Source organism: Ranitomeya imitator, chromosome 3 (genome assembly GCF_032444005.1).
Source record: "Ranitomeya imitator isolate aRanImi1 chromosome 3, aRanImi1.pri, whole genome shotgun sequence".
In the NCBI taxonomy this organism is placed as follows: domain Eukaryota; kingdom Metazoa; phylum Chordata; class Amphibia; order Anura; family Dendrobatidae; genus Ranitomeya; species Ranitomeya imitator.
In genome coordinates this window covers 542,888,868-543,033,046 of record NC_091284.1, presented here as the reverse complement: position 1 = coordinate 543,033,046, position 144,179 = coordinate 542,888,868, and the positions used below count along the sequence as shown (strand labels likewise).

At 45.8% G+C, this 144,179-nt stretch overlaps 1 protein-coding gene across 1 annotated transcript; it reads right to left on the bottom strand.

The window, feature by feature from the left end:
* Positions 1-51,144: 51,144 nt before the first annotated feature.
* LOC138670478 (uncharacterized) lies at positions 51,145-124,600 on the bottom strand. Its single transcript, XM_069757867.1, has 8 exons — positions 124,430-124,600; positions 93,300-93,418; positions 76,691-76,751; positions 76,099-76,166; positions 69,775-69,877; positions 56,481-56,599; positions 52,647-52,792; positions 51,145-52,097 (listed from the first exon to the last, which is right to left on the bottom strand). The coding sequence occupies exons 1-8, from the start codon at positions 124,491-124,493 to the stop codon at positions 51,995-51,997; spliced, it is 783 nt and encodes a 260-aa protein (XP_069613968.1). The 5' UTR covers positions 124,494-124,600; the 3' UTR covers positions 51,145-51,994.
* Positions 124,601-144,179: the final 19,579 nt, after the last annotated feature.

Genomic DNA, 144,179 nt, shown 5'->3' with positions numbered 1-144,179 from the left:
TATGGGCCAGTTACCTTCCTCAGTGGCACTGGTCACTTTCATGGCATCACCTTCCTCACGGTTCCCATGCATCTCCCCATTTCCTGTAGCACCGACACTTGCCCCTGTTAGGTGTTCCTCAGCCGTCTCACTCCGCAGAGAGACGTGGCTGGGCACGCCTGTACCTATGGACACATTAACCTTCACAGAAAAATCATTATCAGGTTCAGTTGGCACAGGTACAACATTTTCACCATCAATCCTAGGGAAAAAATGGTTATTAGATGCATCATTACAAGATAAAGCATGGTCAGGTAACACATGCGATTTCCCATCATCATCATCATCAGGGTTAACGTTACCCTCATTAGTAGATTGGGGAGGGGTGTCAGGGACGTAGTATGCAACCATCCTCTCCAAATCAGTCCCCAACAAAACATCAGTGGGCAAATTATCAGACAGCCCCACTTCCTTCACCCCGCTCCCAGCACCCCAATCAAACCCGGGCCATCGGTAAGGGACAGCTGATGCCCCCAATCCCAGTGACAGTTAGGGTTTTCCCCGGAATGATTTCTTCAGGGGCTGCCAGTTCGGGTCGGATGAGGATTCGTTCAGCCCCGGTGTCCTTGAGGCCTGTAGCAACATGGCCTCCCACAGTGACGTGCTGTACGTTGTCACACACCCTCCCAGCCACACCACCCACCAAAAGAACTGCTGCATTAGGCCCTGGGGCCTTGGCTGGGGTGTTCTTCTGCTTGTCTGGACAGTAGTGACTGATATGACCAGTCCCATTGCAGAAGTAACACTTGCGAGGTTCGGTGGTAGGTCTGGTGTTGTTGGCCACGGGGCCAGGACCTCTGGTGTGTTGGCTGGCAGGGCTACTGGTGTTGGTTGCAGGCTTACCCCCTCTCCAGCTGGTGGTGACTGGCTTCCGCGCTTCCGATCTACGGTTGGCCTCGCAGGCATCGGCAATCTGCGCTGCTTTCGTCACGTCTTTGGGTTCTCTGTCCATCACGAACTGTCGCACTTCAGCTGGGCAAAGATGAAAGAATTGGTCTTTGATCATCAGGTCTCGCAGCTGTGCAAAGGTGGTCACTGACAGTCCTTGGGTCCACTGGTCAAAGTGGGTCCCCAGTCCATGCACCACATCACTGTAACTGTCGTGTGGGCCATGTTGGAGGGTCCGGAATTTTCTACTGTACACCTCGGGTGTAAGCTGGTACTTGGCTATCAGGGCCTGCTTGATGGCCTCATAGTCTCTATCTTGTTCTTGAGGGAGGGCAGCAAACGCCTCCAGAGCTTTGCCTCTCAGCCCTGGTGTCAGGTATCAGGTATATGTCAGGTATATGTCAGGTATATGTCAGGTAGCGGAGGCGGAGGGACAAATGGCAACGGAGAATGGAAGAGGATGACAAGCTAGAGCTGAAGAAAGCCTGGAACAGGAGCGGAACAGAGGAAGAGAAAGCACCAAAAGAAATGGGAAAGTGGCGAGCAAAAGGGCGAGAGCAAAGGAGTAACACACGGAGCTGACTAAAGCACAGTAGCACAAAGCAGAGGGGCCAGAGACAGAAGCAAAATAGCAAATGATACTCAGGCACCTCCTAACAGAGGAGGTGGCCTGAAATACCCTGAACCTACCCAGGATTGGCCGAGACAGAAGGTATCCGGAAACAGAGGATCAGCGTCAGCTGCGAATCCCTGCGCACTTGCACAGAAGCTAGACAAGGTGCCGGGAATGAGCGCGCCGCCCACCAGCAGTAGGACAGCGAGAGCGCGCACTGGAGGCGGGAGTTGGCGACGCAGAGGAGGAAGCGCGCCGGAACCCGGAAGCCGCAGCACCGGCGGAAGGAGCGGCGCGACGAGAGCCAGGGACGGAGCCGCAAAGGTGAGTAGCGGCCGTAACAGTACCCCCCTCCTTAAAATCCCCCCTTCCAAAACTGGAGAGAAATTTGTTTAGAAGACGAGGTGCATTGATATTCTCCAGAGGTTCCCACGATCTCTCCTCAGGACCAAACCCCTTCCAATCCACCAAGAAAAATTTTCTCCCACGAACCCTCTTCATAGCTAAAATATCCCTCACCTCAAAGATATTATCAGCACAGGCAGGCAGAGGAAAGGCGCAGGAAGAAGGGTGAAAGAGATTAAACGTAACCGGTTTGAGTAGGGACACATGGAAGGTATTGGGAACACGGAGCGAAGCAGGCAACTTCAGCTTGTAAGCGACATCGTTGACTCGACTCAGAACCTCAAAGGTATCAATGTAGCGAGGACCAAGCTTGCAGGAAGGTATCTTGAGTCTAATGTAACGTGAGGAGAGCCAGACTTTGTCGCCGGGTAGAAACGGAGAAATATCCAATCGCCTCTTGTCGGCAAATCTCTTCATCCTTACAGATGCCTTATCGAGAGCGCTTTTAACTTGTCCCCAAACAGACGAAAAGTCCGAAGTCAAAGTATCTGCTGCCGGTACTCCAGACGTAGAGGAGATCGGGAGAGGCATATTAGGATGTTGTCCGAACACGATAAAAAATGGAGACTTAGCAGAAGACTCATTGGAATGGTTATTATAGGCAAACTCAGCCCATGGCAGAAGGTTAACCCAATCATCCTGATGGGCGTTAGAGAAATGACGAAGATAAGTAGCCACGATCTGATTTGTTCGTTCAGCTTGACCATTAGTCTGAGGGTGATAAGCAGATGAAAAATCTAAAGAAATCTTCAGGAGTTTGCATAGTGCCCTCCAAAAATGCGAAGTAAACTGTACCCCTCTGTCGGACACAATGTTTTGAGGAAAACCATGAAGTTTGAAGATATTAGAAATGAAGATCTTCGCCAATTCTGGAGCCGAAGGTAGACCAGGCAGGGGTACAAAATGAGCCATCTTGGAAAACCGATCCAATACCGTAAGGATGACTGTACAACCAGAGGAATTTGGTAAGTCGGTAATGAAGTCCATGGCGATGTGCTGCCACGGACTAGAAGGTACTGGAAGAGGAAGCAGACCTCCATGAGGTAACTGTCTTGGAACTTTGTATTTAGCACAGGAAGGACAGGAGGCCACAAAGTCTTTAATATCGAGACGCAACGAAGGCCACCAATAGTAGTGAGAGATGAGAAGGAAGGTCTTCTTTATCCCTGCATGGCCTGCTAATTTAGAGGAGTGTCCCCAACGAAGAACTCTCTCTCTGTCGTTTTCAGCCACCAGTGTCTTACCAGGAGGGGGACAGGTCATCCTCAAAGGTGCCACCGTGATGATCTTGCAGGGATCCAAAATATGTGCTGGTTCTTCGTCCAAGTCTTCAGGCTGCGAAAGCCTGGACAGAGCGTCTGCTTTGACATTTTTGTCGCCGGGCCGAAAACGAAGCTCGAAATCGAAGCGAGCAAAGAACAGAGACCAACGAGCTTGCCGTGGATTTAGTCTTTGCGCGGTTTGAAGGTAGGCCAAATTCTTGTGGTCAGAGAAAATTACGAATGGATGAACTGCTCCTTCGAGAAGATGCCTCCATTCCTCTAGGGCTAATTTAATAGCCAAGAGTTCTCGGTCTCCAATGGTATAATTACGTTCAGATGCAGAAAACGTCTTGGAAAAGAATCCGCAAGGAACCAGATGACCCACTGAGGACCTTTGGGAGAGAACTGCTCCAGCCCCCGTGGAGGAGGCGTCCACCTCGAGAACGAATGGCTTGTTAATCTCAGGATGGTGTAACACTGGAGCGGAGGAAAAGGACTGTTTCAAGACCAAAAAGGCATTCTCGGCCTCCGGGGTCCAAGTCTTCGGGTTGGAACCTTTGTGGGTGAGAGCAGAAAGAGGCTGAATAGATGAGGAGAAGTGAGAAATGAACTGCCTGTAGTAGTTGGCAAATCCCACAAACCGCTGGATGGCTTTTATTCCATGGGGACGTGGCCAATTGAGAATGGCATTCACTTTCTCAGGGTCCATCTTGAGGCCGGAATCCGAAACAATATATCCAAGAAAGGGCAAAGAAGTTTGTTCAAATAGACATTTCTCATATTTAGCGTAAAGACGGTTCTCTCTTAGCCGCTGCAGGACCAGGCGAACACTTCTTCTGTGGGATGGCAAATCTGCTGAGAACACCAGGATGTCGTCTAAATATACCACAACACAGGAATAGAGAAGCTCTCTAAAAATGTCATTAACGAATTCTTGGAAGACTGCGGGAGCATTACAGAGGCCGAATGGCATGACCAAGTATTCATAATGGCTGTCTCGAGTATTAAAAGCGGTTTTCCATTCATCACCGGCGCGGATTCGGACAAGATTATAAGCTCCACGAAGGTCTAACTTGGTGAAAATTCGCGCCCCTCTGAGACAATCAAAGAGCTCAGGGATGAGTGGTAGAGGGTACTTGTTCTTGACCGTGATGTTGTTCAATCCTCTGTAGTCGATGCAAGGTCTAAGTGAACCGTCCTTCTTTTTGACGAAGAAGAATCCCGCACCTGCGGGAGACGAAGACTTACGAATGAAACCCTTAGACAAGTTCTCTTGGATGTATTCAGACATGGCTTTGGTCTCAGCCGGAGAAAGTGGATAAATTCTCCCCCTAGGTGGGGTGGAACCGGGGAGAAGTTCGATAGGGCAATCATAGGCACGATGTGGAGGAAGGCTCTCGGCCTCCTTTTTATCGAAAACATCTAAGAACGACCAGTATGGAGAAGGTAGATCAGAGGGAACGGAAACTGCCGGAGGTGGAGAAACAGGACAAACTGATTGCAGGCATTGTCTATGACAAGAAGAACCCCAACGAAGCACGTCACCCGAACGCCAGTCAAGAGTAGGTTCATGAGTTCGGAGCCATGGTAATCCAAGCAGAAGAGCATGGGCGAGGTTAGCGAGAACGTAGAAAGAGATCTTCTCATGATGTAGGGCTCCGATCTGAAGTTCAATTTCTTCCGTTACCAGGGTGATGGCGTCTTGCAAAGGTCTTCCATCTACGGAGGCGATCAAACGAGGAGAATCCAAAGAGAGCACTGGAACGCGAAGCCTCCGAACCGCCTCAAGGCTGATAAAGTTGCCTGCCGCACCCGAATCCACATACGCTACCTCGGAAAAACGCTTCAGTTTAAAAATAAGCAAGACGGACAGAAACAGGGGTTAAGAGGGATCAGAATCACCTAGGGAGGCCTCTCTTACCTGTCCTAGGCGGAGGAGTTTTCCGGTCTCTCAGGGCAAGATCGTAGTAAATGCGAAGCACTACCGCAGTAGAAACAGAGTCCCTGGGAACGTCTCTCCTGACGACGTTGCTCAGCCAATTTGACGCGATCTACTTGCATAGGCTCTGGTACGGATGCAGTAGAAGACAACAGGGGCCGTGGGCTCCCTGACCTGCGAACGGAGGGTAAAGAGCGAACGGACCTCCTCTCTCTTATGGACTCACGAGTTCGCTCTTGGAAGCGTAGGTCTATGCGTGTAGACAAGGCTATAAGATCCTCTAAAGAGGTTGGGGTATCTCTTCCTGCCAACTCATCTTTTATCCGAGAGGACAGGCCTCGCCAGAACGCACCTACCAAAGCCTCATTGTTCCACCCAAGCTCAGAGGCTAGGGTGCGAAAGCGGATGGCATACTGACCTACTGTTTGGGAGCCCTGTTGTAGGTTGAAAAGCGACTCATTAGTGGAAGCTAAGCGTCCGGGCTCGTCAAAAACTCGGCGAAAAGTCTCAAGAAAAATAACTAACTGAGAAACTATGGGATCATCCCGCTCCCACAAGGGATTGACCCAAGCCAGAGCCTCTCCCTCTAAATGAGACACAATAAAAGCCACCTTGGCTCTATCGGTAGGATATTGCTGAGGGAGGAGTTCGAAGTGGAGACGGCACTGGTTTAGGAATCCCCTACAGAGTTTAGGATCCCCGTTATACCTGGGAGGTTTGCCTAAGCGAGGTGGCGGATGGGGTGAAACCGTAGAATTAGGATCCTGAGGGGCTACCTGAGCGGAGAGCGACTGCAAGTTAAATAAATGGTAATCAATAGAGGCCATATAAGAAAGCATGCGTGTCTGCGTATCGCGCTGCTGGCAGAGCTCTTGCTGCAGACCCGCAATTTGAGAAGCATTTGCTGGGTCGGAGGTTTGTAAAGCGGTCAGACGAGTCTCCAAGGTTTTTAAGAAAGACATGATGCGCTGCTGATTATCGCGCAGATGCGCCAATTCTTTCTGAGCCGAAAACGCGGCACCTGCGGGGTCCATGGCCTGAGTATTCTATTACGTTCAAGGTGAAAAGAGAGTGGACCCTCTGGACCGTGGAAGAGACCTACCCCTGGGCGAGCAGACCTAATGGTAACCAACCCCTATATAGGGACTGTCAGGAGCAGGCCCAGAGGTCGCTAATCCACGGTAGCAGATACCAAGAGGGACGGCTCCGGAGGACAAAGAAAAAGACACAAACTGGAGTACCGGAGCGGTGGCGGAGGGACAAATGGCAACGGAGAATGGAAGAGGACGACAAGCTAGAGCTGAAGAAAGACTGGAACAGGAGCGGAACAGAGGAAGAGAAAGCACCAAAAGAAACGGGAAAGTGGTGAGCAAAAGGGCGAGAGCAAAGGAGTAACACACGGAGCTGACTGAAACACAGTAGCACAAAGCAGAGGGGCCAGAGACAGAAGCAAAATAGCAAATGATACTCAGGCACCCCCTAACAGAGGAGGTGGCCTGAAATACCCCGAACCTACCCAGGATTGGCCGAGACAGAAGGTATCCGGAAACAGAGGATCAGCGTCAGCTGCGAATCCCTGCGCACCTGCACAGAAGCTAGACAAGGTGCCGGGAACGAGCGCGCCGCCCACCAGCAGTAGGACAGCGGGAGCGCGCACTGAAGGCGGGAGTTGGCGACGCCGAGGAGGAAGCGCGCCGGAACCCAGAAGCCGCAGCAGCGGCGGAAGGAGCGGCGCGACGAGAGCCAGGGACGGAGCCGCAAAGGTGAGTAGCGGCCGTAACAACAGGTGCACACACAAACCCTAATAAAAGCAGGGTAGGTGTGGCCGCGGGCACCCTAAGCACAAACAGAAACCATACCTCCCAACTTTTGAAGATGGGAAAGAGGGATAAAGTTTCCGGCGTGCAACGCGCGCCACGGCAAATTTTAGGGCCACGCCCCTGACCACACCCATACATAATTAGTCACACCCATATCCACGTCCCAACCACACCCATTTAGCACTGCTGATCACACTGTTTCATATACAATAATTATAAACAAAAAAATATGGCCACACAGTGCTCCATGGCAGAGAAGACCTTCGGCACTCAAAAACAGGTCCACAGTAGTTAAAGCTTTTGCAGGATAATATTTTTATTTTTATTCACACCATTCAGCCGGTATATAGACAGACGAAAAAGATCCAACGTTTCGGCAAACTTATGCCTTTATCAAGGAAGTCTATAACATTAGAAGAATCATTCATAATCAATATAAGTAAACAATTATTAAACATAAAAAAAAATTTTTGAAAAAAAAAGGAAAATAGTCCCCAGGACATGTGACTGAATAAAAGTAATGGTGTGACAAAAGAAAAGAAGAAACACAGGAGAGGGAAGGGAAAAAAAACGGGTATTTTTCATAACAGAAAGTGGGTCCAATGTCTAGCCAAACTCACTAGAGCCACTGGTAAAAGCATTTAAAGATGTAGATTACATCTAAGTTTCAGTAAGTATGTAACCCATGCATCATTAGAAGGTGAATAAAGAGATCATATCAACTACGAAAGGAACAAAAGAAAAAAGAAAAACACTATAGTGTTAAATAGGATCGAAACACCAAGCTCCTAGCAGAAAGAACCCAAAAGGAAGATGCGAGCACTGAGTACCTGTATAAGCTAATCTTTAATTCATAAAGTGCGCCACTAGCCAAACGGCTAGATATTTAAGATGAGACTACAAGAGAAAAAAAGAAAATAACATACGTACTAAAGAGCTACCAGTCTATGTGTAATCTAGATCCTAATGTATCTAACTGAACAGGACATACCTGTGCTCGGTGACCGGCGTGTATCCGATGGTGACAGGAGGCAATGTGCACACTCTCGCCAGAAAACCGGATCTAAATAGCGCAAAAATGTGACATAGTTTCCGGTGTGCAATAAGCCACTAGCTATGGAGGAGATGGAAGCACAAAGCGGAAGTACGCGCATGCGCAATCTGCGCGAAGGGACGCCGAGACTAAACAAAGAAAAAAAGAACGATACACAGATCCGCCCACCTAACGTCAACCATGGGCGGCGCCTGCGCAATATGGAGACGCAGCGAAATAAGGAATCTATGTGTGTATACCGTACCGAGAGGCAATGTATGAAAAATAAAAAATAAACATAACAATATATATGGTACTCAGTTGCCCAAGCTAGAAATAAAATAACATAAGTATATAGAGAAGGTAGTGTTCACCCAGTAGAAGAACAGCCCTGGAAAATTGTGGCGAAGTCATAAGGGAATCTAAAAAAAGGGGAGAAAAAAGAAAAGCGAAACAAATGAGAATACAGTACCCATACAATACATGACAGTAAAATCATCATATTACTGTAGATACAGCGTTATACATTCCTATATGGCATCATATTCCCTATTCATACCATATGGATGGAGTGTCTGCAGTGTGTATATCCAAAAGGCCTCCCTTTCCTTCAACTTTTGAATCCTATTACCACCACGTCTGGGGGAGGAAATACATTCTAACACTTGAAATCTCAATTGGGCAACCGAGTGCCCAGCCGAGATAAAATGGTAGGGGACAGGTAACATCATGCGCTTACACCTAATTGTAGATTTATGTTGAGATATGCGGTCTCGGATATGCTGGGTGGTTTCCCCAACATATCCGAGGCCGCACGGACATTTAATTAAATATATGACAAATGTAGAATCGCATGTAAAGAAACCTTTTATCTGGAAAAGTTTCCCAGACCTAGGGTGAGAGAAGGTATCCCCTTTAGTTACATTCGAGCATTGAAAGCAATGCAAGCACGGGTATGTACCATTTCTTTTAGTAGCTAAGAGGGACTGTCTCTGTGCTGTTTTGGTAGAGCCCACATCTGCTCTAACCAACATGTCTCTGATGTTCTGGGGTCTCTTGTAACATATTAAGGGAGGGACGGAGAATTCAGGGACAGTTGGATAAGCCCTGTTTAACATAGGCCAGTATTCCAATATACATTTCTTAAAGAAGTTGGTATATGGATGATATGTGGTAACAAACGCCATCCTTTTTGCTTTCTCCTCCCGCCGAGGGCTGGGTTGTAAGGCTTTCTGCAAAATTGCTGGTGGATAACCACGATCAGCAAATTTTTGGCTCATCTCTGAAACTCGTTGGTCTTTTAGACTAGAATTGGTGACAATACGTTGCACCCGTTGTACTTGGGATTTAGGTAATGATTGCTTAACATGAGAGGGGTGGCAACTGGAAAAAAGCAATAAATTGTTCCTATCGGTAGGTTTTGTATATAAATCGATATCAAGCAAACCCCCATCTCCAATAGTTATCAGTGTATCCAAAAAATTCACACTCTGTTGACTTTTAGACATCGTAAATGTCACTTTCGACAGTTGGATGTTCATGTCATGAAAAAACTGAGTCAAAGAGGCTTCATCACCCCCCATATTAGGAATACATCGTCTATAAATCTTTTCCAGTATAGCGAGTGTTTTCGAAATAGGTTATGGGTATAGACGAATTTCTCCTCAAAGTAGGCCATAAAAATATTGGCGTAAGGTGGCGCCATATTCGAGCCCATGGCGGTCCCAACCCTCTGAACAAAAAACTGATCTGCGAAAAGAAAAAAGTTTTTTGTAAGGATAAGTCTCAATAATGTTAAACAGAAAGTTTTCTGTATTGGTACAAACTCTGTGTATGTATCCAAGAACCAGCTGACAGCTTCAATACCCTTAGCGTGATCGATATTAGTGTATAGGGTGTTTACATCCATTGTCGCGAGAAAACACCCCTGTGTGTGGTAGGGTACCCAGCCTTCCCAGACCTTCTAAAAAATCTGGAGTATCCTTGATAAAGGAGACTATATGACCAAGAAGGGGAGTAAGAATTTTTTCGACCGTTTTTGCCAGGGGTGACAGCAGAGAATCGGTCGACGGCACAATCGGTCGTCCTGGAGGATGAGTTGGATGTTTGTGGATCTTGGGCAGTGCGTAAAATACGGGGACTATAGGATGTGCATTAATCAGATATTCACCCAGTTTAGCATCAATAACATTTTGTTCTAAAAAGGACTTAACAATTTGTTTATTTCTTTCGTAGGGTCCCTGTCAATAGGCATATAGGTATCACTATCATCCAGGTGTTGGCGGACCATAGAATGATAGAACGAACTGTCCATCACCACTATCGCACCCCCCTTGTCAGCCGGCTTTATCGTAATTGATTTATTGTTCTTAAGATCATTAAGGGCTCCATACTGTATAATGGCCACACATGATGCTCCATACTGTATAATGGCCGCACATGATGCTCCATACTGTATAATGACTGCACATGATGCTCCATACTGTATAATGACCACACATGATGCTCAATACTGTATAATGACCACACATGATGCTCCATACTGTATAATGGCCCCACATGATGCTCCATACTGTATAATGACCACAAATGATGCTCCATACTGTATAATGACTGCACATGATGCTCCATACTGTATAATGACCCCACATGATGCTCAATACTGTATGATGACCGCACATGATGCTCCATACTGTATAATGACCCCACATGATGCTCAATACTGTATGATGACCGCACATGATGCTCCATACTGTATAATGGCCCCACATGATTCTCCATACTGTATAATGACCACACATGATGCTCCATACTGTATAATGACCCCACATGATGCTCCATACTGTAATGACCACATGATTCCATACTGTATAATGACCCCACATGATGCTCAATACTATATAATGACCGCAGATGATGCTCCATACTGTAAAATGGCTCCACATGATGCTCCATTCTGTATAATGACCACACATGATGTTCCATACTGTATAATGACCGCATGTCAGGATTCCCCTGACCGCTGTCACCAATTGGTCACGATTCGGGGTGACTTTAGGCCAACAGACAACTATCACATGTGCAGGGGGGCTTATCTTAGTTGTACCTCCACTGCTAACAATGTGATGAGAAAACACACACAAGGCTATTGACCTCTTAGTTTACAGCAGGGGCATATTCTAGGTATCCCACTGCTTTTCTATATACCACGAACTGCAGGGATTTATGTATATCCCGCTTACAGTTCCACTTAACACTTGCAGCTCTCTGGCGCCTCCTTACTCTCAGGTCAGATTAGGTACTGCACCCTGGGTAATTAGTCGCCAGAAAGGCTGCCTGCTATGTACTGGCTATTGGGCACGCTGCAGCGACGCGATAACTACTCCCACTCAGGCAGGAACAATAATTATCAATGCCGCAGTTGCTTCAGCATAACCCAAAAGTCAGCGCACTCTCGCTGCCACCAGCTTCGATTAAACGGGTCCGAAGCTAACCCAACACAGTAGCGTATTTCCCTTCAGAAGACAGGGTAAGTTTAGAGCAGGATGAACGAACTAATATTACATATTATATCCCATAAAATAATTAGGCAGTGCTTTATCAAAAATATTTTTATAGAGATGTTACAAATGAGACAATTGCAAATATGTACAAGGGTAATTATAACATAAAGGGAATAAATGAGAAAAGATAACACTCACATGTTCAAAACATTGCAGGCAACCAGGCTAGTGGAGTTTTCCATATGTCCCAGCTCATTAGGACGTGCTGCTGGCTTCAGGAGAAGACAAGAAGTCCAGAAGAAGAAATCAAGCAGAGAGACAGAGCTGGGGATGTGTGCAGACAGTTATAACTTCAAGGCTGTGACATCACAGAAAGGCTGGCTTATCCAGAACCTCCTCTCTCTACCTTCTGAGTAAACTTTAAACTATTTTCTCTGATTTCTATAACTTCACTACAAAACATGTCAGAGTCCTAACAAACTCATAATTCATCTCGGATTAACGTGAGCATTCTAATGAGATCAAATATGTCCTATCTGGGATACATATTTACAGAGAAATCCCTACTTCTTTACCAGATGGAGTTAGAAGCCCGAGTTTCAAGGGATGGGTAGATACACCGAGTGAGAATAAGAATATATATTTTCGTATTTCTAGCTTAAATCGTTTGCCTAATATCTAACAAAAACTAAACAAAGAATCTTTCATGAATTTTTGGAGCCACTTTTCCAGTTCTAACTAGTGCAGGTGGGAGGGGTGAGGGACTTTCGTCCGAGCCTGGAATTTATGACCCCAGGGCAATAAAACCCCCTTCTAGCATACAGTCCGTAGCCCAGAGAGAAACAAGGAGAGTCAGCTAGGGAAGGGGGGGTTTAGCCCACCTCATGAGCTGAAGAGCAACTAAACTTATATGATATTTCATACCATATCGTGACACCTCCCCCTTTTGGTGTGCGCTAGGGAGGCAGTACCCCACGGTATGCCTTCATGGGCACCTCAGTAGGTTCACCCTGGCGGGAGAGTCCATCTGCATTCCCATGCTCTTTGCCCATTTTGTGTTCCATGGTGAAGTCAAACTGCTGAAGGGCAAGGCTCCAGCGTAGCAACCTGCCGTTGGTTCCACACATGGCGTTTAGTCAGCGCAGAGGGTTGTGGTCGGTCACCACAGTGAAGGGGTGGCCGTACAAGTAGGGCTGCAAGCGCTGCAGGGCCCAGACTATGGCCAGGCACTCCTTCTCGATGGTGGAGTAGGCCACTTCCCTCGGCAAAAGTTTCCGGCTCAGGTATAACACGGGGTGCTCTTGGTCCTCCGAGTCAACCTGGCTGAGTACAGCACCAAGGCCAAACTCGCTGGCGTCGGTCTGCACCAAGAACGGTCGACTGCTGTCGACTGCTTTCAACACAGGGGTGTTGCACAGGGCGGTTTTCAACGCCTGGAAGGCCCCCTCACAGCCATCTGTCCAGTTGACAATGTGGGGTAGCTTCTTCCTGGTGAGGTCCGTCAAAGGTTTTGCCAGGCTACTATAGTGCTTTACGAAGCGCCTATAGTACCCTGCAGTGCCCAAGAAGGACATCACCTGTTTCTTGGTCACGGGAGTGGGCCAGTTCACGATCACTCCCACTTTGTCAGGCTCTGGCTTCAGGGTGTTCCCGCCTACCCGGTGCCCCAGGTAGTGAACCTCCCTCATGCCCATCTGACACTTTCCCGGCTTGATAGTCAGTCCTGCTTGATGGATTCGCCTGAGCACCTCCTCGAGATGCTGCAGGTGTTCCTCCCAGGAGGAACTGAAGATGGCAATGTCATCCAAGTACGCCACGGCGTACTTCTCCAGTCCCTGAAGCAGGAGGTTGACCATCCGCTGGAAAGTGGCAGGGGCATTCTTCATGCCGAAGGGCATGACCATGGACTCGTACAGTCCAAAGGGTGTGATAAAGGCGGACTTCTCCTGCGCCTCGGGGCTCAGGGGAATCTGCCAGTATCCTCGACGCAGATCCATTATTGTTAGGTAATCTGCACCAGCTAACTTCTCAAGCAGCTCCTCGATGAGCGGCATTGGGTGCGCATCCGAGGCTGTGATGGCGTTGAGCCCCCTGTAGTCCACGCAGAACCGGGTGGTCCGGTCCTTCTTTGGCACGAGAACTACAGGTGATGCCCACGCGCTCTTTGACCGTCGAATCACCCCCAGCTGTAACATCTCATCGATCTCTTGGCGCATAGTCTGCTGCACCTGGTCAGAGATTCGATAGGGTGTTCGCCGTAGTGGGGCGTGATTCCCGATGTCCACCTCGTGGACTGCTAGCTGAGTCCTCCCAGGTCGGTTGGAGAACACGACCCGGAAGGGTTCCAGTGTGGTTTGCAACTGCAACCGCTGGGATTCAGTTAACGAGGCGCTTACCTCCACGTCCTCGATGGACCCATTGGCCTTGGCTTGGGCCAGCATGTCCAGGAGGGTGTCTTCCTCACCGTCTTCGGGCAAGCTGCAGACCGGTAGGACGAAAGGTTCACGTTCGTGATGAGCCTTCATCATGTTGACGTGAAAGGCCTTTCGCCTACCCCGAGCGGGGTCAAGCATGACCCCGTACGTGACCGGGTTGAGCTGTTGGTGGACGACGTACGGGCCCTCCCAGGCTGCCTGAAGCTTATCCGTTGGTACGGGGACCAGCACCCACACCTTTTGACCCACGTGGTAGGTCCGCTCCCGGGCGTTCTGGTCGTACCAGTGCTTCTGATCAGCCTGAGCCTGCGTCATGTTGTCATGCACCAACTGCGTCAAGGTCTGCATCTTGTCACGGAAGCGCATGACATACTCCACTATGGACACTTCAGAAGGGTTCGGCTCCTCTTCCCAGGATTCTCTTACCAACCCAAGGGGTCCCCGGACTCGCCTGCCGTACAGGAGCTCGAAGGGGGAGAACCCCGTCAAGGCCTGCGGAACCTCTCGGTAAGCGAACAGCAGGTGTGGGAGGTACCGCTCCCAGTCGCGCCCTTGAGTCTCAACCAGCATGCGTAGCATCTGTTTGAGGGTACCATTGAAGCGTTCACACAGGCTATTGGTCTGTGGGTGATACGCACTCGATACCAGGTGCTTCACCTGCATTCTCTTACAGAGAGCCTCCATTAGGCGAGACATAAATTGGGTCCCTTGATCAGTAAGCATTTCCCTGGGAAACCCTACACGTGAAAAGATGGCCAACAGGGCATCCACCACCTTATCTGCCCTAGTTGACGACCTCTGGGTACCGGGTAGCATAGTCTACCACAGTAAGGATGTATTGCTTTCCAGAGCTGCTGGGGACGGCCAGTGGGCCCACAATGTCCACCGCGATCCTCTGGAAAGGCTCCTCTATCACTGGCAAAGGGATCAGGGGAGCCTTAATAGCAGGCCCCGCCTTCCCCACTCTTTGACAAGTGATACAGGAGCGGCAGTAGTTTGACACATCTGTCCCCATCTTAGGCCAATAGAAGTGTTGAGACAGCCGGGCCTTAGTTTTGCTGATCCCCAAGTGTCCAGCTAGCGGGATCTCATGGGCAATCCGCAACAACTCACCCCGGAATTGCTGTGGGATGACCAGCTGTCTTTCCCTCAACCACTCCTTTTGTGATTCTCCGGGTACTGTCTCCCGGTACAACCTTCCTCGTTCCCAGAACACCCTCTCCTTATCAGTCTCGGAGAAGAGCGTCCCGGCAAGTTGTCTCAAACTCTCTAGGCTCGCATCTGTGTGCAGAGCGGCCTGAAACTCCTGGCTAGGGGAAGCCAAAAGCGATGTCAGGGTCCCTTCCCCACGGGAACCCTCTTGGACCTGCTCTGGGTCCACCTCTGGTTCAGTCACAGTGGTAACTGAGGAGGGTCCGGAAGGCTGACAGTTATCTGCGTTCCGGGCACTCTGACTGCGGGTGACAGCAGCGTAGCGTAGGCTGTCTCCCCGGGGGTTTCTACAGGCCCATCAGCCGGCGCTGCTATGGGCTCTACCTCCCCATCCACCCCCAACACTCCAGGGGCAGTGCTACTTATGGGCCAGTTACCTTCCTCGGTGGCACTGGTCACTTTCATGGCATCACCTTCCTCACGGTTCCCATGCATCTCCCCATTTCCTGTAGCACCGACACTTGCCCCTGTTAGGGGTTCCTCAGCCGTCTCACTCCGCAGAGCGACGTGGCTGGGCACGCCTGTACCTATGGACACATTAACCTTCACAGAAAAATCATTATCAGGTTCAGCTGGCACAGGTACAACATTTTCACCATCAATCCTAGGGAAAAAATGGTTATTAGATGCATCATTACAAGATAAAGCATGGTCAGGTAACACATGCGATTTCCCATCATCATCAGCATCAGGGTTAACTTTACCCTAATTAGTAGATTGGTGAGGGGTATCAGTGACGTAGTGGGCAACCAACCTCCCCAAATCAGTCCCCAACAAAACATCAGTGGGCAAATTATCAGACAGCCCCACTTCCTTCACCCCGCTCCCGGCACCCCAATCAATAAAAACCCGGGCCATCGGTAAGGGACAGCTGTTGCCCCCAATCCCAGTGACAGTTAGGGTTTTCCCCGGAATGATTTCTTCAGGGGCCGCCAGTTCGGGTCGGATGAGGGTTCGTTCAGCCCCGGTGTCCTTGAGGCCTGTAGCAACATGGCCTCCCACAGTGACGTGCTGTACGTTGTCACACACCCTCCCAACCACACCACCCACCAAAAGAACCGCTGCATTAGGCCCTGGGGCCTTGGCTGGGGGGTTCTTCGGCCTGTCTGGACAGAAGGTACTGATATGCCCAGGCCGCTTGCAGTAGTAACACTTGCGAGGTTCGGTGGTAGGTCTGGTGTTGTTGGCCACGGGGCCAGGACCTCTGGTGTGTTGGCTGGCAGGGCTACTGGTGTTGGTTGCAGGCTTACCCCCTCTCCAGCTGGTGGTGACTGGCTTCCGCGCTTCCGATCTACGGTTGGCCTCGCAGGCATCGGCAATCTGCGCTGCTTTCGTCACGTCTTTGGGTTCTCTGTCCATCACGAACTGTCGCACTTCAGCTGGGCAAAGATGAAAGAATTGGTCTTTGATCATCAGGTCTTGCAGCTGTGCAAAGGTGGTCACTGACAGTCCTTGGGTCCACTGGTCAAAGTGGGTCCCCAGCCCATGCACCACATCACTGTAACTGTCGTGTGGGCCACGTTGGAGGGTCCGGAACTTTCTACGGTACACCTCGGGAGTAAGCTGGTAGTTTGCTATCAGGGCCTGCTTGATGGCCTCATAGTCTCCATCTTGTTCTTGAGGGAGGGCAGCAAACGCCTCCAAAGCTATACCTCTCAGCACTGGTGTCAGGTATCGTGCCCATTCATCTGTAGGCAGCCGGTACTGTCTGCAGGCTTTCTCAAAGGCCCGCAGAAAAGTGTCCAAGTCCCCGTCCTTCTCCATAACAGGAAAGTGATCGGGCCGGGGCTTAGGTATCTGAGCGCTGCTGGGCTCACGTCTCTGGGTGGTGGAGGGCATCCCCCCCTGCCGGAGCATCTCCAGTTCATGTTCTCGCTGGGCTTGGCGCTCGGCTCTCTCAGCCTCCCGCTCGGCTCGCTGGTATTGCTGGATCAGCTGCAGACGTCTCTCTAGGTCATCTGCGGAGCCTTGATGCAGAGCCAGCTGCAGGAGGAGGTCTGCGCCCCCCTGGTTGCCAGTAGGGCCCGTATTCAGTGGTTGGACCTCTGCTGCAGCACCATGTTCACTTGTGCTGGCTTCTGCGGCCTCTGGGCTCTGTGACCTGGCTTGGTCTGCTTCAAATTGCACCAGTTCAGCGACCATTTGAGTCTTGGTCTTGCCCTGGGGGTTCAGGCCATGGCACGTGCATATCCCAGCAAGAAAGTCCTTCTTCTGCTGGTTGTACCAGGCTTCTCCTTTCGCAGCCATGGTTGCCAAATAAAAGATAGGATAGAAAAACGAAGAGAAAGGGAGTTGATAATTACCCGTACACAATTGTCTCAAGACTAATAAAACACTGAGTTTGTTCTCCAAACTTATTTGCGCAGAGTCCTCGCAAGAACTTTCTGCAAGTTTTTAGTGAGAGGAATGATTACTCAAACCAAATCACTAATGCTCTAAGATATCCCACCGCCTTGCCACCAATTGTCAGGATTCCCCTGACCGCTGTCACCAATTGGTCACGATTCGGGGTGACTTTAGGCCAACAGACAACTATCACATGTGCAGGGGGGCTTATCTTAGTTGTCCCTCCACTGCTAACAATGTGATGAGAAAACACACACAAGGCTATTGACCTCTTAGTCTACAGCAGGGGCTTATTCTAGGTATCCCACTGCTTTTCTATATACCACGAACTGCAGGGATTTATGTATATCCCGCTTACAGTTCCACTTAACACTTGCAGCTCTCTGGCGCCCCCTTACTCTCAGGTCAGATTAGGTACTGCACCCTGGGTAATTAGTCGCCAGAAAGGCTGCCTGCTATGTACTGGCTATTGGGCACGCTGCAGCGATGCAATAACTACTCCCACTCAGGCAGGAACAATAATTATCAATGCCGCAGTTGCTTCAGCGTAACCCAAAAGTCAGTGCTCTCTCGCTGCCACCAGCTTCGATTAAACGGGTCCGAAGCTAACCCAACACAGTAGCGTATTTCCCTTCAGAAGACAGGGTAAGTTTAGAGCAGGATGAACGAACTAATATTACATATTATATCCCATAAAAATAATTAGGCAGTGCTTTATCAAAAATATTTTTATAAAGATGTTACAAATGAGACAATGGCAAATATGTACAAGGGTAATTATAACATAAAGGGAATAAATGAGAAAAAATAACACTCACATGTTCAAAACATTGCAGGCAACCAGGCTAGTGGAGTTTTCCATATGTCCCAGCTCATTAGGACGTGCTGCTGGCTTCAGGAGAAGACAAGAAGTCCAGAAGAAGAAATCAAGCAGAGAGACAGAGCTGGGGATGTGTGCAGACAGTTATAACTTCAAGGCTGTGACATCACAGAAAGGCTGGCTAAGGCTACGTTCACACTAGCGTTGTGCGCCGCTGCGTCGGCGACGCGACGCACAACGCACCGAAAAACGCGTGCAAACGCACGCAAAAACGCTGCGTTTTTCGACGCGTGCGTCGTTTTTTGACGAAAATCGGACGCAAGAAAAATGCAACTTGTTGCGTTTTCTTGGTCCTACGCTAGCGTCAAAAAAGACGCACGTGTCGGAAAACGCAACAAGCAAAAACGCACGCGTCCCCCATGTTAAACATAGGGGCGCATGACGCGTGCGTCGCCGCTGCGTCGCCCGACGCTAGCGCGACGCACACTAGCCGAACGCTAGTGTGAACGTAGCCTTATCCAGACCCTCCTCTCTCTACCTTCTGAGTAAACTTTAAACTATTTTCTCTGATTTCTATAACTTCACTACAAAACATGTCAGAGTCCTAACAAACTCATAATTCATCTCGGATTAACGTGAGCATTCTAATGAGATCAAATATGTCCTATCTGGGATACATATTTACAGAGAAATCCCTACTTCTTTACCAGATGGAGTTAGAAGCCCGAGTTTCAAGGGATGGGTAGATACACCGAGTGAGAATAAGAATATATATTTTCGTATTTCTAGCTTAAATCGTTTGCCTAATATCTAACAAAAACTAAACAAAGAATCTTTCATGAATTTTTGGAGCCACTTTTCCAGTTCTAACTAGTGCAGGTGGGAGGGGTGAGGGACTTTCGTCCGAGCCTGGAATTTATGACCCCAGGGCAATAAAACCCCCTTCTAGCATACAGTCCGTAGCCCAGAGAGAAACAAGGAGAGTCAGCTAGGGAAGGGGGGGTTTAGCCCACCTCATGAGCTGAAGAGCAACTAAACTTATATGATATTTCATACCATATCGTGACACCGCACATGATGCTCCATACTGTATAATGACCGCACATGATGCTCCATACTGTATAATGACTGTACATGATGCTCCATACTGTATATTGGCTGCACATGATGCTCCATACTGTATAATGGCTCCACATGATGCTCCATTCTGTATAATGACCAGACATGATGCTCCATACTGTATAATAGCCACACATGATGCTCCATACTGTACAATGGCTGCACATGATGCTCCATACTGTAAAATGACTGCTCATGATGCTCCATACTGTATATTGGCTGCACATGATGCTCCATACTGTATAATGACCACACATGATGCTCAATACTGTATAATGACCGCACATGATGCTCCATACTGTATAATGACCACACATGATGCTCCATACTGTATAATGACCACACATGATGCTCAATACTGTATAATGACCGCACATGATGCTCCATACTGTATAATGGCCCCACATGATTCTCCATGCTGTATAATGACCACACATGATGCTCCATACTGTATAATGACCGCACATGATGCTCCATACTGTATTATGACTGCACATGATGCTCCATACTGTATAATGGCTGCACATGATGCTCCATACTGTAATGACTGCATATGATTCCATATCTTATAATGACCCCACATGATGCTCAATACTGTATAATGACTGCACATGATGCTCCATACTGTATAATGGCTCCACATGATGCTCTATTCTGTATAATGACCACACATGATGCTCCATACTGTATAATGACCGCACATGATGCTCCATACTGTATAATGACCGCACATGATACTTCGTACCATATAATGGCGACACATAGCTACTCCTACACACGCGGCTGCGCTCCGTACACTTTGCACACATGGCTCCGCTCCGTACACCTCGTACACACACGACTCCGCTCTGTACACCTCGCACACACGGCTCCGCTCCGTACACCTCGTACACACACGACTCCGCTCCGTACACCTCGCACACACGGCTCCACTCCATGCACCTCTCACACACACGGCTCTGCTCCGTACACCTCTCACACACATGGCTCCACTCCGTACACCTCGCACACACACGGCTCAGCTCCGTACACCTCGCACCCACACGGCTCCGCTCCGTACACCTCGCACCCACACGGCTCCGCTCCGTACACCTCGCACACACACGGCTCCGCTCCGTACACCTTGCACACACACGGCTCCGCTCCGTACACCTCCCACACACACGGCTCCGCTCCGTACTCCTCGCACACACACGGCTCTGCTCCGTACACCTCGCACACGACTCTGCTCCGTACACCTCGCACACACCCGACTCCACTCCGTACACCTCGCACACACACGGCTCTGCTACATCCACACTGTACACCTCCTGACCCCACACAAGGCAGCATACTACCTCATCCTGCGGCTGCAGCACCATGTGGCAAGTTGGCAATCAGCACAGGCAGCCGAGTCCTGCAATCCACGGAGGTCCCGATCATGTGACCGCTGACTCCTCCCCTCCTGTGACTTCATCACAGGTCCTGTGCACAGAAAGCAGGCAGCCATATGGAAGGGTAAGGGCCCGGGCATGGCTTAAAGGGAACCTGTCACCCCAAAAATCGCGGGTGAGGTAAGCCCACCGGCATCAGGGGCTTATCTACAGCATTCTGTAATGCTGTAGATAAGCCCCCGATGTTACCTGAAAGAGGAGAAAAAGACGTTAGATTATACTCACCCAGGGGCGGTCCCGCTGCTGGTCCGGTTGGATGGGTGTCTCTGGTCCGCTGCGGCGCCTCCCATCTTCATTCCAAGACGTCCTCTTCTGATCTTCAGCTCCGGCGCAGGCGTACTTTGTCTGCCCTGTTGAGGGCAGAACAAAGTACTGCAGTGCGCAGGCGCCAGAAAGGTCAGAGAGGCCCGGCGCCTGCGCACTGCAGTACTTTGCTCTGTCCTCAACAGGGCAGACAAAGTACGCCTGCGCTGGAGCCGCGGCGTGAAGACCAGAAGAGGACGTCTTGGAATGAAGATGGGATGCGCCGCACTGGACCAGAGACGCCCATCCGACCGGACCAGCAGCGGGACCGCCCCTGGGTGAGTATAATCTAACGTCTTTTTCTCCTACTTTCAGGTAACATCGGGGGCTTATCTACAGCATTACAGAATGCTGTAGATAAGCCCCTGATGCTGGTGGGCTTACCTCACCCGCGATTTTCGGGGTGACAGGTTCCCTTTAACACAAGGGGGCGTGTTGGTCCTGCTGTCTGCGGGATCAGAGCGTCCCGTGCTGGACAGCAGGGCAAAGGCTCAAAACCGGGACAATCCCGCACAATGAGGGACGGTTGGGAGCTATGCAGAAACCATTACAGCACAGACAGCACAGGAACTGTGGCTTAGGGAACCTGGCAGCGACTGCTAGCCTTAACACACGTGGAAAGTCATGCACCAGCTGCAGAGGACCTTGCAACCCGCGGATAGCTTCCACAGCAGCAGCCAGGGACGGAACATGCGGGTGATCATGCAGACATAACAGCACATGCACAGATACGCAGCGGCACAGGAAACCGAGCCGCATCGATACAGGTACAGACTACAGTATCCCTGCAAGTTAGGGGGAGAGGAGCAAAGGGTTAAAGCAGAGACATGCAGAGTAACGCCAAAGAAACAAGGTATAAACCCACTGGCGTTACACATACATGGCAAAAATACACTGTAAACAAATGTATTTTCTAGCTCCAGTAACTATTAGACAATAAGACACACTTTTTCACAAAGAAAAACCTTGCTAAAAAGTATATGCGTCTTACAGTCCGGAGGCAGCTTATTCTGGATGAGAATGCTGACAGCATCATTCCTGATTACTGAGAGAACTGTTCTCTCTGTGCCTGACCCACACTGATCTATCTGATCTGTGCAGCACAGGAGAGAAAGATATTGGGACCTGCAAGTCCTGTGTAGCTGAAGGACCTTGCACATTATGACATCCGTCACATTCCTGAAAGGAATTTCAACATGTTTTAACGTATACAGTGCTTGTGTGTATACATGTGTTTGTAATATATATATATATATATATATATATATATATATATATATATATATGAGGGGCGATCCAAAAGTAATGATAATCAATACTAAACACAATGAATATAGTCAGAAAATAAATTTATTTTTCTACATGGTCTCCTAACAAGTCTATACATTTAGTCCATCTCTTTTCTAAACTTAGAATTCCCTTCGAAAAAAATTCTTGATCTTGACCCTCAAAAAAATCCCCCACAGCGGTTATCACGTCGCTATTGTCGTCAAATTTCTTGCCCCGGAGGTGTTCCTTGAGCCGAGGAAAGAGAAAGAAGTCACTGGGGGCTAGATCGGGTGAATAGGGGGGGGGGTGTTCCACCAGTTCAAAGCCCGCTTCTTGAATGGTACAGCAGCTTTGTAAGCCGGCGCGTTATCTTGGTGAAACAACACTCCAGCCCGCAGTTTGCCGCGCCTTTTCTCCTTGATAGCCTCCCGCAATCTTCTTATTTGTTCTGCGTAGTAGGAGCCCGTAATAGTGGCTCCCTTCTCCAAATAGTCCACCATAATAATTCCTTCAGCGTCCCAAAAAACGGACGCCATAACCTTCCCTGCTGAGCTTGACACTTTGAATTTCTTCGGCGTCGGTTCGTCGGCTCGTTTCCATGTCATTGATTGTTGTTTAGTTTTGGGATCAAAGTGGTGGATCCAGGTCTCGTCCATGGTCAAAAAACGTAACAAAAAATTTTCCTTGTCTGCTTGGAACTTTTCGAGATTTGCTATTGAAATGTCAACTCGTTTCTTCTTTTGTTCGTCGGTTAACATTTTTGGCACCCAACGCGCGGAGACCTTTCTCATATGCAATTCTTTTGCAAGGATTCTTTGAATACTGCCATATGAGATCCCTGTGACCTCAGCTACATGCCTGATAGTCACTCTTCGATCTGCCAATACAACTTCTTCAACTTTTTTCACGTTTTCTTCATTGAGGGACGTGGATGGGCGTCCTTCACGATGTTCATTTTCCGTCGATGTTCTTCCCAGCTTAAATTCCTTGGCCCAGCGTGCAACTGTGGAATATGGAGGAGAAGAGTCCCCCAATGTTTCCACCAAGTCGCTGTGTATGTCTTTGGTAGTCATTTTTTTCAAGCAGAGGTATTTGATGACAGCTCTGAGCTCGTGTTTTTCCATTTTGATGTTCACTCCAGGGAAAACCAGGGATTCAAGCTTCAGGAGGCTAATTTGCATATTCCAGGTGCCTTCTGGGAGAAGCGAAGTCTCCCTAAGCTAGAAGATCGTTGGGTACAGCCGGGACCAGCTGCTTCGAAAGCATCACCAAACCAGGGATTCAAGCTTCAGGAGGCTAATTTGCATATTCCAGGTGCCTTCTGGGAGAAGCGAAGTCTCCCTAAGCTAGAAGATCGTTGGGTACAGCCGGGACCAGCTGCTTCGAAAGCATCACCAAACCAGGGATTCAAGCTTCAGGAGGCTAATTTGCATATTCCAGGTGCCTTCTGGGAGAAGCGAAGTCTCCCTAAGCTAGAAGATCGTTGGGTACAGCCGGGACCAGCTGCTTCGAAAGCATCACCAAACCAGGGATTCAAGCTTCAGGAGGCTAATTTGCATATTCCAGGTGCCTTCTGGGAGAAGCGAAGTCTCCCTAAGCTAGAAGATCGTTGGGTACAGCCGGGACCAGCTGCTTCGAAAGCATCACCAAACCAGGGATTCAAGCTTCAGGAGGCTAATTTGCATATTCCAGGTGCCTTCTGGGAGAAGCGAAGTCTCCCTAAGCTAGAAGATCGTTGGGTACAGCCGTGACCAGCTGCTTCGAAAGCATCACCAAACCAGGGATTCAAGCTTCAGGAGGCTAATTTGCATATTCCAGGTGCCTTCTGGGAGAAGCGAAGTCTCCCTAAGCTAGAAGATCGTTGGGTACAGCCGGGACCAGCTGCTTCGAAAGCATCACCAAACCAGGGATTCAAGCTTCAGGAGGCTAATTTGCATATTCCAGGTGCCTTCTGGGAGAAGCGAAGTCTCCCTAAGCTAGAAGATCGTTGGGTACAGCCGGGACCAGCTGCTTCGAAAGCATCACCAAACCAGGGATTCAAGCTTCAGGAGGCTAATTTGCATATTCCAGGTGCCTTCTGGGAGAAGCGAAGTCTCCCTAAGCTAGAAGATCGTTGGGTACAGCCGGGACCAGCTGCTTCGAAAGCATCACCAAACCAGGGATTCAAGCTTCAGGAGGCTAATTTGCATATTCCAGGTGCCTTCTGGGAGAAGCGAAGTCTCCCTAAGCTAGAAGATCGTTGGGTACAGCCGGGACCAGCTGCTTCGAAAGCATCACCAAACCAGGGATTCAAGCTTCAGGAGGCTAATTTGCATATTCCAGGTGCCTTCTGGGAGAAGCGAAGTCTCCCTAAGCTAGAAGATCGTTGGGTACAGCCGGGACCAGCTGCTTCGAAAGCATCACCAAACCAGGGATTCAAGCTTCAGGAGGCTAATTTGCATATTCCAGGTGCCTTCTGGGAGAAGCGAAGTCTCCCTAAGCTAGAAGATCGTTGGGTACAGCCGGGACCAGCTGCTTCGAAAGCATCACCAAACCAGGGATTCAAGCTTCAGGAGGCTAATTTGCATATTCCAGGTGCCTTCTGGGAGAAGCGAAGTCTCCCTAAGCTAGAAGATCGTTGGGTACAGCCGGGACCAGCTGCTTCGAAAGCATCACCAAACCAGGGATTCAAGCTTCAGGAGGCTAATTTGCATATTCCAGGTGCCTTCTGGGAGAAGCGAAGTCTCCCTAAGCTAGAAGATCGTTGGGTACAGCCGGGACCAGCTGCTTCGAAAGCATCACCAAACCAGGGATTCAAGCTTCAGGAGGCTAATTTGCATATTCCAGGTGCCTTCTGGGAGAAGCGAAGTCTCCCTAAGCTAGAAGATCGTTGGGTACAGCCGGGACCAGCTGCTTCGAAAGCATCACCAAACCAGGGATTCAAGCTTCAGGAGGCTAATTTGCATATTCCAGGTGCCTTCTGGGAGAAGCGAAGTCTCCCTAAGCTAGAAGATCGTTGGGTACAGCCGGGACCAGCTGCTTCGAAAGCATCACCAAACCAGGGATTCAAGCTTCAGGAGGCTAATTTGCATATTCCAGGTGCCTTCTGGGAGAAGCGAAGTCTCCCTAAGCTAGAAGATCGTTGGGTACAGCCGGGACCAGCTGCTTCGAAAGCATCACCAAACCAGGGATTCAAGCTTCAGGAGGCTAATTTGCATATTCCAGGTGCCTTCTGGGAGAAGCGAAGTCTCCCTAAGCTAGAAGATCGTTGGGTACAGCCGGGACCAGCTGCTTCGAAAGCATCACCAAACCAGGGATTCAAGCTTCAGGAGGCTAATTTGCATATTCCAGGTGCCTTCTGGGAGAAGCGAAGTCTCCCTAAGCTAGAAGATCGTTGGGTACAGCCGGGACCAGCTGCTTCGAAAGCATCACCAAACCAGGGATTCAAGCTTCAGGAGGCTAATTTGCATATTCCAGGTGCCTTCTGGGAGAAGCGAAGTCTCCCTAAGCTAGAAGATCGTTGGGTACAGCCGGGACCAGCTGCTTCGAAAGCATCACCAAACCAGGGATTCAAGCTTCAGGAGGCTAATTTGCATATTCCAGGTGCCTTCTGGGAGAAGCGAAGTCTCCCTAAGCTAGAAGATCGTTGGGTACAGCCGGGACCAGCTGCTTCGAAAGCATCACCAAACCAGGGATTCAAGCTTCAGGAGGCTAATTTGCATATTCCAGGTGCCTTCTGGGAGAAGCGAAGTCTCCCTAAGCTAGAAGATCGTTGGGTACAGCCGGGACCAGCTGCTTCGAAAGCATCACCAAACCAGGGATTCAAGCTTCAGGAGGCTAATTTGCATATTCCAGGTGCCTTCTGGGAGAAGCGAAGTCTCCCTAAGCTAGAAGATCGTTGGGTACAGCCGGGACCAGCTGCTTCGAAAGCATCACCAAACCAGGGATTCAAGCTTCAGGAGGCTAATTTGCATATTCCAGGTGCCTTCTGGGAGAAGCGAAGTCTCCCTAAGCTAGAAGATCGTTGGGTACAGCCGGGACCAGCTGCTTCGAAAGCATCACCAAACCAGGGATTCAAGCTTCAGGAGGCTAATTTGCATATTCCAGGTGCCTTCTGGGAGAAGCGAAGTCTCCCTAAGCTAGAAGATCGTTGGGTACAGCCGGGACCAGCTGCTTCGAAAGCATCACCAAACCAGGGATTCAAGCTTCAGGAGGCTAATTTGCATATTCCAGGTGCCTTCTGGGAGAAGCGAAGTCTCCCTAAGCTAGAAGATCGTTGGGTACAGCCGGGACCAGCTGCTTCGAAAGCATCACCAAACCAGGGATTCAAGCTTCAGGAGGCTAATTTGCATATTCCAGGTGCCTTCTGGGAGAAGCGAAGTCTCCCTAAGCTAGAAGATCGTTGGGTACAGCCGGGACCAGCTGCTTCGAAAGCATCACCAAACCAGGGATTCAAGCTTCAGGAGGCTAATTTGCATATTCCAGGTGCCTTCTGGGAGAAGCGAAGTCTCCCTAAGCTAGAAGATCGTTGGGTACAGCCGGGACCAGCTGCTTCGAAAGCATCACCAAACCAGGGATTCAAGCTTCAGGAGGCTAATTTGCATATTCCAGGTGCCTTCTGGGAGAAGCGAAGTCTCCCTAAGCTAGAAGATCGTTGGGTACAGCCGGGACCAGCTGCTTCGAAAGCATCACCAAACCAGGGATTCAAGCTTCAGGAGGCTAATTTGCATATTCCAGGTGCCTTCTGGGAGAAGCGAAGTCTCCCTAAGCTAGAAGATCGTTGGGTACAGCCGGGACCAGCTGCTTCGAAAGCATCACCAAACCAGGGATTCAAGCTTCAGGAGGCTAATTTGCATATTCCAGGTGCCTTCTGGGAGAAGCGAAGTCTCCCTAAGCTAGAAGATCGTTGGGTACAGCCGGGACCAGCTGCTTCGAAAGCATCACCAAACCAGGGATTCAAGCTTCAGGAGGCTAATTTGCATATTCCAGGTGCCTTCTGGGAGAAGCGAAGTCTCCCTAAGCTAGAAGATCGTTGGGTACAGCCGGGACCAGCTGCTTCGAAAGCATCACCAAACCAGGGATTCAAGCTTCAGGAGGCTAATTTGCATATTCCAGGTGCCTTCTGGGAGAAGCGAAGTCTCCCTAAGCTAGAAGATCGTTGGGTACAGCCGGGACCAGCTGCTTCGAAAGCATCACCAAACCAGGGATTCAAGCTTCAGGAGGCTAATTTGCATATTCCAGGTGCCTTCTGGGAGAAGCGAAGTCTCCCTAAGCTAGAAGATCGTTGGGTACAGCCGGGACCAGCTGCTTCGAAAGCATCACCAAACCAGGGATTCAAGCTTCAGGAGGCTAATTTGCATATTCCAGGTGCCTTCTGGGAGAAGCGAAGTCTCCCTAAGCTAGAAGATCGTTGGGTACAGCCGGGACCAGCTGCTTCGAAAGCATCACCAAACCAGGGATTCAAGCTTCAGGAGGCTAATTTGCATATTCCAGGTGCCTTCTGGGAGAAGCGAAGTCTCCCTAAGCTAGAAGATCGTTGGGTACAGCCGGGACCAGCTGCTTCGAAAGCATCACCAAACCAGGGATTCAAGCTTCAGGAGGCTAATTTGCATATTCCAGGTGCCTTCTGGGAGAAGCGAAGTCTCCCTAAGCTAGAAGATCGTTGGGTACAGCCGGGACCAGCTGCTTCGAAAGCATCACCAAACCAGGGATTCAAGCTTCAGGAGGCTAATTTGCATATTCCAGGTGCCTTCTGGGAGAAGCGAAGTCTCCCTAAGCTAGAAGATCGTTGGGTACAGCCGGGACCAGCTGCTTCGAAAGCATCACCAAACCAGGGATTCAAGCTTCAGGAGGCTAATTTGCATATTCCAGGTGCCTTCTGGGAGAAGCGAAGTCTCCCTAAGCTAGAAGATCGTTGGGTACAGCCGGGACCAGCTGCTTCGAAAGCATCACCAAACCAGGGATTCAAGCTTCAGGAGGCTAATTTGCATATTCCAGGTGCCTTCTGGGAGAAGCGAAGTCTCCCTAAGCTAGAAGATCGTTGGGTACAGCCGGGACCAGCTGCTTCGAAAGCATCACCAAACCAGGGATTCAAGCTTCAGGAGGCTAATTTGCATATTCCAGGTGCCTTCTGGGAGAAGCGAAGTCTCCCTAAGCTAGAAGATCGTTGGGTACAGCCGGGACCAGCTGCTTCGAAAGCATCACCAAACCAGGGATTCAAGCTTCAGGAGGCTAATTTGCATATTCCAGGTGCCTTCTGGGAGAAGCGAAGTCTCCCTAAGCTAGAAGATCGTTGGGTACAGCCGGGACCAGCTGCTTCGAAAGCATCACCAAACCAGGGATTCAAGCTTCAGGAGGCTAATTTGCATATTCCAGGTGCCTTCTGGGAGAAGCGAAGTCTCCCTAAGCTAGAAGATCGTTGGGTACAGCCGGGACCAGCTGCTTCGAAAGCATCACCAAACCAGGGATTCAAGCTTCAGGAGGCTAATTTGCATATTCCAGGTGCCTTCTGGGAGAAGCGAAGTCTCCCTAAGCTAGAAGATCGTTGGGTACAGCCGGGACCAGCTGCTTCGAAAGCATCACCAAACCAGGGATTCAAGCTTCAGGAGGCTAATTTGCATATTCCAGGTGCCTTCTGGGAGAAGCGAAGTCTCCCTAAGCTAGAAGATCGTTGGGTACAGCCGGGACCAGCTGCTTCGAAAGCATCACCAAACCAGGGATTCAAGCTTCAGGAGGCTAATTTGCATATTCCAGGTGCCTTCTGGGAGAAGCGAAGTCTCCCTAAGCTAGAAGATCGTTGGGTACAGCCGGGACCAGCTGCTTCGAAAGCATCACCAAACCAGGGATTCAAGCTTCAGGAGGCTAATTTGCATATTCCAGGTGCCTTCTGGGAGAAGCGAAGTCTCCCTAAGCTAGAAGATCGTTGGGTACAGCCGGGACCAGCTGCTTCGAAAGCATCACCAAACCAGGGATTCAAGCTTCAGGAGGCTAATTTGCATATTCCAGGTGCCTTCTGGGAGAAGCGAAGTCTCCCTAAGCTAGAAGATCGTTGGGTACAGCCGGGACCAGCTGCTTCGAAAGCATCACCAAACCAGGGATTCAAGCTTCAGGAGGCTAATTTGCATATTCCAGGTGCCTTCTGGGAGAAGCGAAGTCTCCCTAAGCTAGAAGATCGTTGGGTACAGCCGGGACCAGCTGCTTCGAAAGCATCACCAAACCAGGGATTCAAGCTTCAGGAGGCTAATTTGCATATTCCAGGTGCCTTCTGGGAGAAGCGAAGTCTCCCTAAGCTAGAAGATCGTTGGGTACAGCCGGGACCAGCTGCTTCGAAAGCATCACCAAACCAGGGATTCAAGCTTCAGGAGGCTAATTTGCATATTCCAGGTGCCTTCTGGGAGAAGCGAAGTCTCCCTAAGCTAGAAGATCGTTGGGTACAGCCGGGACCAGCTGCTTCGAAAGCATCACCAAACCAGGGATTCAAGCTTCAGGAGGCTAATTTGCATATTCCAGGTGCCTTCTGGGAGAAGCGAAGTCTCCCTAAGCTAGAAGATCGTTGGGTACAGCCGGGACCAGCTGCTTCGAAAGCATCACCAAACCAGGGATTCAAGCTTCAGGAGGCTAATTTGCATATTCCAGGTGCCTTCTGGGAGAAGCGAAGTCTCCCTAAGCTAGAAGATCGTTGGGTACAGCCGGGACCAGCTGCTTCGAAAGCATCACCAAACCAGGGATTCAAGCTTCAGGAGGCTAATTTGCATATTCCAGGTGCCTTCTGGGAGAAGCGAAGTCTCCCTAAGCTAGAAGATCGTTGGGTACAGCCGGGACCAGCTGCTTCGAAAGCATCACCAAACCGCGCGCCTTACGGCGCGCGAATTTTTGCCTGTAGGACATTATTGCAAGAGAGCTTGGCTGAGTAGATTACACAAGAAGGAAAACACACAGCAAGTCAGCAGGATCTAGGAGCAACATGGCAGATGTGACAACCTACATGGTGAGCTGCAGCATGTGCTACATGTTCACAGATCGACCAGAAGAAGAATCCAATTTCACCTGTCAGAAGTGTAGACTAGTGGCCCTTTTAGAAGAAAAGGTGCGGGGTCTGGAAGAAAGAATAGCAACTTTGAAACTCATCAAAGAGAATGAAGACTTTCTAGACAGAACAGAAGCATCTCTACTGGACACAGAAGGTGAAAAAAGTGTCAGAGAACCTCCAAAAGCAGATGAGTGGAAGCATGTGACCAAAAGAAGCAAGAAGACCATGGAGAAATCACCAACCACACAACTGAAGAACCGATATCAAATCTTTGTAGAGGATGAAGATGGCACACCTAAGAATGAAGCAATACCAGCAAGCAAAAAAGAAAAGGGCACACAGCAACAAGTGACAGCAAAAAGTACAGCCAAGAAGCAACGAAGAGTGGTGGTGGTGGGAGACTCACTACTGAGAGGCACAGAAGCAGCCATCTGCAGACCGGACATAACTGCAAGAGAAGTATGCTGCCTTCCAGGTGCGATGATCAAGGATGTGACCGATAGGATACCAAAGCTCTTCAGCTCCAAGGACGTCCACCCATTTCTTCTGATACATGTTGGCACCAATGACACGGCAAGGAAGGACCTACCGACAATCTGCAAGGACTTTGAAGAGTTGGGGAAGAAAGTAAAGGAACTGGATGCACAGGTAGTTTTTTCTTCTATCCTTCCAGTAGACGGGCATGGCAACAGGAGATGGAACAGGATCCTTGATGCAAACAACTGGCTAAGACGATGGTGCAGACAACAAGGATTTGGATTCCTGGACCACAGTGTGAATTACTGGTATGATGGACTCCTCGCCAGAGACGGACTACACCTCAACAAACCTGGGAAACACACATTCGCCAGGAGACTCGCCACACTCATCAGGAGGGCGTTAAACTAGAAGAAGAGGGGACGGGAAGAAAAACATTAGACTCGAACAAAGACGACCCAGGAAAACATACTCAGAAGGGAGGTAAGAACATTTCTAAAACAATCCACAGTGAGGAGATAGGAACAAAACAAAATCCTCTAAACTGCATGCTCGCAAACGCCAGAAGCCTGACAAACAAGATGGAAGAACTAGAAGCAGAAATATCTACAGGTAACTTTGACATAGTGGGAATAACCGAGACATGGTTAGATGAAAGCTATGACTGGGCAGTTAACTTACAGGGTTACAGTCTGTTTAGAAAGGATCGTAAAAATCGGAGAGGAGGAGGGGTTTGTCTCTATGTAAAGTCTTGTCTAAAGTCCACTTTAAGGGAGGATATTAGCGAAGGGAATGAGGATGTCGAGTCCATATGGGTTGAAATTCATGGAGGTAAAAATGGTAACAAAATTCTCATTGGGGTCTGTTACAAACCCCCAAATATAACAGAAAGCATGGAAAGTCTACTTCTAAAGCAGATAGATGAAGCTGCAACCCATAATGAGGTCCTGGTTATGGGGGACTTTAACTACCCGGATATTAACTGGGAAACAGAAACCTGTGAAACCCATAAAGGCAACAGGTTTCTGCTAATAACCAAGAAAAATTATCTTTCACAATTGGTGCAGAATCCAACCAGAGGAGCAGCACTTTTAGACCTAATACTATCTAATAGACCTGACAGAATAACAAATCTGCAGGTGGTTGGGCATTTAGGAAATAGCGACCACAATATTGTGCAGTTTCACCTGTCTTTCACTAGGGGGACTTGTCAGGGAGTCACAAAAACATTGAACTTTAGGAAGGCAAAGTTTGACCAGCTTAGAGATGCCCTTAATCTGGTAGACTGGGACAATATCCTCAGAAATGAGAATACAGATAATAAATGGGAAATGTTTAAGAACATCTTAAATAGGCAGTGTAAGCGGTTTATACCTTGTGGGAATAAAAGGACTAGAAATAGGAAAAACCCAATGTGGCTAAACAAAGAAGTAAGACAGGCAATTAACAGTAAAAAGAAAGCATTTGCACTACTAAAGCAGGATGGCACCATTGAAGCTCTAAAAAACTATAGGGAGAAAAATACTTTATCTAAAAAGCTAATTAAAGCTGCCAAAAAGGAAACAGAGAAGCACATTGCTAAGGAGAGTAAAACTAATCCCAAACTGTTCTTCAACTATATCAATAGTAAAAGAATAAAAACTGAAAATGTAGGCCCCTTAAAAAATAGTGAGGAAAGAATGGTTGTAGATGACGAGGAAAAAGCTAACATATTAAACACCTTCTTCTCCACGGTATTCACGGTGGAAAATGAAATGCTAGGTGAAATCCCAAGAAACAATGAAAACCCTATATTAAGGGTCACCAATCTAACCCAAGAAGAGGTGCGAAACCGGCTAAATAAGATCAAAATAGATAAATCTCCGGGTCCGGATGGCATACACCCACGAGTACTAAGAGAACTAAGTAATGTAATAGATAAACCTTTATTTCTTATTTTTAGTGACTCTATAGCGACAGGGTCTGTTCCGCAGGACTGGCGCATAGCAAATGTGGTGCCAATATTCAAAAAGGGCTCTAAAAGTGAACCTGGAAATTATAGGCCAGTAAGTCTAACCTCTATTGTTGGTAAAATATTTGAAGGGTTTCTGAGGGATGTTATTCTGGATTATCTCAATGAGAATAACTGTTTAACTCCATATCAGCATGGGTTTATGAGAAATCGCTCCTGTCAAACCAATCTAATCAGTTTTTATGAAGAGGTAAGCTATAGGCTGGACCACGGTGAGTCATTTGACGTGGTATATCTCGATTTTTCCAAAGCGTTTGATACCGTGCCGCACAAGAGGTTGGTACACAAAATGAGAATGCTTGGTCTGGGGGAAAATGTGTGTAAATGGGTTAGTAACTGGCTTAGTGATAGAAAGCAGAGGGTGGTTATAAATGGTATAGTCTCTAACTGGGTCGCTGTGACCAGTGGGGTACCGCAGGGGTCAGTATTGGGACCTGTTCTCTTCAACATATTCATTAATGATCTGGTAGAAGGTTTACACAGTAAAATATCGATATTTGCAGATGATACAAAACTATGTAAAGCAGTTAATACAAGAGAAGATAGTATTCTGCTACAGATGGATCTGGATAATTTGGAAACTTGGGCTGAAAGGTGGCAGATGAGGTTTAACAATGATAAATGTAAGGTTATACACATGGGAGGAGGGAATCAATATCACCATTACACACTGAACGGGAAACCACTGGGTAAATCTGACAGGGAGAAGGACTTGGGGATCCTAGTTAATGATAAACTTACCTGGAGCAGCCAGTGCCAGGCAGCAGCTGCCAAGGCAAACAGGATCATGGGGTGCATTAAAAGAGGTCTGGATACACATGATGAGAGCATTATACTGCCTCTGTACAAATCCCTAGTTAGACCGCACATGGAGTACTGTGTCCAGTTTTGGGCACCGGTGCTCAGGAAGGATATAATGGAACTAGAGAGAGTACAAAGGAGGGCAACAAAATTAATAAAGGGGATGGGAGAACTACAATACCCAGATAGATTAGCGAAATTAGGATTATTTAGTCTAGAAAAAAGACGACTGAGGGGCGATCTAATAACCATGTATAAGTATATAAGGGGACAATACAAATATCTCGCTGAGGATCTGTTTATACCAAGGAAGGTGACGGGCACAAGGGGGCATTCTTTGCGTGTGGAGGAGAGAAGGTTTTTCCACCAACATAGAAGAGGATTCTTTACTGTTAGGGCAGTGAGAATCTGGAATTGCTTGCCTGAGGAGGTGGTGATGGCGAACTCAGTCGAGGGGTTCAAGAGAGGCCTGGATGTCTTCCTGGAGCAGAACAATATTGTATCATACAATTATTAGGTTCTGTAGAAGGACGTAGATCTGGGTATTTATTATGATGGAATATAGGCTGAACTGGATGGACAAATGTCTTTTTTCGGCCTTACTAACTATGTTACTATGTTACTATGTTACTCCTCGGCAGTTCATATTCAAATGAATGTAGCTCCCGGGAATCGTGGTCTATTTAAGTAATTTTTTTTCCTGGACTAGTGGGTACCTAAGAGAGAAGAAAACATTTTATTTTAATTTCTGTGTGCAATAGAAATAACCGATTATCATTACTTTTGGATCGCCCCTCGTACATATATATACAGTATATATATATATATATATATATATATATATATATATATATATATCTGTGTGTGAGCGCATGTAGTGGAGCCATGTGCATATTTATGAGATTTTTGTGTGACTGTGCGTGTATGTAGGAACGCTATGTGAGTGTGAACGTAGGAGAGCTGTGTGTTTGCATGTAGCTGAGCTGCGAGCATATTGGAGAGGTTTGTGTATGTACGGCAGAGATGTGTGTATGTAGGAAAGCTGTGTGTAACTGAACTATATGTATCTATGTAGCAGAGCTTTGTTCATGCATAGCAGAGCTTAGTGTGCATCTACTGTGTATGCAGCAGTGATGTACTTATATGTATGCTGCAGAAAATGCACATAAATTGCCTGCTTTAAAGTTATATATATATAAATGCTAGCCACCTTAGGGAGAGACCCAAGTTGGGCTAAATGTAGCGGGACGAAAGAGACCGAAAAGCCCTCTACTTAAAGGAAATACATAGTGGATGCTTTCCTGAAACGGAAAGTACTTGCAAGCAGCATAATACAAAGAATAGCAGGTTTACCCAGAATCCTTTGCAGTAGGCGGAGCTATGCAAAGTATACATGCTGCATAGAAATAACAACATTAGATCTTTATTCACGCTACTAGATGGTGGCCCGATTCTAATGCATTGGGTATTCTAGAATATGTGTAGTAGTATATAGCACAGCCCACGCAGTATATAGCACAGCCCACGCAGTATATAACACAGCCCATGCAGTATATAACACAGCCCACGCAGTATATAGCACAGCCCACATAGTATATAACACAGCCCACGCAGTATATAACACAGCCCACGCAGTATATAACACAGCCACGTAGTATATAGTTTTAGTATATAGCACAGCCCATATAGTATATAACACAGCCATGTAGTATATAGCACAACTATTTAGTATATAACACAGCCCACACCGTATATAACACAGCCCACGCAGTATATAACGCAGCCCACACAGTATATAACACAGCCCACGCATTATATAACACAGCGCACGCAGTATATAACACAGCCCACGCAGTATATAACACAGCCCACGCAGTATATAACACAGCCCACGTAGTATATAACGAAGCCCACGCAGGATATAACACAGGCCACCCAGTATATAGCACAGCCCACACAGCCCACGTAGTATATAACACAGCCCACGTAGTATATCACACAGCCCACACAGGATATAACACAGGCCACCCAGTATATAGCACAGCCCACGCAGTATATAGCACAGCCCACGTAGTAGATAACACAGCCCACATAGTATATAACACAGGCCACATAGCATATAGCACAAGCCCATGTAGTATATAACACAGCCCACGTAGTATATAGCACAGGCCACGTAGTATATAGCACAGCCCATGTAGTAACAACAGCCCACGTAGTATATAGCAGACCATGTAGTATATAGCACAGCCCACGTAGTATATAGCACAGTCCACGTAGTAGATAACACAGCCCACGTAGTAGATAACACAGCCCAAAAAGTATATAGCACAGAGACGTATATAACACTGGAGGGGAGTGTGGAGGGGGGCGGTGGCGGCAACTTTCTGGAGACCATCCCCGGCCGGCCGGCCATGAGAGGAGCAGATGTACGGGCGGCGGTGAGAGCGGCGGAGGCGCCATCTCCGGCAGTGCAGGAACAGCACATGGTCCGCGCATAACAATAACAGGACACGTGTGTAGATGACGGAGAAGCCGAGGGCCCGGCCAGGAGTGTGGCTCACATGGGGCGCCCTGCGGGACTTCACAGTGTCGGCACATGGCCTGGCTCCGAAGAGCTGTTCACGTGCGGGGTGATAGTCCGCCCTTCCTGTAGTGCAGCACGGAGGCCGCTGCTGGCGGAGGATATCGTGGCTGCTCCTGGGAGTGTGCGGAGCCCCGGGCACAGGTCAGATGATGGCGGCTGCTGTGATCTCCCAGTTGTATTTCCATGTCCGCATTGTGAGCGCTCGCTGCTTCCTCCCCATTATAACCTCATGCACTGTGTGCGGGTCATGTGTCAGCAGTGACGCATGCAGGGGGCACTGACTGGAGGGGAGTAGGGAGGGGGCACTGTGGTTGTCACTGACCAATCAGCGACCCGGGATTTCCGTTACAGACAGACAGACGGAAGTACCGTACCCCTTAGACGATTATATAGATTGAAATCTACAGCAGTAAAGTAAGTGTCATCAAATTGTCCACAAATTTACGCCCCCAGGAAATTTTAACTAGCTGCAAAAGTGTTTTCCTATTTTTTTACTATTTAAAGCAGTGGTGTGTTTTAAATTAATGTGCGTCTAATAGTTTGAAAAATATGATACTTTCCATAAATTATTAGCAAAATGTTCAAAAAACAGCCTCCTCCATATCCCCCCTAGATGTCCTACCATCAGCAAGATAGGTGCGTTTTCTGCCATTTAAGTATAATTAATCTTCAAACAATTTGCTTCTAATTTAGATAAAGTAGCTGTAAGGTATATCATGCAAATTCTGCATGTGAGATCTGCCTATTACACAATAGCTATAATTTGTATTTATGAAACTCCCATTTTCTCTCTGCCTGACCTGCACTACTTCATTTTTTTAGCAGGTTTTAGCACATAATGGCGTAATGGTGTGGCCTTCATCTATAGGAACCATCCATCTCTCCCACAGTTAGCACAGTAAACACATATTGTGATCCCAGTCAAGGGGTGACACCTGCTTCAATCCTTATATCCTGCAATACTTCTGCCATTGTACTGGGATCCTATAAAGTTATGCTACAGGGAAGACAGTGGAGGGGAGAAATACGGAAACGGGGCTTTGGTACTTATCCATCATTTAGTAAATCACAATCTTCCATCTGTGGCCTGAGGAAAATGCTGGTCTTGTTTGGCACCCAAGGGAAGGACACATCTGCCGGTGAGACGACTGCTCTGCTCCAGTGATCGGCTGCAACTGGTGCGATTGGATTGTGTCATAAGGGAGAACGCGATGATGTCATAAAAGACAATTGAAGCCCAGGACGAGCACAGCAATATCTCCTGCAGCAGCAATTCATTATTTTCACTGCATTGAAAACATTGTAATATGTTTTATAATCTGGAATAAATATTTATTTAGAGGTAACTCTCGATTAAACTCTTTCCCACTAAATATCACTATGGCACAATCACTATATCATTAATGACAAAATGTATATACCGTACATTAAATATATATATACTGTACGTTTAGGGACGCAGATACACCAATAAAAATAAAGGATTGTTCTAACAATAGATATATATATTTTCCAAATTAAAATACTAATGGTGTTCTGTGAGAAAGTAGTGACTAAACACTAAGATGGGAGACCAACCACAACAACTAAAAACATGAACAGCCGAAAGAGTGTACCCACACAGGAGATCAGTATAAATAGCCTTTATTAAGGTGAGAGTGGCACAATAAAAATTAAAAAATAATAATTAAGAACGCAAATTTATGACAGGAAAATTAGATAAAAATCTCATAGAAAAATATCACAATAGATATAAATTGGTGACCCCAATATAGACAATGCAGACTATATGCCAAGATAGTGGAGAAATTAAAAATAAAATTAAAAAAATATGTAAAAAATGTGAGATATATATACAGTATATAATATACAGTGCAAAAGTAGATTCACTCACTAAAAAATTGAACACCAATAATTGCGACAATGGTAAAAAAAAATGTGCAAAAAGATGAACAGTGTAGGTGTGGAACCACAGGATAAAAAATCAGACCTGCGGGCACAGTGAAAACCACTTATAAAGTATTTTTATTGTGCCACTCTCACCTTAATAAAGGCTATTTATACTGATCTCCTGTGTGGGTACACTCTTTCGGCTGTTCATGTTTTTAGTTGTTGTGGTTGGTCTCCTATTAAAGATATATAGCTGATTCTGGTACTAATAGTAATCAGCGCTCGTTTTATCTGATGTATAGATAAGATTCTGCTATATACTGTATACAGTGATGTAAAAGATTACATGATGACTACCTGCAGCCACCACTAGAGGGAGCAAAAGAGCTACTGGAATAAAGCTATAAATTACACATAATGTGTATACACCATATACAGGGCTGCCACTAGGAATTTCGGGGCCCCATACTGGCAACATGTTTGGGCCCCTTTAAAGTCTGCCCAAGCTACACCCTAGCCACGCCTCCACCCCTCGAACCTTCCACAGTCCCACTACCCGCTCTTGGACAAACTCCTCTTCTGAACCACATCCTCACCAATAACACATATACAGTTTCCATCACCAGATCACTTATATAGCCAGCAGCTTTTGTTTTGGCCAGGCCCTACCCTACTCTAACCAATTAAATAAAAATATACCAAAATTGTATTGGATATTTTAAGAAATGTTTATTTTTCAATTTTTAAAAATGACCAATAATATCACATACAAGGGATAAATACCACCACACCATGACCGAATCACATATTACCACCACATGGTGACCAATAATACCATATACAAGGAACAAATACCACCACACCATGACTAGACCAGATTTTACCACCACTTAGTGACCGAATACTACAATACTGATCATTAATTAAAAAAAAAACAATACTACTGCCATTATACACAGAAGATCTGTACGTAGTATACAGTGTTCTTGTACAGGTAATAAAGTGATCACCGGTGACATTATATACAGGGGCTCTATATATAGTGTCAGTGTACAGATAATAGAGTGATCACCAGTGATATTATACATATGAGTTCTCTGCATAGTGTCGGTGTACAGATAATACAGTGATCACCAGTGATATTATACATAGGAGTTCTCTGCATAGTGTCGGTGTACAGATAATACAGTGATCACTGGTGACATATATAGGAGCTCTGTATACACTATATAGTGTATAGTGTCAGTGTACAGGTAATACAGGGATCACCAGTGACATTATACACACGAACGCTGTATATAGTGTACAGGTAATACAGTACAGTGATCACCAGTCACAATATACACAGAAGCTCTGTATATAGTATACATTATATAGGGTAAGTGTACAGGTAACAAACACACTGACTCACCGGTGACGTCTCTAGTTGAATTCCTTCATCTTCGCTAGCAGCCTTCAGCTTGTCTGCATTATTGGGTCTGGTGGCTCTCATCTTCCTCTTGACAATACCCCATAGATTCTCTATGAGGTTAAGGTCAGGTGAGTTTGCTGGCCAATCAAGCACAGTGATACTGTTGTTTTTAAACCAGGTATTGGTACTTTTGGCTGTGTGGACAAGTGCCAAGTCATGCTGGAGAATGACATTTCCAACTCCAAAAAGCTTGTCGGCAGAGGGAAGCATGAAGTGCTCTAAAGTTTTCTGGTAGACGGCTGAGCTGACTTTGGTTTTGATAAAACACAGTGTACCTATACCAGCAGATGACATTGCTCCCCAAACTATCAATGATTGTGGAAACTTCACACTAGACCTCAAGCAGCTTGGATTGTGTGTCTCTCTACTCTTCCTCCAGACTCTGGGACCGTGATTTCCAAGGCCTAGTGTGAAGTATCAACAATCAATGATGGTGTCAGTAGCCATGTCATCTGCTGGTGTAGGTCCACTGTGTTTAATCAAGACCAAAGTCAGCACAGCTATCTACGAGGAAATATTAGAGCACTTCATGCTTCCCTCTGCCGAAAAGCTTATTGGAGATGGAAATGCCATTCTCCAGCTGGACTTGGCACCTGTCCACACTGGTTTGAAAACAACAATATCACTGTGCTTGATTGGCCAGCAAACTCGCCTGACCTTAACCTCATAGAGAATCTATGGGGTATTGTCAAGAGGAAGATGAGACACCAGACCCAACAATGCAGACAAGCTGAAGGCTGCTATCAAAGCAACCTGGGCTTCCATAACACCTCAGCAGTGCCACAGCCTAATCGCCAGCAGTGCCACAGGCTGATCGCCTCCATGCCACGCCACATTGATGCAGTAATTGATGCAAAAGGAGCCCCGACCAAGTATTGAGTGCATTTTCTGAGCATACATTTCAGTAGGCCAACATTTCGAATTTTAAAATAATTTTTTCAAGCTGGTGTTATAAAGTATTCTAAGTAACTGAGATAATGACTTTAAGCCGTAATCATCAACATTAACAGAAATAAACACTTGAAATCAATCACTCTGTTTGTAATGACTCTATATAATATCTGAGTTTCACTTTTTGTATTGAAGAACTGAAATAAATTAACTTTTTGATGATATTCTAATTTTGTGAGATGCACTTGTATATGAAATGTGATTTGCCTTTTTTTTCAGCGTTTTTCATTATGCATTTGTTGAGAAGTTGCTCCATAACCCATCTAAATTCCATCACCAGAAATTGATCCATAATTTACTTTTGTAACTTGTGGCATTGTTTTCCAAAATGGCATCTTTCAGAGATCATGACTAATATCCCCTTTTTTCCTCCAATGGTTGATCATATTATACAGTTTGGGCTGCTCTCATACCAAGTAGGTCAACAAATAATTCCAATCATTTTCAGGTAATGTTACCAACAAACCTACCGTATATACTCGAGTATAAGCCGAGAATTTCAGCCCATTTATTAGGCTGAAATTGCCCCTCTCGGCTTACACTCGAGTCATTCTCAGGGGTCGGCATGGGAGGGAGAGCGGCAGCTGTCTAATAATACTCACCTGCTCCTGGCGCGGTCCCTGCATGTCCCTGGTTCCCCGGGTGCTGACAGCTTCTTCCTGTATTGAGCGGTCACATGGTACTGCTCATTACAGTAATGAATATGGACCCGACTCCACTCCCATAGGGGTGGAGCCGCATATTCATTACTGTAATGAGCGGTACCATGTGACCGCTCACTACAGGAAGAAGCTGCCGGCGCTGGGGAACAGACGTGCAGGGACTGCGCAAGGAGCAGGTGAGTATAACGCAGTGCACGATATTCACCTGTTCCCTGTTCTACCGACGGCCGCCGCTGCATCTTCCCCGTCCTCTGCAGTGACGCTCAGTTCAGAGGGCGCGGTGACGCGATTAGTGCGCGCCTGAACGTCAGTGCAGAGGACGGGGAAGACACAGCAGCGGCCGTCGGTGGAACACAGACCGGTGAATATAGCAAGTGCCGGGGGCCTGAGAGGTGAGTATGTCATTTTTTTTTTTTTTTAATCGCAGCAACAGCATATGGGGCAAATGTCTATATGGAGCATCTTATGGGGCCATGTGCAGCATTATATGGGGCAAATATCTGTACGGGGCCATGTGCAGCATTATATGGGGCAAATATCTGTATGGGGCCATGTGTAACATTATATGGTGCAAACATCTGTATGGGGCCATGTGTAGCATTATATGGGGCAAATATATGTATGGGGCCATGTGCAGCATTATATGGGGCAAATATCTGTATGGGGCCATGTGTAGCATTATATGGGGCAAATATCTGTATGGGGCCATGTGTAGCATTATATGGGGCAAATATCTGTATGGGGCCATGTGTAGCATTATATGGGGCAAATATCTATATGGGGCCATGTGCAGCATTATATGGGGCAAATATCTGTATGGGGCCATGTACAGCATTATATGGGGCACATATCTGTATGGAGCATCTTATGGGGCCATGTGCAGCATTATATGGGGCAAATATCTCTATGGGGCCATGTGCAACATTATATGGGGCACATATCTGTATGGAGCATCTTATGGGGCCATGTGCAGCATTATATGGGGCAAATATCTCTTTGGGGCATCTTATGGGGCCGTGTGCAGCATTATATGGGGCAAATATCTTAATGGAGCATCTTATGGGGCCATAATCAGCATTTGTGGAGCACTATATGGGGCAAATGTCTGTATGGAGCATCTTATGAGGCCATAATCAACATTTGTGCAGCATTATATGGGGCATATTTTAATATGAAGCATCTTATGGGGCCCATCATAAACTGTATGGAGTATTATATGGGGCGTATTTTGTATGGAGCATCTTATGAGGCCCATCATAAACTGTATGGAGCATTATATGGGGCTCCTGATTCAATACGGATATTCAAAAACACTTAAACTACTGATGTCTCAATTAATTTTACTTTTATTGGTATCTATTTTTATTTTTGAAATTTACCGGTAGCTGCTACATTTTCCACCCTAGGCTTGTACTCCAGTCATTAAGTTTCCCAGTTTTTTGTGGCAAAATTAGGGGTCTTGGCTTATACTCGGGTCGGCTTATACTCGAGTATATACGGTATGTACCATTTAGGAGGAAAAATGTATCCCATTATTTTCTTCCCTCCTCACAGATATTACAACAAACCAATGTCTATGGAGCAGTCTGCCACAGCAAGAGAATTCATAGTAGCCGAGGCAAATTTTCTTCAATTCCTGTTCATTTATTTATGTTTGTTTTTGTGAAAATTTAAGCAAACCGATCGTAAAGTATCGTTAACTTTTTGATGATATTCTAATTTTGTGAGATGCACTTGTATATGAAATGTGATTTGCCTTTTTTTTCAGCGTTTTTCATTATGCATTTGTTGAGAAGTTGCTCCATAACCCATCTAAATTCCATCACCAGAAATTGATCCATAATTTACTTTTGTAACTTGTGGCATTGTTTTCCAAAATGGCATCCTTCAGAGATCATGACTAATATCCCCTTTTTTCCTCCAATGGTTGATCATATTATACAGTTTGGGCTGCTCTCATACCAAGTAGGTCAACAAATAATTCCAATCATTTTCAGGTAATGTTACCAACAAACCTACCGTATATACTCGAGTATAAGCCGAGAATTTCAGCCCATTTATTAGGCTGAAATTGCCCCTCTCGGCTTACACTCGAGTCATTCTCAGGGGTCGGCATGGCAGGGAGAGCGGCAGCTGTCTAATAATACTCACCTGCTCCTGGCGCGGTACCTGCATGTCCCTGGTTCCCCGGGTGCTGACAGCTTCTTCCTGTATTGAGCGGTCACATGGTACTGCTCATTACAGTAATGAATATGGACCCGACTCCACTCCCATAGGGGTGGAGCCGCATATTCATTACTGTAATGAGCGGTACCATGTGACCGCTCACTACAGGAAGAAGCTGCCGGCGCTGGGGAACAGACGTGCAGGGACTGCGCAAGGAGCAGGTGAGTATAACGCAGTGCACGATATTCACCTGTTCCCTGTTCTACCGACGGCCGCCGCTGCATCTTCCCCGTCCTCTGCAGTGACGCTCAGTTCAGAGGGCGCGGTGACGCGATTAGTGCGCGCCTGAACGTCAGTGCAGAGGACGGGGAAGACACAGCAGCGGCCGTCGGTGGAACACAGACCGGTGAATATAGCAAGTGCCGGGGGCCTGAGAGGTGAGTATGTCATTTTTTTTTTTTTTTAATCGCAGCAACAGCATATGGGGCAAATGTCTATATGGAGCATCTTATGGGGCCATGTGCAGCATTATATGGGGCAAATATCTGTACGGGGCCATGTGCAGCATTATATGGGGCACATATCTGTATGGAGCATCTTATGGGGCCATGTGCAGCATTATATGGGGCAAATATCTCTATGGGGCCATGTGCAACATTATATGGGGCACATATCTGTATGGAGCATCTTATGGGGCCATGTGCAGCATTATATGGGGCAAATATCTCTATGGGGCATCTTATGGGGCCGTGTGCAGCATTATATGGGGCAAATATCTTAATGGAGCATCTTATGGGGCCATAATCAGCATTTGTGGAGCACTATATGGGGCAAATGTCTGTATGGAGCATCTTATGGGGCCATAATCAACATTTGTGCAGCATTATATGGGGCATATTTTAATATGAAGCATCTTATGGGGCCCATCATAAACTGTATGGAGTATTATATGGGGCGTATTTTGTATGGAGCATCTTATGAGGCCCATCATAAACTGTATGGAGTATTATATGGGGCTCCTGATTCAATACGGATATTCAAAAACACTTAAACTACTGATGTCTCAATTAATTTTACTTTTATTGGTATCTATTTTTATTTTTGAAATTTACCGGTAGCTGCTACATTTTCCACCCTAGGCTTGTACTCCAGTCATTAAGTTTCCCAGTTTTTTGTGGCAAAATTAGGGGTCTTGGCTTATACTCGGGTCGGCTTATACTCGAGTATATACGGTATGTACCATTTAGGAGGAAAAATGTATCCCATTATTTTCTTCCCTCCTCACAGATATTACAACAAACCAATGTCTATGGAGCAGTCTGCCACAGCAAGAGAATTCATAGTAGCCGAGGCAAATTTTCTTCAATTCCTGTTCATTTATTTATGTTTGTTTTTGTGAAAATTTAAGCAAACCGATCGTAAAGTATCGTTACACACAAATAAGAAAAAGCAAGTTAATCATGCTAAGCCCAACAGAAAGAAGCCAGAGGGAGTGCCAAGCACCTGACACTTTTCTTCCTTTCTGGTTCTTTTTCAAGCTGAAATTCTGCAATTTTTCAGAGTAGGGGCAGGTGCACACAACATTTCTTTCCAGCAGGTTCAGCTCCGAAAAACTTCCTAGAAAAAGCTCTATCTAAACTCTCAAGAGACTGAACATATGCATTTCTTAACTGCTTTGGGTTACTAAAGACACCAAGGTTTAGAGAAGTGAGCAGACCATTCTTCAAGTGTTGTCCACTCAAAAGACATGCTATATTTTAGAATAGAAGTCAAAGAGTCAAAGGGGAAGGCTGGAAGGATGCCCTCTCTCCTCCTACCTTACTGATGTCTTCTTCTAGTTCATGCAGGTCATGCTAAATGGTTCCTATCTTGTTCCCAGATGTTTTATCTAAACTGGTTACACTATAAGGCGCACTATGTACTTCTTCAGACATCCAGCATGCCTGAGCTGTTACAATACATTTAGTCACTTTAACCCCTTCCCGACCTGTGACACAGCGTATGCGTCATGAAAGTCGGTGCCAATCCGACCTGTGACGCATATGCTGTGTCACAGAAAGATCGCGTCCCTGCAGGCCGGGTGAAAGGGTTAACTCCAATTTCACCCGGCCTGCAGGGACAGGGGGAGTGGTAGTTTAGCCCAGGGGGGGTGGCTTCACCCCCCCATGGCTACGATCGCTCTGATTGGCTGTTGAAAGTGAAACTGCCAATCAGAGCGATTTGTAATATTTCACCTAAAAAACTGGTGAAATATTACAATCCAGCCATGGCCGATGCTGCAATATCATCGGCCATGGCTGGAAACACTGATGTGCCCCCACCCCACCCCACCGATCGCCCCCCCGCCCCCCGATCTGTGGTCCGCTCCCCGATCTGTGGTCCGCTCCCCTCCGTCCTGTGCTCCGCTCCCCCGTCCTCCTGTCCGCTCCCCCCGTGCTCCAATCACACCCCCCGTGCTCCAATCAAACCCCCCCGCACTCCGATCACCCCCCCCCCCGCACAGCGATCCCACCCCCCGTGCTCCGATTCCCCCCCCGTGCTCCGATCCACCCCCCTGCACAGCGATCCACCACCCCGTGCTCCAATCCACCCCCCCGTGTTCCGATCCACCCCCCCATGCTCCGATCCACCCCCCCGTGCTCCGACGCTCCCCCCGTGCCCTGATCTCCCCCCCCCTTATACTTACCTCCCGGGATCCGTCCGTCTTCTTTCCTGGGCGCCGCCATCTTCCAAAATGGCGGGCGCATATGCAGTGCGCCCGCCAAATCTGCCGGCCGGCAGATTCGTTCCAAAGTGAGTTTTGATCACTGAGATATAACCTATCTCAGTGATCAAAATAAAAAAAAATAGTAAATGACCCCCCCCCCATCCTTTGTCACCACCATAGGTAGGGACAATAAGAAAATAAAGAATTTTTTTTTTTTTACACTAAGGTTAGAATAGGGTTAGGGTTAGGGGTAGGGTTAGGGGTAGGGTTAGGGTTAGGGGTAGGGTTAGGGGTAGGGTTAGGGGTAGGGTTAGGGCTAGGGTTAGGGTTAGGGGTAGGGTTAGGGTTAGGGCTAGGGTTAGGGTTAGGGGTAGGGTTAGGGGTAGGGTTAGAGCTAGGGTTATGGTTTCGGTATGTGCACACGTATTCTGTTCCTCTGCGGATTTGATAAATCCGCAGTGCTAAACCGCTGTGGATTTATCGCGGATTTACCGCGGTTTTTCTGCGCATTTCACTGCGGTTTTACAACTGCGATTTTCTATTGGAGCAGTTGTAAAACCGCTGTGGAATCCGCAGAAAGAAGCGACATGCTGTGGAATGTAAACCGCTGCGTTTCCGTGCAGTTTTTCCGCAGCATGTGTACAGCGATTTTTGTTTCCCATAGGTTTACATTGAACTGTAAACTCATGGGAAACTGCTGCGGATCTGCAGCGTTTTCCGCAGCGTGTGCACATACCTTTAGAATTAGGCTATGTGCACACGGTGCGGATTTTGCTGCGGATCTGCAGCGGATTGGCCACTGCGGATTCGCAGCAGTGTTCCATCAGGTTTGCAGTTCCATGTAAACATATGGAAAACCAAATCCGCTGTGCCCATGGTGCGGAAAATACCACGCGGAAATGCTGCGTTGTATTTTCCGCAGCATGTCAATTCTTTGTGCGGATTCCGCAGCGTTTTACACCTGTTCCTCAATAGGAATCCACAGGTGAAATCCGCACAAAAAACACTGGAAATCCACGGTAAATCCGCAGGTAAAACGCAATGCCCTTTACCCGCGGATTTTTCAAAAATGATGCTGAAAAATCTCACACGAATCCGCAACGTGGGCACATAGCCTTAGGGTTAGGGTTGGAATTAGGGTTGTGGTTAGGGGTGTGATTAGGGTTATGGCTACAGTTGGGATTAGGGTTAGGGGTGTGTTGGGGTTAGTGTTGGAGTTAGAATTGAGGGGTTTCCACTGTTTAGGCACATCAGGGGTCTCCAAACGCAACATGGCGCCACCATTGATTCCAGCCAATCTTGTATTCATAAAGTCAAATGGTGCTCCCTCAATTCCGAGCCCCGACGTGCGCCCAAACAGTGGTTTACCCCCACATATGGGGTACCAGCATACTCAGGACAAACTGCGCAACAATTACTGGGGTCCAATTTCTCCTGTTACCCTTGCGAAAATAAAAAAATGCTTGCTAAAACATAATTTTTGAGGAAAGAAAAATTATTTTTTATTTTCACGGCTCTGCGTTGTAAACGTCTGTGAAACACTTGGGAGTTCAAAGTGCTCACCACATATCTAGATAAGTTCCTTGCGGGGTCTAGTTTCTAAAATGGGGTCACTTGTGGGGGGTTTCTACTGTTTAGGCACACCAGGGGCTCTGCAAACGCAACGTGACGTCCGCAGACCATTCCATCAAAGTCTGCATTTCAAAAGTCACTACTTCCCTTCGGAGCCCCGACGTGTGCCCAAACAGTGGTTTACCCCCACACATGGGGTATCAGCGTACTCAGGACAAACTGGACAACAACTTTTGTGGTCCAATTTCTCCTGTAACCCTTGGGAAAATAAAAAATTCTGGGCTAAAAAATTATTTTTGAGGAAAGAAAACGTATTTATTATTTTCACGGCTCTGTGTTATAAACTTCTGTAAAGCACTTGGGGGTTGAAAGTGCTCACCACATATCTAGATAAGTTCCTTTGGGGGTCTAGTTTCCAAAATGGGGTCATTTGTGGGGGGTTTCTACTGTTTAGGCACACCAGGGGCTCTGCAAACGCAACGTGACGCCCGCAGACCATTCCATCAAAGTCTGCATTTCAAAAGTCACTACTTCCCTTCTGAGCCCCGACGTGTGCCCAAACAGTGGTTTACCCCCACACATGGGGTATCAGCGTACTCAGGACAAACTGGACAACAACTTTTGTGGTCCAATTTCTCCTGTAACCCTTGGGAAAATAAAAAATTCTGGGCTAAATAATTATTTTTGAGGAAAGAAAACGTATTTATTATTTTCACTGCTCTGTGTTATGAACTTCTGTGAAGCACTTGGGGGTTCAAAGTGCTCACCTCCCATCTAGATAAGTTCCTTTCGGGGTCTAGTTTCCAAAATGGGGTCACTTGTGGGGGGTGTCTACTGTTTAGCCACATCAGGGGCTCTGCAAACGCAACGTGACGCCCGCAGAGCATTCCATCAAAGTCTGCATTTCAAAACGTCACTACTTCACTTCCGAGCCCCAGCATGTGCCTAAACAGTGGTTTACCCCCACATATGGGGTATCAGCGTACTCAGGAGAAACTGGACAACAACTTTTGGGGTCAAATTTCTCCTGTTACCCTTGGGAAAATAAAAAATAGCGGGCTAAAAAATCATTTTTGAGAAAAGAATTTTTTTTTTTAATTTTCATGGCTCTGCGTTATAAACTTCTGTGAAGCACTTGAGGGTTCAAAGTGCTCACCACACATCTAGATTAGTTCCTTTGGGGGTCTAGTTTCCAAAATGGGGTCATTTGTGGGGGATCTCCAATGTTTAGGCACACAGGGGCTCTCCAAACGCGACATGGTGTCCGCTAATGATTGGAGCTAATTTTCCATTTAAAAAGCCAAATGGCGTGCCTTCCCTTCTGAGCCCTGCCGTGCGCCCAAACAGTGGTTTACCCCCACATATGGGGTATCTGCGTACTCAGGACAAACTGGACAACAACATTTGTGGTCCAATTTCTCCTATTACCATTGGCAAAATAGGAAATTCCAGGCTAAAAAATCATTTTTGAGAAAAGAAAAATTATTTTTTATTTTCATGGCTCTGCATTATAAACTTCTGTGAAGCACCTGGGGGTTTAAAGTGCTCAGTATGCATCTAGATAAGTTCCTTGGGGGGTCTAGTTTCCAAAATGGGGTCACTTGTGGGGGAGCTCCAATGCATAGGCACACAGGGGCTCTCCAAACGCGACATGGTGTCCGCTAACAATTGGAGCTAATTTTCCATTCAAGAAGTCAAAAGGCGCGCCTTCCCTTCCGAGCCCTGCCGTGTGCCCAAACAGTGGTTTACCCCCACATATGAGGTATCGGCGTACTCGGGAGAAATTGCTCAACAAATTTTAGGATCCATTTTATCCTATTGCCCATGTGAAAATGAAAAAATTGAGGGTAAAAGAATTTTTTTGTGAAAAAAAAAGTACTTTTTCATTTTTACGGATCAATTTGTGAAGCACCTGGGGGTTTAAAGGGCTCACTATGCATGTAGATAAGTTCCTTGGGGCGTCTAGTTTCCAAAATGGGGTCACTTGTGGGGGAGCTCCAATTTTTAGGCACACGGGGGCTCTCCAAACGTGACATGGTGTCCGCTAAAGAGTGCAGCCAATTTTTCATTCAAAAAGTCAAATGGCGCTCCTTCCCTTCCAAGCCCTGCCGTGCGCCCAAACAGTGGTTTACCCCCACATATGAGGTATCAGCGTACTCAGGACAAATTGGACAACAACTTTCGTGGTTCAGTTTCTCCTTTTACCATTGGGAAAATAAAAAATTGTTGCTGAAAATCATTTTTGTGACTAAAAAGTTAAATGTTCATTTTTTCCTTCCATATTGCTTCTGCTGCTGTGAAGCACCTGAAGGGTTAATAAACTTCTTGAATGTGGTTTTGTGCACCTTGAGGGGTGCAGTTTTTAGAATGGTGTCACTTTTGGGTATTTTCAGCCATATAGACCCCTCAAACTGACTTCAAATGTGAGGTGGTCCCTAAAAAAAATGGTTTTGTAAATTTCGTTGTAAAAATGACAAATCGCTGGTCAAATTTTAACCCTTATAACTTCCTAGCAAAAAAAAATTTTGTTTCCAAAATTGTGCTGATGTAAAGTAGACATGTGGGAAATGTTATTTATTAACTATTTTGTGTCACATAACTCTCTGGTTTAACAGAATAAAAATTCAAAATGTGAAAATTGCGAAATTTTCAACATTTTCGCCAAATTTCCGTTTTTATCACAAATAAACACAGAATTTATTGACCTAAATTTACCACTAACATGAAGCCCAATATGTCACGAAAAAACAGTCTCAGAACCGCTAGGATCCATTGAAGCATTCCTGAGTTATTACCTCATAAAGGGACACTGGTCAGAATTGCAAAAAACGGCCAGGTCTTTAAAGGGAACCTGTCACCCCGTTTTTTGAGATTGAGCTATAAATACTGTTAAATAGGGCCTGCGCTGTGCGTTACTACAGTGTATGTAGTGTACCCTGATTCCCCATGTATGCTGAGAAATACATTTTTCGCCTGTCAATCAGGCTGGTCTGGTCAGGTGGGCGTGTTCACAGCGCTCTTTTCTTCCCCAGCTTTCCGTTGGTGGCGTAGTGGTGTGCGCATGTCCAGAGTTCCGACTTCCCTGCGCCCACGTGAAGACACAGCGCGCGATCTGCGCTGTAATCCCTTGCATCGGTGGGGGCGGCCATCTTCCTGGGGCCGCGCGTGCGCAGATGGAGTGCTCTGCTGCACGGGGCTTCAGGAAAATGGCCGCGGGATGCCGCGCGTGCGCATTAGAGATCGCGGCGGCCATTTTCCCAAAGCCGAGAAACTCGGCTTTGGGAAAATGGCCGCCGCGATCTCTAATGCGCACAGCGCAGGCCCTATTTAATAGTATTTATAGCTCAATCTCAAAAAACGGGGTGACAGGTTCCCTTTAAGGTCAAAATAGGCTGGGTCATGAAGGGGTTAAACACATTTTATTATTTTTTCTTCTTACATTTGAACACAGAATTGATCAACTTTTAAATGGAGTCAGTCAGTCCAAACTGACACTATAAACTAAGCATATAGCCTTGAAGGGGATACAGTCCGTACAAAAATTGCACCTCTAGTGCTCTAATTGCTGCCACCATTCTGCAGAAACTGAAGTCTAATTGAATATGCTAATAATGTCGCTCAGTGCACCCTAGGTGTGGCCAAGAGGCTGAATGCATCTTTCCGCACACTGATTTTGTATGTCCCCACTCACTTACTGGTGAGCAAGAACTGTCTACAAAAGAAAGCTCAGGCAAGCCAGTACCCTCAATCACCATTGAGTGAGACGGGGCATGCCCCACCAGTGGGTAGAAAGGTGGGCTGAGCTTCTTGGCCACACCAAGGGTGCATCGAGCACCATAATCTACATAATTGTTTAATCTTCAATTTCTGCAAAACGGAGACAGGGATAAGAATACTGAAGGTGTAATTTTTTATAGGGGTTTCATTCCCTACAAGTCTGTGTGATTACTTTATACTGTTAGTTTGGGCTATCTGACTAGATTCTGCAGAGTTATTAATTTTGAACAAGTCTTCATATTATTATTATTATTATTATTATTTATTTATTTATATAGCACCATTGATTCCATGGTGCTGTACATGAGAAGGGGTTACATACAAGTTACAGATATCACTTACAGTAAACAAACTAACAATGACAGACTGATACAGAAGGGCGAGGACCCTGCCCTTGCAGGCTTACATTCTACAGGTCTGCAGAATCCTATGATAGTTCATCATACATGAAACTGGCTTCAATAATTACAGAAAATCAGTATGACAAAGAGAACGCCAGAACAGACATTATTTCACCAGTAAGTTCTTCAGGAAGTAAGGAGACTGTTGTAATAATTGTTTGAGTTAGACCTAGCAACCTGGAAAGAAAGAATACAAAGTTGGTCAATTCATAGATATTTAAACTTACTGTATTCAAAATGTGCAATAAAAAAGTTTAGAATATTTTGAATGGACAAAGTTTGGGCATTAGGCACTGCCCATGGGCCAAGGACTGTAAGGCTTCAAGACCTCTTAGTCATTTACAACTCTTTAAAGTTTAGGTTTATTATGACTAGAACTTTTGGTTTAGTGGCCCATGACCTTCAGTGCCCAAGTGCAAAGATCACTCTCAGTCTGATTCTGATATTCATTTATCAATGTTAAACTGTTTTGACAGATGGCAAATCTTTGCTTACACCTTAGGGAGTTCCATTTACAGCAATCCTCTATTCTTCTACAATATGGATTATCACTTATATGTGTAATAAACTGGTCCTGTAACATGCTGCAATAAAGACAGCCCAGTGACTTGGACAATGAGTATTGGAACTATAAATGGCATTGTCTTCACAGCCTAGTGATGGTCAACATTCTCCTTTTCGTGATCTTTGTACAGTTTTGGAAATGACATATTCAGATTATATTACCATGCAAGAAGATGTCCTGGTAAGAGGGGTTCCTGTCTTGTCCCCTCACAAGTAGTCAGTGCGGTTTTCACAGACTTAAAGTTGGTTTCAATATCTCTCTTTAGAACATCCAAGTATAGGCATCCATTAAAATAACTGAGAACTTTCTGGGAAAAAGAACAAAGAAAATTATTAAAGAACATTTCCTACTTGTAGAAGAAATATTTTGCCATCTCCTTCAGTCTAGTAACCTTATGTGTACACAGCGTTTTTTTTTTCAGGCAGATTATACCCGAAATACTTCTATAAAAGCACATCAAAAGACACCAAAGAAGATGCTTCAGGAACAATATTACTGGCAATTTCTTGAAGCATTTTCAGCATCAAAAACTCAGCGGGTACGCTGGCATTTAAAAGATGATGTGTGTATACAGCTCTGGCAAAAATTAAGAGACCACTGTAAAATGTTCAGTTTGTCTCTTTATAGGTATATTTTTTAGTAAAATGTAAATTGTTCTTTTATTCTATAAAATTCTGACAACATGTCTCTGAATTTCCAAGCAATACATTTTATATTTGTTTTTTCTGAAAAAGAAAAAAAGGGTCAAAATAAAAAAAAACATTGCTTTCAGACCTCAAATAATGCAAATAAAACAAGTTCATAATCATTTAGAAACGACAATACTAATGTTTTAACTCAGGAAGAGTTCAGAAATCAATATTTTGTGGAATTACCATGATTTTTAATCACAGCTTTCATGAGTCTTGGCATGCTTGCCCCCAGTCTTTCACACTGCTTCTGGCCCCAAAATTTAAGCAGTTATTATTATTATTATTATTTATTGTTATAGCGCCATTTATTCCATGGCGCTTTACATGTGAGGAGGGGTATACATAATGAAAACAAGTACAATAATCTTAAACAATACAAGTCATAACTGGTACAGGAGGAATGAGGACCCTGCCCGCGAGGGCTCACAATCTACAATTCTCTGTTTGATGGCTTGTGACTATCGATCATCCTCTTGATTACATTCCAGAGGTTTTCAATGTGGTTCAGGTCTGGAGATTGGGCTGCCCATCACAGGATTTTGATGTGGTGGTCTCTTAATTTTTGCCAGAGCTGTATACCCTAAGTAAATTTTCATTTTAGCTGTTTCTTCATTTTTTTTCTGGAAATAATGTATGGTAACTTATTATGCTGCCAACTTACTTGTCACCCAACTTTTTCAGATCGTTCCTTATCTATGCCTAATATTTCTAAATAATTTACCTGTCTGGACCCTAGGAAATATTCTAGCTAAAAAGTCTTGTGCAAATGTTTTAGGCATGTATGAAAAAAAATGCTGCAAAGTAAGAATGCTTTTAAAAATAGAAGTGTTAATTTTTATCAATTAACAAAATGAATTAGCAAAAGACAAATCTAAATCAAATCAATATTTGGCATCAGCATCCGTTACCTTGAAAACAGCATACATTCTTCTTGGTACGCTTGCAGACAGTTTTTGAAGGAACTTAGAAGGGAGGTTGTCCCAAACATGGTAGTCCAACCACAAATCTTCTGTGGATCAAGGCTAGTGCACATCATCTTGTCCTTCATGTGATCCCACACAGACTCAATGATGTTGAGATCAGGGATCTGTGGGAGCCATATAATCATTCCAGGACACCTTGCTTTTCTTTACGTTGTTCTTAATGACATTGGCTGTATGTTGTCCTCCTGCAGAATACATTTGGAGCCAATCAGATGCCTCCCTGATGATATTATTTAATGGATAAGAATCTGCCTGTATTTCTCTGGACTGAGTAAACCATTCTTGCTGATGAAATACCCAACTTCATTTGCTGAAATGCAATCGCAAACTTGCAATGAACCTCCACCACCCTCCACTGTTGCCGGCAGACACTCATTATTGTACCGCTCTTCAACTATTGGGTGAACAAACTGTCTTCTCTTCTTGCCAAAAATTTCAAATTTTGCCTCACCAGTCCAGAGCATGTGCGACCATTTTTCTGCACCCCAGTTCCTATGTTTTCGACAATAGTTGGCCTTGTTTACATGACAAAGGTATAGTTTTTGGAAACAATTCTGCCATAAAGACGACTTCTGGCTAGTAGATCAATATAGCTGGGTCCCTCTGGCTGCTGCCAGTTCTGAGCTGATATTATTCCAATTTCAAAGTGAAGTAAGCATGATGTGTCTTTCATCTGCTGCGCTAAGATTCCTTGGATGACCACTGAGTTTACGGTACTCAACGTTGCCTATTTCTCGGAATTCTCATTTCTGATAAATACAAACAGATAATTATCCATCATGCAATGTTATGAGGGAAGCATCTGATTGGCTCCAAATTTATTCTGACACAGGACAACGACCCCAAACATACAACCAATACCATTAAGAACTATCTTCAAAGTTTAAAAGAACAAGGAATCCTGGAAGTGAGGATTTGGCCCCCACAGAGTTCTGATCTCAACATCATTGAGTCTGTATGGGATTACATGAAGAGACATAAGGATTTGTGCAAGCCTACATCCCCAGACAATTTGTGGTTAGTTCTATAAGGCTACTTTCACACTGGCATTTTTTTCAATACAGTCGCAATGCGTCGTTTAGGGGAAAAAAGGCATCCTGCAAAGTTGTTTGCAGGATGCTTTTTTGCCCCATAGATTAACATTAGCGATGCATTAACACACGTTGCAACCGTCGTGCGACGGTTGCGCCGTGTTGTGGCAGACCGCCGGGAGCAAAAAAGTTACATGTAACGTTTTTTGCTGCCGACAGACCGCTTTTTCCGACCGCGCATGCGTGGCCGGAACTCCGCCCCCACCTCCCCGCACCTTACAATGGGGCAGCGGATGCGCAGGAAAAATGCATCCGCTGCCTCCGTTGTGCCTCCGTTTCACTGCTAGCGTCGGAACCTCGGCCCGACGCACTGCAACGGGCCGAGTCCGACGCTAGTGTGAAAGTAGCCTAAGACTTTTGGAACAACCTCCCTGCCCAGTTCCTTAAAAACCTGAATGAAAATGTATCTAGAAGAATTGATAATTTGATGCTGTTGTGTAGGCAAAGAGGCAAAGGACAGTCACAGCAAATGTTGATTTGATTTAGATCTATTATGTTCATTCATTCACTTATTGTTGCATTTTTGTTAATTGATAAAAATGAACTAATAATTCTTCTATATTAAAAAGTATTATTACATTGTAGCATTTTTCCACACCTGCCTAAAACTTTTGCACAATACTGTATTTATTTAATCCCTAGAAAAGCTGAAAGCAAACAAGCAGTGTCAAGTTTGATGTTCTCATAGATTGGCAGACATATCTTCTATTGTGCATGCATGGGGTAATTGTATAGTGCAATAATACTTATACTACAGTATGGTGCAGGAGGTAAAACATGAAATATTGAGGGGTGGATTTATCAATACTAGAAAAAACTGGCATCAATTAACAAGATGACAAGATGATCTCTCCCAAAGTGATGAGAACTTCACAGTACTTCATTGAATTTGTATTTTTAAAGAGCACTTGCCATAATTTCTATTTCCTTTTTTTTTTGTCCAGATGACTATTATAGTAAATCCCGTTCTACTGATTTCCTAGGGTGCTTCAACAAAAGAAAACAGCAATTCTCTAAGCACAATAGAAGCAAATCAAACAAAATAGCACGCTCTCTGATAAATATGAAGTATGGTAATAAAGAATTGTGGAAGAAGGGAAATGCCCCAAAATGCATATCTCTATATAGAGATGTGTTTAGTGCATGTACTAAACACATCTCTATATAGAGATATACAATACATTTTGGGGCATTTCCCTTCTTCTACAAGAATATAGAAAATAACTCACATACAGCACCGACAGCTGATGAGCTACATATTTATGGCTTCCTAAGTGCTTGACATCGTCTTCGAGTTGTTGGCTCAAAACCAACAGCTGATTAAGTTTGCCTATATGAGCATAGTAGTCTGTGAAAACAAAACAAGTACAATAGTAGCATAAGTTAAAAAAAAAGAGAATGCTGCATGGTTTATAGTTTACAACACACCCAATGGTATTCCCATAGTATTGTATTTATCTTGTACTACCTGGGTTATAAAGGTGAACTCACAAGTGGCAGATTTGTTACTTAAATTCCAGTCGTTATCAGTAGAGTTGAGCCACCTTGACCTTTTTAGAGTCGAGCCGGGTTTCGCGAAAGCCGACTATCTCAAAAGTCGAGTCGAGTGGAATCGGCCGATTATCGCGAAAAGTCGGGGATCGACCGAAACACGAAACCCAATGCAAGTCAATGGGGGAGCATAGTCGGCAGTGAGTAGAGGCCAGGAAAACATGTACAGAGCCCATTGTATTGGCAAAAACATCCATTCTTGCTACTGAAGCTTGTCAATCGTAATTTAGCTTATAATAATTGTAAGGCATTTGAAATTGGGGGTCATTTGGCTAAAGTTGTGGGGGTAGGGCTGGTTCAAGCAATTAGTGGGCCAAGGACATCTGGACCACGTCACGGCAGTGGAGCACGGAGAGGTAAGTATTTCAACTTTGCAAGTGCTGTGATCCTGAGCAAGCAGGGGGGCCCACTCGTTGGCATTGGCACTGGCACTGGGCCCCTCAAAGTACAGCGGTGTGTTTGCACGGCGGGGGCGCCTCCCACCGGCAGCAACACTTTTGCGTACTATGAGAGGCCCTGTGCCAGTGACGTCGCCAACGAGTATTCCTCCCCCCACCTGATGAAGGAACCTGCACCTTCAACTGCACCTTCCTCTTTGTCCCCGTGTAATGTGGTATGGTATGCGGGAAGGGGGACCAGACTTTCAGCAGGGTCACAATCTTGCAGTGTAGCAAGCACGTGGAATGTTGCGTTATGGGTCAATGTACCAGCAGACTCATCTATCCCTGGCTGGGCAATGGGCAGGATGAGGGGGAAACAGATATGGGCCCAAAGAATAAAGTGGGCTAAATGCAGTTCAAAATTGGTAACAGGACTAACCAGGGGGCATTGCTTTGTTCAGTGGAGGACAACTGGAATGAGAGGCTGACACAGAGAGTAGGCCCAAATCAGTAAGTATTCTAAATGCAGTTCAAAATTGGCAACAGTAGTAAACCAGCGGCACAGCTTTGTTCACTGTAGGAGAACAGCAAGGAGCGGCAGACACAGATAGAAGGCCCCAACCCAGCTAGTAGGCCTAATGCAGTGTTGTTTTCAACAACTACTAAACGAGAGCCAGAAGATCGAAGCAATGGAGAGGAAACCTGGGGAACACCTTGGAGTGGAAGACACAGTCTCTACACCCCATACCCAATTTGTAGGCCTAATGCAGTGTAGTTTTCAACAACTACTTAAGAAGAGCTTTAAGATTGAAGCAATGGAGAGGCAACCTGGGGAACACCTTGGAGCGGAAGACACCATCTCTACACCCCAGAGCCAACTTGTAGGCCGAATGCAGTGTTGTTTTCAACAACTACTAAACAAGAGCTTTAAGATTGAAGCAATGGAGAGGAAACCTGGGGAACACCTTGGAGTGGAACACACCGTCTCTACACCCCATACCCAATTTGTAGGCCTAATGCAGTGTAGTTTTCAACAACTACTTAAGAAGAGCTTTAAGATTGAAGCAATGGAGAGGCAACCTGGGGAACACCTTGGAGTGGAACACACCGTCTCTACACCCCATACCCAATTTGTAGGCCTAATGCAGTGTAGTTTTCAACAACTACTAAACGAGAGTCAGAAGATTGAAGCAATGGCGAGGAAACCTGGGGAACACCTTGGAGCGGCAGACACCGTTAGTAGGCCCTACCGAAGTAGTAGCCCCAATGCAGTTTTCAAATTCCTAGATGCTGAAAACCAGACTATTGACGCTCAGCTTTTTTCAAAGGAGGACAGCTGTATTGAGTGGCGCAGACAGACACAGGTAGTAGGCCTTAAACCAAAAATGTGGCTCAATGCAGTTTAAAAAAGGTTACAGGGGTACACAGGCAGCATTGGTCTGGTCAGTGGAGGACAATTTCAATTATGGACCGCAGACAGACTTTGTACGCCTACTATTAAAAAAAGGATGCTCTATGCAATTAAAAATAGGTTGCAGGGGTCCACGGGCAGCAGTGGTGTGGTCAGTGGAGGAGTATTGGAAGGAGGGACCGCAGACAGGCGTAGTAGGCCTAACATAACAAAATTAGGCTGTAGGCACTTTAAAATTGGTTCCAGGGGTACACGGGCAGCAGTGGTGTGGTCAGCGTAGGACAATTTGAATTAGGGACTGCAGACAGACTTTGTAGGCTGTCCCCTGTGGACCATGCATCCAACACATTAACCCAGTGCGCCGTAATGGACACGTACATTTTTGTGGACATGCCTACTGGTCCATGCGTCTCTTGTCAGGTGCACCTTTCTACTGTTTGATTGCCTGAGTGCTATGACAATGCAGACTTTTTCATGCCGGTGGAGGGCTGGGATGGCTTTTCTCGCAAAAGAAGTGTTGACTGGGTAGCTTGAACCGTGGTACAGCGTAGCTCATCTGGGCTTTATAAATATAAAACAAATAAAAAAAGTAGGCTCCATGCACTTTCAGCTGGGTTCCAGGGGTACACGGCCAGCATTGGTTTGGTCAGTGGAGAACTATTAGAAGGAGGGACCGCAGACAGGCTTCGAAGGCCTAACATAATAAAATTGGGCTGTAGGCACTTTAAAATTGGTTCCAGGGGTACACGGGCAGCAGTGGTCTGGTCAGTGGAGGCCTAGTGGAAGGAGGGACCGCAGACAGGCTTCGAAGGCCTAACATAATAAAATATGGCTATAGGCACTTTAAAATTGGTTCCAGGGGTACACGGGCAGCAGTAGACAGGTCACTGGAGGACTAGTGGAAGGAGGGACCGCAGACAGGCTTCGAAGGCCTAACATAATAAAATTGGGCTGTAGGCACTTTAAAATTGGTTCCAGGGGTACACGGGCAGCAGTAGACAGGTCACTGGAGGACTAGTGGAAGAAGGGACTGCAGACAGGCTTTGAAGGCCTAACATAATAAAATTGGGCTGTAGGCACTTTAAAATTGGTTCCAGGGGTACACGGGCAGCAGTGGTCTGGTCAGTGGAGGCCTAGTGGAAGGAGGGACCGCAGACAGGCTTCGAAGGCCTAACATAATAAAATTGGGCTGTAGGCACTTTGAAATTGGTTCCAGGGGTACACGGGCAGCAGTGGTCTGGTCAGTGGAGGCCTAGTGGAAGGAGGGACCGCAGACAGGCTTTGAAGGCCTAACATAATAAAATATGGCTGTAGGCACTTTAAAATTGGTTCCAGGGGTACACGGGCAGCAGTAGACAGGTCACTGGAGGCCTAGTGGAAGGAGGGACCGCAGACAGGCTTAGAAGGCCTAACATAATAAAATTGGGCTGTAGGCACTTTGAAATTGGTTCCAGGGGTATACGGGCAGCAGTGGTCTGGTCAGTGGAGGCCTAGTGGAAGGAGGGACCGCAGACAGGCTTCGAAGGCCTAACATAATAAAATATGGCTGTAGGCACTATAAAATTGATTCCAGGGGTACACGGGCAGCAGTAGACAGGTCACTGGAGGACTAGTGGAAGGAGGGACCGCAGACAGGCTTCGAAGGCCTAACATAATAAAATTGGGCTGTAGGCACTTTAAAATTGGTTCCAGGGGTACACGGTCAGCAGTGGTCTGGACAGTGGAGGCCTAGTGGAAGGAGGGACCGCAGACAGGCTTCGAAGGCCTAACATAATAAAATTGGGCTGTAGGCACTTTAAAATTGGTTCCAGGGGTACACGGGCAGCAGTGGTCTGGTCAGTGGAGGCCTAGTGGAAGGAGGGACCGCAGACAGGCTTCGAAGGCCTAACATAACAAAATTGGGCTGTAGGCACTTTATAATTGGTTCCAGGGGTACACGGGCAGCAATAGACAGGTCACTGGAGGACTAGTGGAAGGAGGGACTGCAGACAGGCTTCGAAGGCCTAACATAATAAAATTGGGCTGTAGGCACTTTATAATTGGTTCCAGGAGAACACGGGCAGCAGTAGACAGGTCACTGGAGGACTAGTGGAAGGAGGGACCGCAGACAGGCTTCGAAGGCCTAACATAATAAAATTGGGCTGTAGGCACTTTAAAATTGGTTCCAGGGGTACACGGGCAGCAGTGGTCTGGTCAGTGGAGGCCTAGTGGAAGGAGGGACCGCAGACAGGCTTCGAAGGCCTAACATAATAAAATATGGCTGTAGGCACTTTAAAATTGGTTCCAGGGGTACACGGGCAGCAGTAGACAGGTCACTGGAGGCCTAGTGGAAGGAGAGACCGCAGACAGGCTTCGAAGGCCTAACATAATAAAATTGGGCTGTAGGCACTTTGAAATTGGTTCCAGGGGTACACGGCGCGGCAGTGGTCTGGTCAGTGGAGGCCTAGTGGAAGGAGGGACCGCAGACAGGCTTCGAAGGCCTAACATAATAAAATATGGCTGTAGGCACTTTAAAATTGGTTCCAGGGGTACACGGGCAGCAGTAGACAGGTCACTGGAGGACTAGTGGAAGGAGGGCCCGCAGACAGGCTTCGAAGGCCTAACATAATAAAATATGGCTGTAGGCACTTTAAAATTGGTTCCAGGGGTACACGGGCAGCAGTAGACAGGTCACTGGAGGACTAGTGGAAGGAGGGACCGCAGACAGGCTTCGAAGGCCTAACATAATAAAATTGGGCTGTAGGCACTTTAAAATTGGTTCCAGGGGTACACGGGCAGCAGTGGTCTGGTTAGTGGAGGCCTAGTGGAAGGAGGGACCGCAGACAGGCTTCGAAGGCCTAACATAATAAAATTGGGCTGTAGGCACTTTATAATTGGTTCCAGGGGTACACGGGCAGCAGTAGACAGGTCACTGGAGGACTAGTGGAAGGAGGGACCGCAGACAGGCTTCGAAGGCCTAACATAATAAAATTGTGCTGTAGGCACTTTATAATTGGTTCCAGGGGTACACGGGCAGCAGTAGACAGGTCACTGGAGGACTAGTGGAAGGAGGGACCGCAGACAGGCTTTGAAGGCCTAACATAATAAAATATGGCTGTAGGCACTTTAAAATTGGTTCCAGGGGTACACGGGCAGCAGTGGTCTGGTCAGTGGAGGCCTAGTGGAAGGAGGGACCGCAGACAGGCGTAGTAGGCCTAACATAATAAAATTTGGCTGTAGACACTTTGAATTCTCTTGCAGGGGTACACAGGCAGCATTGGTGTTGTCGGCGGAGGCCGATTGTATTGAGTGTCTGCCAGTTAGTAGTCCCAAACAATAAATACATGTTAATGTCTCGCATTATAACAAAACGAAAACACAAAAGGGTGCAATCATTAGGTACAGGGGTGGGCTCCTCTCCGTAGTTTCAGACCTAGTAATTTGGCGCAAAGTGTTTACTTGGGTAAATATAGAACACTGCCCCTGACTATGTTAAGTACCATCATACATGTCAACACAATGGTATTGTCAGTGGCAGGAGTTTAAAGATGTCAGCGCATAGACTAAACATTGGTGGAACTGTGAGAGATAATTGTGCAAGTGGTAGAGCAATGTTTGAGCTGGGGGTGGGGGAACTCTCTTGTGGCCGGCAGTACAGGCCCAGGGCCCCTCATGTTACAACAGTGTGTCTGACGTTGGGTGCGCACCACCACCGCCAGAGACACTTTATTGTACTATGAGGGACCCAGTGGCAGTGCCGTCGACCAAAAGCGGGCACACCCACCTCTTCAGACAAACAGCACTCTCACGGGTGCTTGCGCCAAGTGGCGATACCACGGCCCCGTGTGGGGAGTTTGACCATTTAGGGAGGTGTAAACATGTCGTATGCTGGACAATCAGCTGCTGCAAATTACGAGATTGGTAAAGTCATTCAGAGTAGTCCACAGGCAATACCTTTTCATAGGAAAGCTAAGTGTCGGCCAGGCAAGGTGGGGCAAAAGAATTCGAAATCCAGTTGTGGGTCACTTTAATGAAGGTTAGATCATCAACATTTTGGGTAGCCAGATGAGTCCTTTTTTCGGTTAATATTGAACCTGCAGCACTGAATACTCTTTCTGATAGGACACTAGCTGCCGGGCAAGCAAGTTCCTGCAATGCATATTCTGCCAATTCTGGCCAGGTGTCTAATTTGGATGCCCAGTAATCAAATGGGAATGACGGTTGAGGTAGAACATCGATAAGGGATGAAAAATAGTTAGTAACCATACTGGACAAATGTTGTCTCCTGTCACTTTGAATTGATGCAGCAGTACCTGTCCTGTCTGCGGTCATAGCAAAATCACTCCACAACCTGGTCAGAAAACCCCTCTGTCCAACACCACTTCTGATTTCTGCACCTCTAACACTTCTCGTCTGCTGCCCCCTGCAGCTCATGTGAGAACGATCACGGGCGCTGTGTGCTGGGAATGCCTGAAGCAAACGGTCAACAAGAGTTGATTGTTTGGTTGCTAATATTAGTTCAAAGTTCTCATGTGGCATAATATTTTGCAATTTGCCTTTATAGCGAGGATCAAGGAGGCAGGCCAACCAGTAATCGTGATCGTTCATCATTTTCGTAATGCGTGTGTCCCTTTTGAGGATACATAAGGCATAATCCGCCATGTGTGCCAAAGTTCCAGTTGTCAAATCTGCGGTTGTGCTTGGTTGAGGGGCAGTTTCAGGCAAATCTACGTCACTTGTGTCCCTCAAAAAACCAGAACCCGGCCTTGCCACGCCACCAATTTCCAGTGGCCCTGGAGAAGCTTCCTCATTAAAAAAATACTCATCCCCATCATCCTCCTCGTCCTCCTCCTCCTGTTCGCCCGCTACCTCGTCCTGTACATTGCCCTGACCAGACAATGGCTGACTGTCATCAAGGCTTTCCTCTTCCTCGGCTGCAGATGCCTGCTCCTTTATGTGCGTCAAACTTTGCATCAGCAGACGCATTAGGGGGATGCTCATGCTTATTATGGCGTTGTCTGCACTAACCAGCCGTGTGCATTCCTCAAAACACTGAAGGACTTGACACATGTCTTGTATCTTCGACCACTGCACACCTGACAACTCCATGTCTGCCATCCTACTGCCTGCCCGTGTATGTGTATCCTCCCACAAAAACATAACAGCCCGCCTCTGTTCGCACAGTCTCTGAAGCATGTGCAGTGTGGAGTTCCACCTTGTTGCAACGTCTATGATTAGGCGATGCTGGGGAAGGTTCAAAGACCGCTGATAGGTCTGCATACGGCTGGAGTGTACGGGCGAATGGCGGATATGTGAGCAAAGTCCGCGCACTTTGAGGAGCAGGTCGGATAACCCCGGATAACTTTTCAGGAAGCACTGCACCACCAGGTTTAAGGTGTGAGCCAGGCAAGGAATGTATTTCAGTTGGGAAAGGGAGATGGCAGCCATGAAATTCCTTCCGTTATCACTCACTACCTTGCCTGCCTCAAGATCTACTGTGCCCAGCCACGACTGCGTTTCTCTCTGCAAGAACTCGGACAGAACTTCCGCGGTGTGTCTGTTGTCGCCCAAGCACTTCATAGCCAATACAGCCTGCTGACGCTTGCCAGTAGCTGGCCCATAATGGGACAACTGGTGTGCAACAGTGGCAGCTGCGGATGGAGTGGTTGGGCGACTGCGGTCTGTGGACGAGCTCTCGCTTCTGCAGAAGGATGAGGAGGAGGAGGAGGGGGTGCAAACGCCTACAGCCAACTGTTTCCTAGACCGTGGGCTAGGCAGAACTGTCCCGAAATTGATGTCCCCTGTGGACCCTGCATCCACCACATTCACCCAGTGTGCCGTGATGGACACGTAACGTCCCTGGCCATGCCTACTGCTCCATGCATCTGTTGTCAGGTGCACCTTTGTACTCACAGATTGCCTGAGTGCATGGACGATGCGCTCTTTAACATGCTGGTGGAGGGCTGGGATGGCTTTTCTTGAAAAGAAGTGTTGACTGGGTAGCTCATAGCGTGGTTCAGCGTAGTCCATCAGGGCTTTGAAAGCTTCGCTTTCAACTAACCGGTAGGGCATCATCTCTAACGAGATTAGTCTAGCTATGTGGGCGTTCAAACCCTGTGTACGCGGATGCGAGGATAAGTACTTCCTTTTTCTAACCAGAGTCTCATGTAGGGTGAGCTGGACTGGAGAGCTGGAGATCGTGAAACTAGCGGGTGTGCCGGTGGACATGGCAGACTGAGAGACGGTTGGAGACGGTATTCTTTTCCGCCGGTGCCCTAGATGCAGTGTTTCCTACTACGAAACTGGTGATTCGCTGACCCTGACTGCTTTGGCCTGGCAAAGAAACCTGCACAGATACTGCAGGTGGTGCGGAAAATGGTGGCCTTACAGTGCCGGCAGGGATGTAGCGTTGCTGACTAGCTTCATTGGCCGAGGGTGCTACAACCTTAAAGGACGTTTGGTAGTTAGTCCAGGCTTGCAAATGCATGGTGGTTAAATGTCTATGCATGCAACTTGTATTGAGACTTTTCAGATTCTGACCTCTGCTTAAGGTAGTTGAACATTTTTGACAGATGACTTTGCGCTGATCAATTGGATGTTGTTTAAAAAAATGCCAGACTGCACTCTTTCGAGCCTCGGATCCCTTTTCAGGCATTGCAGACTGAGCTTTAACCGGATGGCCACGCTGTCCTCCAACAGGTTTTGGCTTTGCCACGCGTTTTGTCCCATCTACGGGCCCAGCAGATGGAATCTGTTGCGATGTTGATGCCTGCTGCGGCCCCTCCTCCTCCGCTTCAGAACTACTGCCGCCTGCACCCTGTTCCCCCAATGGCTGCCAATCGGGGTCAACAACTGGGTCATCTATAACCTCCTCTTCTAGCTCATGTGCAACTTCGTCTGTGTCACCGTGTAAGTCGGTGGTATAGCGTTCGTGACGGGGCAACATAGTCTTATCAGGGTCTGATTCTGGATCAGTACCCTGCGAGGGCAATGTTGTGGTCTGAGTCAAAGGACCAGCATAGTAGTCTGGCTGTGGCTGTGCATCAGTGCACTCCATGTCAGATTCAACTTGTAATGGGCATGGCCTGTTAACTGTTTCACTTTCTAAGCCAGGGACGGTATGTGTAAAGAGCTCCATGGAGTAACCCGTTGTGTCGCCTGCTGCATCCTTCTCTGTTGTTGTTTTTGCTGAAGAGGACAAGGAAGCGACTTGTCCCTGACCGTGAACATCCACTAACGACGCGCTGCTTTTACATTTACCAGTTTCAAAAGAGGAGGCAAAAGAGCTAGAGGCTGAGTCAGCAAGGTAAGCCAAAACTTGCTCTTGCTGCTCCGGCTTTAAAAGCGGTTTTCCTACTCCCAGAAAAGGGAGCGTTCGAGGCCTTCTGTAGCCAGACGACGAACCTGGCTCCACAGATCCAGACTTAGGTGCAATATTTTTTTTCCCACGACCACCTGATGCTCCACTACCACTACCATCATTACCAGCTGACAATGAACGCCCACGGCCACGACCTCTTCCACCAGACTTCCTCATTGTTTTAAAAACGTAACCAAAGTAACGGTATTTGTTGCTGTCAAACAACTTACACGGTGAGCTATAACTTCAGTATGATTTAGATATCCCTTTACAGGTGGGTGAGACCGCAAGGAAAATCAGGCACAATGTTACACACTCTGTTTTCGGTGGCACCAGATGAGAGAGATGCCACACACGCAGGACTGTCACTCAAGCACAAATGTCAATATTAATCTCCCACTTTTTTTTTCAGGGAGAATTTAGAAACCAAATAAAAAAGATTGATTTTTTCAGGGAGAATTTAGAAACCAAATTTAAAAAAAAATGACTTTCTATGGCCCACTATTTGAGAGACAGAGATGGCACACCCAGGAATCAGGACTGGCTCACAAGCAGAAAGGCCAATATTAATCTCCCACTGATTTTTTTTTATTTTTTCAGGGAGAATTTAGAAAACAAATAAAAAAAAAATTGGCTTTCTATGGCCCACTATTTGAGAGAGAGAGATGGCACACCCAGGAGTCAGGACTGGCACACAAGCTGAAAGGCCAATATTAATCTCCCACTGATTTTTTTTTTATTTTTCCAGGGAGAATTTAGAAACCAAATTAAAAAAAATTGGCTTTCTATGGCCCACTATTTGAGAGAGAGAGATGGCACACCCAGGAGTCAGGAGTGGCACACAAGCAGAAAGGCCAATATTAATCTCCCACTGATTTTTTTTTATTTTTTCTGGGAGAATTTAGAAACCAAATAAAGAGAAAAAAATAGGCTTTCTATGGCCCACTATTTGAGAGAGAGATGGCACACCCAGGAGTCAGGAGTGGCACACAAGCAGAAAGGCCAATATTAATCTCCCACTGATTTTTTTTTAGATTTTTTCAGGGAGAATTTAGAAACCAAATAAAAAATAAAAAAATAGGCTTTCTATGGCCCACTATTTGAGAGAGAGAGATGGCACACCCAGGAGTCAGGACTGGCACACAAGCAGAAAGGCAAATATTAATCTCCCACGGTTTTTTGTTATTTTTTCAGGGAGAATTTAGAAACCAAATTTAAAAAAAAATAAATAAATAGGCTTTCTATGGCCCACTATTTGAGAGAGAGATGGCACACTCAGGACTGGTACACAAGCCCAAAGGCCAATATTAATCTCCCACTGTTTTTTTTTTTTTCTGGGAGAATTTATAAACCCCCCCCAAAAAAACAGAAAAATAAAAAGGCTTTCTATGGCCCACTATGTGAGAGAGATGGCACACACAGGGATGGCACTCTAGCAGAAATGCCAATCTTAATCTCCCACAACTTATTTTTTTAGGGAGAATTAAAAAAAAAAAAAAAAGGGATTGTCCTACAATTACTATCTCCCTGCTGTAATCTCAGCCAGGTATGGCAGGCAGCAATAAGGAGTGGACTGATGCACAAATTAAATAAAAAGTGTGGACAAACAAAAAATATAGCTGTACAGAAAGGAAGGAACAACAGGATTTGTGCTTTGAAAAAAGCAGTTGGTTTGCACAGCGGCGTACACACAGCAATGCAGCTATCAGGGAGCCTTCTAGGGCAGCCCAATGAGCTACAGCGCTGAGGAAAAAAAAATGTAGCTTCCACTGTCCCTGCAAACAAAAGGTGGTGTTGGACAGTGGAAATCGCTACAGCACAAGCTGTTTGGTGGTTAATGGACCCTGCCTAACGCTATCCCTGCTTCTGACGAAGCGGCAGCAACCTCTCCCTAGGCTCAGATCAGCAGCAGTAAGATGGCGGTCGGCGGGAACGCCTCTTTATAGCCCCTGTGACGCCGCAGACAGCAAGCCAATCACTGCAATGCCCTTCTCTAAGATGGTGGGGACCAGGACCTATGTCATCACGCTGCCCACACTCTGCGTCCACCTTCATTGGCTGAGAAATGGCGCTTTTAGCGTCATTGAAACGCGACTTTGGCGCGAAAGTCGCATACCGCATGGCCGACCCCACACAGGGGTCGGGTCGGGTTTCATGAAACCCGACTTTGCCAAAAGTCGGCGACTTTTGAAAATGAACGATCCGTTTCGCTCAACCCTAGTTATCAGTGTTAGTTTGTTAAGTACCCAAAAGCGTCATGGAAGTGAGCCATGCTGAACATATGGTAGAAACAGATTGGGGGTCCCACCTGGCAACAGGAATGGCAGAAAGCAATTTTAGAAAGAAAAAATAATTATAGGAATCTGATGGTCATTGAGTTTTTGTCATATGTTTCCTACAAACTGTGGGGGAAAAAATCCACCCATTGCACTGTGCAATGATGTTATAGCCCAAATTTATGCAGGGGATCCTGAAGCCATGGCCAAGCAGCAAGATTCCACAAAGGAGATATCTGAGGTTTGTATGTTTTAAGGGTCTGGTATGGTGCCTACATTTTGTAGGGTCATTGGTCTGAGTCTGTACTTATTTAGAGAACATGTTTTTATCCTGGGGTGTGCATTTTATTTTTTAGGTCTGGTGTCTGTATTTATTAAGCCTATATGAACCTTTATTTCAGAATTTAGTCACAGGTTTGTTTTTACTATGGGATATGATCTATGGTTTTTATTAATTTGGTGGCGTGATGTAAAATGTATAGCTAGAGGTGTTTGGGATCATGACCTTCATAAATGGCAGGTATTTGTTAAAACAATTTTGGATAATGCTTATTACAGCTTAGAACATTAAAAAGATAGGCAAGTATCTTTTATGAGATGTGTGTGTGTGTGTGTGTGTGTGTGTGTATGCTGTATATGTGTGTGATTGTTGCAAAAGTATGCATGTCCCTGACTGCTAGACACTCGTATGTCTGTCCCTTGATGTCTGTATATTAGGGTCCCTGTATGCTCAGCTCCTTCAAGCCTGGTGGTCTGGTGTTTGCGGCACCAGGCAGCATTGGGGTCTGGGGAGGTTAGTAAACCTCTAGACACAAGGTATTTGCCTTTAATATGTCCTCAAATTCAAAAGTTAAATTCAAACAAAAGTTTCCACTGTAAATTGCAGCAAAAACAATAATGAGCAGAGAAAATGACCTTGCTTGCTTCCTTCTTAAACCAATGCTTCTGATGTTGTATCATTCATTTGTCTGAAGGTTCGTAACATATCTCATTCTTATATACTATTTAAAAGTACCGTATATCAAATTCCTTAAATAACCAAATCAATAATAAAAACAAAGAAACTAGCCAAACGATCTTGAAAAGTTGTCAAGTAGAAATGAATCAATCAATTTACAGAACTCTGGTCCATCAGCAATGTCAGTAGTCCGTGGCCACCAGATGGGAGCTCAGCAACTGCATCCTATCTGTCAGAATCTCTAAAATGTGTTCTGATTTGTAGGCCAGATTCAACTACGTTGTTGCAGCATGACGCATGTATGGTGTCGCACCAGTCAGCCTCATCAAGCGATCCACCAGGAATGCAGATAGAAGGTGGTTTGCATAGATCTCGTCCAGTGGCCACAGATGACAGACGTGGCTGCTGGACTAGTGTCCTGTGAATCCATTAGTTCATTTTTAGTACCAACAAAAAAAAAAGTAAAAATGTTATCAAAGGTAGCACTTGGGTCTTTCTGCACAAGGTGGCAGATAGTCTTCCCTTACACACAAAAGAAAGATAACAGTATATTAAGTGGCACGTAGTAAATGGCGATTATTCAGACATTCTGGCTCTTAAAAACTTACCATCCATTGGAGGTCTCTCTAGAATATCAACAGGTCTCTCGTGTATAATGTATATCTCAACCCTTGGGAACAGTACAGATAACCCTGAAGTGTCAAGGTAGTCCTGAAGAAAAAACAAATGTATACTGAATATACACTATCATTGATGTGTATATTCACTGTTTAGTATTCTATATGCTTAGAGATAAATATCTTACAAGAAATACCTAAAGCACTTCCACCTTTAAGAGATTTCCCCAATCGATACACCTCATTCAAGGTAGCTTTACTATTGAAATGCCTGGGTATTCTGACTCATGGATATGTAGAACGTAGTGGTGCCTGGATAGACCCTTCTTTTTAGGCGCTTCCGTATTCACCTGTACTCACGTTCATACCGATTAATCAGACAGCTTAACTCAGCCACGATCTCATGTAAGAAGACTCCAGGAAAAGAGGGTTGCTTTAACTGAAATTCTTGTATTATGATGAAAGTAGCAGGTAAAAAGGAATATTCAACAGAGGACATGTAGTAGGATGCATACAGATGGAGGAATGATGACAAAATGGAGAATAAGGGCGTGAACAAACATACATCACAAGACTACAGTGAGAGAGTTGGGACAAAATACAGGGAAAGGCAAACTTCTGCCTAGAAAGAAGGAACGAACACAAGCAATGCAAATATTAAATGATTTCTCAAGTCGTGAGACATGACACTCCCCGTCTGAAGTCCTTGGATTTCACGATGTCCGTAATTCTTCGAAGTCGTTCGAAGCTGAAAAAGAAAAACAAGAGGAAAGAAAACATGCATGCAATAATAAACATCAAAGATTTTAAAGTCCAAACTCGTTGTGTCGACCCGTAGATCACACCGAAAGATAAGTCCAAATATATTAAACCCATCTTCAGATTGGGGAAGCCGCAAACATGCCAACTCTTCCACCAACCCAGAATCCAATGGGAATGTTAACAGTTCAATCCAATGGAAAATGTCAATATTCAATAAACTGGGAGACGAGGAGGAATGCTCCCCGCCGTGAGCAACGTCCAGGAGCATGTTCAGTTCATGTGATGTCCTCCTTTCGTAGAAGCAGCACGAGTTCAGTGACCGGGCGGAAGAAGATTCGGGTAGAGCCCCCTTTTGTCACCTTAACTTCTACCTTACGAGTCTTTCCGTCCTCACTGGGTAGGACCTTGGCGATAAGTCCCATTGGCCAGTCATTGCGATGAGCCTCATTGTCCTTTAAGAGAACAAGGTCTCCTTCTTGGAGATTGGGACTGAGCGTCTGCCATTTGTGACGGTTTTGAAGCAAGTGCAAATATTTAGTCTTCCAGCGATGCCAAAACACGTTAGCCAAATGTTGTACTTGCCTCCACTGACGTTTGTAAATGTCCTTGTTATCGAAATTCCCAGGCGGAACTGTAGCAGCTCCAGTCTTCTGTGTAAGAAGTGTAGCTGGAGTAAGGATCGCTGGAGCATCGGGGTCGGATGATACTGGAACCAAAGGTCTAGCATTTATTATGGCTGACACTTGGAAGGTGAAGGTGTCCCATTTGATATCCCACAGTAGACCAAGGCTGCGCTGTGTTGGAGGAACATCAGAACACAAGTCGAGGTCTTTTAGGTTTGTGGCATGGTCTTCAGATGGAAACGCGTTCATTACCTCTTGACTGTTAGAGATAATCTTGTGGAGTCTGAGGTTTGATGTGGATAGCATTTCCTGTGTCCTGGAGAGTAGGTCGATTGCATCTTCACTTGTGGGCAAGGACTTGAGCCCATCGTCCACGCAGAAGTTCTTCTCTACAAATTGCCGAGCATCGGATGCGTACTCAATCTCACCTTCCTGGGCTGTCCTTCTCAGACCATAGATCGCCACAGCAGGTGAGGGACTATTGCCGAAGACATGGACCTTCATCCGGTAGTCTATGACCTGATTGTTGACATTGTTGTCTTTGTGCCATAGGAACCTAAGATAGTTTCTGTTGTCTTCTTTCACGATGAAGCAATGAAACATCTGCTGAATGTCGGCCATTATGGCGACAGGTTCTTGTCTGAAGCGGATCAATACTCCAAGGAGGCTGTTGTTCAGGTTGGGCCCAGTTAGGAGCAGGTTATTGAGAGAGAGGCCTTCAAACTGAGCACTGGAGTCAAACACCACTCTGATCTGATTAGGCTTGCGAGGGTGATAGACACCAAAGGATGGAAGATACCAACATTCTTCTCCCTCCCTCAGTGGTGGCGCAGGTTCGGCATGATCTCTGTCAAAGGTGTTCTGCATAAAGTCAATGAAATGCTTCTCCATCTCTGGTTTCCTCTTTAGGGTACGCTTTAAGGATGAGAACCTTGCAGTTGCTTGCTGCAGGTTGTTCGGCAACCTCACTCTTGGGAAACGAAAGGGTAAAGGAGCTACCCAACTGTTGGAGTCATCTTGAGCAAATTCTTTATCCATAACCTTTATGAATTCTTTATCTTCCCTTGTGGGTGCCAACTTGTTGTCACTACTTGTAGAGTCGAACACTGATGACCCGAGGTTTTCATCCCTGGGCTGGTGCGTGTTCATGTTGTTGAAGGATTCCTGTTGCCACTTGGTGTTGCTCACTTTCTCTTTCACCCAGTAGTGATGTGGGCATGGTTGGAAATGGGTGCTGCGACCATTTGACAAGATGTGTGTTTTGTAAGAGGAGATGTTGTTAGGTCTCTTCATCTTATGTATGCAAACATTGCCTACGATTACCCAGCCTAGATCTAAGCGTTGGGCAAATGGTGCATCGTGTGGTCCGTTAATTTGCTGACGTACCTTGTGCAGCCGGAGAATGTCTCTGCCCAGCAGAATCAGGATATCTGCATTGTTATTGAGGGCTGGTATCTTGTTTGCTATCCTCTTGAGATGTTGATGATGAAGAGCAGCCTCTGGCGTTGGGATCTCTTCTCGATTGGATGGAATCTGGTTGCACTCGACCAGTGTAGGTAACGGTATCTCGACGGTGTTCTCGAGAGATGTCGCTGTAAGACCACTGGCCCTTCTCCCAGAAACCTCTGTAACACCACTGCAGGTACCTAAGGTGTAAGGGTAAGCATTTCCCTTTAAGTTAAACATATCAAAGAGTTCTGACCTTGCAAGTGATCGGTTACTCTGATCATCCAGAAGGACATACACCTTCACGGCTTTCTCTGGGTGACCGTTGGGATACACGTTCACCAGGCAAATCTTCGCACAGGACTTGTCCCAGAGGTCTTCTCCGCAGACTTCTGTGCATGAAGAAGATATTGTGGTATGGCTTGCAGTTTGAGCTGCGTCCTCCCCGCCATGGCTCATGGTGGGGGAAGGAGTAAGTGTAGAGTCAGGACGGAATGGGTGGAGTGCTTGTACGTGGTCCTCACTGTCACACTCCATGCACTTAATTGTAGTTTTACAGTCTTTAGCAAGGTGTTCAGTAGAAGCACAACATCTGTAGCATACCCCGAACTTCTTTAGAAGCTCCTTACGTTCTTGGAGCGGTTTCTTCCTGAAGCCGATGCACTTTTTTAAGGGATGTGGCTTCTTGTGGATGGGACATTCACGATTTGGGTTCTCTATCTTTTCACCCTTGTTACTGTTGCCTGGGGCTGATGTTGGTAAGGGAAGAATATCCGTCTTCTTCACTGACACTGGACCCCTGCGGTTTCTGTCATTCGAGCGTGTGCTGACGTATTTAGAAGGAGGTGAAGCTAGGCCACTGGATTCTTCGTAGGAAAAGCTTGGGTCGTTCTTACGCTCTGCCACGTCTTTTATAAACTCACAGAAGTAGGAGAATGGAGGAAATGACACTTGATGGTCTTTCTTGTATTTTGACCCTAGTGTAGTCCACTTTTCTTGTACATTGTACGGTAGCTTGGAGATAATGGGATTTACTCCACGAGCAGTGTCCAGGTAGCTGAGGCCAGGTAGGTGGGTGTCTGCCTTGGCCAGCTGGAGCTCTAACAGCAAGTCACTGAGCTCTAGGAACTTTGAACTGTCTTTGCTTGATATCTTTGGAAAACTCTGTAATCGCTTGAACAGTGCATCCTCTATGGCTTCTGGACTGCCAAAGTTTTTCTCTAGTCTTTCCCATGCAGCCATGAGACCAGCCATTGGATTACTGATATGTACAGACCTGAGTCTCTTGACACGCTCTGTGGATTGTGGTCCTAGCCATCTGATTAGCAGGTCCAGCTCTTCGGTAGCAGTGATGCCGAGGTCACTAGTTACGGTTCTAAAGGCATTTTTCCAACCTCTGTAATTTTCAGGTTGGTCGTCAAACCTTGTGAGACCGGTTTTAGTAAGTTCGCGGCGAATCATCTACCTTGCGAAGTCGGACATGTCTGTTCTTTCTGACTTAGGATGCACGAACGTAGGCTGAGCAGTGTTGTACATAGGGGTGGAGACGTCCTGGCCTTGAAACGTGGGTAAGTATGGAGTGGCATATGCATTTAGTCCAGCAACCGGTTTGGTGGGTATAGTCTCTGCTACATGCGGAGCTGGCACTGCGCGGTTGTCGAGAGTATAATGAACTGCCGACATATTGGGTTGCCTGTAGATATTAGCCTGTGGAGTTTGGTGAGATGCGGGGTCTTGGTGCATACTGGAATACGAAGGAAGTTCAAGTTTGGGAGCATTGTACTGACCTTGAATGTAGGGTTCTGTAAGTGGATCGGCATCCTGGTGCCCTGGAGAAGCATGAACGCCATCAGGAATGTTAGTAATGGTCTGCGGTTCGCCATTTTGGCTTAGCACGTAGTCTCTTGTGCGTTCAATAGGGTCTTCTGCCTCCACTTCACACAAACTGATGCTGTCTCTTTGACTCCCACTGATAGCTCGCTCCAGGATCCTTAACTCTGCCATGGCTGTCGCGTGCTCGCATTCCTTCTCCAGAGCTTCCTTGCGTGCTGCATCCGCATCCATTTCTGCTCTCCTTTGTGCTGTGGCTGCATCCATTTCCGCTCTCCTTTGTGCTGTGGCTGCATCCATTTCTGCTCTCCTTTGTGCTGTGGCTGCATCCATTTCTGCTCTCCTTTGCGCAAAGGCAGCTTGTATCTTAGACGTTTCTGCCTTGGCACGTGCTCTTATAAGCTGCTGGCTGAGAGTGGAATATTTTGATGAACTTGACCTAGATGAGCGTTTTGAGTGCTTGGACAATTTGGATGAGCGAGTTGATGCATCTGGTGTCCGTGCAATTTTAGCCTCTAACTTGATTTTAATGTCATGTACGGTGCAGTCTCTTTCAGAATTAAGCTGCTGGAAACTTTGCAATTCGTTTAAAGTCTCTGGCAGATTCAGTTTTTTCAGGAGAATAATGTATTGGTCAGTCTTCTCCATATACATTTGGTATGCTGTGCATAATTGTTCTAGGACTCCCTCAAGTGGTAACTCATGAGAAGCAGGCCTTGATACAGTGTCTATGTGATTCAGCACTTTCTCCCACAGTGAAGACACATCACTATATACGACACGTTTTGTAGTCTCTAAATTCTCCATGACTTTCCATGTAGGTTTGACTGTACGTTTTCCCCTTTCACTAGCTGGTGGATGGGGATCTGGGTCTCTTTCCTGTGTTTGTAAGTCTGGTAGGGACATTGTATTCCTTGCTTCAGACATGATTTGATTGCAGGCAGGAAGAGTGGAGGATGAGGGTTATACTTCTCCCTGTTTATCTGCAGTGTGTGCTTCTATGCACGCTGGGGTCTGGCTGGGAACTGGGATACCATCTATCTGGGAAATGTCCTTTTCCACTGAGGTTCAGCACAGACCTTGAGTTACTGTCTCTGAAGGCAGGCTATTCCTTTTTACTATTCTGACTCATGGATATGTAGAACGTAGTGGTGCCTGGATAGACCCTTCTTTTTAGGCGCTTCCGTATTCACCTGTACTCACGTTCATACCGATTAATCAGACAGCTTAACTCAGCCACGATCTCATGTAAGAAGACTCCAGGAAAAGAGGGTTGCTTTAACTGAAATTCTTGTATTATGATGAAAGTAGCAGGTAAAAAGGAATATTCAACAGAGGACATGTAGTAGGATGCATACAGATGGAGGAATGATGACAAAATGGAGAATAAGGGCGTGAACAAACATACATCACAAGACTACAGTGAGAGAGTTGGGACAAAATACAGGGAAAGGCAAACTTCTGCCTAGAAAGAAGGAACGAACACAAGCAATGCAAATATTAAATGATTTCTCAAGTCGTGAGACATGACACTGGGTATTCCTGTAAATCGCATGTGCCACCTCTAGACATTATCTCTGACATTGTAAGTTCATTGTGGCTTCATCTTGAGGATCAAGGTACTTGATATTGTAGTTATTGTAGTGATACCCACCTCTAGGCCTGGTGCAGGTTCAGGTAAGAGGCTTAAACACTCCTTCATTCTCTCAACAAGTTCAGAACCTAGATTGAAGAGAAAACAATTTAGTGTAATATTAACATTATTTTGTTTTTGGTTATAGGTTAAAGGGACTCTGTCACCTGAATTTGGAGGGAACAATCTTCAGCCATAGGGGGCGGGGTTTTCGGTGTTTGATTCACCCTTTCCTTACCCGCTGGCTGCATGCTAGCTGCAATATTGGATTGAAGTTCATTCTCTGTCCTCCGTAGTACATGCCTGCACAAGGCAATCTTGCCTTGCACAGGCGTGTACTATGGAGGACAGAGAATGAACTTCAATCCAATTTTGCAGCCAGCGGGTAAGGAAAGGGTGAATCAAACACCCGAAAACCCCGCCCCTATGGCTGAAGATTGTTCCCTCCAAATTCAGGTGACAGAGTCCCTTTAGCAACTTATATATAGATCTCTAAAATAGCAGTAAATATTACATTTTATTATCAACAAATTTCACCAAATGTCATCACACAAATGTTATTTGTAGACAAGTGAAAGCCATTTACCCAATTAAATATTTTTATTACACTCACCTAATATGTGAAATATGTCAGATTCCCTTAGCACCATACCATCCACAATTTGCTCCTGTAGCTATTGAAAAAGTTAGATAGTTTAAATTAAAGTAAAAATTTGAGCAGCAATTAAACATCTTGAATATACCAAACATTACATACAATAGAGCGGTGATTCTGTATATTCCAGATCCACTCAGCTCTGGGCCATCTGTCATTTTATAACATGAAGTGTATATACTGCAAATAGGCTGAGATCGCAGAATAAATGTAGAACAATGCTAGGCTCAAAAGGTCCAACATTTTGAAAACAGTCCTATAAATAAAATGTGGTATTTAGGGGCCACTTGCAAATACCGGCAGAAAGGGGCTCCTATGCAAGGACAGTTTATGGGCTCTTTGCAGTCCAAATTCTCATCATAATGCACAATTACATTTACTTTGGAGGTAGAAGTGGCCCTTTTACCTCACGGGCCTGTGTGCAGCTGCACAGATTGCACCAATGGTATGTCAGCAAATGTTGGGGACACTGTTACAGATTTTGTAAAGTTTCAACTCTGGATGCCATAAAATGATTTTATTACTTCAATGTTAATGTATTCTAAAAAATAATGCAGAACTTTACAATGTCTTTTATATAAAACTGAGAACTTAAAGGAGCACAGCTGTATGGAAGTCATGTCATAATTCCTTTATGCTTGTCCATAAGGCTGACTGTATAGAAGAGTTTCATCCTTCATACTTCAGTGCTCTCAAAATAGTGGCAATTTGCATCATCTGCATTTCAAAGTTTATTCATCTTCAGGTTATGATACATACAGTCTTATTCTTCTTGCAGTGAGTTGTATATACTTGTAGTACAAGACCTATTGACATGGCACAGTTGTCAGAGATCCCGGGCTAGTGGCTCCTTCCCTATCCCTAAAGCTAGGGGCACCCTAGCTATCCCTGCTGCCTGGATTACTTCTGATGGTGCCACGTGTCTTACTGAGATCCTAAATCAGGGAAGTGGGAAGTAGCAGTGTATACCAATACACAAGCCAGACTAGCAGGGGAAGATGTATAGGGATAAATGAAACAATCATACAAATATGCACTCACAGATTACAAAGTGGAACACCAGGAAGTAAAGGGAGGCAAAAAAAAGGAGAGAATAATGATATACATACAGACAAACCACCAAGCAACAGTATTTAGAACAATACTTCAAATGTCTCCTATCAAACAACATCTCCCACTCCAGAACCAAGCAGCATAAAACTAACACTGGCAATCCCTGCTTGCCAGAGGCCAGTATATATAATGGAGGGAAGTGGCCAGCACTGAACAGCTGAAACCATCAAAGCAAGAAAGCTTCCAGGAGCTCTCAACTGTACAGATTAACCCCTGCACTGCTAGCAGGAACCTGTACTGTTTATTATGAAGGTGAGGTGCTTCTAATCTGTGCAGGTGTAACGGGGGCCAGGGTGGTAGCCGTACCGAGGGATTGCTGCTGCTTCCTCATCACACCCCGTCGCTCCGCTACAGAAATATGTCCATTTTGTGGTGTGCTGTGTGTGTCAAGTAGTTCACCCACTTGTGAGTCAGAATCCTTCACAGCATACAGGGCTCCAATCCGTCGCAGACACACACAAATGTTATCAAAGTCCTGATTCATCTACTATATAAAGCTGAATGTGTGTGTGTGTGTGTGTATGTGTGTATGTCCGGGATTGGCATCTGCACCGTTGCAGCTACAGCCACAAAATTTTGCACAGTCACACGTCTGGACCCCGAGAGCGTCATAGGCTATATTGTGAGGCGAAATTTTAACCCCGCGCGTTCCAATTCACCAAACAATTTTGCCCCTATCTACATAATGGGGAAAAAAGTGAAAGGAAAAGTGTTGGAGGCGTCACAGCTACAGAAACAAAATTTTGCACAGTCACACGTCTGGACCCTGAGAGCGTCATAGGCTACGTTGTGAGGTGAAATTTTAACCCCGCGCTTTCCAATTCACCAAACAATTTTGCCCCTATCTACATAATGGGGAAAAAAGTGAAAGGAAAAGTGTTGGAGGCGTCGCAGCTACAGCCACAAAATTTTGCACAGTCACACGTCTGGACCCTGAGAGCGTCATAGGCCATGTTGTGATGTGAAATTTTAACTCCGCGCTTTCCAATTCACCAAACAATTTTGCCCCTATCTACATAATGGGGAAAAGTGAAAGGAAAAGTGTAGGAGGCAAATTGACAGCTGCCAGATGTGAACAAGGGGGACTTAAAGAATGAGAGCGATGGCGCAAAAGAGTATATACCGATCAGTTGCTAAGGTGGGGCCCCGACATGAGATACTCACCACACATGGGGATATGAACACACACAAAATGCGCCACACACTACCACGTGCTTGAACACATATACCACCCTCAGCACACATTTCACCACACATACACCAACCTCGCCACATAAAAGTCGAAACACAAAAGTCGCCGCTCAAAACTCGCCACGCGCAAAACTCGCCACATGCAAAAACTAGGCTCCCGCAAAACTCGCCACAAGTGCAAAACTCACCTCATGGAAAACTCGCCACACGCAAAACTTGCACACGCGGAAAAATTGCCACATGCACAAAATTTGCAACACATGCAAAAGTTGCCTCACACAAAACTTGCACATACTCAAAAGGCACCAGACATAAAACTCACCACACGCAAAACTCGCCATGCGCAAAACTTGCTGCACATAACTTGCTACACTAACCTGTTACATGCAACTCGACACACAAAAAGTTGCTACACGCATGTTGCCACACAAAACTCATCTCACAAAAGTCGCTACATGCATGTCGCCACACACAACTCAACACACACAACTTGACAAACGAAACTCGCCCTAAAACACACACAAGTCTGGTATTAGCCTTCAAAAATAAAAATCTGATTAATAAGCAGACAAACTACAAGAGCAACAAATGTACCATATAGGAAATACAGCAGCTGTCAGTCACATGACCTGTCTATTATGTGTATGTGTGAGCTAATATATACTGCCAGGGGGAGGGCTTCCTGTTGGCTGGGGATTTATCAGGCTGCCAATTTATCTTACAAATACTAAGGTAAAAATACTGAGCAAATAACGTGTTAACGAGGTCTAATACAGGAGATCACACAGGTATATACTATATACAGGGGAGATGACACACAGATATATACTATATACAGGAGAGATAACACACAGGTATATACTATATAGAGGAGGAGATGACATACAGGTACATACTATATACAGGAGGAGATGACATACAGGTATATACTAAATACAGGAGGAGATGACACACAGGTATATACTATATACAGGAGCAGATTACCTACAGGTATATACTATATACAGGAGGAGATGACATACAGGTATATGCTATATATAGAAGATGACATACAGGTATATACTATATACAGGAGGAGATGACACACAGATATATACTATATACAGGGGAGATGACACACAGGTATATACTATATACAGGAGGAGATGACATACAGGTATATACTATATATAGGAGGAGATGACATACAGGTATATACTATATATAGGAGGAGATGACATACAGGTATATACTATATATAGGAGGAGATGACATACAGGTATATACTATATACAGGGGAGATGACACACAGCAGGTATATACTATATACAGGGGAGATGACATACAGGTATATACTATATACAGGAGATGACATACAGGTGTATACTATATATAAGGGAGATGACAAACATGTATATACTGAGGTGAAAATGAGAGGTGTGAGGTGAAAATGAAAAGGTGTGAGTGCAAAATGAGAGGAGTGAGGGAAAATAGTGTAGTGATCGGAAAATGACAGATGTGAGGTCGAAATGACAAGTGTTAGGGGGGAATGAGAGGAGTGAGGGAGAAAATGAGAGGTGTGAGGGAGAAAATGAGAGATGTGAGGGGGAAAATGAGAGGCGTGATGGGAAAATAAGAGAAGTGACGTGCTATAACTAACCACAGATATTTACTATGCCCAGGCAACGCCGGGCTCTTCAGCTAGTTTTCAATAAAACTTTACTTAACTCATGCATCTTCATAACAGTTACAGTCAACCCATTTTCCCAATACATGAGTAATCCATCTCCTGCGTTTTCCCTGGTCTGCTCCCTCAGCTTTTCTTCCAGCACCATGGCTCCCAGGCCCGCAGCTTCCTGAACCATCCAGCTAGCTGATGCTGAGTGCTCCCCGTCCACTTTCCCCATCTTGGGTGAAAATTCAGGTTGCCTCCGCAATTCCTGTTCGGACCGTAAGTCCTGGACTTCACGGGACGTAACCCACAGACTAGCCACTGATTCTTCCAGGCTGCCTCGCTCTCTTAACTCTACACTGTTGCTCTGTTTAGCTTTCTGACACAACTCCTTCTAGAACAATTCTTCTCACTCTGCTTTAGCTCCTCCCACTAACTGGAAATTACCTCAAAGGCGCTCTCCCTGCCACTACACTGGCTCCGCCCCCTTTCTCAACTGTCACTACTCTGACTGAAACCAGTTCTCAACACAATCTAATCTCCTACTCTACAGTGCCCCCTTAACACTAACCCACAACTACACTGCCATAACCCTTACTAATGCTGACCTACCGCTGCCACTGACTGTCCCCATTCCGGTCCATAACACACAGATATCAGAACAGTGTCAGCCATTATCATATTAAACAGTGTCAGCTATCATAAACTACACAGGGCACACAGCAAACACAAAACACACCCAGTTTCATTAGGTAGGCATGCACAGGAATGCAGGGCTCAAACCAGCGGCCTGCACACCCCCTTACACAGGAGTACGTGAAATCAGACACCACTGTCTTCTGGCATCTCTCGGTCTCAGTAAACCGTGACACCTATAGTCTGTTAGGGGTTCATGCTATACTTTTTGATTTCTACACTTCTCTTTAGATTAAGAAATATATCATATATCAATATGTCATTACTATTTCTGAGCACTACAAGGAGGCAAAACAGCCCATCAATCTGACTGATCAATCTCAATATGATCTCTGAAATATCAGCATCTCAGGCACGATCACAGCAGGAGCTCAGTGCTGCTAGTTACTGAGCTCCTGCTGTGACAACCAGAGACAGTGCTAGCACCGCCCCTCATTGTGTAACCTCCTAAATACTGCAACATATAGGAGGCAGGGACAGGAACGTGAGCTCCCTCTGCCTACAAATCGGCTCCCTGGATCGTTGCCATGATGACCCAGGATCAGAGCATGGTCTAGATCAGTGGTCCCCAACTCCAGGCCTCGAGGGCCGCCAACAGTGCAGGTTTTCAGGATTTCCTTAGTATTGCACAGGGGTTGGAATCATCACCTGTCCAGATGATCACATTTCCACCGATGCAATACTAAAGAAATCCTGAAAACCTGCGCTGTTGGCGGCCCTCGAGGCCTGGAGTTGGGGACCCCTGGTCTAGATGTTCCCACATAAGTATAATGCATTTAAAAAGAAAGTGAAAATCCCATTGAAGGACTAGGTAAAAAAATAAACAAAAAATGTACACCTAGTTGGCATTACCGAGTCTGAAACGACCCGATCTATAAAACTTTCACACTAGTTAACCCCTTCAGTGAACGCCGAAAAAATCATGGCAAACTATGCTTTTTCATCATTCCACTGGAAAAAAAAGTGGAATAAAACGCATTCAAAAAGACGATTGTAAATAAAAATGGTGTCACTCAAAGCGTCATCTTGTCTTGCAGAAAACAAGCCCTAATATGACCCAGTCGGCAGAAATATTGAAAAATTATACCTCTCAAAATATGGCAATGCAAAAGTTTGTTTTTGCAAAAAAAAAGTGTATTTTAGTGTGCAACAGCAACCAAACATAAAAAACTATATAACTCTGGTATAGCTGTAATCGCCTCGACCCAAAGAATAAAGTAATCTAATCACTTATATCGCACCAGGAACGACGTAAAAAATAAATAAATCCAATTCTTGACCTACTATTAATTTGTTCATTCTACCTTCCAAAAATCGCAGTAAGGCTCGGCTCACATATATCCTGCACTCAACGCTGAGCGTTTACATCAGGGTTTCTGTGTAAATATCTGAAAAACGTGATTCAGACAGAACCCCTGGCGGAAGATTCTCTATAATGAGGCAGATGGAGGCACTGTGGATGCCGTCTGGCCTGTGATCCGATGGTATCCATGTTTCTAGGCGTGCATAAAAGTGCCTTCAGCTACAGTTTTGTGCACTTCTGAAAAGAAGGACATTGCTGAATAGAGGCCAGATAGAGTCCAGAGTAAAGGCATACCTCCCAACTTTCGAGGAAGGGAAAGAGGGACAAAGTTAGTGCGCCGCGGCAAATTTTAGGCCACACCTCTGACCACACCCATTTCACAACTAGCCACGCCCCAACCACACCCATTTAGCACTTCTGATCACAATGTTTCGTAAAACATAATAATTATAAACAATAATTATAAACAAAAAAATATGGCCACACACGATGCTCCATACTGTACAATGGCCACACACGACGCTCCATACTGTACAATGGCCACACACGACGCTCCATACTGTACAATGGCCACATACGACGCTCCATAGTGTACAATGGCCACACACGACGCTCCATACTGGACAATGGCCCCACACGACGCTCCATACTGTACAATGGCCACACACGACGCTCCATACTGGACAATGGCCCCACACGACGCTCCATACTGTACAATGGCCACACACGACGCTCCATACTGTACAATGGCCACACACGACGCTCCATACTATACAATGGCCCCACACGACGCTCCATACTGTACAATGGCCACACACGACGCTCCATACTATACAATGGCCCCACACGACGCTCCATACTGTACAATGGCCACACACGACGCTCCATACTGTACAATGGCCACACACGACGCTCCATACTGTACAATGGCCACACACGACGCTCCATACTGTACAATGGCCACACACGACGCTCCATACTGTACAATGGCCCCACACGACGCTCCATACTGTACAATGGCCACACACGACGCTCCATACTGTACAATGGCCACACACACGACGCTCCATACTGTACAATGGCCACACACGACGCTCCATACTGGACAATGGCCACACACAACGCTCCATACTGTACAATGGCCACACACGACGCTCCATACTGTACAATGGCCACACACGACGCTCCATACTGTACAATGGCCCCACACGACGCTCCATACTGTACAATGGCCACACACGACGCTCCATAATGGACAATGGCCACACACGACGCTCCATACTGGACAATGGCCACACACATGACGCTCCATACTGTACAATGGCCACACACGACGCTCCATACTGGACAATGGCCACACACACGACAATCCATACTGTACAATGGCCACACACGACGCTCCATACTGTATAATGGCCACACACGACGCTCCATACTGTACAATGGCCACACACACGACGCTGCATACTGTACAATGGCCACACACACGACGCTCCATACTGTACAATGGCCACACACGACGCTCCATACTGTATAACGGCCACACACAACGCTCCATATTGTACAGTGGCCACACCCACAACGCTCCATACTGTACAATGGCCACACACGACGCTCCATACTGGACAATGGCCATACAAGACGCTCCATAGTGTACAATGGCCACACACGACGCTCCATAGTGTACAATGGCCACACACGACGCTCCATACTATTCAATGGCCACACACGACACTCCATAGTGTACAATGGCCACACACGACGCTCCATAGTGTACAATGGCCACACACGACGCTCCATAGTGTACAATGGCCACACACGACGCTCCATACTGTACAATGGCCCCACACGACGCTCCATACTGTACAATGGCCACACACGACGCTCCATACTGTACAATGGCCACACACACGACGCTCCATACTGTACAATGGCCACACACGACGCTCCATACTGGACAATGGCCACACACGACGCTCCATACTGTACAATGGCCACACACGACACTCCATACTGTACAATGGCCACACACGATGCTCCATACTGTACAATGGCCCCACACGACGCTCCATACTGTACAATGGCCACACATGACGCTCCATACTGGACAATGGCCACACACGACGCTCCATACTGGACAATGGCCACACACATGACGCTCCATACTGTACAATGGCCACACACGACGCTCCATACTGGACAATGGCCACACACACGACAATCCATACTGTACAATGGCCACACACGACGCTCCATACTGTATAATGGCCACACACATGACGCTCCATACTGTACAATGGCCACACACACGACGCTCCATACTGTACAATGGCCACACACACGACGCTCCATACTGTACAATGGCCACACACGACGCTCCATACTGTATAACGCCCACACACAACGCTCCATATTGTACAGTGGCCACACCCACAACGCTCCATACTGTACAATGGCCACACACGACGCTCCATACTGGACAATGGCCATACAAGACGCTCCATAGTGTACAATGGCCACACACGACGCTCCATAGTGTACAATGGCCACACACGACGCTCCATACTGTTCAATTGCCACACACGACACTCCATAGTGTACAATGGCCACACACGACGCTCCATAGTGTACAATGGCCACACACGACGCTCCATAGTGTACAATGGCCACACACGACGCTCCATACTGTACAATGGCCATTGGCCACATTATGCTCCATACTGTATAACGGCCCCACATGATGCTGCGTACAGCATACTTGCCCCACGTGATGGTCCATACAGTATTATGGCACCACATTATGCTTTGTACAGTATAATGGCCCCACACGATGCTGGGTATAGAATAATGGCCACACATAATGCTGGGTACAGTATACTGGCCACACATGGTTACCCCACCCCCATCATTGCCTTCTCCATCACTACACACAGACACCTTTCACCGCGCTCCCTCGCAGCAGCCGGCAGCTTCCACACCCACGGCGCTGAATGGTGTCATCCAGCTGCGCCGCAGCTGTGATATGCCACTGATAAAGACCTCCGTGTCTCCTGTGCCAGTCCGTGTCAGAGCGAGGAGCAATATCTGCTCCGATCTGACACAGCCGCTCCGTACACATGTGACTCCACTCCATACACCTCGTACACACACGACTCCGCTCCATACACCTTGCACATGCGGCTCCGCTCCGTACACACACGGCTCCGCTCCGTACACCTCATACATACGGCTCCTCCCCATACACCTTGTACACACACGGCTCCACTCCATACACTTCGTACACACACGGCTCCGCTCCATACACCTTATACACACACAGCTCCGCTCCGTACACCTCATACACACGGCTCCTCTCCATACATCTCGTACACACATGGCTCCGCTCAATACACCTTGCACATGCGGCTCTGCTCCGTACACCTCGTACACACATGACTGCGCTCCATTCACCTTGCACATGCGGCTCCGCTCCATACACCTCGTACACACACGGCTCCGCTCCATACACCTCATACACACACGAATCCACTCCGTACACCTCGTACACACATGGCTCCGCTCAATACACCTTGCACATGTGGCTCTGCTCCGTACACCTCGTACACACATGACTGCGCTCCATTCACCTTGCACATGCTGCTCCGCTCCATACACCTCGTACACACACGGCTCCACTTCATACACCTCATACACACACGGATCCACTCCGTCCACCTCGTACACACACGGCTCCGCTCCATCCACATTGCACATGCTGCTCCGCTCAGTATACCTTGCACACACATGGCTCCATTCCGTACACCTCATACACATACGGCTCCTCTCCATACATCTCGTACACACACGGCACCACTCCGTACACCTCGTACACATGCGGCTCTGCTCCGTACACCTCGTACACACACGACTCCATTCCATACACCTTGCACATGCGGCTCCGCTCTGTACGCCTCATACACACACGGCTCCACTCCGTACACCTCGCACACACACGGCTCCACTCCGTACACCTCGCACACACACGGCTCCACTCCATACACCTCGCACACACACGGCTCCACTCCGTACACATTGCACACACACGGCTCAGCTCCATACACCTTATACACACACGGCTCCGCTCCATACACATTGCACACGCTGCTCCACTCCGTATACCTTGTACACACATGGCTCTGCTCCACACACCTCGTACACACGCTGCTCCGCACACCTCGCACACACATGGCTCCACTCCGTACACCTTGTACACTCGGCTCCGCTCCGTACACATTGCACACACACGGCTCAGCTCCATACACCTTATATACTCACGGCTCCGCTCCATACACATTGCATACGCTGCTCCACTCCGTATACCTTGTACACACATGGCTCTGCTCACCTCGTACACACGTTGCTCCGCTCCGTACACCTCGTACACACGGCTCCGTACACGTCTTACACACACGTCTCTGCTCCATACACCTTTCACACGCTGCTCCGATCCATACACGTTGTACACACACGGCTCTGCTACATTACAGTGTCAGACTGTCACAGGGGCTTTGGTTTAGCCCTTTTTATGCGGGGGGGGGGGGGGGGGGAGGGGAAATAGCAGCCACAATAGCGTTGTGTTGTCACCCTCTCCCAGGGAGCTGCAGCTGCTCCTCCTCAAATGCACTGACTGGAGACAGACGTGTCAGTGAGTGATCGATCTCACTCACACTGATCTGCAGATAACACAGCAGTGAGCACTGTCAGCCGAGGCAAACAGAGGGAGGCTGTGAGTGTGTCCGTCCCTCCCTGCTCAGCCCCACTCATTCCAAGCACGATTACACTAGCCAGGCATTATAATTAGCAGCTCCAGTCCACTCACACTGCTCTGCTGCTTACATTGCCGCCGACACCCAGGCTGTGTTCGGCTGTTACCTCAAACTAGAAGTGTCCCCTCTCTCTCCCTCTCTGAACAGTGACGCTGGGAGACTCAGGAACATGGGGAAGGGGCGTGGCCTAACATAAGGGGGTGTGACGGAGATCTCCTGCTGTCTCCCGGGATGAGAGCGTCCTGCGCTGGACAGCGGGGCAAAGAATCAAATCCGGGAAAGTCCTGCACAATGAGGGACGGTTGGGAGGTATGGTAAAGGTACCGTCACACTCAGCAACTTTGCAACGAGAACGACAATAATCTGTGACGTTGCAGCGTCCTGGATAGCGATCTCGTTGTGTTTGACACGCAGCAGCGATCTGGATCCCGCTGTTATATCGCTGGTCGGAGGTAGAAGTCCAAAACTTTATTTCGTCGCTAGATCAGCGTGTATCATCATGTTTGACATCAAAAGCAACAACGCCAGCAACGTTTTACATGGAGCGAGAACGATAAGTGAGTCGCCGTTACGTCCCTGGATCGCTCCTGCATCGTTCTGGAGTTGCTGTGTTTGACGTCTCTACAGCGACCTAAACAGCGACGCTTCAGCGATCTAGTTTAGGTCGGATCGTTGTCTATATCGCTGCAGCGTCGCTGAGTGTGACGGTACCTTAAGGCTGCCGTCACACTAGCAGTATTTGGTCAGTATTTTACATCAGTATTCCTTAGCCAAAACCAGGAGTGGAACAATTAGAGGGAAAGTATAATAGAAACATATGCACCACTTCTGTATTTATCACCCACTCCTGGTTTTGGCTGAGGAATACTGATGTAAAATACTGACCAAATACTGCTAGTGTGACGGCAGCCTAACTCTTCTGTCTCATAATATTGAATGGATTCCTCGGGGGTTTAATCTGAATGCTGGATAAATGTGATCCAAAATGTTATGTAAAATGTTCCCAATAAAAGCGTTAACTCAATCCACAAAAAAAGCAAGTCTCGACTCAGGTCTGTCATCTGTTAACAGAAATATAGGGGGCTTACACATTACTGGTAGTACAAAGGCTCTGGAAAAGTGCTATGGCTCCTCACCCGCCAAAAGAAATTCAACTAATTCCCAAATCCAAATACCCCATTTCCTTCTGAGACCCACATTGGCCTAATCCACATTTAGTGCCCACGTTTGGCATTTCTGTAGCGATGAAAGCCTGCCTAATTTATGGGTATTTGTTAGTGATGAGCGAATATACTCGTTACTCGAGATTTCCCGAGCATGCTCGGGTGACCTTCAATATTTTTTAGTGCTCGGAGATTTAGTTTACCTCACCTCAGCTGAATGATTTACATCTGTTAGCCAGCTTGATTACATGTGGGGATTCCCTAGCAACCAGGCAACCCCCACATGTACTTATGCTGGCTAACAGATTTAAATCATTCAGCTGCGGCAATGAAAACTAAATCTCCGAGCACTAAAAAATACTCGGAGGTCACCCGAGCGTGCTCGGGAAATCTCGAGTAACGAGTATATTCGCTCATCACTAGTACTTGTATCTAGAAGCACAAGCTGGGCATAACATACTAGGCATTACAATGTATGGGCACCACAATAACAGATTTTCACTCAGCAACATCCACTGCTGTTGTTTCTGGAAAACACCCATGGAGTCAAATCATCACTATACCTGTAAATAAATTCCCAAAGTGGTATAATTTCCAAAATGGGGTCACTTGAGGGGGGTATTCTGCTCTTCCAGCACTTGTGGGCTCTGGATATGGAGTCCGCAAACTATTCTAGGAAAATCTGTGCACCAGTAGGCAAATTGCACTCCATCTCTCCTTAGTATCACCGCGTGACTAAGCAGTACTGTACAGCCAAATATAGGCTATTGCAACGTTCGCAAGAAATTGTGTGACAAATTTTGGTGTCATTTTAATCCATTTTCAGGTGTGAAAATGTAAAATCAGGGTCTAAAACTAAGTTTTTGTGGTAAAAATTTAATAATTTTGTCTTCATTGCCAAATGGTGTAACATTCTGTGATATACCCATGGTGCCAATACGATCATTGCACCCCTAGATGAATTAATTGAGAGGTCTAGTGGCACCTCCACAGCTCACCCAGTGGGTCATGGCACCCACAAACCATAACAGTAAAATCTGCACTATAATATGGTGCTCCATCCCTTCTGAGCTTTGTACTGTGCCTCAAAAATATTTCCCGAATACATGTAGGGTCTTGGTACAATCAGGAGAAATTGCACAACAATCATTTTTTCTTATGAGCGCTTCTAAAAATAAAAAATGTTGAGCTAAAACAATATTTTAGCAGTAAAAATGTAGTTATTACATCACTTATGGGTGATTTCTGCTGTTCTGGCACTGCCAATGTGACATGGCACCCTCAACCCATTCCAGCAAAATCTGAACTCCAATATGGTGCTTCTTCTAATCTGAGCTTTGCACTGTTCCTCAAAAGTAGTTTTCAACCACATATGGGGCATCGACGTTCTCAGGAGAAATAGCACAACAAATTGTATGATATAATGCATTGTACTACTAAAGCAGGATGGCACCATTGAAGCTCTAAAAAACTATAGGGAGAAAAATACTTTATCTAAAAAACTAATTAAAGCTGCCAAAAAGGAAACAGAGAAGCACATTGCTAAGGAGAGTAAAACTAATCCCAAACTGTTCTTCAACTATATCAATAGTAAAAGAATAAAAACTGAAAATGTAGGCCCCTTAAAAAATAGTGAGGAAAGAAGGGTTGTGGATGACGAGGAAAAAGCTAACATATTAAACACCTTCTTCTCCACGGTATTCACGGTGGAAAATGAAATGCTAGGTGAAATCCCAAGAAACAATGAAAACCCTATATTAAGGGTCACCAATCTAACCCAAGAAGAGGTGCGAAACCGGCTAAATAAGATTAAAATGGATAAATCTCCGGGTCCGGATGGCATACACCCACGAGTACTAAGAGAACTAAGTAATGTAATAGATAAACCATTATTTCTTATTTTTAGGGACTCTATAGCGACAGGGTCTGTTCCGCAGGACTGGCGCATAGCAAATGTGGTGCCAATATTCAAAAAGGGCTCTAAAAGTGACCCTGGAAATTATAGGCCAGTAAGTCTAACCTCTATTGTTGGTAAAATATTTGAAGGGTTTCTGAGGGATGTTATTCTGGATTATCTCAATGAGAATAACTGTTTAACTCCATATCAGCATGGGTTTATGAGAAATCGCTCCTGTCAAACCAATCTAATCAGTTTTTATGAAGAGGTAAGCTATAGGCTGGACCACGGTGAGTCATTGGACGTGGTATATCTCGATTTTTCCAAAGCGTTTGATACCGTGCCGCACAAGAGGTTGGTACACAAAATGAGAATGCTTGGTCTGGGGGAAAATGTGTGTAAATGGGTTAGTAACTGGCTTAGTGATAGAAAGCAGAGGGTGGTTATAATTGGTATAGTCTCTAACTGGGTCGCTGTGACCAGTGGGGTACCGCAGGGGTCGGTATTGGGACCTGTTCTCTTCAACATATTCATTAATGATCTGGTAGAAGGTTTACACAGTAAAATATCGATATTTGCAGATGATACAAAACTATGTAAAGCAGTTAATACAAGAGAAGATAGTATTCTGCTACAGATGGATCTGGATAGGTTGGAAACTTGGGCTGAAAGGTGGCAGATGAGGTTTAACAATGATAAATGTAAGGTTATACACATGGGAAGAAGGAATCAATATCACCATTACACACTGAATGGGAAACCACTGGGTAAATCTGACAGGGAGAAGGACTTGGGGATCCTAGTTAATGATAAACTTACCTGGAGCAGCCAGTGCCAGGCAGCAGCTGCCAAGGCAAACAGGATCATGGGGTGCATTAAAAGAGGTCTGGATACACATGATGAGAGCATTATACTGCCTCTGTACAAATCCCTAGTTAGACCGCACATGGAGTACTGTGTCCAGTTTTGGGCACCGGTGCTCAGGAAGGATATAATGGAACTAGAGAGAGTACAAAGGAGGGCAACAAAATTAATAAAGGGGATGGGAGAACTACAATACCCAGATAGATTAGCGAAATTAGGATTATTTAGTCTAGAAAAAAGACGACTGAGGGGCGATCTAATAACCATGTATAAGTATATAAGGGGACAATACAAATATCTCGCTGAGGATCTGTTTATACCAAGGAAGGTGACGGGCACAAGGGGGCATTCTTTGCGTCTGGAGGAGAGAAGGTTTTTCCACCAACATAGAAGAGGATTCTTTACTGTTAGGGCAGTGAGAATCTGGAATTGCTTGCCTGAGGAGGTGGTGATGGCGAACTCAGTCGAGGGGTTCAAGAGAGGCCTGGATGTCTTCCTGGAGCAGAACACTATTGTATCATACAATTAGGTTCTGTAGAAGGACGTAGATCTGGGGATTTATTATGATGGAATATAGGCTGAACTGGATGGACAAATGTCTTTTTTCGGCCTTACTAACTATGTTACTATGTTACTATGATGCATTTTTTCGTGTTACCTTTGTGAAAATATAAAAAACTGGGGCTACAATAAAACATTTTTGGGAAAAATTTTATTTTTTTTATTTTCACGGCTCTACGTTATAAACATCTGTGAAGCACCAGGGGGTTTTAGGTGCTCACCACACATCTAGATACATTACTTGTGAGGTCGAGTTTCCAAAATAGGGTAACTTGTGGGGGGTTTCCACTGTTTAGGCATATCAGGGACTCTCCAAATGCGACATGGTGTCAGCTCTAGATTCCAGCAATTTTTTTTTGTCAACCGGTGTTCATTCCCTTCCGAGCCCTGGCATGCACCCAAACAGTAGTTTTCCCCAACATGTCAGGTATCAGAGTACTCAGGAGAAACTGTACAACATATTTTGAGGTCCATTTTCTCCTGTTACCCTTGTGAAAATAAAAAATTGGGTGCTAAAACAGTTTTATAGGAAAAATGGGATTTTTTATTTTTACGGCTCTACATTATAAACTTCTGTGAAGCACCTGGAGGTTCAAGGTGCTCACTACACATCTAGCCCACCCAAAGTCATGTGATGTGGTCCCAAAAAAATGGTTTTGTAAATTTTGTTGGAAAAATGAGATTCTGTGGATAGGCTTGAAGATTGCAACAGAGGAAACCATCCAACTTAGAGGAGCTGGAAATTCAAGATTAGAGGTAGGAAAACACAAAAAATGCAGTTGAATACTTTTACTGTAGAGGAAAATCAGATCCTGCAGAATGATGAAAAATTGTCTTTTATTCTCATAACAAAAAATATTACTGACATATGTATGAGGTCTCTAAGGCAAAGTGACTTTTTTAGCTCAAGACATCCCACTTCATTACTAAGCCCCCAACCAATAGTAAACCCCTGAACGGGGACACTACGAGGAACATAGGCAGTATGGTGGATCAGCGGTTAGCACTGCTGCTTTGCTCTAGTTCCACCAAGGACAACATCTGCAAGGAGTTCTCCCTGGGTTTTCTCTGCTTTCCTCCCACACTCAAAAGACATACTAATAAGGAGTTTAGGTTGTGAGCCCCAAAGGAGTGAGTGATGATGTCTTTAAAGTGCTGTGGTGCAATATAAGTAAGCATAATAAATTCAGCAATGCTCTTTTCAATAGAAAAAGAATAAATACTACGATCTACTACAAACATTTGAAAATAGCCTAAAAAGCACATTGGTCAAGAAAACAACATTACATTTGTAACATTGCAATGTGTTTGGCCTGTACTCACCTGCTGGACTTCTCCTCTGATCAAAATATCAAGCTCTGAACACAGAGAGAACATTTCCAGCGCCACTTGCTTACAACTCATCTGAACGGGCTGCAGAGGTTTCTTCACATTGACAATGACTTCAAGACAAGCAGAAATTGACTGTTAAGACAAAGTCAGTTCATTTCCACTTATTACATACATATGAGTCGGAGATAAACACATGCTTGATCCCTATGGGTGACAACTGATGCTGCAATTAGGGAGTCTTTATAAAATCTTTGACTAGTACTACATTGGGAAATTATGTTGACCTCACCAATCTCCTTCAACTTGTAGAAAATTACAATTTAGCTCCACTCAAGGTCAAGGTCTATGTGGCACCTTCCCCCCTAATAGCGAGGGGAGACAGAAACAACACTGCGCAAAACATCATTTATTCTCAGGTTTAGTAGAACTCAATGCAGGTACAACCTCAATCAAGAAGTTTAGACAAGTCCTTATACGCCATGATCTCTAACGGTAGCCAAACTACTTTACGGGGCATCTAAGGCTAGCTCTCAAAAACATCCAGGCTAATAAAAACAGTAATATGTGCATCACAAGACTAATGCATAGGCACTGATTCATCATTGGCTCTGTGCGTTTTTTAAATCAGATTCTTATTAAACATTTGTCTTTAATTCCAACAATAGTTACAATTTTTTTTTATAAATTCCTTTTTCAAAACGTATAAACCAGTAATATGTGCATCACAAGACTAATGCATAGGCACTGATTCATCATTGGCTCTGTGCGTTTTTTAAATCAGATTCTTATTAAACATTTTTTTTTTAATTCCAACAATAATTAAATTTTTTTTTTATAAATTCCTTTTTCAAAACGTGTAAACCCATTTACTCTATTAATAAATTCACCAGTGGATGGTGGAGTAGGTTGTATCCAGTTTTTCTTGCAGTATACAGTATACTGGCCATACCAATTGCCACCGGATCCTCCTTAGGAAGATCTGGTATGACTCCTAATGTACATATTTTGGGTTTTGGGTTTATTACTATACCATTAATTCTGTTACGCCAATAGTGATGTGAAAATTTTAGAGTTCTGTATTTTCTGTGAATCAAATATAATTCCATCAACCTTTGAGCCTCGGAAAGTAGAGGTGTCCAGCCTAATATGGAGTCCCACTGATCCTCCAGTATCGCTCCCACATCGGCTTCCCATTGAGTTTTAATAGTTTTAATAGTAAGAGGGCACTTATTTAGGGATGCAGTTGAAGTGCAGTTTTTTAATAGACATATTCATATAGCTAAGCATACATCAGGAACCAAAGTAATTACCAAGCTCCCCCAAAATATAAAAAAAAATTAGATGAAAAGTGGCGGAGTACTCCTATAGACTAAGGATACCGGAAAATGCAAAAAATGGAGTAGCATTGAAAGGTGTCACCCAGGGAAATCCTGCCCGTTGTACCCATTTACAATATAGAAACTACACAAGTTATGAATAAACAAAATTTCAAGAATTATATATGCTTCCACTATGACAGAATATACCCATAAAATGCATCAGACAGGGACAAAGATAGTCAAAGCACAATGTCAAGAAGCAAGCTTACCCATGGTGTGTATGATAGTGACTTCCCACATTGCGCTCTTTAGCCAAATATGGAGTCCCACTGATCCTCCAGTATCGCTCCCACATTGGCTTCCCATTGAGGTTTAATAGTAAGAGAGAACTTATTTAGGTATGCAGTTAACAGAAGTTTATATAGGTTAGAAATAAGGCCTCTCGATGGCCTTCCCCTGACACCTATTCAACCATATGTTTATGCCATACGGCCAGGTCTTTATTCTTAAGCTGAGCAGTGCAGACATGTCTGAGATGCAGAAATCTATAGAAGTGGATTTGCTCAAAATTCTTCAAAATATTCCCAGATTGGATATGGGCAGCTAGATAATAAATCCAAGAATTGGGAATAGTTAGGCCCCCAGGTGTTCCGTCCCTTTCAGGATGCTCACACTGGAGTATAAGTTGGATGAGTGCAATGCGGGAAAAAAAAGGGATAGCACGTAGACCAATATTACTCAATGGAGCAGTGGAGATCTGCATATTTTTTTATTTTTTCTTCGCTGTATTCGGCATGGGAAAAATAGAATTAGATTTACTGGTAATTCGGTTTCTAGGAACCTTCCACGACGGCATACGGAGGTTGCCTCTTTGCCCTGATGGGGAACAGGAAATATGGAGAGGTTAAAAGGCCCTCCCTCCTCCCACTCGTCAGTGACCTATAACTGAAAACCCATAAAACCAGTTTACCTCGGATCCCAGATTTTATATCCAGGAGTATAGGGAGGTTCCGAGAAACCGAATTACCATTAAGTCTAATTCTATTTTCTTTAGTCACCTTCCACGACGGCATACGGAGGAATACCAACTAATTTGGCACTAGGGAAGGACAACGGCCTGGAGAACTTTCCGTCCGAAGACTAAATCTTTGTTGGGCAATATGTCCAAGAAAGTATAATGCTTGGAGAAAGTATGTAATGAAGACCATGTAGCTGCCCTGCAGATCTGTTCTGCGGATGCACGTGCTCTTCTTCCCAGGAGACTGAAGTGGATCTAGTTGAGTGGGCCTTGATCCCTACAGGGGGAATTTTGCCTTGAGCGAGATATGCTTCAGCTATAGCTCTCTAAATCCAGTTAGAAATAGTGCTTTTCGCTACTTTCTTCCCTTTATTCTGTCCAGAGATATGGACAAATAGATTTTGGTCAACTCTGTAAGAGCTGGCTTGCTCTAAATAATGTAGTACAATACATCTGACATCAAGAGTATGGAATCTTTCTTCTTTTGTATTCACTGGATTTTGGCAGAAGGAAGGTAAAACAATTTCCTGAGAGCGGTGGAATTCGGAGACTACCTTTGGAAGAAAGGAATGGTCGAGACGAAGTACTATGGAGTCATCCCTAAAAGACAAGTAGGGCTCTCTTATTGATAGGGCTTGAAGTTCTCCTACTCTTCTTGCGGTGGTTATAGCCACAAAAAAGATTGTTTTGTAGACAAGATTTTATGGAGAACAAGAGGATAAGGGCTCAAATGGAGGACCTGTAAGCCCCTGTAGTACTAAGTTAAGGTCCCATAAGGAAACCACCAATTGTGATTTAGGGTTCATTCTACAGGCTGATGTCATGAACCTCTTAATCCAGCGATGATTTGCCAGATCCTGGTCAAAGACGGAACTCAGGGCGGAGACATGGACCTTTAATGTACTAGGCTTGAGGCCTATTTCTAAGTCTTTCTGTAGAAAATCTAGAATTTGCGACAAATTTTGGTAGAGGGGATCTGGTAGATTAGGGAGGCAGAAAGACAAAAACTTCTTCCAGATCTTATTGTATATAGCGTTGGTTACTCGTTTCCTTGATCCCTAAAGTATAGCAATGACTAAGTCCGAAAGCCCCTTAGCTTTTAGCACCTGGGCTTCAGTAACCATGCCGCTAGATTCCATTTCTGGGGATCCAGGTGATGAATGGGTCCTTGCAAGAGCAGGTCGTTCTCTGCTGGTAATTGGATCGGCCCGTCTACCTGTAGATCGATGATCAGGTTGTACCAACTCCTTTTTGGCCATGACAGGGTTATTAATATATAAAGGCACAGATGATTGGCCTCGGGGAGACCAAAACATCCAACACTGCGGAGACACCATCACGTGTTTCTCAACGCAGTGATTCCAGAACACTGCCCCCATCCCTTATGGGAAATATGCAGATGCATGTAAAGAAGATGCGGAGACACCATCACGTGTTTCTCGACGCAAGCAGTGAATAGCCAGGCCTTTCCCCGGGAAGGAACAACCACGGGAAGGGCAGCATCCTATGAAGGAAAGCCACCTATGCCAAGCATGGTATCCATCCACAGACAGCTGTTTCAGGGTGTTTGCCCCTCATCAGTGTGGAGTAGGAATCTGGCTATTAGGAGCAGTGCCTAGTAAAAGGCTATAAAGGCACAGATGATTGGCCTCGGGGAGACCAAAACATCCAACACTGCGGAGACACCATCACGTGTTTCTCAACGCAGTGATTCCAGAACACTGCCCCCATCCCTTATGGGAAATATGCAGATGCATGTAAAGAAGCTGCGGAGACACCATCACGTGTTTCTCGACGCAAGCAGTGAATAGCCAGGCCTTTCCCCGGGAAGGAACAACCACGGGAAGGGCAGCATCCTATGAAGGAAAGCCACCTATGCTAAGCATGGTATCCATCCACAGACAGCTGTTTCAGGGTGTTCTCTGCTGGTAATTGGATCGGCCCGTCTACCTGTAGATCGATGATCAGGTTGTACCAACTCCTTTTTGGCCATAACAGGGTTATTAATATAGTTGGAATTTGTTATTCTCGGATCTTCCGTAAGACCTTCGCCAAAATCAGAATTGGTGGAAACGCATAGGACAGATGAAAATTCCACTTCTGAGCTAGAGCGTCTACTCCCCTGGAGCCGTCCCTGGGATTTAGGGAGAAGAAGGCTTCGACCTGGGTGTTTTGAGGAGAAGCGAAGAGGTCGATTTCAGGCAGACCCCACCTGTCTAAAAGCATCCTGAAGCTTCGACTGTTCAGGCTCCATTCTCCTGGCTGTATATCCTGGCGACTCAGATAGTCTGCCTGGGTGTTGGAAGAGCCTTTCAAATGAATTGCCATCAGAGACAGTAGGTATTTCTCTGCCCAGGAGCTTATTCGGGTGGAGACATTTTTTAAATTGTTGAACTTTGTACTGCCCTGATGTCTGCCATGAGCAACTGCAGTCATATTGTCCGAATAAATTCAAACATGTTATCCCATGATATGTTGTCCTGCTGCTAGAAGGGCCTCCTCTACAGCTTTTGGTTCTCTGTAGTTGGACGACGTCATGCTCGTTGCCTGGTCCCAAAGCCCTTGAAAAGGGATGTTGTTTACCATCGCTCCCCAGCCTCTTTTGCTGGCATCTGCTGTTATTGTAGTCAGTGGGACTTGAGTCCAGCTGAGACCTTTGTGAAGATTCCTTAAGTTTATCCACCATGCTAGGGAGGCTCTGAATCGACCCGGTGTGTGTAGCCTTTTGTTTAAAAAGCTGGGATGGCCGTTCCAGTTCTGTAGAATATGAGCCTGAAGGATCATGGAATGGGCCTCAGCCCAGGGTACTGATTGGATGCAGGCCGTCATGGAACCCAGAAGTGAAATGCACTCCCTGAATGTAGGAGATCTTGTGTCTCTGAACGTCTTGACCTTTGTTACTAAGGTTAGACGGTGGTCCTCTCTAAGAAAATACATTTGTTTTGCTGAGTCCAAGAGCTCTCCCAGGAACTTCCTGGATTTGGAGGGCTGTAGCTGGGATTTCTTCAGATTCGGGACCACCCCAGGAATGTTAGAATATTGAGAGTCTTTGATACATGAGATTCCAGCATCATCTTGGTGGAGGCCACTACAAGCAGGTCTTCCAGGTAAGGCACTATACAGATGCCTTGGTTCCGGATAAAGGAAACTACTTCCGACATTATCTTGGAGAAAACTCTAGGTGCAGAGGAGATTCCAAACGGATGGACGTTGAACTGATAATGTTCTATCAGGTGATCTTTCTGTACTGCAAACCTGAGATACTTTTGGCGTCTTGGGTGAATTGGGATATGAAAGTATGCGTCCTTTAAGTCGATGGTTGACATGAAGGAGTGAGGACTTATCAGAGGAATGGCGGATTTTATCGATTCCATTTTGAACCTGCGGTATTTCACATGCTGGTTGAGATCTTTCAAATTTATGATGATGCGAGACTCGCCCGAAGGCTTGGGTACTAAAAATAGTCAGGAGTAATGTCCCAGACCCCCAAGGGTGGTTTGCACGTTATGGACCGGGCCAATTTTTACAATTCTGACCACTGTCCTTTTATGAGGTTATAACTCTGGAACGCTTCAACGGATTCTGGTGATTCTGACATTGTTTTCTCGTGACATATTGTACTTCATGATTGTGGTAAAATTTCTTTGATATTACCTGCGTTTATTTGTGAAAAAAACGGAAATTTGGCGAAAATTTTGAAAATTTCGCAATTTTCCAACTTTGAATTTTTAGTATAAATCATTTTATTGGTCACAGCAATAAAGATTAAAGGTAAACATTACAAACTGGTAAATCTGTGCAATGGTAGGCGGTAATTACAAGTCGAACAAGAAGAGCATTGTTGTAACAATTAAATCTTATACTTTAACTGTCTGGTTAATAATGCTATTGGCTGACCCGAGAATATGAGATAATAATAATAGAAAACATCCGGGATAGCTGGTAACCGTTGATATGTTCTTTTGTATTCATTTAAAATACTATATATATATAATCAAACTGGATATGGGGAAGACAAACATAGAAAGTCAGAAAAGGGGAAAGGAAGAAGGACAAGAAGAAGGGAGGGATGGAAGAGGGTGGGGGGAATTCGGGGAAGGAGTGTGGCTGCCTCCGTATCCTAGCGGACAGAACACACGTTAAGAAACGGCCCGGATGTACACGAGAACAAGCTATACAATGTGTCGGGTTCTGGAAACCCAGAGGTCTAGTTCAGGAGTTTCCCTAAAAGCGATCCAGGGGGCCCATATGTTGTAGGTTTTTTCTGCGTTACCTGGTGACTGGTTTATCAGCTGCTCCATTCTATAGATGTTATTAAGTTCTGCCACAAATTCTGTACGGGAAGGAAATTTTTCTTGTTTCCAAAACCGAGGAATTAGATTTCTGACTGCAGTAAGAAAGTGTCTAAGGATACCCTTCTTGAACCTAGATATTGACAAGTCGCATAGAGACAACAATGCTATACTTGGTGAAGGTTGGATCTGTATGATAGACAGCTTGTTATGAAGTTCAAAAACAGCCAACCACAAATCCTTTATGGGGGGGCAGTCCCACCAGATATGCATGTAAGAGCCTATCTCCTTTAGACATCTCCAGCAGGTGTCAGGGGTCGTGGGGAACACCGCATGCACCATGGAGGGGCATCTGTACCATCTTGCTAGAATCTTATAGCTCCTCTCCTGTGATACCGCGCATAATGACGATCTAGATGAGAAGAGAAGAATTTTTCCCCTATCTTCAGATGACAAGGACCTTCCCAGATCGTCCTCCCACTTCGAGAAAAACAATGGCCAACCCTGCAGTGGAGCCCTCCCCTCTTGGAAGATTTTATACAGCAGCGAGACAGTATGATCCGGGGGATTTGCTGATATACAAAGCTTCTCAAAGGGAGTTAGCGGTCTGCTGATATTGGCTTGCTTAGAGATTGAGTGGATATAACTTTTTAGTTGTTCATAGAAGAACCAATCAACAGAGTGTGATTCCTCCTCTGGGAATAATTCCCGAAGGGTCTTCATACCAGTTTCTTTTAAGTAGTCATGGATGATGGGATTGGAATCTTTTCTCTTATGTAGAAATGTCTCTCTATTCAGCCCCGCCGGAAAAGCAGAATTGTCATAAATTGGAATTAAGGGGCCCGGGAGAGTTGTGATCTGAAGGTCTTTGTTTCGGTTTTTAATAAGAAGCAGTATGTTTCGTGTGAGGAAGGGTATGTAAGTGCCTGGTCCTGGCCCCCTGTCTCCTGTCCAAAGAACAACTCGGGAGTCGCATCCATTAAGATCGTTTTCTAGGTTTACCCATTTTTTGTTGTTTTTACTGTGATAAAGGTCTAGAATACAAGTTCCCATTGATGCGTAGCTATAAATTGCGAGATCCGGGAGACCCAATCCACCCGTCAGTTTAGATCTACTTAATGTTGTATATGAAATACGCGCCCGGTTATGAGACCAAATAAAACGAGTAATCATTTGTTTGAGGCGGGAAAAGAAAGAAGCCGGTAGGTATAGGGGGATTGTTTGGAAAAAATATAAGAGGCGAGGCAGGAGGTCCATCTTAACTGCGTTGATCCTACCCAGCCAGGACAATTGGAGCCTGTGCCATTTCTCTAAATCTGAGTTTGTTTTCTGTAGGGTTGGTGCTAGGTTGGTTTCGAACAACTTAGATGTTTTGCTTGTAATTTTAATACCTAAATAAGTAAGGGAATCAAAGCACCATTTAAATGGGAAGGTCTTCCTAAGATGATTTACCAAAGGGAGTTGGAGTGAAATGTTTAGGATTTCGGATTTATGGGAATTTATTTTGAAGTTGCTTAGAAATCCGAATTTATGTAGCTCCGAAATGATGTTTGGTAGACTCGTAGAGGGGGCCGTAATATATAACAGGATGTCATCTGCAAAAAGCGCTAGCTTATGTTCTTCGGAACAAAGTTTTATACCAGTGATTGATGGGTTGTTTCTCAAGGCCACAGCTAAATGCTCCATTGTTAGAATATATAAGAGGGGAGAGAGAGGGCACCCCTGTCTTGTACCATTCCTGATCGGGAACATTTCCGATAGTGTGCCATTTACCTTGACCTGAGCACTAGGGGAAGAATACAGGGCGGAGATCCTACGCAGCATGTTCTCTTTTAGGCCAATTTCCTCTAGAGTCTGAGAAATAAATTCCCAATGGACCCGGTCAAAGGCCTTTTCAGCGTCAATTGACATGATACACAGGGGGTCCCCCTCTCTGCCCGCTCTGTCAATTAGAGAGATGGTTCGGATTGTATTATCCCTCGCCTCTCGCCCTGGGACGAAGCCCACCTGATCCTGGTTTATTAATTTCGGTAAAAGGGGACATAGGCTATTGGCTAACATTTTTGCATATATTTTAATGTCTAGGTTTATTAAGGAAATCGGACGGTAATTGTCGCAAGTAGAAGGATCCTTGCCCGGCTTAGGGAGAACTGTTATGTGAGCGATGAGTGCCTGTGTAGGGAACGAGCCCCCAAGAGAGACATAATTACATGCCTTCAGGAATATTGGGCTAAGCAGTGAGTTGAATGACTTGTAGAAGCCTGCTGAGTACCCATCAGGGCCCGGGCTCTTGCCCTGTTTCAGGGCGCTGATGGTTTCAGACACCTCCTCCACTGAGAATTCCTTTTCAAGATCAAGTAGATCACCTTCAGGCAGAGTGGGTAGTTTATGTTCCTGTAAATATGATTTGATTTTATTACGGAGAGAATGTAATGGAGCCTCTTTATAGTGTCCTGCTGTGTTATATAGAGATTTGTAGTATTCACTGAAGTTGGAGAGAATATCTCTGGTATTAAAAACTTTCTTCCCCTCTTTGTTTTTAATAAAAGGGATGTAAGTGTTGGAATTGCGTTGATTGAGAGCTCTGGCCAAGAGTCTACCACTTTTATTGCCGAGCTGGTAGAAGCGGCTCTTAAGTCTTTCTCTGAGGCATTTGGATTTTTGGTCTATTATAGATAGCAGTTTTTGTCTGGCCGAGGAGAGCCTAGTAAATGTGCTAGCCTCAAGATCTCGTTTGTGTTTGTTTTCTAATTGGTGTATTTGTTCTGTTAAGCTAAGTATTTCCGCCGCTCTTTCTTTTTTTAGCCTAGCGCCATGAGAAATGAGGACGCCTCTTATTACACTTTTCAACGCCTCCCATTTTACAGTGGGGGACGTGGTGTCTTCCTCGTGGTCAGTCAGGAAATCTGTGATTGTTTGATCAATCTTGGATTTACATATGGGATCTTGTAACAGATTTTCATTCAAGCGCCAAGAGAAACCTGGTCTTGAGGCAGAATGAAGTGAGATTGTTAAGTAAATAGGAGCATGATCTGACCACAGTATTGACCCCACATCCGCCTTTACCTGCATGTCAAGCAACCTATGAGAAACAAAAAAGTAATCTATTCTACTGTAGGTGTTATGTATTTTTGAGAAGAAGCTATAGTCCTTGGTTGTTGGATTAAGAACCCTCCAGACATCTACCAGTCTCATGCTGCGCAGCTGGGATCTTATTTTTTTAATAGAAGATGCAGGATATGAAGACTTACCCGAAGAGACATCCACCGCAGGGTTCATAGGAATATTAAAGTCGCCCCCAAGTATCACAGGAGAGGAACCGGCAAACTCCTCAAGGCGTCTTTTGCATTCGGCTCCAAACTTCTGTTGCCCTTGGTTTGGAAAATAAACGTTAGCGATTACAAGTTTATGAGCTGCCCATGTGATGAGTAGGAAGATATATCTGCCATTTTTGTCAATTTGTGAATCTAAGATCTCAGGCACAAAGGATTTGTGGAAGGCTATTGAGACACCTTTTGACTTTGAAAATGGATTTGGGCAGTGATACCATTTAGGGTAATTTTTCGTAATACATTGTGGCACCACACCAGTTTTGAAATGTGTCTCTTGGAGCAGTAATACAGATACCCCCTGTTTGTGACTATCAAATAGGACCTGTCTTCTTTTTTTCCGGTATGTTTAGCCCCTTAACGTTGAAGGAGCAAAATTTAATTTCATCCATTATCAAATACCTGTACGTCATTCCGTAATACCATGCGCCCCATCCGCCAGAACACGCGACAGCCAGGGGTAGTAGGGAAGAAACAATAGGAAGGAAGGGAAAAAGGCGGGGTAGAGAAGAAATAATAGAACATGGAAAGCATAAAAGAAGGTGCGTTGGGATTGACGCACCGGGTCATACTTTACATCTGTGTAGTTAGGGCAAAAGAAAGGAGGAGAGGTCTCCTCCCCTCCCTTCACCCGCGCACCTTAGGTGAGTAAGGGAAGCCAAGGGAAACACTGACCCCCCCAGTCCCCCCGAACCTGGTAGGTCCCATAAACGAGAACTTATAAACACATAACGTTTGGTTAAACATGATAATAGTCCCTGCACCGGCGAAATGTCCCGCATGCCATCAGCGAATGCAAAAAAAAAAAAAAAGGAGGGGGGGGGGGGAAGGGGGAGGGAGGGAAGGGGTGGGAATTTAGGGGGGAGGGAAGAAGGACAAATTCACCGATGACAGGCAGGACACCACGTGCCCAGGTGCTTAAAAAATAGAATCAAACCTCCAAGGCGAGCCCATGGTAAGACAGGCCGCCCCACCAGGAGACTCATCTGATTAACAATAAGTGTTCATGAGACTACTCAACTGCAGTAGAGTATCTAAATGCATTGCAGCAATGAATAAAAACTACTTGGAACTAAGAAGAGACTGAAACAAGAAAAGAGAAAAAAAAAAAAAAACTTCATGGAGGCTCTGAGGAGCCTTCGGTAGTATGGCGATTCTTGGAACGGGGAACCTTGAGCCACTTTGGAGGAGCATCTGGGAGTGTCGGAGCCAGAGGCCAATCCGGAAGATTTATTAATGGAAGTTCAAACGTGCCCAGGAAGTTAGCCAGGTCCCCAATCCGGCGGAAATATGCGCTTTTGCCACCTTTGGATGCTGATAGTTGGAATGGGAACCCCCACCTGCAGGGGATGTCTCTTTCCTTGAGAACCTCCAGCAAGGGCTTCAGAGCTTTGCGCAAAAATAGAGTGCGCCTGGATAGATCTGATAGGAGTAGGATTGGCTGACCTTCAAACTGGAGGGATCCCTTTTTCCTAGAGGCCATCATGATGGCCTCCTTAACTCTGAAGTAATGTACCCTACAGATGACGTCTCTGGGGCGTGACTCAGACGTGGGTTTAGGACCAAGGGATCTATGAATCCTATCGAACTCGATGGTGTTGTCCTCGTGGTCGCCGAGAATGTCCAGAAATATTCTCTGGACTGTACGATCTAGGTCCTGAGGACTGACAGATTCTGGTAGGCCACGTATACGGATATTGTTACGCCTATTGCGATTTTCCAGGTCCTCAAGACCAGATGACATTTCCTCCAATTTCATGGTGTGGTCCATTAAGATTTCTCTGTGGGCCTGAAGTTCCTGTGAGATATTCTCCTGGGTCTTTTCCACATCTTCTATACGCGATGTGAATTCTGTCTGCAAATTATGTATCTCCTTTTTGTACGAGTTCTCAAGCCTACACGCAAAACTTTCCAGGTCCGTTTTGGTTGGAAGAGCTTTAATGTATTTACTCAATTCAGCTATATTCATGTCCTCCGGCATGTCTTCATCTCCGCCACTGTTGTCTGTTGATTTTTTAGGGGAGATATGTGCGGTCTGTGGCTCTTTTGAGGAGGAACTATTTTTATGCGGTGTTTGCGACATTGCTGATCTGGTGTTCCTTGTTTGGAGTGGCTGGTTTAAGAACCGTTCCATATCCTCAATAGGAGGCTCCTTGTGTAAGCTTATGGGTTGCCCAGAAGTCTTCTTAGTTTTACCCATATATGTCTGCTGCTATTAATCGCCTGTGGTAGAGTTCAGGGGAACATGGGGGTGCAGCGATCACCGCATCAGGCAGAGCCCCCCATTAGCAAGCCCCCTCCGAGGTGCATTTAATTATAATCTTTAAATTAGTGGGGCATATACAATGTCCTGAGCCAGAAAAAGGAACCTCTAGATGTGATAAACAGTTCCAACACTAGGTGTCACCAGAGGTCTAAGTTTGTAAATTATAAGCTTGTTAGGTAGAGTGCTGAGGCTCTGCTTTCTGATGTAATGTAGATAAGGCACGATGACAGCCCAGTAAGGGGCTATGGTAGAGTGACTGCTCTGCTTCTACAGCAAGGATGGGAGTGCCTGCCCTGATATGGTGCTTCTCTATGAGGTGCTCCGTCCCCAAGATGGCGTCTATCCCTCCAGTGGCGGGAAAACAGTCGGCACCGACGGAGCAAAGGCGCACTCGCGGCAATCTCGCCGATGGAGCCCCAGGGGATCAAAGGATGAGACCGTCTCTCCCTCAACACCTCCGTGGCTCGGCGGGGGGTCTGCAGACTCCTCACTGCCGCCGCTCTCCTCACCACGTGCTGCCTGCCTGCAGGGGTTCCGGGTAAGCACGCCTGCGATGCTCTCTCCGTGGGTGTCGCGGGGAATACAGGGGCGGGATGGTCTCCCCTTCACTACCCCCTTAGCTTGGCGGGGGGTCCGCGGGCTTTTTGCTGCCGCCGCTCTCCTCACCATGCGCCGCCTGCCTGCAGGGGATCCGGGTGTGCACGCTCGCGGTGCTCTCTCTGCGGGTGCCGCGGGGAATACAGGGGCGGGAGGGTCTCCTCTTCACTACCCCCTTAGCTCAGCGGGGGTCCGCAAGCTTCTTGCTGCCGCCGCTCACCTTGTCACACGCCGCCTGCCGGGCCTCCCTGAGCCGGTAGCTGTGCCTGAGAAGTCTTCTTTGTGCCGGCCTATGCTCGATGCGCTGTGCTGCAGAGCCTCTCTGTGCCTACGGATCCGGTATAACTTCTCCGGGGCACAGCTGGGGGTCTCCCTTAATCCAGGCTTGCTGCTAGGGAATTTCGGGTGGTCTGTGATGGTTTAAGGTCTAGGGGAAGACCTTTTATCTCCTATTTACTGGAGGAGCTCTCCACCATGCGTCCTTCTTCTCCGGCTGCTAGACACGCCCTCCTCCAACTTTGAATTTTTATGCAATTAAATCACAGAGATATGTCACACAAAATACTTAATAAGTAACATTTCCCACATGTCTACTTTACATCAGCACAATTTTGGAACCAAAATTTTTTTTTGTTAGGGAGTTATAAGGGTTAAAAGTTGACCAGCAATTTCTCATTTTTACAACACCATTTTATTTTAGGGACCACATCTCATTTGAAGTCATTTTAAGGGGTCTATATTATAGAAAATACCCAAGTGTGACACCATTCTAAAAACTGCACCCCTCAAGGTTCTCAAAACCACATTCAAGAAGTTTATTAACCCTTCAGGTGCTTCACAGGAATTTTTGGAATGTTTAAATAAAAATTAACATTTAACTTTTTTTCACAAAAAATTTACTTCAGCTCCAATTTGTTTTATTTTACCAAGGGTTACAGGAGAAAATGGACCCAAACGTTGTTGTACAATTTGTCCTGAGTACGCTGATACCCCATATGTGGGGGTTAACCACAGTTTGGGCGCATGGCAGAGCTCGGAAGGGAAGGAGCGCCATTTGACTTTTCAATGCAAAATTGACTGGAATTGAGATGGGACGCCATGTTGCGTTTGGAGAGCCACTGATGTGCCTAAACATTCAAACCCCCCACAAGTGACACCATTTTGGAAAGTAGACCCCCTAAGGAACTTATCTAGAGGTATGGTGAGCACTTTGACCCACCAAGTGCTTCACAGAAGTTTATAATGCAGAACCGTAAAAATAAAAAATCATTTTTTTCACAAAAATTATCTTTTCGCCCCCAATTTTTTATTTTCCCAATGGTAAGAGAAGAAATTGGACCACAAAAGTTGTGGCACAATTTGTCCTGAGTACTCTGATACCCCATATGTGGGGGTAAACCATTGTTTGGGCGCATGGGAGAGCTCGGTAGGGAAGGAGCGCCATTTGACCTTTCAATGCAAAATTGACAGGAATTGAGATGGGACGCCATGTTGCGTTTGGAGAGCCACTGATGTACCTAAACATTGAAACCCCCCACAAGTGACACCATTTTGAAAAGTAGACCCCCTAAGGAACTTATCTAGATGTGTGGTGAGCACTTTGACCCAATAAGAGTTTCACAGAAGTTTATAATGCAGAGCCGTAAAAATAAAACAAAATTTTTTTCCCACAAAAATAATTTTTTAGCCCCCAGTTTTGTATTTTCCTGAGGGTAACAGCAGAAATTGGACCCCAAAAGTTGTTGTGCAATTTGTCCTGAGTGCGCTGATACCCTATATGTGGGGGAGAACCAGCGTTTGGGCGCATGGGAGGGCTCGGAAGGGAAGGAGCGCCATTTGGAATACAGACTTAGATGGAATGGTCTGCAGGCGTCACATTGTGTTTGCAGAGCCCCTAATGTACCTAAACAGTAGAAACCCCCACAAGTGACCCCATATTGGAAACTAGACCCCCCAAGGAACTTATCTAGATGTGTTGTGAGAACTTTGAGCCCCAAGTATTTCACTACAGTTTATAACGCAGAGCCGTGAAAATAAAAAAAAAAATTTCCGCTCAAAATTATTTTTTAGCCCCCAGTTTTGTATTTTCTCGAGGGTAAAAGGAGAAATTGGACCCCAAAAGTTGTTGTCCAATTTGTCCTGAGTGCGTTGATACCCCATATGTGGGGGGGAACCAGCGTTTGGGCGCATGGGAGGGCTCGGAAGGGAAGGAGCGCCATTTGGAATGCAGACTTAGATGGAATGGTCTGCAGGCGTCACATTGCGTTTGCAGAGCCCCTAATATACCTAAACAGTAGAAACCCCCACAAGTGACCCCATATTGGAAACTAGACCCCCCCACGAACTTATCTAGATGTGTTGTGAGAACTTTGAGCCCCCAAGTGTTTCACTACAGTTTATAACGCAGAGCCGTGAAAATAAAAAATCTCTTTTTTTCCCACAAAAATTATTTTTTAGCCCCCAGTTTTGTATTTTCCCAAGGGTAACAGGAGAAATTGGACCCCAAAAGTTGTTGTCCAATTTGTCCTGAGTACGCTGATACCCCATATGTTGGGGTAAACTCCTGTTTGGGCACACGGGAGAGCTCGGAAGGGAAGGAGCACTGTTTTACTTTTTCAATGCAGAATTGGATGGAATTGAGATCGGTCGCCATGTCGCGTTTGGAGAGCCCCTGATGTGCCTAAACAGTGGAAACCCCCCAATTATAACTGAAACCCTAATCCAAACACACCCCTAACCCTAATCCCAACGGTAACCCTAACCACACCTCTAACCCAGACACACCCCTAATCCTAATCCCAATCACAAATGTAATCCAAACCCTAACCCGAACTTTAGCCCCAACCCTAACTGTAGCCTTAACCCTAACCCTAGCCCTAACCCTAGCCCTATCCCTAGCCCCAACCCTAACCCTAACCCTAGCCCTAACCCTAGCCCTAACCCTAGCCCTAACCCTAGCCCTAACCCTAGCCCTAGCCCTAACCCTAACCCTAGCCCTAACCCTAGCCCTAGCCCTAACCCTAACCCTAGCCCTAACCCTAGCCCTAACCCTAGCCCTAACCCTAGCCCTAACCCTAATGGGAAAATGGAAATAAATACATTTTTTTCATTTACTTTTATAGCAGGTTTTTTAGCGGATTTTTTATGATTGGCAGCCGTCACACACTGAAAGACGCTTTTTATTGCAAAAAATATTTTTTGCGTTACCACATTTTGAGAGCTATAATTTTTCCATATTTGAGTCCACAGAGTCATGTGAGGTCTTGTTTTTTGCGGGACGAGTTGACGTTTTTATTGGTAACATTTTCGGGCACGTGACATTTTTTGATCGCTTTTTATTCCGATTTTTGTGAGGCAGAATGACCAAAAACCAGCTATTCATGAATTTATTTTGGGGGAGGCGTTTATACCGTTCCGCGTTTGGTAAAATTGATAAAGCAGTTTTATTCTTCGGTTCAGTATGATTACAGCGACACCTCATTTATATCATTTTTTTATGTTTTGGCGCTTTTATACGATAAAAACTATTTTATAGAAAAAAATAATTATTTTTGCATCGCTTTATTCTGAGGACTATAACTTTTTTATTTTTTTGCTGATGTTGCTGTATGGCAGCTCATTTTTTGCGGGACAAGATGACGCTTTCAGCGGTATCATGGTTATTTATATCCGTCTTTTTGATCGCGTGTTATTCCACTTTTTGTTTGGCGGTATGATAATAAAGCGTTGTTTTTTGCCTCGTTTTTTTTTTTTTTTTTCTTACGGTGTTTACTGAAGGAGTTAACTAGAGGGCAAGTTTTATAGGTCGGGTCGTTACGGACGCGGCGATACTAAATATGTGTACTTTTATTGTTTTTTTTTTATTATTATTTAGATAAAGAAATGTATTTATGGGAATAATATATTTTTTTTTTTTCATTATTTAGGATTTTTTTTTTTTTTTTACACACTTGGAAATTTTTTTTTTTACTTTTTTACTTTGTCCAAGGGGGGGACATCACAGATCGGTGATCTGCCAGTTTGCACAGCACTCTGGCAGATCACCGATCTGTCTGAGAGCAGTGCAGTGTTACCAAGTGCCTGCTCTGAGCAGGCACTTGGTAAGCCACCTCCCTCCCTGCAGGACCCGGATCCGCGGCCATTTTGGATCCGGGACTTACTGCAGGGAGGGAGGTAGGAGACCCCCGGAGCAACGCGATCACATCGCGTTGCTGCGGGGGTCTCAGGGAAGCACGCAGGGAGCCCCCTCCCTGCGCGATGCTTCCCTGCACCGCCGGCACATCGCGATCATCTTTGATCGCGGTGTGCCGGGGGTTAATGTGCCGGGGGCGGCGTGACCGCTCCTGGCACATAGTGCCGGATGTCAGCTGCGATAAGCAGCAGACACCCGGCCGCAATCGGCGGCGCTCCCCCCGTGAGCGCGGCCGATCGCGCTGGACGTAATTGTGGCACCCCTAGGGGTATTTGCCACAAAAATAGTTACTGACAGTAAGTACAAATACTAAAATAGCAAGACTGCACTACCACCTCCGGCCAGAAGGGGGAGCTCCAGAGACTCCCCTTGATCCATTCTGGTCTGAGAGAAGAAATGGCAGTTGGGCTAAGGAGCTGAAAGTGAGAGGTCATACAGTTGAATATCTAACAGCCCTGTGACTGTTACCAGGCCTAAATCACCGGCCTGAGGAGAAGAGGGATAGAGAAAAAGGACATTGTGAGAACCGGGTAGCATTAATCACTACCCAGAACAGGCGCAAAGACGGATACCGGATCCGTGGCTGTATTCATTATATATAATACAGCAACCGGAAAAACGTGAGGTGATATCAGCTTCACTAGGGCCGGACGCAGCAACAGACACAGAGTTCAGCGGTACTCCCGGAGGGGGTAAGCCGATAAAAGGACTCGGGTTGCCCGTCGAACCAGGACCCGGAGGGGACACATTGGGCCGGCAGCCAGTTCACATACAGCAGCAGGGCCACACAGAAATTGCGCACAATAGGAGGCGAAGACCCCGGCAGGGTCAAAGTAACTCAGAGTTCCCATACAGACTCCGGTGACAGGACTGGTTGTAAATCCTTTTATGTTAAAGTAAACTGGTTAAACGTTTCAGTGCCTCAGTCTTTCATTTGGACAATAGCCATCTATCCAGGATCGGGATCGTCACCGCTGGGAGAATCTGCTGCTGATCAAGTAAGTGCCTGTCCCCTCATGATACCCCTTACACTGTGCATTGCCTGAGGCCACAGCACCGGGTCAAGCCACCCGTGACATCCCCCTCAAGAGACAGACTCCATTGGTCCGGTGCTGGGTATCCCGGTCTCCTAGGCGTCATAATTGGCGTCACGAACAGGATCTAGCCAGCCCGTATACCGGGTATTGTGTGCCGTGATTGGAGCCCAAAACTGTGAAAACTGGGATGAAAAATCTTGAAAATTGACTTTATTAAAGAAAAATCCATTCCCCATTGAAAACTATTGAAAGTGACTTTTCCCCATTGGTTATAATGGAGTAAAGATGGCCGCCATCCCCTGAGGTAATCACTTCATAACCGTTAGGCACGAGACTTTTAATTGAGCTATGCCATCACCTGAGCCCCAGTCTAACTGAAAAACTTCAGAACCCGCCATTACAGAGCGCGGTGGGTGGGAGCAGCAGGGGGCGTGTCATTGTGGGCGGCACTAAGCTGAGCGCTCTGACATCAGAGCAAGGGGAAAATCGATCCTGCTGCACAGCGGAACGAATCTACACTATCCCGACGGAAGCGGAGGACCGGAAGGGTCCGGATTAACTAAGGGGGCACAGTATGTCGCAGCACGGAGACGCCGCAGCACCCGGCAACGCTAATGCAGCTAAAAGACAGAGTGTCAATAGAGAGTCCGGCAGCGCAGCGGTGCAAGGAGTGGCGCCCATCATGCCGGTGCTGATGCCATATACCCCGGGTGGCCCATGGCTTCCAATGTATGAAGGTGAGCCTAATACCCTTGACGATTTCAGAGAAAAGATGCTGGCCCATTTTGACATGTTCCCTGTGGGTGAAGTTCAGCGTGTTAGTCTCCTGATGATGCAGTTAAGTGGCCATGCTAAGCGAGAAGTCACAGCATGGGCAGCTGATCTAAAAGGCACTGTTGAACGCATATTTGCTGGATTAAAAGCTACATTTGAAACCACGGCCAGCAGCAAAGCTAAAATACGATTCTTTAATTGCAAACAAAAAGCTAATGAGGGCGTGAGAGACTTTGCCTTAAACCTGCAGGAAGCCCTTAAATCACTTACACTGGCTGAACCCATTTTTAACACCGGAGCGGATAAACTGCTAAGAGATCAATTTATTGAGGGACTCTACACCCCTTCTCACCGGGGGCATGTGAGCATGCTTGTTTTTAAGAACCCTGAATTGACATTTGCCCAATTAAAGGAGAGCGCTATACGTCTCCAGCTGGCAGAGGCACCTCGGGATCAGGATCCTGCGCAACCCATGGCAGAGGCACCTCAACAACAGGGAGTGCCAGTGACATCAGCTATGTCTGGGGCCATTGCTAAGCCCCTGGGGCCCAGTACTAATGAGGCTCTTCAACAAAAGCTTGACTCTTTAGCTGATGTTGTTGCTTCAATGGCTAAAACCATGCAGGAGATGAGAGGACACAAGATGGAGTTGGCAAACTGTAGAGAGGATGTTCCATGGATGAGACCCCAGAGATACCCGACATGGAGAGGACGACCCCGCGACCGCTACCAACCGGATGGACAGCCCATTTGCCACCGTTGCCAGCAGCCGGGCCACTTTGCATGAGATTGTGATTTAAACGGGAATCCCCTGGGAATGCGGGCCGCTTCGCAGGAATGAACTTTCAAGGCCCAACACCCTGGCACGACAGGTACATCGGAGGACGACCCATTATCCCTATCGTGCTGGACGGAATTCCCCTCAACGCTTTGCTGGACACAGGTTCCCAGATTTCATCTATACCGTATATCCTTTATAAGAGGTACTGGGCTGATGCAGATATTGATAAAGGGCCCTCTGATGTTGAACTAGATATATGGGCCAGTAATGGTAAGTTGGTACCGAAACTAGGATTCAGGGAGATGACCATAAAGATTGGTAAAGTAGAACTGAAGAAACAGGGTATAATTGTTGTTGATGTTGACCGGCGGAACTGTGAACCAACTGTATTGATAGGAATGAATGTGTTAGAGAACTGCTTTTCCGAAGTCATTTCTGTCTTACAGCAAATTGCTGAAACTGCCCAATCCTGCCAGCAGAGAGTTCTCCGGAGGGAAATAAAAGTATTGATGTTAAGGCAACAGGTAGAAGTTGCAGGTGGAGAAATCGGCAGTGTGAGGGTAAGTGATCCAACGTCTATTGTAATCCCACCAAAAACAGAAATGCTGGTATGGTGTAGAGCAGCCATTGGTACTAAGGGACGAGATTATCAAGCCTTAATAGAACCAGTGTACACCGACAGCAGGCCCACTATACTCACAGCACGAGGGATAGTCGAGGTACACCGGGGACGAGTGCCGGTACGACTTTTGAACTGTGGAGAGGAAGAGGTCACTTTGCCAAGGTATGCTACAATGGCAAAGCTATATACTGTTGACAACAATGCCATCACAACCATTGAGCCCTTAGAACCAACCTGTCAGGTGGAAGGCAATGGCTCAGATGGAGAAATGGAGGATTGGTGCCAACAGCTACACGTGGGCATAAATTCAACACCTACCCATCAAAAACAAGGGGTGTATAGGCTAGTGACGGAATATGAACAAGTCTTCAGTAAACACCCATTGGACTTCGGACGGATAGAAGGGGTAGAACACACAATCCCCACAGGTGACCATCCCCCAATAAAAGAAAGATATAGACCCATACCGCCCGCTCACTATCAATGTGCAAAAGATATGCTGAGGGAAATGAAACAGGCCGGGGTAATAAGAGACAGCTGTAGCCCCTGGGCGGCCCCTCTAGTGATTGTCAAAAAAAAGGACGGAACCATGAGAATGTGCGTAGACTACCGGAAGATTAATAACATCACCCATAAAGACGCCTACCCCTTGCCTAGGATAGAAGAGTCCTTAACTGCTTTGAAATCTGCTAATTATTTTTCCACCTTAGACTTAACAAGCGGGTATTGGCAAGTCCCTGTGGCTGAGAGAGATAAGGAAAAGACGGCATTCACCACACCAATGGGTCTATGTGAATTTAATCGCATGCCGTTCGGACTCTGCAACGCATCCGGTACCTTCCAGCGGCTGATGGAATGCTGCCTCGGACACAAGAACTTCGAGACCGTCCTCCTGTACCTAGATGATGTGATCGTCTACTCAAAGACTTACGAACAACACTTAATAGACCTGGCAGAAGTGTTCGAAGCCTTATCCAGGTATGGCATGAAAGTCAAGCCATCCAAATGTCACCTTCTCAAGCCAAAGGTACAGTACCTGGGACACATCGTGAGTTCGGAGGGAGTAGCACCAGATCCCGAGAAAATAAGCGCCATAAGGGATTGGCCAAGACCTACCAGCGCAAAAGAAGTGAGACAATTCCTGGGATTGGTGGGTTACTATCGCAGATTTATAAAAGGATTTACCAAGTTGGCAGCACCCTTGCAAGACACCTTGGTAGGGCAGACGAAGAAACCTTCAAACCGAAACCCTCCTTTTCAGTGGAACGACGAAAGGGAAGACTCCTTTGAACAACTAAAGAAGGCACTAACTGGAGAAGAGGTTCTGGCATACCCAGATTACCATCAACCTTTCATCCTCTACACCGATGCCAGTAATGTGGGACTAGGAGTGGTGCTGTCACAAAAGCAAGAAGGTCGGGAGAAAGTCATCGCCTTTGCAAGTAGAAAGCTCCGGCCTACTGAAAGAAATTCAGAAAATTACAGCTCCTTCAAATTGGAACTACTGGCAGTAGTTTGGGCTGTGACGGAGCGTTTCAAACACTATCTGGCCGCTGCAGAATTTATTGTCTATACTGACAACAATCCGTTGACCCACCTGGACACAGCCAAATTAGGTGCGTTAGAACAGCGATGGATAGCCCGGTTATCTAATTACAACTTCATAATCAAGTATCGAGCAGGTCGCAAGAATGGAAATGCCGATGCCCTATCCCGGATGCCACACTTGAGAGATGTAGAAGAGGAAACGGGGGAGCTTGAAGAAATTGAACTACCAGCCTTCCATCGTCCCAAGGCAAAACATCATCAGTCAAGTACCTATCAGAAACAACAAGAGGTGAATTTTAATCCGTTAGCACACCATAGATGGGCTGACACCCAAGACAGCAATCCGGCTGTGAAGTTGGTGAAGGAACTGTTGACTGAGCAAAGTGCATATCCCGATGAGGATGCCCCAGAAGAGACGCATCAACTCTGGAAAGAGAGAGGCAAAATGTTCCTGTATCAAGGGAAGCTCTGTAGAAGATACACCAATCCGAAAACACATGAATTGGTTTGGCAGATTATTGTGCCTAAACAAGATGTGAAGATGGTCCTCGAAGCTTACCATAATGGTGCTGGTCACTTCGGTTGGAAAAAGTTAGAAGTACTTCTAAGAGAAAGATTTTATTGGGTCGGGATGAGAAAATCAATCGAACAGTGGTGCAGAAATTGTGGCCCGTGCAACCTCAGAAGAAACGATCAAAAGAACCAAAGAGCACCACTGCAGCCCATAATCACCAAACAACCACTTGAACTTGTAGCCATGGACCACGTGAAGTTGACACCAAGCCGGTCCGGCTATGTCTATGCCTTGACCATCGTGGACCATTATTCACGTTTCTTGGTAGTAGTACCCGTAAAAGATCTGACAGCAAAAACAGCAGCCAAAGCGTTCCAAACGTACTTTTGTAGACCCCATGGATATCCGGAACAGGTTCTCACCGACCAAGGTACAGCCTTTGAATCAGAGATCTTCAGAGAATTCTGTAATATGTATGGTTGCAAAAAGATCCGGACGACGGCCTATCATCCACAAACAAACGGCTTATGCGAGAAGATGAACCATATTGTAATAGACCTACTAAAGACTTTACCTGAGACAGAAAGGAATCAATGGCCAGAGAAATTGCCTGACTTGGTGGATCTGTATAATCATGTCCCGGTGAGCTCCACCAACTGCACCCCAGCTTACCTTATGCGTGCAAGACCCGGCCAATTACCAATCGATCTAGAAATGGGAATTCTGAAACCAGACGCAGAAGTTCAAGACTCCAATTGGGATATCATACGGCAAAAGCAGTATCGCCAAGTGCAAGAGAGTGTGGAAAGAAGCCTTCAGCAAACTAGAGAAAGACAAGAGCGAACTTTCAACCAGAATGCTCTAGCGACCCCATTAAGACCGGGTGACCAAGTGCTCAAGAGAAATCGTCGAACCAATAAACTGGACAATCAGTGGGAAGCCGTACCCTACACAGTTTTACCAACAAGAGTGGATAATCCTAAAATGTGTCTCATTAGCAAAAACGGAGGCTTAACATCTGTACTAGTGTCAAGAGACAATCTTATATTGTGTCCGGAAGCATTGAAAGAGCCAGACGTTGTCCAGCCAGAACCAGAAGTTATTCAACCCATACAGGTTCAACCAGTAAAGGAAAAAGAAGAGGAAGTGTATCACACCTGTATAGGAGACTTTCCCAAAACCCTACTAACATACCATGGTGCAGTAGTGGTTCCCATGGTGGCCTTTTACCCAACACCGAACCCAATACCAGAAGTCCCAAGACAGGAAGAGGCTGACCCCGTACTACAGGAGGTTCCAGGCCAGGAAGAACAGATTCCTGGTCAGAGTAATCCCATTCACGGTGGACTTGCCAACTCCATAGTCGTGGAATTATCTTTAGCAGAGCGGGCAGATACTACATCCGCAGTAGACAGTAGTACACCACATGAAGAGACACCGCTATTACGTAGATCACAGCGTAGTACCCAGGGTCAATTACCGTCCAGGTATGCAGATTACCAACTATAAAGCTCATAATGTGAATTGTATATATGTTATGCCGTATATAGTTAAACAGAAAATGTAGTATAGTCATTGTTATCAGTCTGCAACGTTTAAGCCCAGTGCCTACAGAGACTTGTCTGTATGAACTTATTGCATATTCTTGAACTTTTTATCAGCCCGGAGGCACTAAATCAAAGCTCCGGAAAGACTGCTTTTTGAACTTTGCTTTTTGCTCTTTTTGAACTTTCTTTAGACTTTATATTGATAACTCCGTTGGAAAAATGGAACTAAATTCCTGGACACTAAGTACAGTGCCTTTCCTAATACCTTCAAGGATAGAACTGTATTAATGGACGCTATTTGAAGTGACTTTTTTTACAGAACTCTATTTTTGTTTCCTTGAGTGGTTTTTGTAACTTTTCATTTTTAAGACTCTGTACATATTAATTGTTATTTCAAAATGTTATTGTCCCACAGTCCCGGAGTACTGTTCTTAACTAAGGGGGAATGTGGCACCCCTAGGGGTATTTGCCACAAAAATAGTTACTGACAGTAAGTACAAATACTAAAATAGCAAGACTGCACTACCACCTCCGGCCAGAAGGGGGAGCTCCAGAGACTCCCCTTGATCCATTCTGGTCTGAGAGAAGAAATGGCAGTTGGGCTAAGGAGCTGAAAGTGAGAGGTCATACAGTTGAATATCTAACAGCCCTGTGACTGTTACCAGGCCTAAATCACCGGCCTGAGGAGAAGAGGGATAGAGAAAAAGGACATTGTGAGAACCGGGTAGCATTAATCACTACCCAGAACAGGCGCAAAGACGGATACCGGATCCGTGGCTGTATTCATTATATATAATACAGCAACCGGAAAAACGTGAGGTGATATCAGCTTCACTAGGGCCGGACGCAGCAACAGACACAGAGTTCAGCGGTACTCCCAGAGGGGGTAAACCGATAAAAGGACTCGGGTTGCCCGTCGAACCAGGACCCGGAGGGGACACATTGGGCCGGCAGCCAGTTCACATACAGCAGCAGGGCCACACAGAAATTGCGCACAATAGGAGGCGAAGACCCCGGCAGGGTCAAAGTAACTCAGAGTTCCCATACAGACTCCGGTGACAGGACTGGTTGTAAATCCTTTTATGTTAAAGTAAACTGGTTAAACGTTTCAGTGCCTCAGTCTTTCATTTGGACACTAGCCATCTATCCAGGATCGGGATCGTCACCGCTGGGAGAATCTGCTGCTGATCAAGTAAGTGCCTGTCCCCTCATGATACCCCTTACACTGTGCATTGCCTGAGGCCACAGCACCGGGTCAAGCCACCCGTGACATCCCCCTCAAGAGACAGACTCCATTGGTCCGGTGCTGGGTATCCCGGTCTCCTGGGCGTCACATAATATTCCGTCCTTGGGAATTAAGGCCCACCCCACATGGACGGAATATTACGTCCAATGGCAGAAAGGGGTTAAAGAGGGAAGGGAGGTGGCCTTCAGACCCCGTGGAGGGGAGGAAATAAACTCTATTAATAGGCCCTCTTTGATGACATTGAGGGCCCAGTGGCAACTGGTGATATTTTGCCACTGAGGAAGAAATTTTGAAAGTCTCCCCCCCTCCGGGTCGAAGTCACTGCTTCTCCTGTTGGAGCTGCTGTTGTTGTTGGGGGATAAGGATATCCTTTTTAATAACTTCACCTCCCAGTTTTGTCTTTTCCTCTCTGAGAGGCTTGTGGCTGTGAGGGATGAAAAAAACTTTTCTTAGGGGGTTTCTGTTCTGGAAGAGCTTTTTTCTTATCTGTTGCCTTTTTTAAGATATCATCTAAAGAAGGCCCAAAGACATAGTCGCTCTTAAAGGGTATAGCACATAATTTTGCTATAGAAGTGATGTCACCAGACCACATCTTGAGCCAGAGAGCTTTTCTAGCCAAATTAGTTTGAACAAGAGACCTAGTGGCAACTCTAATGGTTTCCATGGAGGCGTCTGCCAAAAAAACAGTAGCTCTAAGAAGACTGGGTAGGGAATCCAGCAGCTCCCCTCTAGAGGTACCCTAAGATATATGGGATTCCAGCTCTCCTAACCAGCAGCAAGGGTTCTAGCTACACAGGTTCGAGGCAATATTGGCTTTTAAGGCTACCGTGGAAGTCTCTCAGGATTTCTTCAAGAGACTTTCAATCTTCCTGTCCATCGGATCCTTCAGATGTGAAGAATCTTCAAATGGAAGTTCGGTTCTTTTCGACACTCTCGCCATCTGTGAGTCGACCTTGGGAACATCCCATTTGACAGAATCACCTTCTAAGAGAAATCTGTGCTTCATCTCAGAGAGAATGCTGAGGCGTTTCCCCGGTAGTTCCCACTCTTGAGAAATTATGTCAAGAATATTAGAGTATACCGGGAATCCTATGCGTTTCCCTTTGGTTATCCCCCCAAACATTTGATCTTGAATGTACTGGGGTTCTGGTTCCTCCTCCAGCCCCATAGTGCTGCGTACGGCAGACACTAGATCCTCAATCCAATCCAAGGCTACAGGGGACATAGGTTCTTCCCATCTACCAGAGGATGAGGCATAAGAGAGGTCTGATTCGGATTCAATATCCTAAACCTGAATTTTTCTTTTCTTTGCTGGAGAAGGAGGTGGGGGCTGTGGAGGGGTAAAGGTTGCCAGGGAAGACTGCACCTCTTGTTGTTTAAGCGGATTTTTTCCAAGAGGGAGGGTTGCTCTGCCCTGACTATTTTGTCAGTACATATTTGGCAGAGCTTTTTATCCCATAATGAGGGCAATTTGACATTGCAGATGGCACATTTTTTCTTTATAGATGCTTTAGGGGTAGACTTGTCTCCCTGGAATGAGAGGGATAATAGAATCAGAAAAAGGGAGCCCCCTAGGTTATCTATGTAAGGACCCCCTCTCTGCAGCACTTACTGTGGCAGGGGCAGCGCTGGGCTCTGCAGATGCAGCGCATTTATTGCCTTCCATTACCGCAAGACAGTCTTACCTGTAATGTTTTCAGGCAAGTTTTATACTAATCAGCAGGCCCCTGCCCCCCAGCGATGAATGGATTCCCTCCTTCCCTCCTGGGTCCTGTAGTGAAGGAACAGCATCCTGCATGAGGTGCCGCCGGCGGAAGAGCTGCGTCTGAGGAGCAGGATGAACCGGAAGTAATGCGCGCGATCACTTCCTGGACGCCAGCGGGCACTCGGAGATAGAGGAGACCGGAGAGCTCAGGGAGGACTCCGATTGGGATCACTGGCCTGTTTTACCCTTGAGGGGTGCAGGAAAGCCAGGAGAAGGTCCCGAGGACACCGCAGGCGGTACGACGGGAGCAGTAAGAAGGGGAGCTGAGACACATCCTTATGCTGCCCGGTGTTATGGACCTGGTGGATAGGAGCACCCGGCACAACCTGATAGTTAATTACAAAACAAAGAAGAAAAGCATTTGGATGGCACTCAAGAGTATAACGCTGCACAGACCTATGGACTTCGCAACTTCTGACAACTAGGCGTCACGCAAGCTATGGGTATATAGGTGCACTGCATAAAAATCAATGAGATTCTCCTTCGTAGAATATCTAAATGTTTCAAATACAGAGAATATGAAGTTTACATCTAGTTTTGGAGTTAATAGTCTCGAATATCTGGATGTAAAAATAGAAATCATTGAGGGAGAAATAATAACTAAGGTGTTCAGAAAGGAAACTGCGACCAATAATTTGCTACATTTCGATAGCGATCACCCGAGTCACACAAAAAGAGGATTACCATTTAGTCAAATGGTTAGACTACGAAAAATAAATAATAATAATATCATATTCAATGAGCAGATTGGTGAACTTAAGACACGCTTCACAAAAAGAGGTTATCCGTACAATATTCTAAGAGAAGCTGAGAACCGCATTAATAAATGCTCTCAAAATGATTATTTGAGAAAGAGACAAATTAAAAATGGGTCATCTAAACGAGATATAGACAGTTTCAGTTTTTGTTTCAAGCATAGCAATATGGATAATATTATACATACCTCTATTCGTAAAAATTGGCACGTGCTTCAATCCGATAAAGATCTGGCGTCGATACATCTAAATCCTCCAAAATTTGCCTATAGGCGAGCTCATAATCTATCAGATTTGATTGTCCATAATAAAATCCTAACACCGAGAAGTTGTTGGCTAATTAAAAACGCGCCTATAGGGAATCATAGATGCGGCAATTGCCGGTTTTGCCATTTGCACATTACTCAGAGCCCTATTCAAATAGGTTCAATTACTCACAGTATAAAAGATTTTATTTCTTGTAAAAGCAAGTTTGTTGTATATATTCTGCTGTGCCCGTGCCGAAATTTCTATATCGGTAAAACTATAAGACCGTTAACAGTAAGGTTTAAAGAACATTATAACTCTATTTCAACGGGCAAAGGCTGCCTAAGATTAATTCATCATATGAGAGAAGTCCACAATGCAAATCCAAATCTATTAAATTTTGCTGGCTTAGAAATAGTTAAATACCCAGCCTCGGGAGGAGATCAGAATAGGTTACTCTTACAAAAAGAAGCCAAATGGATTTTAAATGCCAATGCACAGGGTCCAATCGGACTAAATGACAAATTAGATATGTCAGTGTTCCTATAGTGAACATTAAAAATTATGTGACATAGTGCTAATTTAATATTTTGTTTTGATATTTTGTTATAACATTCTGTTACAATCTGTAAAGTGGTTACTAGTGTTATCTGTTTGCACGTTCACTGTTATAGTCATGTTTCACAATAGCACCGTGAATTGATGTTACTATATATGTCAGAAAACCTATAAAAGGATATGACGTTGGTAACCTGGTATGTGGACCCGTTGAAGCACATTTAGTTGCGAAACGGCCGTCGTCCAGCCTCCATCACTGCACCCTCCGCTCCACCTGATGTCTTGAATGGATGTATTCACATTCTTTGTTCCAATAAAGAGCACGTAAATACAGCTTCTACTGGGTGAGTGCCGCATATTTTTCTGCTTTCCAGGACTAACCTGATAGTTAAACTGACACAGGACAAGCTCTGAGATGTGGGAGCTCTGCTGACCGCAACCCCTAATCCCATCACAACAACTAGAAATAGCCGTGGAGCGTTCCTGACTCTCCCTAGATGCCTCTTCACAGCCTAAGAGCTAGCTAGCCCTAGAGATAGAAAATAAAGCTTACCTTGCCTCAGAGAAATTCCCCAAAGGAAAAGGCAGCCCCCCACATATATTGACTGTGAGTAAAGATGAAAGTCACAAACGCAGAAATGAAACAGGTTTCAGCAAAGGGAGGCCAGACTTACTAAACAGACAGAGGATAGGAAAGGTATCTTTGCGGTCAGCACAAAAAAACTACAAAAGACCACGCAGAGTGTGCAAAAAGACCTCCGCACCGACTAACGGTGCGGAGATGCCACTCTGCATCCCAGAGCTTCCAGCTAGTAAGACAAAATCATGATAACCAGCTGGACAAGGAAACAATGAACAAATAATAACTATCAGGAACTTAGCTTCTGCTGGAGAAGACAGGTCATCAGAAAGATCCAAGAGCGAACTGAACCAATGCAGGAACATTGACAGCTGGCATGGAGTAACGATCTGAGTGAAGTTAAATAGAGCAGCCAACCAAAGGATAAACCACGTCACCTGTGTAAGGAACCTCAGAAGCAGCAGCTTCACTCACAGCCACCAGAGGGAGTCCATGGACAGAACTCGCCGAAGTACCATTCACGACCACAGGAGGGAGTTCGACAACAGAATTCACAACAGCCCGGCTATAGAGAAGGCAAAAGCCTAACAGGGTACTGTAGTCACCAGCCATCACAGCACACGAAACTCTCTCTGTCCCATGGGGAACTGGAAAGACACTGACGAGTGGAAGGAGGGAGGGCCTTTTAACCTCTCCACATTTCCTGTTCCCCATCAGGGCAAAGAGGCAACCTCTGTATGCCATCGTGGAAGGTGACTAGAGGAAAATCGCAACCTGCTGCAATTTCACTCCGATATCTGCTGGGTGTGAGAAAACAATCACATCCCATACGGACCATCAGAGTGCCATCTGATTTATTTTTTACTGACACATTACAATTCTGTAACAGGAAACTATAAATGGTCCTGTAAAAGATTAATAGCTGCTGAGTAAAAACAGGACCGCCGATAGATGACACGTGAGAAAAAAATAATACCATTTATTTGGATGAGAATAGGACCAATTCTTGATACGCTGGTGGGACAGTAGCCTTATAGTGACTTTTTTTTATTTGCACCTTATTCATTATTTGCTTTGTTTTTTTAAGTTTTAAGGAATCGCCCAGTGAAGACAAGTTATCACTTTAACTTACAGATCACGAGGTTCCAACCACGGACACCCAGATTGATTTTCATCATGGGGAACTTTTATCACAGTTATAAAATGGAGCAGCAGGCCGGATGACCATTGCTCAGCCGCCCATAGAGAATGAATAGAGTGCAGCTCGCACATTCTTACAGGGACAGGAGTTCCCCATTTTGCCAGTCAGTGCAGGTCCTAGCGGTTGGACCCCCACAAAATAATAAGTCATCACCTGTCCTGTGAATAGGTGATAATGTTTTTCCCCAAACAGCCCCTTTAACTTTATGTTATTGTGCCTGTGTTATTGTTTTCCTTATCCAGATGTTTTAGACTAATTCATTATTTGTTACTTTTGGAAATGTTGCAATGTTTTGCTTTTACATTTGAAGATGAATATATAGTATGTTAAAGCATCATGCCATTTTTTACTCTAAAAATAAGCAAAAAGCAAAAAGAAAACAAAGATCATTTTTTGGATAAGATTCTTAAGCCAACAAAAAGAGCAATAAATATCAGAAAAAGAAAAAAGTAACTAAAATAAAACGTAAATGAATCGGGCCATAAAGAACTACAGCCAGCAGAATATCTCCAATTTTCAGAATTAGGGTATAGTCACATCTAGGCTAGTTCTTCATGGGCACATATTGCCTAAAACACGCGACACATAAAGACATACTTTACAGAAGTTACAAAATCACGACACGTCAAGAACATTTTTGGGATCGTAATTGATTATAATCACAAACTGCATAGCAGGTACCAAAAGAAATCCTCAACGTGTGAAATGGTCAATATTAGATACTTGCTCGCAGAATATGTTTGCACATTGAAAGAAATTAGAGCTAGGAAGCGACTGTGTTACTAAATCTAGTGTATACTTCTATGGCAATCTTTACCGTTTCTGGGTATATCACGGTTCTACACATTATAACATTATGCACCATCAAAACAAAGATGCAATACGACACATGAAATGCAGAAAAGGCAAAATGCTGAATTAGCAGATGATCTACCTTTGCTACTGGAGTGGTAGAGGCAGGGCTGGCGCAGGGGCTGAGACTGGCTCACCGCTGCCATCCTTAAACCAGGCACAAATTACAGGGTGGAGGACAATTCTTCCAAGAAGGGCACAGAAGCCATGGGGTTTTTGCAGCTCATCACCAGGAATGCTGAGCGTATTGTGTGCTGGGGGATGATGATGCTGAGATGAACGCCGGTCGGCCAATGGCTGCTCATCTACAGAGACATGCTCTGTGCTCAGATACATCGACCTCAGAACAAAGGATGAAGTAGGAAGAGAAGCACTTCAGCTTCTAACACTGAAGCTTTTTTCAACCTTGAGCTGGATAGATAGATATGTGATAGATAGATAGATAGATAGATAGATAGATAGATAGATATGTGATAGATAGATAGATAGATAGATAGATAGATAGATAGATAGATAGATAGATATGTGATAGATAGATAGATAGAGAGAGATAGACATAAATATGTAATAGATAGATATAGAGACATAGATATGTAATAGATAGACAGATATGAGAGGAAAGGAGGGATGGATATAGATAGATTGATAGATAGATAGATATGTGATAGATAGATAGATAGATAGATAGATAGATAGATAGATAGATAGATAGACATAAATATGTAATAGACTAGATGGTGGCCCGATTCTAACGCATCGGGTATTCTAGAATATGCATGTCCACGTAGTATATTGCACAGCCCACGTAGTATATTGCCCAGCCACGTAGTATATTGCCCAACCACGTAGTATATTGCCCAGCCACGTAGTATATTGCCCAGCCACGTAGTATATTGCCCAGTCACCTACTGTATTGCCCAGCCACGTAGTATATTGCCCAGCCACATAGTATATTGCACAGCGACGTAGTATACAGCACAGAGCCACGTAGTATACAGCACAGACACGTAGTATACTGGCCAGTCACGTAGTATATTGGCCAGTCACGTAGTTTATTGCCCAGCCATGTATGTAATAGGTTAAAAAAGACTTAAAATAAAAAATAAACATATACTCACCTTCCGAGGGCCCCTTGTAGTCCAGTAGCCTGTGTACGGTGCACGCGGCAGCTTCCGGTCCCAGGGTTGGTATGAGCGCAGGACCTGTGATGACGTCGCGGTCACATGACCGTGACGTCATGGCAGGTCCTTCTCGCATAGCATCCTTTTTTTTTAAATCAGATAATTTTATTAACCACGTTTGTCATGATATGTACTTTTGCCCTGTCCTGTATTTGAATAATATGCCATTTGATGTATGTAACTGTTCTCTGGTTTCTATTAGCTGTAATTTATGTATTTTCTTGTGCTGGGAGTTCACCTGTAACAATATGTCTCCTTCCCCCAATACTTGCAGCCCTAAGCTATAATGTAGTTAAGCTTTGTCAACACCACTAGTGGAGGAATAGCCATTCTTCCTCACAGCAGGTGGCTAGTCAAATGTACATACTACATAGACTACTTGGAGCCCACCAGTCTAGAATCTTCTGGTGGACCCAACCATTGAATAGAAGGTGTGACCCCTACCCCCCTTCATTGGCGGATCCCAGGAGCTCAGACAATCCATTCTTATTTTGAGATCAGATGTGAGTTGATCCTTGAAGGAGGAGTGGGGACTCTTAGCTGAGGCAAGACCCCACGTCCAGCTGTGACTGCGGAAGCGAACGGGGCGAGACTTGAGCTGAGGACATATCTCGTCATTCGTGGGATTGTTTTGGGATCCCTTGGATAAATTGTGGACTATTGCTTTGTTACCTGGCACAAGGATTATCGGGAGGTGCCCCCGAATATGATCCCTTGGACTAATTGTGGACTATTGCTTTGTTACCTGGCACAAGGATTATCGGGAGGTGCCCCTGAATATGTTCCGTTGGACTAATTGTGGACTCTGTAGATCTACCTGCATGTGTTGTTCCAGCGTTCTTGATAATAAATCTGTAGAATCATCCCTTGGCCTGTTGTCCCTTCTTGCTCTGCCGTACACCCCGTCACAAACTGGTGGCAGCAGTGGGATCAGAGCAGAAGGAATGGAGGACAAAGGCCCATCAACATCGGGAACCAGCACCGCAGAGTACAAGAACTGGACTGCGATGAACCTACAAACAAAGGCCCGTGAACTGGGAGTCAGCTACAAGGGACTCTCCAAGGAGCAGCTTATTGAGGCTTTGGAAGGAGTTCTCCTGCAAGATGACGCTGAGGAAGGATCCTCACAGCAAATGGAGGAAAGACTGCAGCTAGAGGTAAATACCCAAAAAAGTCAGTGGGTTGTGTGGTACGAGGAGGAGTTGGCATTGCTGGGAGAAGAGGCCACCATAGACGATAAGAGGGAGGCCATTCACAGAGCTCAGGAGAGGGAGAGGGAGGCCATTCACAGAGCCGAGGAGAGGGAGGCCATTCACAGAGCCGAGGACAGAGCTCAGGAGTTGGCATTGCTTGAGAGGCAGATCGCTTTGGAAGCAGCTAGAAACTCCAGACAGACTGTAACCCCAGCACCCACCATGAGGGAACTCCCCAGAGTGTCCCGCAAAGACTTCAAGCCCTTTAATGAGGCTGCAGGCGACATTGAGGGCTTCTTCCAGGACTTTGAGCATCAGTGTTGATTAATGGAAGTCCCGGAGAGGGAGCGAGTCCGACATCTGGTGGGGCTCTTAGAGGGTGGAGCTGCCGCAGCCTATAGAGCTATGGACCCTCAGGGTAACTGTGAGTATGCGGAGATTAAACGGACTATTCTAGAACATTATGCTGTTACCTCAGACACTTACAGGACTCAGTTCCGTACTTTAGCCTGTGATGAGGAAGTGTCTTTCAAGATGTATGCCCACAGACTGAAGCAAATATGTCATCGCTGGCTGGAGGCAGAGGGGGCCTTAACCTGGGAGACCTTCCTCCAGGTTACCCTAAAAAAGCAGTTTTACTTCAAGTGCCCTGCTGAGATCCGGGAATGGGTGCGTGAAAGGAGACCAGCCACTGTGGGGGAAGCTGCAGCTCTAGCTGATGAGGCTTTCACCATCAAGCCTCAGTGGAAAAAACTACTACTCAGTGAGAAAAAAACTACCAGCCCCCAAACGCTGGCGGCCCCTGGTCCCTCGGCCTCCAATATTCGCCATCCCACTAGACCATCAACTCATGGTGACCCCCGTGTGACTGTGCCTCGCACTACTCCTGCTCCACCTTTGGGAATACGACGTGGAGGAAGAATCCCAGAGCGCAGATGTTATGGATGTGGGCAGCCTGGGCATCTGCAATTCCAATGTCCAGGTGTTCGGAGGCAGAACAGCTACAGACCGCCTTTGCCTGTTTATTATCTACAAACCCCCTCACCAGGAGAAGAGCTGGATTCAGTCCCTACAGATGTTCTTCTAGGAAATGATGTGGGAACTCTTCACTGCCACTTTGTCGGTGCGGTAACCAGAAGTCAAGCCAAGAGAGCAGCGGATGTGGACGTTTACAACCCATCCATGGAAATGAGGCCACCAGAACCGCCGGCACAGCCGGTGAGTGATTCTTCTTGTGGGGATAATATGAATGTTACTTGGGATAAAGTTCAGTTTAGACAAGAGGTAGAGACTGACCCCACCCTTGCTAGTTTTAGAGCTCAAGCTGAGATAGGGCAGCTAGGGGAGAACGGGGAAAGAATTATCAGAGAAAATGGACTTCTATATCGGGTTACCAATGCCGACACCCTAGATAAGCCCTGGACTTATAGCAAACAGCTGATTGTTCCTCAGAAGTACAGAATTTCCCTATTACACCTTGCTCATGACATTCCTACGGCTGGCCATCAAGGCAAAACTCGCACGGAGAGACGATTGACTCAAACTTTCTATTGGCTGGGGATTTCTCAAGCCGTAGCGCATTTCTGCCGAACTTGTGACATATGTCAGCGTAGAGGGCGACCCAGAGATCACCCAAAGGCACCCCTACAACCGCTCCCTATAATAGAAGAACCCTTTTAAAGAGTAGCTGTCGATATCATTGGACCTCTGGCTAAACCAAGTAAATCTGGAAAGCAGTACATTCTCACTGTTGTGGATTATGCCACCCGATATCCAGAAGCGGTGGCCTTGTCAAGTATTTCTGCAGCCAAGGTGGCCGAGGCCTTAGTTACCATTTTTACCAGAGTAGGATTCCCCAGTGAGATCTTTTCAGACCAAGGCTTCCAGTTCATGTCAGAGCTGGTCCAGTGCCTGTGGCGCACTTGTGGGGTACGAGCGATCCGAACGACCCCGTATCATCCCCAAACAAATGGACTTTGTGAACGATTCAATGGCACGCTGAAGAATATGCTAAGGGCCTTCACTGACAGAGATTCAGACTGGGAGAAGTACCTACCCCATCGGCAGAATAAACTGCAGACCACATGGGAGGGTCCCTTCCGGGTTCTCAGAAAACTAAATGATACCAATTATCTTCTTGCTCTAGATGATCAGGGACTAAGACAAAAGACTGTCCATGTGAATATGATTAAGGAGTACCATGACCGAAACATTCCAATGATAGCAACCTGTCGGCTGGCTTCAGAAGACGGTCAAGAGGATGAGGACTCCCTACCTGATCTCGTGGAAGCAGCGAGAGCCCCATCCACTGTGGAACATGTTCGTCTGGGAGATCACTTGGATTCCTTACAGAAAAACCAGATGCTGGGAGTGCTTCAACAGAGACGGGCTGCTTTCTCATCCCAACCAGGTCGAACCACCGTCACCCAACATCATGTGGACACTCAGGGTATCCGTCCCATACAACAGGCTCCTTACCGGGTACCTGAATCATTTCGACACACCATGCAGCACGAACTGGAGATGTTACAGCTTGGGGTAATCCAGGTCTCCCATAGCCCTTGGGCCTCTCCTGTGGTGTTAGTACCCAAGAAGGATGGGAGTACTCGGTTTTGTGTGGACTATCGATGACTAAACAACCATACCGTCAGTGATCCTTACCCAATGCCCCGTATTGAACGGAGAGCTCAGGGAGGACTCCGATTGGGATCACTGGCCTGTTTTACCCTTGAGGGGTGCAGGAAAGCCAGGAGAAGGTCCCGAGGACACCGCAGGCGGTACGACGGGAGCAGTAAGAAGGGGAGCTGAGACACATCCTTATGCTGCCCGGTGTTATGGACCTGGTGGATAGGAGCACCCGGCACAACCTGATAGTTAATTACAAAACAAAGAAGAAAAGCATTTGGATGGCACTCAAGAGTATAACGCTGCACAGACCTATGGACTTCGCAACTTCTGACAACTAGGCGTCACGCAAGCTATGGGTATATAGGTGCACTGCATAAAAATCAATGAGATTCTCCTTCGTAGAATATCTAAATGTTTCAAATACAGAGAATATGAAGTTTACATCTAGTTTTGGAGTTAATAGTCTCGAATATCTGGATGTAAAAATAGAAATCATTGAGGGAGAAATAATAACTAAGGTGTTCAGAAAGGAAACTGCGACCAATAATTTGCTACATTTCGATAGCGATCACCCGAGTCACACAAAAAGAGGATTACCATTTAGTCAAATGGTTAGACTACGAAAAATAAATAATAATAATATCATATTCAATGAGCAGATTGGTGAACTTAAGACACGCTTCACAAAAAGAGGTTATCCGTACAATATTCTAAGAGAAGCTGAGAACCGCATTAATAAATGCTCTCAAAATGATTATTTGAGAAAGAGACAAATTAAAAATGGGTCATCTAAACGAGATATAGACAGTTTCAGTTTTTGTTTCAAGCATAGCAATATGGATAATATTATACATACCTCTATTCGTAAAAATTGGCACGTGCTTCAATCCGATAAAGATCTGGCGTCGATACATCTAAATCCTCCAAAATTTGCCTATAGGCGAGCTCATAATCTATCAGATTTGATTGTCCATAATAAAATCCTAACACCGAGAAGTTGTTGGCTAATTAAAAACGCGCCTATAGGGAATCATAGATGCGGCAATTGCCGGTTTTGCCATTTGCACATTACTCAGAGCCCTATTCAAATAGGTTCAATTACTCACAGTATAAAAGATTTTATTTCTTGTAAAAGCAAGTTTGTTGTATATATTCTGCTGTGCCCGTGCCGAAATTTCTATATCGGTAAAACTATAAGACCGTTAACAGTAAGGTTTAAAGAACATTATAACTCTATTTCAACGGGCAAAGGCTGCCTAAGATTAATTCATCATATGAGAGAAGTCCACAATGCAAATCCAAATCTATTAAATTTTGCTGGCTTAGAAATAGTTAAATACCCAGCCTCGGGAGGAGATCAGAATAGGTTACTCTTACAAAAAGAAGCCAAATGGATTTTAAATGCCAATGCACAGGGTCCAATCGGACTAAATGACAAATTAGATATGTCAGTGTTCCTATAGTGAACATTAAAAATTATGTGACATAGTGCTAATTTAATATTTTGTTTTGATATTTTGTTATAACATTCTGTTACAATCTGTAAAGTGGTTACTAGTGTTATCTGTTTGCACGTTCACTGTTATAGTCATGTTTCACAATAGCACCGTGAATTGATGTTACTATATATGTCAGAAAACCTATAAAAGGATATGACGTTGGTAACCTGGTATGTGGACCCGTTGAAGCACATTTAGTTGCGAAACGGCCGTCGTCCAGCCTCCATCACTGCACCCTCCGCTCCACCTGATGTCTTGAATGGATGTATTCACATTCTTTGTTCCAATAAAGAGCACGTAAATACAGCTTCTACTGGGTGAGTGCCGCATATTTTTCTGCTTTCCAGGACTAACCTGATAGTTAAACTGACACAGGACAAGCTCTGAGATGTGGGAGCTCTGCTGACCGCAACCCCTAATCCCATCACAACAACTAGAAATAGCCGTGGAGCGTTCCTGACTCTCCCTAGATGCCTCTTCACAGCCTAAGAGCTAGCTAGCCCTAGAGATAGAAAATAAAGCTTACCTTGCCTCAGAGAAATTCCCCAAAGGAAAAGGCAGCCCCCCACATATATTGACTGTGAGTAAAGATGAAAGTCACAAACGCAGAAATGAAACAGGTTTCAGCAAAGGGAGGCCAGACTTACTAAACAGACAGAGGATAGGAAAGGTATCTTTGCGGTCAGCACAAAAAAACTACAAAAGACCACGCAGAGTGTGCAAAAAGACCTCCGCACCGACTAACGGTGCGGAGATGCCACTCTGCATCCCAGAGCTTCCAGCTAGTAAGACAAAATCATGATAACCAGCTGGACAAGGAAACAATGAACAAATAATAACTATCAGGAACTTAGCTTCTGCTGGAGAAGACAGGTCATCAGAAAGATCCAAGAGCGAACTGAACCAATGCAGGAACATTGACAGCTGGCATGGAGTAACGATCTGAGTGAAGTTAAATAGAGCAGCCAACCAAAGGATAAACCACGTCACCTGTGTAAGGAACCTCAGAAGCAGCAGCTTCACTCACAGCCACCAGAGGGAGTCCATGGACAGAACTCGCCGAAGTACCATTCACGACCACAGGAGGGAGTTCGACAACAGAATTCACAACAGCCCGGCTATAGAGAAGGCAAAAGCCTAACAGGGTACTGTAGTCACCAGCCATCACAGCACACGAAACTCTCTCTGTCCCATGGGGAACTGGAAAGACACTGACGAGTGGAAGGAGGGAGGGCCTTTTAACCTCTCCACATTTCCTGTTCCCCATCAGGGCAAAGAGGCAACCTCTGTATGCCATCGTGGAAGGTGACTAGAGGAAAATCGCAACCTGCTGCAATTTCACTCCGATATCTGCTGGGTGTGAGAAAACAATCACATCCCATACGGACCATCAGAGTGCCATCTGATTTATTTTTTACTGACACATTACAATTCTGTAACAGGAAACTATAAATGGTCCTGTAAAAGATTAATAGCTGCTGAGTAAAAACAGGACCGCCGATAGATGACACGTGAGAAAAAAATAATACCATTTATTTGGATGAGAATAGGACCAATTCTTGATACGCTGGTGGGACAGTAGCCTTATAGTGACTTTTTTTTATTTGCACCTTATTCATTATTTGCTTTGTTTTTTTAAGTTTTAAGGAATCGCCCAGTGAAGACAAGTTATCACTTTAACTTACAGATCACGAGGTTCCAACCACGGACACCCAGATTGATTTTCATCATGGGGAACTTTTATCACAGTTATAAAATGGAGCAGCAGGCCGGATGACCATTGCTCAGCCGCCCATAGAGAATGAATAGAGTGCAGCTCGCACATTCTTACAGGGACAGGAGTTCCCCATTTTGCCAGTCAGTGCAGGTCCTAGCGGTTGGACCCCCACAAAATAATAAGTCATCACCTGTCCTGTGAATAGGTGATAATGTTTTTCCCCAAACAGCCCCTTTAACTTTATGTTATTGTGCCTGTGTTATTGTTTTCCTTATCCAGATGTTTTAGACTAATTCATTATTTGTTACTTTTGGAAATGTTGCAATGTTTTGCTTTTACATTTGAAGATGAATATATAGTATGTTAAAGCATCATGCCATTTTTTACTCTAAAAATAAGCAAAAAGCAAAAAGAAAACAAAGATCATTTTTTGGATAAGATTCTTAAGCCAACAAAAAGAGCAATAAATATCAGAAAAAGAAAAAAGTAACTAAAATAAAACGTAAATGAATCGGGCCATAAAGAACTACAGCCAGCAGAATATCTCCAATTTTCAGAATTAGGGTATAGTCACATCTAGGCTAGTTCTTCATGGGCACATATTGCCTAAAACACGCGACACATAAAGACATACTTTACAGAAGTTACAAAATCACGACACGTCAAGAACATTTTTGGGATCGTAATTGATTATAATCACAAACTGCATAGCAGGTACCAAAAGAAATCCTCAACGTGTGAAATGGTCAATATTAGATACTTGCTCGCAGAATATGTTTGCACATTGAAAGAAATTAGAGCTAGGAAGCGACTGTGTTACTAAATCTAGTGTATACTTCTATGGCAATCTTTACCGTTTCTGGGTATATCACGGTTCTACACATTATAACATTATGCACCATCAAAACAAAGATGCAATACGACACATGAAATGCAGAAAAGGCAAAATGCTGAATTAGCAGATGATCTACCTTTGCTACTGGAGTGGTAGAGGCAGGGCTGGCGCAGGGGCTGAGACTGGCTCACCGCTGCCATCCTTAAACCAGGCACAAATTACAGGGTGGAGGACAATTCTTCCAAGAAGGGCACAGAAGCCATGGGGTTTTTGCAGCTCATCACCAGGAATGCTGAGCGTATTGTGTGCTGGGGGATGATGATGCTGAGATGAACGCCGGTCGGCCAATGGCTGCTCATCTACAGAGACATGCTCTGTGCTCAGATACATCGACCTCAGAACAAAGGATGAAGTAGGAAGAGAAGCACTTCAGCTTCTAACACTGAAGCTTTTTTCAACCTTGAGCTGGATAGATAGATATGTGATAGATAGATAGATAGATAGATAGATAGATATGTGATAGATAGATAGATAGATAGATAGATAGATAGATAGATAGATAGATAGATAGATAGATATGTGATAGATAGATAGATAGAGAGAGATAGACATAAATATGTAATAGATAGATATAGAGACATAGATATGTAATAGATAGACAGATATGAGAGGAAAGGAGGGATGGATATAGAGAGATTGATAGATAGATAGATATGTGATAGATAGATAGATAGATAGATAGATAGATAGATAGATAGATAGATAGACATAAATATGTAATAGACTAGATGGTGGCCCGATTCTAACGCATCGGGTATTCTAGAATATGCATGTCCACGTAGTATATTGCACAGCCCACGTAGTATATTGCCCAGCCACGTAGTATATTGCCCAACCACGTAGTATATTGCCCAGCCACGTAGTATATTGCCCAGCCACGTAGTATATTGCCCAGTCACCTACTGTATTGCCCAGCCACGTAGTATATTGCCCAGCCACATAGTATATTGCACAGCGACGTAGTATACAGCACAGAGCCACGTAGTATACAGCACAGACACGTAGTATACTGGCCAGTCACGTAGTATATTGGCCAGTCACGTAGTTTATTGCCCAGCCATGTATGTAATAGGTTAAAAAAGACTTAAAATAAAAAATAAACATATACTCACCTTCCGAGGGCCCCTTGTAGTCCAGTAGCCTGTGTACGGTGCACGCGGCAGCTTCCGGTCCCAGGGTTGGTATGAGCGCAGGACCTGTGATGACGTCGCGGTCACATGACCGTGACGTCATGGCAGGTCCTTCTCGCATAGCATCCTTTTTTTTTAAATCAGATAATTTTATTAACCACGTTTGTCATGATATGTACTTTTGCCCTGTCCTGTATTTGAATAATATGCCATTTGATGTATGTAACTGTTCTCTGGTTTCTATTAGCTGTAATTTATGTATTTTCTTGTGCTGGGAGTTCACCTGTAACAATATGTCTCCTTCCCCCAATACTTGCAGCCCTAAGCTATAATGTAGTTAAGCTTTGTCAACACCACTAGTGGAGGAATAGCCATTCTTCCTCACAGCAGGTGGCTAGTCAAATGTACATACTACATAGACTACTTGGAGCCCACCAGTCTAGAATCTTCTGGTGGACCCAACCATTGAATAGAAGGTGTGACCCCTACCCCCCTTCATTGGCGGATCCCAGGAGCTCAGACAATCCATTCTTATTTTGAGATCAGATGTGAGTTGATCCTTGAAGGAGGAGTGGGGACTCTTAGCTGAGGCAAGACCCCACGTCCAGCTGTGACTGCGGAAGCGAACGGGGCGAGACTTGAGCTGAGGACATATCTCGTCATTCGTGGGATTGTTTTGGGATCCCTTGGATAAATTGTGGACTATTGCTTTGTTACCTGGCACAAGGATTATCGGGAGGTGCCCCCGAATATGATCCCTTGGACTAATTGTGGACTATTGCTTTGTTACCTGGCACAAGGATTATCGGGAGGTGCCCCTGAATATGTTCCGTTGGACTAATTGTGGACTCTGTAGATCTACCTGCATGTGTTGTTCCAGCGTTCTTGATAATAAATCTGTAGAATCATCCCTTGGCCTGTTGTCCCTTCTTGCTCTGCCGTACACCCCGTCACAAACTGGTGGCAGCAGTGGGATCAGAGCAGAAGGAATGGAGGACAAAGGCCCATCAACATCGGGAACCAGCACCGCAGAGTACAAGAACTGGACTGCGATGAACCTACAAACAAAGGCCCGTGAACTGGGAGTCAGCTACAAGGGACTCTCCAAGGAGCAGCTTATTGAGGCTTTGGAAGGAGTTCTCCTGCAAGATGACGCTGAGGAAGGATCCTCACAGCAAATGGAGGAAAGACTGCAGCTAGAGGTAAATACCCAAAAAAGTCAGTGGGTTGTGTGGTACGAGGAGGAGTTGGCATTGCTGGGAGAAGAGGCCACCATAGACGATAAGAGGGAGGCCATTCACAGAGCTCAGGAGAGGGAGAGGGAGGCCATTCACAGAGCCGAGGAGAGGGAGGCCATTCACAGAGCCGAGGACAGAGCTCAGGAGTTGGCATTGCTTGAGAGGCAGATCGCTTTGGAAGCAGCTAGAAACTCCAGACAGACTGTAACCCCAGCACCCACCATGAGGGAACTCCCCAGAGTGTCCCGCAAAGACTTCAAGCCCTTTAATGAGGCTGCAGGCGACATTGAGGGCTTCTTCCAGGACTTTGAGCATCAGTGTTGATTAATGGAAGTCCCGGAGAGGGAGCGAGTCCGACATCTGGTGGGGCTCTTAGAGGGTGGAGCTGCCGCAGCCTATAGAGCTATGGACCCTCAGGGTAACTGTGAGTATGCGGAGATTAAACGGACTATTCTAGAACATTATGCTGTTACCTCAGACACTTACAGGACTCAGTTCCGTACTTTAGCCTGTGATGAGGAAGTGTCTTTCAAGATGTATGCCCACAGACTGAAGCAAATATGTCATCGCTGGCTGGAGGCAGAGGGGGCCTTAACCTGGGAGACCTTCCTCCAGGTTACCCTAAAAAAGCAGTTTTACTTCAAGTGCCCTGCTGAGATCCGGGAATGGGTGCGTGAAAGGAGACCAGCCACTGTGGGGGAAGCTGCAGCTCTAGCTGATGAGGCTTTCACCATCAAGCCTCAGTGGAAAAAACTACTACTCAGTGAGAAAAAAACTACCAGCCCCCAAACGCTGGCGGCCCCTGGTCCCTCGGCCTCCAATATTCGCCATCCCACTAGACCATCAACTCATGGTGACCCCCGTGTGACTGTGCCTCGCACTACTCCTGCTCCACCTTTGGGAATACGACGTGGAGGAAGAATCCCAGAGCGCAGATGTTATGGATGTGGGCAGCCTGGGCATCTGCAATTCCAATGTCCAGGTGTTCGGAGGCAGAACAGCTACAGACCGCCTTTGCCTGTTTATTATCTACAAACCCCCTCACCAGGAGAAGAGCTGGATTCAGTCCCTACAGATGTTCTTCTAGGAAATGATGTGGGAACTCTTCACTGCCACTTTGTCGGTGCGGTAACCAGAAGTCAAGCCAAGAGAGCAGCGGATGTGGACGTTTACAACCCATCCATGGAAATGAGGCCACCAGAACCGCCGGCACAGCCGGTGAGTGATTCTTCTTGTGGGGATAATATGAATGTTACTTGGGATAAAGTTCAGTTTAGACAAGAGGTAGAGACTGACCCCACCCTTGCTAGTTTTAGAGCTCAAGCTGAGATAGGGCAGCTAGGGGAGAACGGGGAAAGAATTATCAGAGAAAATGGACTTCTATATCGGGTTACCAATGCCGACACCCTAGATAAGCCCTGGACTTATAGCAAACAGCTGATTGTTCCTCAGAAGTACAGAATTTCCCTATTACACCTTGCTCATGACATTCCTACGGCTGGCCATCAAGGCAAAACTCGCACGGAGAGACGATTGACTCAAACTTTCTATTGGCTGGGGATTTCTCAAGCCGTAGCGCATTTCTGCCGAACTTGTGACATATGTCAGCGTAGAGGGCGACCCAGAGATCACCCAAAGGCACCCCTACAACCGCTCCCTATAATAGAAGAACCCTTTTAAAGAGTAGCTGTCGATATCATTGGACCTCTGGCTAAACCAAGTAAATCTGGAAAGCAGTACATTCTCACTGTTGTGGATTATGCCACCCGATATCCAGAAGCGGTGGCCTTGTCAAGTATTTCTGCAGCCAAGGTGGCCGAGGCCTTAGTTACCATTTTTACCAGAGTAGGATTCCCCAGTGAGATCTTTTCAGACCAAGGCTTCCAGTTCATGTCAGAGCTGGTCCAGTGCCTGTGGCGCACTTGTGGGGTACGAGCGATCCGAACGACCCCGTATCATCCCCAAACAAATGGACTTTGTGAACGATTCAATGGCACGCTGAAGAATATGCTAAGGGCCTTCACTGACAGAGATTCAGACTGGGAGAAGTACCTACCCCATCGGCAGAATAAACTGCAGACCACATGGGAGGGTCCCTTCCGGGTTCTCAGAAAACTAAATGATACCAATTATCTTCTTGCTCTAGATGATCAGGGACTAAGACAAAAGACTGTCCATGTGAATATGATTAAGGAGTACCATGACCGAAACATTCCAATGATAGCAACCTGTCGGCTGGCTTCAGAAGACGGTCAAGAGGATGAGGACTCCCTACCTGATCTCGTGGAAGCAGCGAGAGCCCCATCCACTGTGGAACATGTTCGTCTGGGAGATCACTTGGATTCCTTACAGAAAAACCAGATGCTGGGAGTGCTTCAACAGAGACGGGCTGCTTTCTCATCCCAACCAGGTCGAACCACCGTCACCCAACATCATGTGGACACTCAGGGTATCCGTCCCATACAACAGGCTCCTTACCGGGTACCTGAATCATTTCGACACACCATGCAGCACGAACTGGAGATGTTACAGCTTGGGGTAATCCAGGTCTCCCATAGCCCTTGGGCCTCTCCTGTGGTGTTAGTACCCAAGAAGGATGGGAGTACTCGGTTTTGTGTGGACTATCGATGACTAAACAACCATACCGTCAGTGATCCTTACCCAATGCCCCGTATTGACGAACTTCTAGACCGCCTGGCTGGGTCCCGATATGTCACTACCTTGGATCTCAGTAAGGGATACTGGCAAATCCCTCTGACAGAGGAAGGGAGAGAACGGTCCGCTTTTATAACCCCCTTTGGTCTGTATGAATTTCTAAACATGCCCTTTGGAATGAAGAATGCCTCTGCAACCTTCCAGAGAATGGTGGACCAGATCCTCCGGGGATGTGGTGACTTTGCTTGTGCCTACTTGGATGATATCGCCATCTTCAGCCAGACGTGGGAGGAACATCTGAACCAAGTAGCCGTTATTCTTGACTTGCTTCTTGCAGCAGGCCTAACCATTCGACCAGATAAATGCCAATTGGGGATGAGTGAAGTCCAGTACCTAGGGCATAGAGTGGGAGGAGGGAAGCTCCGTCCTGAACCCGCCAAAATCCAGGCTATTAGAGACTGGCCTGTACCCCAAACTAAGAAACAAGTTATGGCTTTTTTGGGCACTGTCAGTTATTACCGAAAATGTGTTGCTCATTTCAGCACTGTGGCCAAGCCTCTTACAGACCTGACCAAGAAAACGATGCCCTGGCTGGTGATCTGGACTCCAGCCTGTGATGAGGCTTTTAACCGGCTGAAGGACGCTCTGGTCTGCGACCCTGTTCTGGCTGCTCCAGACTACAAGAGGAGATTCATTGTGCAGACGGACGCCTCTGCTTATGGACAGGGAGCTGTACTCAGCCAGGTGAATGCAGCTGGGGACGAGCACCCCATTGCCTACCTCAGCCGGAAATTGCTGGACCGAGAAGTGGCCTATGCAACTGTTGAAAAAGAATGTCTGGCTGTAGTGTGGGCCCTCAGGAAACTAAGACCGTATCTGTATGGACGAGAATTCACTGTGGTTACTGATCACAATCCCCTCATCTGGCTGAACAGAGTCTCTGGGGACAATGGACGCTTACTATGATGGAGCCTGGCTCTGCAGCCCTATAACTTTACCATACAGTATAGAAGAGGCAGCCAACACCAAAATGCAGATGGACTGTCCAGGCAAGAGGAGCCTTGAGTCCGGTCAACCATGCCTGTGTGTACTTAACCAGCGACCTGCAGAGGTCCCTAGTACGTACACAAATTGGGAGGGGAAGGGATTGTCATGATATGTACTTTTGCCCTGTCCTGTATTTGAATAATATGCCATTTGATGTATGTAACTGTTCTCTGGTTTCTATTAGCTGTAATTTATGTATTTTCTTGTGCTGGGAGTTCACCTGTAACAATATGTCTCCTTCCCCCAATACTTGCAGCCCTAAGCTATAATGTAGTTAAGCTTTGTCAACACCACTAGTGGAGGAATAGCCATTCTTCCTCACAGCAGGTGGCTAGTCAAATGTACATACTACATAGACTACTTGGAGCCCACCAGTCTAGAATCTTCTGGTGGACCCAACCATTGAATAGAAGGTGTGACCCCTACCCCCCTTCATTGGCGGATCCCAGGAGCTCAGACAATCCATTCTTATTTTGAGATCAGATGTGAGTTGATCCTTGAAGGAGGAGTGGGGACTCTTAGCTGAGGCAAGACCCCACGTCCAGCTGTGACTGCGGAAGCGAACGGGGCGAGACTTGAGCTGAGGACATATCTCGTCATTCGTGGGATTGTTTTGGGATCCCTTGGATAAATTGTGGACTATTGCTTTGTTACCTGGCACAAGGATTATCGTGAGGTGCCCCCGAATATGATCCCTTGGACTAATTGTGGACTATTGCTTTGTTACCTGGCACAAGGATTATCGGGAGGTGCCCCCAAATATGTTCCGTTGGACTAATTGTGGACTATTGCTTTGTTACCTGGCACAAGGATTATCGGGAGGTGCCCCCGAATATGTTCCGTTGGACTAATTGTGGACTCTGTAGATCTACCTGCATGTGTTGTTCCAGCGTTCTTGATAATAAATCTATAGAATCATCCCTTGGCCTGTTGTCCCTTCTTGCTCTGCCGTACACCCCGTCACAACGTCAAGATATTACAAATAAATCTCGTAACATTGTTACAAACAAACTTTTAAAGATAAAGTTTTCTCCCTGTTCCCAAACCTCCTCTCCCCACGCAACCCTCAGAGACCCCAGCAAGAACCCCACAGTTCCTAACATCCTGGAAATAGTGAAATAGCAGTCCTTTGTATTTCCCAAAAGACTCTAAACTCTGCACATCTCCATTCCACACATTAGATCGAATCAATCCACGGCTGCCATAACTTGTGAAAGAGGTCCAGCTTATTCCTTTTGGTGTAGATACTTCTTTTCAATGAAATTATATGATCCGTTTACTTAAGAAAATCTCTCCTTGTCGGAGGCTCCTCTCTATTCCAAAATTTAGCGATCAACTTTCTTGCAATGAATAACAATCGTGCAATGACTGTTTTTATCGTGTTATCCGTTACAATTTCTTCCACGAATCCTAATATACAAGTCAATGGGCTCCTAGGGATAGTGCAACCATACACCAACTCAATGCGGTTCAGTACCACTATCCAAAAGGAGGACAGTCTAGGGCAGTGCCACAACATGTGCAATATTCCCGATTGGGATTGGGAGCACCAAGGGCACTCCGAATCAGGTCTCAAACCAGCTTTAAACAACCTATCTGGGGTTCTATAGGCCCTGTGAATTACAAATAACTGCGATAACCTCCCAGGCTCACTCATTGATATCTTAGGGACCTATTACAAAATCGATTTCCATCTATCATTATCAATTGGTCCCAATTCTACTTCCCATTTACCTCTAGCCCTAATGGGATGTTTTTCAAGAAATGAGCAAAGAAGAAACCCATATACTTCCGATATCGCCCCCTTCGTGCAACTGCTCTTAAGGACAAAGTCTAACATGAGGTCTACCTGCATCACTATAGGTCCCCTTTTACTTTGTGCTTGGTAAGCATAGGAGATACGGCTATATTGGTACTAGCTATTGAAGCCGTTCTATGCCCGGGTGGCGAGCATTTATATTGGTATATGGTCTCCATCCTGGTATGTGTTGCTCCCACACTGCGCCCTAATCTTGTCATGTGCTGCTACCATCTTGCACCCCCATCCTGTCATTTGCTGCTCCCATCTTGCGCCCCCATCCTGTCATGTGCTGCTCCTATCCTGCGCCACCGTTCTGTCATGTGCTGCTCCCATCCTGCGCCACCGTTCTGTAATTTGCTGCTCCCATCCATATGCCCCATATGCTGCTCCATAAAGGTTGATGGCCCCCATAAGATACTCCATAGTATATGCCTCATATGCTGCTCCATTATGGTTGATGGCCCCCATAAGAAGCTCCATAGTATATGCCCCGTATGTTGTACCATTATGGTTGATGGCCCCCATAAGATGCTCCATGGTATATGCCTCATATGCTGCACCGTTATGGTTGATGGCCCCCATAAGATGCTCCATAGTATATACCCCGTATGCTGCTCCATTATGGTTGATGGCCCCATAAGATGCTCCATAGTATATACCTCATATGCTGCTCCATTATGGTTGATGGCCCCCATAAGATGCTCCATAGTATATGCCCCGTATGCTGCACCATTATGGTTGATGGCCCCCATAAGATGCTCCATAGTATATGCCCCATATGCTGCTCCATTATGGTTGATGGCCCCCATAAGATGCTCCATAGTATATGCCTCGTATGCTGCTCCATTATGGTTGATGGCCCCCATAAGATGCTCCATAGTATATGCCTCATATGCTGCTCCATTATGGTTGATGGCCCCCATAAGATGCTCCATAGTATATGCCCCGTATGCTGCACCATTATGGTTGATGGCCCCATAATATGCTCCATAGTATATGCCCCATATGCTGCACTATTATGGTTGATGACCCCATAAGATGCTCCATAGTATATGCCCCGTATGCTGCACCATTATGGTTGATGGCCCCCATAAGATGCTCCATAGTATATGCCTCATATGCTGCTCCATTATGGTTGATGGCCCCCATAAGATGCTCCATAGTATATGCCCTGTATACTGCTCCATTATGGTTGATGGCCCCCATAAGATGCTCCATAGCAGGGCTTCCACTAGAAATTTTGGGGCCCCATACTGGCAAAATTTTTGGGGCCCCCTTGAGACTCCTCCCAGGCTCCACCTCAGCCCCGCCTCCACGCTCCACCCCTCGAAATGTCCACAGTCCCACCGCTCTCTCTTGGAAAAACTCCACTTCTCACCTATCACACATTAACAGTTCCCATCACAAGATCACACATATAGCCAGCAGCTTTTGTTTTGGCTAAAAGATTTTTTAAGCCGCCACCATAACATGGTAGACACTTTTGGCTGGGCCCTACTCTACTGTAACCTATTAAATATTTGTTAAAATATGCAATACAATTTAGGGATATTTTAATTTATTTTTCAATTTTTAAAATGACCAATAATATCACATACAAAGAACAAATACCGCTACACCATGACCAGATGACATATTACCACCACAGTGATCGAATAATATCACATACAAAGAACAAATATCGCTACACCATGACCAGACCGCATATTACCACCACATAGTGACTGAATACAACAATTCTGATCAGTAATAATAAAAAAAAGCACCATACTATCACCATAAGTGCCATTATACACAGGAGATCTGTACTTAGTATGCAGTATGCAACCTAGGCTAGCCACTTTTTACATTTTACCCAAATTGCATAAAGATCAGGTGGACCCGCCCGGAAGACCTATAGTTTCCGGGATAGGGGGTTTGTGTGAGATGGTCTGTGCGGTTATCGACCATTATCTTCAGCCTTTTGTTTTGGCCTTACCTTCATATATTAAGGACACCACTATGATGTTGCAGAGATTAGACTCTTTGAATTTGGAGGAGGGGTCAATTTTAGTTACGGCAGATGTGGAGGCGCTGTACTCCTCCATCAGACATGAGGATGGCCTCAACGCGGTTTCCCATTATCTTTATGAGAGCAACCTGGATCCCCCTCTGATTGAGATGTTATTGAGTCTTCTCAAGTTCATCCTTGAACATAATGTCTTCACGTTTAATGGGGACATTTTTGTTCAATTACAGGGTACAGCCATGGGGGCCAAGTGTGCCCCCACTTATGCGAATCTATTTATGGGTTTTTGGGAGCGGGAGGTGCTTCAAAGTGATGGTGTTGTGGGTAATGAGGCCATCCAAGGATGGAGTCGTTATATTGATGATGTCCTTTTTGTTTGGGAGGACTCTATTGAGAATTTGTGTAGATTAATGGAAGAACTTAATCGTAATAACCGGAATATTAAGTTAACATTCAGTTACGGTAGGAAGGTCGATTTTCTTGACCTTCAAATAGAGGCACTCCCCAGTGGTAAAGTGGTAACCAATGTCTTTAGGAAACCAACGGCCACAAATACTCTTTTGTGTGCCTCCTCTGCCCATCATAGGTCGACTTTAAATGGGATCCCAACAGGACAATTCATGAGGATAAGGAGGATCTGCACCACTGAGGAGGATTTCCTTCAGCAGGCAGAAGATCTAGCCCGTAGATTACATGATCGGGGATATAGTAATAGACAGATTAAAAGAGGTTTTAAAAAAGCTTCTAAATTCCCTAGAGAAGAGTTGCTATACAAACAGAGGAAGACAAATGAGACGGGTACAGTTAATCAGGTTAGATTCATTACAGAATATAATAAAC

Bases quoted from the DNA above. Each gene is read 5' to 3' on its own strand.
- LOC138670478 (XM_069757867.1), bottom strand. From the start codon at position 124,493: ATGGCAGCGGTGAGCCAGTCTCAGCCCCTGCGCCAGCCCTGCCTCTAC. The intron at 56,600-69,774 runs GTAAGTTTTTAA...TTGTTTTCACAG, and splicing joins AGAGAGACCTCCAATGGATG to ACTACTATGCTCATATAGGC. The intron at 52,793-56,480 runs GTGAGTTATTTT...TCTTTTTCCCAG, and splicing joins ATCAGCTGTCGGTGCTGTAT to AAAGTTCTCAGTTATTTTAA.